At 47.1% G+C, this 106,580-nt stretch overlaps 7 protein-coding genes and 1 pseudogene across 14 annotated transcripts; 4 read left to right on the top strand and 4 right to left on the bottom strand.

The window, feature by feature from the left end:
- Positions 1–16,730: 16,730 nt before the first annotated feature.
- Positions 16,731–27,066, bottom strand: Tsacc (TSSK6 activating cochaperone). 2 transcript variants are annotated; one of them, XM_021158764.3, is made up of 4 exons: positions 26,922–27,066; positions 25,493–25,558; positions 20,492–20,611; positions 16,731–16,956 (listed from the first exon to the last, which is right to left on the bottom strand). In XM_021158764.3, the coding sequence occupies exons 2-4, from the start codon at positions 25,533–25,535 to the stop codon at positions 16,739–16,741; spliced, it is 381 nt and encodes a 126-aa protein (XP_021014423.1). In that variant the 5' UTR covers positions 25,536–25,558; positions 26,922–27,066; the 3' UTR covers positions 16,731–16,738. The 2 variants fall into 2 exon arrangements, with proteins under 2 accessions (XP_021014423.1, XP_021014424.1); XM_021158765.3 differs by lacking the exon at positions 26,922–27,066 and adding an exon at positions 26,861–26,921.
- LOC110291553 (large ribosomal subunit protein eL39 pseudogene) lies at positions 18,582–18,750 on the bottom strand (annotated as a pseudogene).
- A 140-nt stretch (positions 27,067–27,206) lies between the features above and the next one.
- On the top strand, positions 27,207–51,291 carry Cct3 (chaperonin containing TCP1 subunit 3). The gene is made up of 14 exons (XM_021157991.2): positions 27,207–27,363; positions 29,484–29,545; positions 31,019–31,069; positions 31,149–31,211; positions 32,930–33,026; positions 35,628–35,745; positions 39,884–40,070; positions 42,309–42,458; positions 43,918–44,050; positions 44,219–44,300; positions 48,405–48,585; positions 49,977–50,222; positions 50,540–50,671; positions 50,968–51,291. The coding sequence occupies exons 1-14, from the start codon at positions 27,333–27,335 to the stop codon at positions 51,070–51,072; spliced, it is 1,638 nt and encodes a 545-aa protein (XP_021013650.1). The 5' UTR covers positions 27,207–27,332; the 3' UTR covers positions 51,073–51,291.
- A 3,859-nt stretch (positions 51,292–55,150) lies between these two features.
- Glmp (glycosylated lysosomal membrane protein) lies at positions 55,151–58,802 on the top strand. The gene is made up of 6 exons (XM_021158511.2): positions 55,151–55,306; positions 55,782–56,036; positions 56,221–56,418; positions 56,517–56,735; positions 58,011–58,267; positions 58,357–58,802. The coding sequence occupies exons 1-6, from the start codon at positions 55,187–55,189 to the stop codon at positions 58,520–58,522; spliced, it is 1,215 nt and encodes a 404-aa protein (XP_021014170.1). The 5' UTR covers positions 55,151–55,186; the 3' UTR covers positions 58,523–58,802.
- A 53-nt stretch (positions 58,803–58,855) lies between these two features.
- Positions 58,856–64,986, bottom strand: Tmem79 (transmembrane protein 79). Of its 2 annotated transcripts, none has more exons than XM_021158512.3 (4): positions 64,888–64,986; positions 63,397–64,187; positions 62,959–63,172; positions 58,856–60,071 (listed from the first exon to the last, which is right to left on the bottom strand). In XM_021158512.3, exons 2-4 carry the CDS (start codon positions 64,142–64,144, stop codon positions 59,858–59,860), a joined length of 1,176 nt encoding a protein of 391 aa, XP_021014171.1. In that variant the 5' UTR covers positions 64,145–64,187; positions 64,888–64,986; the 3' UTR covers positions 58,856–59,857. The 2 variants fall into 2 exon arrangements, with proteins under 2 accessions (XP_021014171.1, XP_029330897.1); XM_029475037.2 differs by lacking the exon at positions 64,888–64,986 and adding an exon at positions 64,709–64,814.
- A 1,860-nt stretch (positions 64,987–66,846) lies between these two features.
- Smg5 (SMG5 nonsense mediated mRNA decay factor) lies at positions 66,847–94,509 on the top strand. Of its 2 annotated transcripts, none has more exons than XM_021157489.3 (22): positions 66,847–67,064; positions 73,263–73,361; positions 73,845–73,926; positions 74,286–74,442; positions 76,976–77,065; positions 78,043–78,132; positions 79,107–79,185; positions 80,914–81,039; positions 81,148–81,216; positions 82,008–82,216; positions 82,694–82,831; positions 82,973–83,575; positions 85,002–85,177; positions 85,913–85,988; positions 86,574–86,749; positions 87,945–88,103; positions 90,826–90,885; positions 91,209–91,368; positions 91,718–91,808; positions 92,500–92,574; positions 92,923–93,061; positions 93,194–94,509. In XM_021157489.3, the coding sequence occupies exons 1-22, from the start codon at positions 66,991–66,993 to the stop codon at positions 93,275–93,277; spliced, it is 3,012 nt and encodes a 1,003-aa protein (XP_021013148.1). In that variant the 5' UTR covers positions 66,847–66,990; the 3' UTR covers positions 93,278–94,509. The 2 variants fall into 2 exon arrangements, with proteins under 2 accessions (XP_021013148.1, XP_021013147.1); XM_021157488.3 differs by having other exon boundaries at positions 73,845–73,968.
- Positions 94,510–96,312: 1,803 nt separating this feature from the next.
- Positions 96,313–100,865, top strand: Paqr6 (progestin and adipoQ receptor family member 6). 5 transcript variants are annotated; one of them, XM_085835763.1, is made up of 9 exons: positions 96,770–96,808; positions 97,207–97,282; positions 97,381–97,452; positions 97,839–97,966; positions 98,046–98,248; positions 98,325–98,451; positions 99,252–99,348; positions 99,572–99,722; positions 100,014–100,865. In XM_085835763.1, exons 4-9 carry the CDS (start codon positions 97,860–97,862, stop codon positions 100,286–100,288), a joined length of 960 nt encoding a protein of 319 aa, XP_085691889.1. In that variant the 5' UTR covers positions 96,770–96,808; positions 97,207–97,282; positions 97,381–97,452; positions 97,839–97,859; the 3' UTR covers positions 100,289–100,865. The 5 variants fall into 5 exon arrangements, with proteins under 5 accessions (XP_085691888.1, XP_085691891.1, XP_085691890.1 ...); XM_085835762.1 differs by lacking the exons at positions 96,770–96,808; positions 97,381–97,452 and adding an exon at positions 96,313–96,508; XM_021158515.2 differs by lacking the exon at positions 97,381–97,452 and having other exon boundaries at positions 96,789–96,808.
- An 83-nt stretch (positions 100,866–100,948) lies between these two features.
- Bglap (bone gamma-carboxyglutamate protein) lies at positions 100,949–101,921 on the bottom strand. The gene is made up of 4 exons (XM_021158744.2): positions 101,789–101,921; positions 101,612–101,644; positions 101,411–101,468; positions 100,949–101,211 (listed from the first exon to the last, which is right to left on the bottom strand). The coding sequence occupies exons 1-4, from the start codon at positions 101,850–101,852 to the stop codon at positions 101,079–101,081; spliced, it is 288 nt and encodes a 95-aa protein (XP_021014403.1). The 5' UTR covers positions 101,853–101,921; the 3' UTR covers positions 100,949–101,078.
- Between the last annotated feature and the right edge of the window lie 4,659 nt (positions 101,922–106,580).

The raw sequence follows: 106,580 nt of genomic DNA, 5'->3' as shown, positions 1-106,580 counted from the left end.
GTGTGTCCCTGTTGGAGGAGGTGTGTCACTGGATGTGGGGTTTCAGGTTTCAGGAGGCCTCGACATTTAAGGGGTCAGTGTGCTCTCTTTGCCTCTTCCTTGTGGTCTTAGATGTGAGCTCTCAGCTGATCCTGACACCGGGCCTTTGCTCCACCATCATGGACTGGAACCCTTTCAAACTGTAAGCCCAATTAAATGTTTTATTTTATAAGTTTCTTGGCCACTTAAGAGAGCAATAAAAAAGTAACTAATACAGAATGTGGTGCCAGGTTGTGGGAAACTGCTGTAACAGCCCTGCCTACGTGCTTTGGGTTTATTTGAAGGAATGTGAAAGACTTTTGAGATTTTGGACAGAAAAGCAGTTGAATGCCATAGACCAAGCTTAACGGTTCATCCTAAAGGGAGCTTGGCACAGTGCTGCAAGCTCAAGAGGGGTCAGAGAGAGCAAGATCAGCAACTGCTCTACGGAACAGTCTTATGACATTTGGGCAAAGCAGATGGCAACTTTCTGCCCACATCCGAAGAGCTTGTTGGAGGCTAAATGAAAAAATAAAAATGTATTTGGTGGGGGAGATTTCAAAACTGCCTAATAATTTACTCTGTTACATGGTAATTGGTGATTCCTCTTACACAAGTCTACAATAAAAAAGAGAGACCAGGTGGGGACAAAATGTAAAGTCTGGAGAGAAAGAAAGCACCAGGAAATGTAAGGCTTGCGCTGCTCTGCACTGGGATAAAGGCGCCCTCGGGGCCAGACCCCAGCAGCTGAGCTCCCAACGTGTGCAAGGAATTTTCTATTCCTAAAACACAACAAGTAAAAGCTGCTACAAATGTGACTTAAGTGGGGCTAGGGTTTAACCCAATCTGGTAGCCAAATTTGGAAGTGTTCTGTGCATGGTACTGGCTTTAGAACCATGAAATGACTAGTAGATGTTCGAGTAACCTTCTTCCATTGTTTTTTGTTTTTTTTGTTTGTTTGTTTGTTTTTTTTCGAGACAGGGTTTCTCTGTATAGCCCTGGCTGTCCTGGAACTCACTCTGTAGACCAGGCTGGCCTCGAACTCAGAAATCCGCCTGCCTCTGCCTCCCAAGTGCTGGGATTAAAGGTGTGCGCCACCACCGCCCGGCTACCTTCCTCCATTGTTAAGGAGACTTGCTGGGGCTAGACATGTGGCAGGGGAGTCTCTGCATGGAGGCCACTGCATGAATCTGAAAGCGGAGCCTGGACTGCATTGGAGACCCTAAGATACTGGAGATGCCAAACCCAGGGAATATCTGTCAGGGAGACTGTGAGGGTTAGAGTTACATTTTAAGGTTAAAGTATTGTGCTTAAGAGACCCATAAAACACAAATGCCTCTGACCTGTAAGCCCCACTTGTCCAAGGACAGACAACCTCCTGGAATGCTGGGGGATGCAGTTGGAAGTATGTAGCCTTGTGGGGCTGGCCTTTATGAGCCTCTGACTAATGTCATTGGCCATTTCTCTTGCAATCCCAGGTATGGACCTGGCCAGTGTCCAGTATCCTGGCCAGTATTTAGTATAGCTTGTTTCAAATTTGGCTCAAAAATTGTGTTAATGGTCTTATTCTCAGCTGGTGGGAGTACAGAGAGCATCATACATGGAGCAGAACCAGCCTGCACTAGCTAGGATCACCACCACTGTGATGAAACATCATGACCAAAAGCAAACTGAGGAAAGAGTTTATTTGGCGTCCACTCCACATCACTGTTTATCAAAGGAAGAAGTCAGGACAGGAATTCAAGCATGGCAGGAACATGGAGGCAGAAGCTGACACAGAAGCCATGCAGGAGTGTTGTTTACTGGCTTGCTCCTTATGACTTGCTCAGCTTGCTTTCTTATAAAACCCAGGGCCACCCATCAAGAGATGGTACCACCACCAATGGGCTGGACCCTCCCAAATCATTCACTAATTAAATACCCTATTGGCTTGCCTGCTCTTATTGGAGGCATTTTCTCAGTTCAGATCCCCTCCTCTCCAATGACTCTACCTTGTGCCAAGCTGACATAAAATTAGCCAACACAAGCCCTAAAGAGAGGTGTACTGCAGTCAGCAAAGCTGGGAGGTTGGAGCCATCTGGACCCACTGACATCAGGTGTGCAGCTAATGGTGGATTCAAAGTTTTCCTGTGGGGATTCGGTATTTCCTCACTGTGCCCCAATCCCTCCCTTTGGAGTGCTGATGTATATTCTCCACCCTTGTATGTTGGAAGTATGTAATTTTCTTTTTGATTTTACAGGGGCTTACAGTTAGAGGTTGCCTTGAGTCTCCGAGGAGATTTTAAACTTTGGGCTTTTAAGCCAGTGTTGAGCCTGTGAAAGACGAAGGGGATGTTTGACAGCAGGACTTTCTTGGATACACCACATGGCTAGCTATGTAGCTCTTCTGCTCCCTTATCTCTCGCATAGGATTTCCTCACCCTGCATCGCCCATCTGCCCTCCACTTCCTGTCCTAGCTATTGGTCATCGGATCTTTATCAGAACCAACAAGCAGTGAGACAACACCTGATACATCTCTAGATTGCCTTTGGGCAGATGAGGAAGAAAAAACTTTTAGAAAGTAGAAAACTCAGGCTGGTGAGATGGCTCAGTGGGTAAGAGCACCCGACTGCTCTTCCGAAAGTCCAGAGTTCAAATCCCAGCAACCACATGGTGGCTCACAACCATCCGCAACAAGATCTGGCGCCCTCTTCTGGAGTGTCTGAAGACAGCTACAGTGTACTTACATATAATAAATAAATCTTTAAAAAAAAAAAAGAAAGTAGAAAACTCAGTGATGGGACATAGAAATGACAACAGCACAATCCTACAGCACTTAGCTCTCTGCTGTAGACAATCAATCTGACAGAACAATAAAAAATACAGACACACCTTCATACAAAGTAAAAAAAAAAAAAAAAGTCGCCCTAACAACTTTTGAAGTTGGACTAAATGTATTCTGCACTGATATTGCTACAGGCCTATGGGGGCCAAAGAGTGGAATATGGTAGTTTGAATGAGAATGTCCTCCATAGGCTCACATTTGAATACTTTGTCCCCACTTGATGGAACTGTTTGGGAAGGATTAGGAGGTGTGGCCTTGTTGGAGGAGGAGTATCACTGGACGTGGGCTTTGAGGTTTCAGCAGACTCATGCCATTCCCAGTCAGCTCTCTCTGACTCCTGCATGTGGTTTGAGACGTGAGCCCTCAGCTGTTCCCACCACCGTGCCTTTACTCTGCCATCACGGACTCTAACCCTCTGGAACAGTGAGCCCAATTAAACACGTTCACCAGCTGCCTAGCTCATGTGTGTGTCTTCCTTTTATTTTTACCAATTATTTTATAGAACATATTTTGATCATATCCTTTCCCCTCCCCACTTATACTGTTTTATCATAGCAACAGAAGAGTAATTAATTCAAGTACAAATACAATATTATCAACTGCCTCCAACTGCTGCCATCATAACTTGTTGCTGTATCTTCACACTGTGAGACAAAACAAATACTTCCATCTTAGAGTTTTATTGCAGTGAAGATACAACATGACCAAGGCAACTCTTACAAAAGAAAACATTTCACTGGGGCTGGCTTACAGTTTCAGAGGTTCAGTCCATTGTCATCATGATGGGAAGCATGGCAGCTTGCAGGCAGACATGGTGCTGGAGGAGCAGAGAGTTCTGCATCTTGATCCATGGCCAGCAGAAAGAGGCTATGTGCTACTTGAGCATATATAAGATCTCAAAGCCCGCCTCCACAGTGACACACTTCCTCCACCGAGGTCCCACCTACTCCAGCAAGGCCACACCTCTTAATAGTGCCACTCCCTGTGAGCCAAGCATTCAAACACATGAGTCTATGGAGCCATACCTATTCAAACCACCACATTCCACTCCCTGACCCCTATTGGCTTGTAACCATAACATAATGCAAAATGTATTTCCCCATAGTCTATCATGGTCTCAACAATGTTTAAAAGTCCAAAGTTCAAAGTCTCTTCTGAGATTCATGCAATCTCTTAACTTTAATGCCCTATAAAATCAAAATAACAGATCACATACTTCCACAGGATATACATTACCCTCCCAAAATGTAGGGAGCATAAGACCGAAGTAAGACGAAAACCAAGCTGGGCAAACTCCAAACTCTGAATCTCCATGCCTGATGTCAGAATGCGCTTCAGAGCCGGGCACGGTGGCGCACGCCTTTAATCCCAGCACTCGGGAGGCAGAGGCAGGCAGAGTTCTGAGTTCAAGGCCAGCCTGGTCTACAGAGTGAGTTCCAGGACAGCCAGGGCTACACAGAGAAACCCTGTCTCGAAAAACAAGAACAAAAACAAACAGAATGCTCTTCAGATCTCCAACCCTTTTCGGCTTTGCTGGCTGCAATACAGTTCTCTCTCCAGCGCTGGTTCCCCTCCCTGTTAGCAGATTTTCTTGGCAGGTATCCAATGGCATCTCTCTGGCATCTCTAACCTCTTGGAATCTCCATGGCAATCCAGGCTTCACCTTCACAGCTTCACACAGTGACCTTTCTAGACCTCCATGTGGGGACACCCCAGCCACACCTGGCCTCGGTGACTTTCCTTAGTCGTCGGGGAATCCCATAACCCCTTTCTTCTATTCTTGAATGTAAAACCACAGCCACGTGACCAAAGCTGCCAAGCTCTGCTGCCTGCTGGGGCTGGAACAGTTTGCTTGTGGTGCTCCAAGGACGGCTGGCAGTATGTAGGAGTTGGTTCTTTCCTGCCACCATATGGTTCCAGGGATCAAACTCAGGTCTTCATGTTTGGTGGCAAGTGCCTTAACAAGCGGGTCCATTTTGCTAACCAAAAAGTAGCTGTTTCCTGTTTAGATTAGCCAGGGGTCCTGAGGGATGACTTATAAGGTCTTTTTTAAAAAACGTATTTATTTAATGTATCTGAGTACAATGTTGCTCTCTTCAGACACACCAGAAGAGGGCATCCGATCCCATTACAGATGGTTGTGAGCCACCATGTGGTTGCTGGGACTTGAACTCAGGACCTCTGGAAGAGCAGTCGGTGCTCTTAACTATTGAGCCATCTCTCCAGCCCTTATAAGGTCTTAAAAGTGTCCCTCTGCCCTTTAGTGTTTCCTCTCCTAGTGGTCTTCTGGGACAGATAAGGTTCTTACTGATGTCCGTTGGAAGCACTAAAGATAATTTCTTGTGCTGACCTTCCTCTTTGTACATTTGCACAAGGTAGACTGGTTAAGATCCAGCCTCTGGGGTCTCCAGGGCCTATCTGATTGAGAGGACAGGTGACTCATGAGAAATACTGGATCTTTTGGAGGTCCCTGGTCCTTGGTCCCTGACCTTAGGGCAAGGGCCAAGATAGCAAATGTCCTTTTATCTCCTCTATTTGCCTCCAGGTTTGTAGATCAGTGACACCAGTCTGGAAGAACAACTTAGACAGAGGGCGTATCTAGATGCCTTTTTATTATTATTAATTATTATTATTAAACAGTCTCACTGCACAGCTCTTGCTGACTTGGAAATCTCTGTGTAGACCAGGCTAGTCTTGAACTCACCTATATCCATCTAGCTGTCTTCCATGAACTAGGATTAAGTGTGTGCCTCATGCCTAGCCATCTGCTTGCTTTTTGTCTTACAAAATAAATCTAGCTGGGGATGATGCTGGAAGTTAAAATGCCAGTTATCAGTGGTTTTGGGTTTTTTTTTTTAAAGATTTGTTTTTGGACTGGTGAGATGGCTCAGCGGTTAAGAGTGCCGACTGCCCTTCCAAAGGTCCTGAGTTCAAATCCCAGCAACCACATGGTGGCTCACAACCATCCATAACAAAAATCTGATTCTGGAGTGTCTGAAGACAGCTACAGTGTGCTTACATATAATAAATAAAAATAAAATATTTTTTAAAAAAGAATTGTTTTTATTATTTTGTATATCAGTGTGCTGGTTAGTTTTAGCAGCTTGACACAAGCCTAGATATAAGTGGGAAGAGGGAGTTTAAACCAAGAAATTACCTCCATCAGATTGGCCTATGGGGATATTTACAGGTGTCTTAATTAGGGTTCCTATTGTTCCTATTTGTTCCATGATGTGATGGAACAACACGACCAAAGGCAACTTGAGAGGAAAGGGTTTATTTCATTCTCAGTTCATCATCAAAAGCAGTGAGGGCAGGAACTCAAGCAGGGCAGGAACCTGGAGAGGCCATAGAGGGATGCTGCTTACTGGCTTGCTCAGCCTGCTTTCTTACAGAACCCAGGACCACAAGCCCAGGGATGGCAGCATCCACAATGAGCTGGACCCTCCCCATCAATCAATCACTAATTACAAAAATGTCCTACAGGTTGCCTACCGCTCTATCTTATAGAGACATTCTCTCAATTGAGTTTCTCTCCTCTGATGACTCTAGCTTATATCAAGTTTACACAGAGCTAGCCAGCACAACGGGGAATTTTTTTTCTTTCTTTCTTTCTTTCTTTCTTTCTTTCTTTCTTTCTTTCTTTCTTTCTTTCTTTCTTCCTCTTCACAGCTGAGGTTTTATTGGTTGAAGATAAGTACACAGACACTTCCACACAGACACTTCCACACATACATAGTTCTTTTTTTTTTTTTTTTTTTTCCGAGACAGGGTTTCTCTGTGTAGCCCTGGCTGTCCTGGAACTCACTTTGTAGACCAGGCTGGCCTCGAACTCAGAAATCTGCCTGCCTCTGCCTCCCGAGTGCTGGGATTAAAGGTGTGCGCCACCACACCCGGCTCCATAGTTCTTAACGCATGTACTGAACTTGAACACAAGTCCTGTCTGCTGTATCGTTTCAATGTTTCCAGCAGGTGGCAACCTCAGACTTGGGGGCAGGTTTCCCTCAGGTGGACCTAGTGTCACATCATCACTTAGAACCTGTACATCCACAGATCCACAATTTTAGCTACATACACTTACATACTCAATTTCTACCTTTCAGCACACATTATTGAAAATGTTAGCAAAAAGAATAACCACGATGAATCCTGACAGGTCAAGGTTGTAGTGGATTTAAAGGAAACTAGAAACATGAGACCAAAAGTAATTTTAAATATTCCAGACACAAAAGCACAGATGAGACTCCAAATGATTTTTTTAAGATTTATTTATTTATTTTATGCATATGGGTACACTGTAGCTGAACAGATGGTTGTGAGCCTTCATGTAGTGGGTGGGAATTTAATTTTTAGAACCTCTGCTCACTCCAGTCAACCCCCCCCCTCACTCTGGCCCAAAGGTTTATTTGTTATTATCCATAAATACACTGTAGCTGACTTCAGACTCGCCAGAAGAGGGCATCAGATCTCATTACAGGTGGTCGTGAGCCACCACGTGGTTCCTGGAATTTGAACTCAGGACCTTCGGAAGAGCAGACTGTGCTCTTACCGGCTGAGCCATCTCACCGGCCCCCAAATGGTCATTTAGAACACTTTATATTTTCATTGAATATAAAACTAGGCCCCTCTACGTAATGCTTACTGATGGCCACAGCCTTCCCTGATTCATCATCCTGCTAGTTATACTGAAAATTAACCATCATTTCACCTTTTGTTTTTCCTGAGACAGGGTTTATCTGTATAGCTTTGGCTGTCCTGGAACTTGCTCTGTAGACCAGACTGACCTCAAACTGAGATCCACCTACCTCTGCCTCCTGAGTGCTGGGATTAAAGGTGTGCGCTACCAACCCTAACTCTTTTCACCCTTAAAACATTATTTACATTATAAGAACAGGGTGGGGGTGAAATGGGACTTTTCTCCCTTTTAAAAATGTTTCTAGAGCTACTAAAACACTTGCATGACAAAATAGTTGATAAAACATCCCTTTGGAGTGTTCAAGGGGCAGGGTGCACCATCAGACATGTAAGGTTAGACGCAGCTTCTCAGCTGCTTCAGAGAATGACTCCCGTTCTCTGTTCTCTGTAGGCAGAGCTTCTCAAGTTTTCTTCAGCCAGATTTCCTTTTGGCCTCCTCTTCCCTTTTGTTAGCAGTTTTGTCCTATGGCCTTTTTGGTTTTGTGTTTACCTGTGTTTAAATGGGACATTTTCTTGGTTGTCAATAGGGCCCAGCCTGCTGTGAACAGTACCACCCGTGGGCAGCTGGTTCCGGGCTCTATGAGAAAGAGAGCTGAGCGAGCCAGGAGGAGCAAGCCAGGAACTGCACTCCCCACCGCCTCTGCTTCAGTTCTTGCCTTGGCTTTGGTTAATAAACTAACCTGTAAGTAAGCCACAAAAACCCTTTCTCCCTCCAAGTTGTTTATCACAACAGAAAGCAAACGGGAATAAGTGTTTGTCTGGTTGTATGGATGAGCACCAAATGGGTGCAGTAACCCTGCAGGCCAGAAGAGGGCGTAAGATGCTCTGGAAGTGAAGTTACAGACTGAAGCCATGTAGGTGCTGGGAAGCAATCCCAGGTCCTCCATGAGAGCAACCAATGCTCTTAACTGCTGAGCCATCTCCTCCGTCCTGTTTTGTGGTTTTTTTAATCATTTCCTTAAACTAGCTGTTGGCCAAATTAACTTTTTTCTTTTTAAGATTTAACTTTAAATTAAGATTCCATTTGTCCCAATTATGTAAACTATTATCTCAGAGGAAATAAATATGAATCAAAAGAGAAAATTAATTGGGAAGCGGAAGCCCCAGGGTTACTTTGGTTGGCAGGACTTAAGTTTCCTGAGCCTTGCAAACCAGGACCCAGCCTAGGAGTCAGCAGCCACATGTACCTTTGAACTCCAGTTACATTGGTTGGTGAGACCAGGACCCCAAATCTTACCGGGAATTGGAATAACCTGGTCCCCTGTTCAGAAGATACATATGTGGCTGGGACGGTTTCCTAACCAGCAAAGGGTCAGGACTCACACGTTGCCTTGCCAGGGATCATGTCAGTAGGGAGCCAAGCTGACCCAAGAGTTCCTCAGAGGCCCTGGTGGAAGGATGAAGGGAACTTGAGTTCTGTGTCCTTGTGCAGGAACAGCCTGGGCCAGTCTGATCTGATCCCAGTGCCTCGGAGGAGCCAAGGCTTCTGGGCCCTGCTCTTCCACCTGGGCAGTGGTTATCAGTCTGTAGTCAGCTGTCTCGGAGGTATCCTGTCTTCTCTTTGCCAACACTGTCTGACTCAGCTCTCTGCTGACCTTGGCCATCTCCCCTCCCTGCCATATAGTATATAAGATGCTGTACTTTGGGGGGCCAGGGGGAATTAAGACAGGGTTTCTCTGTGTAGCCCTGGCTATCCTGGAACTCACTTTGTAGACCAGGCTGGCCTCAAACTCAGAAATCCGCCTGCCTCTGACTCCCGAGTGCTGGGATTAAAAGCGTGTGCCACCACCACCCATACTTCTTAAACGTGCTTGGAGGGCTGGGGAGATGGCTCAGTGGTTAAGAGCACTGACTGCTCTTCTGAAGGTCCTGAGTTCAAATCCCAGCAACCACCTGGTGGCTCACAACCATCTGTAATGAGATCTGATGCCCTCTTCTGGTGCTGTCTAAAGATAGCTACAGTGTACTTATTTATAATAAGTAAATCTTTGAGCTGGAGCAAGCAGTGATCAAGCAAATGGGGCCAAACAGAGCGAGCAGAGGTCCTAAATTCAATTCCCAACAACCACATGAAGGCTCACAACCATCTGTACTCTTTAAAAAGGATTGGAGTCCTTCCACCGCTTTGTGATATTCACGGCTAGCCTTTTAAAAGTAAATAAAATGACGTGCTTGGCATCAGTCACCCGTGCATGCTCGTGGTCCAGCTCCTGCTCTTGTCTGATTTCTCCTTTTCTGTTTTTCTCCCAACCCTCTCCCTCAAACCCCACTTAGCAAGGCTGGTTTCAGACACATGCATTAACACTTTTTTTTTTTAAACATTGTAAAGGAATGATTGGGCTAGGCGTGGTGGCACACGCCTTTAATCCCAGCACTTGGGAGGCAGAGGCAGGCGGACTTCTGAGGCCAGCCTCATCTACAGAGTGAGTTCCAGGACAGCCAGGGCTACACAGAGAAACCCTGTCTCGAAAAACAAAAAAAAAAAAAAAAAAAAAAAAAAGAAAGAAATGATTGTCTTTGGATATGGCATTAATTTTTTTCTATAAAAATCTGGAGTGGAGCCAGGCATACGGGCCTTTTATCACAATACTTAGGAGGCAGAGGCAGCCAGGTCTCTGTGAAATTGAGGTCAGCCTATTCTATGTAGTGAGTTCCAAGCCAGCCAGAGCTACAGAGAAAAAAAACCTGTCTCAAAAAGAAAAAGAAAGAAAGAAAGAAAAAGAGAGAGAGAGAAAAGAAGAGAAAAAGAAAAGAAATGAATATAGAGTGGGGGCTGACGGCTCAGTGGTTAGCACTTGCTGCTCTTCCTAGGAACAAAGGCTCACTTCTCAGCACCCATACTGTGCAGCTCACAGCCATCTTTAACTCTAGCTCCAGGGAATGTGATACATCTGGCCTCCTTGGGCACCTGCAATCACATGGATACACACACACCTAAATATAACTAAAAAGAATAAAAACATATCTTAAGAAAATAATCTGGAATGGCAAGAAGGGAACACAAAAAGTCACTTACTCTGGCGACGATGTGCTGGAGGCACAGGGAGGCATCTGCAGGACCAAGCTGGTAGAAGAACTGCCTCAAAATCAGAAAGTCCCAACGCAGAGGCCTGGGGTTGCCTACTGAGTCTGATATAAGGAACGTATTGAGGAGTTGGAGAAAAGGCTCAGTGTGAAGAACGAGCGCTGAAGGCTCTTCCAGAGAACATACCTAGGTTGGGTCCTAATGCCAATGTGATAGATTACAACTGTCTGTAACTCCAGTTCCAGGAGGATCTAGTGCCCTCTTCTGGCCTCCTTGGGCACCAGGCTCAAGTAGACCCAGGAAAATCCTGCTACACCATGGAGTATTTCTGACAAATTGTCCTGACCCACCTCCAGTGTGAGCTACAGTCTTTCTTTCACCAGGACAGCAGGAAAGGACAGAAACGCAGGCCTCTGAGTTTGATTACATGAGAGCTGAGCTAACTCTGAGATGCATGGAATTGAAATGGCATTTGAAGGTATCTGGTTACAGTGGGAACCTATGGGATCCCAGGTAGTATGAAGAGTTGAAATTCTTTTGCTGTTGTTATGCTATAAAAACAGGAACAGTGGGTTGGGAGCAAAGGTGCAGGCCTGTAGTCCCAGCATTCAAGAGGCAGGAGGAGAGTTGTGAATTCAAAGTAATATAGCAAGGCTCTGTCTCAAACCAAAAATAAAAATAGTAACAGTAAATATAAAAAGCACTAAGCATTCAAATCTTTTTTTTTTCCCTCAAGACAGGGTTTCTCTGTGTAGCCCTGGCTGTCCTGGAACTCACTCTGTAGACCAGGCTAGCCTCGAACTCAGAAATCCACCTGCCTCTGCCTCCCAAGTGCTGGGATTAAAGCCGTGCGCCACCACTGCCCAGCTTCAAATTTCTTTTATCTCCTCCACCTTTTACCCAAATTTTTATCCCTTCCACTTTGTAAAACTCCCATGTAATTTTTTGAGGACTTTTTTTTAATGTATATGGGTGTTTTGCTTCGTGTGTATGTGTGTGTGTGTGTGTGTGTGTGTGCGTGTGTGTGTTGTGTGGCTAGCATTAGTTTATGGCATGGGTGTTTTTGCCTCATGTGTCTGGGTACCATTTGTGTTTGTTGCTCTAGAAGGCTAGCAGAGGGGCTAGGTCCTAGGAAACTGGAGTTGCAGAGTGAGCGGCCATGTGGGTGCTGGGAACAGAAACCAGGCCCTCTGGAAAGCAGGGCTGCCCTTAACTCCTGAGCATCTCTCCAGCCCCCGCTCACTCTCTCCATCAAAAGGTAAGTCTCCGTCTTGTTGGAACTTCGGTAAGAGCAGTGATCTAGTGATGTTCTTTGTAACACTGAGCGACTTTCCCTCTCCCTCTCCCCCTCCCCCTCTTCTTCCCTCCCTCCCTCTTTCTCTCCCTCTTTCTCTCTCTCTCTTTCTTTCCTTCCTTCTTGTTGTTTTTTGCTTTTGCTGGGTTTTTCATTTGTTGTTTTGTTTCTTTTGTTTTGAAGACAAGGTCTTACTATGTAGTTCTGGTTGCCCTAGAACTCCCTGTGTTGACCAGACTGGACTCAGATTTACAGAGATCCTCCTGCCTGTGCATGCTGAGTGCTCCCAGAGTGCTATGACTAAAGGTGTGCACCCCCCTACCTGGCTGACCTTGAACTTATAAACACCTGCAAATGATATAAATGTGAGTTCATCAGGACCGAGGTAAATACTCTACCACACTGTCAGGCTATGCAGTCAACTTACTTGGGACTCTCCAGTTGAAGATGGTGAACCTGAGTGTGCAGGTTGAAAGCATTATATTAAGTAGGGACCAGAAGGACAAAGTAAAAACAGGGGCTGTAGCTTAATTGGCAGATTGCTAGCTTAATATGCAGGAGACCTTGGGTTTGATCCCAGTATCACATAAATTCATAAACTAGGTGTGGTGGCAAATGCCTGTTGTTAGCATTTTGTCTAAACTCTACCCCACAGTTACCTGGCAATAGCCAGGTAGCCTGACCCACTATAAAAGGGACTGCTTGCCCCCGCCATTCTTTCTTGCCTCTCTCTCTTGCCTCTGGCTCTCTTGCTTCCTCTTGCTTCCCCTCTCTCCCCATTCCCTTCCTCCCCTTCTCTCCATGTGGTCATGGCTGGCCTCTACTTCTCTATTCTCTCCCCCTCTCTGCCTTTCTCTTCCAATACTACCCTCTTAACTCCCCTCCCCATGCCCTTAATAAACCCTATTCTATACTATACTGTCGTGTGACTGGTCCCTCAGTGGGAAGAGATGCCTCGGCATGAGCCTGCTGAGGCAACCCCTTCCCCCATACTTCATCACACCCTCATAGAACATGTCTTATATCTCTTTATCTTTTTATAAACACATCACCTGTAATTCCTGCAGGAAATGGAAGCATATATATGTAGGGAAGATACAGAAAAGCATGTGTGTGTGTATAGTACACCATCTACGGTAATTAGAAAAACATTCTCCTGGAAGATGTCCACATTCTAGGTCCCAGAGTATATAACTAGCTCCCGGCAATTAAAAAATTACCTAGCAAAGGGAATTAAGGTTATATTAAGGTGGCTATCTAACTAACTCTATAAAGAGATATTATGAGAGCAGGCCCAACATAATTACAAGGATCTTTAAAAGTTGAGAAAAGTCAGCCAGGCATGGTGGTACATGCCTTTAATCACAGAAGTCAGGAGACAGAGGCAGAATCTCTGTGAGTTCCAGGCCATCCACAGCTACATAGTGAGACCTTATCTCAAAAGAGAAAAACAAACAAATGAAAGCCCAGGCAGAGGTGGCACATACTTGTTTGCTTTTCAAGACAGGGTCTCCCTGTGCTGCTGCCCTGAAACTCACTCTGTAAACCCCTGAAAAACAAAACAACAACAAAACATTTTAAAATCCTGGGGGGGGCCTAAGGAGGATGGGTACACCCTCTTGGAGGGGGTGGAAGAAGTATGAGATGAGGAACAGTCAGAGGGCAGACCGGGAGGGGAGTAACAACTGGACTATTTAAAAAAAAGATTTAATAATAATAATAATAATGCAAAGGCAATCCAATGGAGAATGGAGAGTCTTTTCAACAAATAATTCTGGAGCAACTGGGTATCACAAAGTGGGAGTGGTGACTTTAGACCTTGAAAGGGTCTTGAAACAGTCTTCAACTTAGCAATATCAAAATCTCTACAGCTCTGATACCCAGGAAGCCAGGATCCCTAAAGAAATGATTGTCCCAGGTTTTGGGAAAAACACAAGATGAGCCTGGAGCATCTTACCTTGCTAGACAGAAAGGAGCTGCTGAAACCTGGGGAAGTGTATAGAGGAATGACTTAGCCAGCAGCTCTCATTACTCTCACAGAGAATGCTGACCCACAACCATCTGTAACTCCAGGTCTGGGGGAACCAACACCTTCTTCTGTCCCCTGTAGGCACCAGGCTCACATGTGGTACACATACATATGTTCAGACAAAGCATCCATCCACCTGAAATAACTCTGAAAGAAAAAGAAAAAGAAAAAAAGAAAGGTTTAGGTGGCATGCACCTATTGTCTCTGCACTTGGGAGGTGAAGGCGAGAGTTCAGGGGTCAAGGGTTCAGGGGTCAAGGGCGGCTTTAGTTACAGAACAAGTTCAAGGTGAGCCTGACCTATGAGAGACTATAAAAAAATTTTTTTAATTTTTTAAATTTAATTTTTTTATGTAATTTGGTGTTTTGCCTGCCTGCATGCCTGTGTACCACATACACACAAGGTGCCTGCAGTCTGGAAGAGGGCATTGGATACCCTGGAACTGGAGTTAGACAGTTGTGAGCCAACATCCAAGTGCTGGGATTAGAATCCAGGTCTTCCAGAATAGCAACCAGTGCTCTAAGGAGCTATGCTTGCAGACCAGGCTGGCCTCAAACTCACAAAGATTTGCTTGCCTCTGCCTCCCAAGTGCTGGGATTAAAGGCAGTGATACCACTGCCACGCCATGATTTAGTTCTTACTTCTAGGTTTTTGTCTAAACTATTGGCCAAGGAACTACTTGTCTATACCGTCCCATTGTTCCATGTCTTCACACAGTGTCTTAAAATTAGTCTCTCCACTGTGCTCAAGATTTGCCCAGTCGTACCCTAGTGCTATTCAATGTGCCCCTCAAACTCCATGCTCCCCTCGGAATACCTCAGTTTGGCAACAAGTTACTAGTCTCACCTGTCTTGGTAGGAGACACAAACCCTAAGCTGTCCCTTCTATCTGTGATGGTCAGTTTTAATATCAACCTGCTACAAATTAGAACCACTTGAGTAGAGAGCCTCACCTGAGAAATAGCCCTTATTACCTTAATAGATGTGGAAGTCCCACTCCAAATGTGGATGGCACCTTCTGGTAGCACCCCAGATTCAAGAGGACACAGCAAGAGGAAGATCGTTCAACCTTTGGTTGCTTGGCCTTTTCTCTTAAAAGGAGTTGATTTCTCTTGCTGCTGCTGCTGCTGCTGCTGCTGCTGCTGCTGCTGCTGCTGCTGCTGCTGCTGCTGCTGCTGCCACCGCCACCACCACTGCTGATTCCTTCACTTGCTACGTCCACTCCAGTGAAGTCTGCTTGACAGGCCAAGAGGCCTGGAAGCACCCACGAGGCAAAGAGTTTCAAGGAAACTATGCCTCCTGGAACCTTGGCATTCCCATAGCCCGTATACTCAAAACCTGTCCCTGAGTTAGTCTGGTGTATGGATCTGTGTGCTCTCTTTCAGTATTGTTTTACTATAAGTGCCTTTAAGGATTGATTTTGACATATAGCTAAGCCTTCGCCAATGTTCCAATGTCCTAGAAAATCCTTGAAGCCGACAAGCTTGGAATTCAGTGAGAAGGTTACCTATTCAGTAACATTCATATTTACTTCTAGCAGAGATGGTGAAACTAATTAGGAATTACAAAGAACGGAACTGGGGCTGGTGAGATGGCTCAGTGGGTAAGAGCACCCGACTGCTCTTCCAAAGGTCCGGAGTTCAAATCCCAGCGACCACATGGTGGCTCACAACCATCTGTAACGAGAGCTGATGCCCTCTTCTGGTGTGTCTGAAGACAGCTACAGTGTACTTACATATAATAAATAAATACATCTAAAAAAAAAAAACAAAGAACGGAGCTAGAATCGCTCAGGGCTGGTCTGCAGAGTGATTACTTAGGACTTAGGACAGTAGCCCAGTCTCACCCAAACAAGGGAATACACAATGGCCCAGAGAATAGGTGGGTTTACCATGAAAAAGTTAGGGAATCCCCCTGAGACAGGTTTCTTCACTAGGCCCAAAGAAACAGCATAATCAGGCATTTACTAAGAGCCCCTGGTGGTGGGCTTAACAATAGACTAGCATTACACCTGGCTCCCTTCTGTCCCCGCCATCTTTTGATGTATATATTCCTTTTGTTTTGTGTCACTGTAACTCAGTGTATGTGTCTCGCCTGGTTTCTTGTTACTCTTCTGTATAAAAAGTTTGATGCTCGATTTGACAAATTACACTCAGATTCAACACGCTCTCTCGTGGCATCGTCTCTGTTTGTCACCCACTTTCGCCGACTCCTTCGCCCACCTGCAACCAGAGACCAGTTCCAAAAAAGGGGATAGATAGTCTGCAGCATTCACTGACATTAGAGCCAGCATCTCCATGCTGTCATCACTAAGGACCAGCATCTCCAGGCCAATGTCACTAAGGACCAGCATCTCCAGGCCAATGTCACTAAGGACCAGAATCTTCCTAGGAACATTCCAGGTGTCAGACTGGGTCAGCCAAGGCACCCAGCCTCAAGGAGTGAGCATCTAACTGGGTTTGCAGCCTCTCAAGTGTAAAGCAGCTTATGTCAGTGTGAACTAGCTTAATAAATTCTCTCTCTACACACACACACACACACACACACACACACCTACCCTATTGGTTCTGTTCCTCTCGAGAACAGTTTACATGGTGTTTATCCCCAAGTGTCTTATGCAATGATTTATACTCAGTAGGTACCTATTAGAAATGTGTAAACTAATCATGTGTAGCACATACATACTTGGGGCTATTCGTGTTACTCAGTGGCGTGGCACATGTCTAACATGCAGAGGGCACTGGGTTCAACACCTGAGCATACACACAGAGAACATAATGCCCAGATTCTGCCAGTAGGCTCTTGAAAAGAGAGAAAAGGAAGCAGACTCAGACCCATGTCTTTGTTCCACAGCTCATTTATGGAATTGGGGCAGGTGATTTAATAACAGTTTGCAACATAAGCCAGGGAGAGAACAGTTCTTGCTCTCCCTCCCAGAACCCAGCTGTGAGAGGGATGCCTGCAAGTTTTCCAAAATAGCTATCTGTCGTTGAGCAAGCTGGGTCTGGAGCTGGAGGTTGGCATACATGCACTCGAGGAGTCCGAAGCATTCCTTGGGCTTCTGACCAGCTCCTGAAGGAAGTGAGGGGTGCAAAGGGACAAAGGGAAGAGGTGTTGTAACTGCAGTGAGTTCGGAGGGACTCCATAAGAGCACTGGTCTCCCCAGCTACAGCCTGACCCAGATGCACGTGTGCACACAGCACTCACCTTCTCAAAGGCTCACCTCCCAATTCTGTCTTAATGTGAAACCAGTCACTGCAACTCACCCCTCCCTGCTCTGCTTCTCCTGTAGTGTTTATGGTCATCTGCATACTCAGGTACAGCTCATATCTGTGTAAATTCCCTGCTCGATTGAGTGTATCCTGCAGGAAGGCACAGACTTTTGTCTCATCTACTCTAGTATCTCTGGTATCTAGAGGATCCCCTGTACATATTTAAAACATTTTAAAAAGTGGGCATGGTGGCACATGCCTACCAACGGTGGGAGACAGCGGCAGGTGGAGCTCTATGAATTCAAGGCAAGCCTGATCAACATAGTGAAGTTCCTGGACAGGCATAGCTACATAGTGAGACCAAGACTTAAAAAGAAAACAAGGGGGCTAGAAAGATGGCTCAGTAGTTAAAGAGCATTGACTGCTATTCTAGTGGACCTGAGTTCAATTCCCAGCAACTACATGGTGGCTTACAACCATCTGAAATGGGGTCTGATGCCCTCTTCTGGTGTGTCTGAAGAGAGCTACAGTGTACTCATATACATAAAATGAATAAATCTTTTTTTTTTTTTTTTTTTTGGTTTTTCGAGACAGGGTTTCTCTGTAAAGCCCCGGCTGTCCTGGAACTCACTCTGTAGACCAGGCTGGCCTCGAACTCAGAAATCCGCCTGCCTCTGCCTCCCAAGTGCTGGGATTAAAGGCGTGTTCCACCACGCCCTGCTAAGTCTTTTTTAAAAAGAGAAAACAACGATAAACTTTGGGGCTGGAAGATGAGTTAGTGAATAAAAGCACTGGATGCTCTTGCAGAGTTCCAGGGTTCAGTTCCTAGAACCTAGATGGTGGCTCACAGCTGCCTGCAACTCCACTTACAGAGGGTGTAATGTCTTCCTCTAGCCTCCACAGACATCACACGCATGCGGTGCACAACACTCGTGTGCTGTGGGCAAAACACTCAGACACATAAAAATATATATTTAAGCCGGACGTGGTGGCGCACGCCTTTAATCCCAGCACTCGGGAGGCAGAGGCAGGCGGATTTCTGAGTTCGAGGCCAGCCTGGTCTACAAAGTGAGTGCCAGGACAGCCAGGGCTACACAGAGAAACCCTGTCTCGAAAAACCAAAAAAAAAAAAAAAAAAAAAAATATATATATATATTTAGCCTGGCAATGGTGGTGCACGCCTTTAATCCCAGCACTTGAGAGGCAGAGGCAGGCGGATTTCTGAGTTCAAGGCCAGCCTGGTCTACAGAGTGAGCTCCAGGACAGCCAGGGCTACACAGAGAAACCCTGTCTTGAAAAACCAAACCAAAACAAAACAAAAAAAAACCCTTTCTTTTCATTTCTTTTTGTTTGTTTGTTTTAAGGTTCTATATATTATTACTGGACAAACATCCTAATTTAAGACACGAGCAAGTCTCCAGGTTAAAAATGTTGAAATCCATCTGGAAGATTAATGACAATTTAGTATAAATCCTCAGTCTTGCCACTGTGTGAATCCTTACAGACCCAACTTCGTTCTCCTCCAGTGTCTTCTCTTAGAGTTGAACCTGACTTTGTTACCAGCTTCCATCCGGATCCACTGAGGAATGGGACGATTTTGCTTTTGTTTCTTGGCCAGGAATCACTTGATTCTGAAAGTCTTGTGAGAAGACATGGCAAGAAGCCGAATTGGGCATAGTGCACACGGATGGTGGAGGAAAGAAGAGCTTCTTTCCACTTCCCTTTTCTTTCTTCATTTTACTCTACTTTATGTGCACTGTGTTTTGCCTGCATGTCCATCTGTGTGAGGGTGTCAGATCCCCTGGAACTGGAGTTACAGACAGTTGTGAGCCACTATGTGCATGCTGGGAATTGAACACCAGTCCTCTGGAAGAGCAGCCAGCCCTCTTAACCACTGAGCCATCTTTCCAGCTGCTTTGGGGGTGGGGGTTGAGACAGTCTCAAGTAGCCACATAGCTCAAGCTGGCCTCCATCTAAATGAGAATAGCCAGCTTTTTTTTTTTTTTTTTTTTTTTTTTTTTTTTTAATTTATTGTATGAGTACTCTGCTGCATTTACAACTGCAGGCCAGAAGAGGGGATCAGACTCCCTTATAGATGCTTATGAGCCACCATGTGGTTGCTGGGAATTGAACTCAGGTCCTCTGGAAGAGCAGCCAGTGCTCTTAAACACTGAGCCATCTCTCTGGCCCGATAGCCAGCTTTTTTAAAAAACAGAACAGAACAACTTTTTGTTTTGGAAGTTGTTTTTTTTTTAAGAGTTACTTATTTATGGGTGTGGGTGTTTACTTACATACTTGTCTGTGTACCAGGTGCATACAGTGCCTCTGGAGGCCGAAAGAGGATGTTAAATCCTCTGGAACTGGAATTACAAAATGGTTGTAAGCTGCCATGTGGGGTCTAGGAATTGGACTCTGTCTTCTCAACCAGCCAGTGCCCTTACCCGCTGAGCCCCCTCTCCATCTCCAAGGATGGCTTTCTTGAGCCACTCTCTTCCAAGTGCGGGCCTAACAGGTATATGTCACATTTGACTCCCAGGCTTTTATTAAGAAAACGTTTTGTTGTTGTTCCTGTTTTTATTTGTTTTCAGATTTTTTTCATTTTATGTGTTTGAGTGTTTTACCTGCATGTCTGTCTGTCTGTCTGATGGCCAAGGAGGTCAGAAGAGGACTTTGTATCTCCTGGCCCTGGAGTTACCGATGGCTGTGAGCCACTTGTGGGTGCTAGAAACCTAACCCAGGTCCACTGCAAGAATAAATGCTCTTCTCTTGTTTGTTTTTGTTTTCAAACAGGGTTTCTCTGTCTAGCCCTGTCTGTCTATCCTGGAACTTGTTTTGTAAACCAGGATGGCCTTGAACTCAGAAATTCATCTGCCTCTGTCTCCTAAGTGCTGGAACTAAAGGCACTACCACCACCCAACATTTGTTTTCTTTTTAAGACAAGGTCTCACTATGTATCTTTGGGTGGTCTGGAATTCAACATGTAGACCAGGCTGGTCTTGAACTTACAGACATCTGCTTCAGTCTCTGAAAATTTGATAGAGCCAGGCATGATGCTGTATGACAGTAATTCTTGGGATGATGAGTCAGGAAGCAAGTCTGAGTTCCTGAGAGAGACCCAGGCTATGGAATAACTCAAAACAACAACAAAATAAGAAAAAACTGGAGTCAGGGTCTCATATAGCCCATGCTGGCCTTGAGCACGCTACATAGTTGAGGATAACCTTGACCTCTTTCTGATCCTCCTGCCTCCACATCCCAAGCGTATGCCACTGTATCTATCCCGTTTGTGTGGCTCTGGCCTTGTGCACACCGGGGAAGCATTCTACCAGCTCAGCCTGACTCCCAGCCTGAAAACAGAGGCTGGGTCTGCTTGGGAAGCCTTCCCACAGCCTTACCTGAAGACAGCTTTGTCTGGATGGTCAAGAAATTAGCTGGCGTGAAATTTGCTGGAAGATTAATGTAACTGGGGGAGGATTTTGCTGGACAAAGACACACAACGCTATCTTCCTCTTTGGCTGAAAAACCAGGTGACTACATCAAAACTCATTCTAACAAGGGTTAGCTTACTTTCCGCTACCCTATTTCTCTTGTTCTTTCTCCTCTTTTCATAGTAAGTCAATAACCCAGGCTGGCCTTGACCCTAAGATCCTCTTGCCTCAGTCTCTCAAAGGTGGGATTGCAGGAATAAGACTGTCTTTCAAATTAAATCCCTGCAACTGGCCTATGAAAGCAGAGCCAGGGCCCCACCCAAGTATCTTATGTATCAGGAAGATAAACATAGAAAACAGAAACCAATGTGAGTTAGAAGGGGAAACCAGGAGGGGTAGGCATAAAATCTAGTATTCTTCCTTGATATGCACTGCATGCTTGCTACTGTACTAGACACTGAGAAATACAGGTGAGACACGTATAACATGTCAACTGCTCATTATCAATTTAGGGAGGTAAATTGAGTCAGATGAAACATTATCTTTAGGCACAATGGTGGCATCTGTAATCCCAGCACTTAGATACAAGAAAGAGGACCAGCAGTTGAACCCAGCTACACAAGCTGGGTTCCTCGAGACTCTCTGGACAACTAAAGAACCAGATGAGGGCTGGTGAGATGGCTCAGTGGGTAAGAGCACCCGACTGTTCTTCCAAAGGTCCAGAGTTCAAATCCCAGCAACCACATGGTGGCTCACAACCATCCGTAATGAGATCTGACTCCCTCTTCTGGAGTGTCTGAAGACAGCTACAGTGTACTTACATATAATAAATAAATAAATCTTTAAAAAAAAAAAAAAAGAACCAGATGAGCTGTAATACCTGGATAAAAGTAAGGCTTTTACTGGGGCTATGGGTGATCATATGCAGCTAAAGCCAAGTGTGTGGCTAAGTATAAGAGTGTAAAAGGGGGAAGGGATTAATGTGAGCACAGAATTGATCGGAGATGTCTGTGGGGACATTTACTGGACTCTGAAAACCTGGAAAGCGTTTAAGGAACCGAGTAGGAGAAAGGATAACACAACATGAAGACTGGCAACAGGGCAAGGATAAGGCTGCAGGGTGAGAAGCCCTGGGGAAATGCCAGTCAGGAAAGGGGGACGAGAAGAAAGAGAAGGGGGAGGAGGCCCATCGTCCTTGGTGTGAGGTTGAACCCCAGAAGCCTCTCTTTATAATCACATCAAGGATTTTTTTTTTAAAGATTTATTTATTTATTATATGTAAGTACACTGTAGCTGTCTTCAGACACTCCAGAAGAGGGCGCCAGGTCTCGTTGCGGATGGTTGTGAGCCACCATGTGGTTGCTGGGATTTGAACTCTGGACCTTTGGAGGAGCAGTCGGGTGCTCTTACCCACTGAGCCATCTCACCAGCCCACATCAAGGATTCTTAAGCTTTCTCTTAACATAATGGTCCCTCCACCCCTAAGGGTTAGAAAGTAGGACTGAGCCAGGATGCTAGGGCATGCCTTTACTCCTAACACCCAGAAGGCAGAGGCCATTGCATCTCTGGGAACACTCACTCCACAGCACTCAAGCCCTTCTCACCGCTAAGCATTGGATGCTGTCCCAGCCTGGTCTACGTAGTGAGTTCTAGGCTGGCCAGGTGCATACCGTGAGACCCTGACTAAAGGGGAATATGAACTGGTTGCTAACACTTAAAATTTGTATTTCAAGAGCTGGAGACATGGCTCAACAGTTCAGAGAGCATGCTGTTCTTCCAGAGGACCAGAGTTTGGTACCACCACCCACGCCAGGCAGCTCAGAACCACCTGTAACTCCAGTTCCAGGTGACCCATATAGCAAAGCCCAGGCCAACCACGGCTACATAGTGAGACCCTGTCTCAAAAAAAGGGGGGATTAAAATGTCCTTTTCTTTTTGTACATTAAATACAGTGAGTTGCACATGGAAAAGTTTTTTGTTTGGGGGAGTTCTTTTCTCTTCTTTTCTTTTCTTTTCTTTTCTTTTCTTTTCTTTTCTTTTCTTTTCTGGGACAGAGTCTTGCTATATAACTAAGGCTGGCTTAGTACTTTCTATATAACCCATGGTAACTTTGAACTTATGACAATCCAGATACCTCCCAAGTTTGGGGATTCTAAGAATGAGTCACACCTGGCCTTAGAAGAGATTCTAAAATTGGTAACTATGTTACTTTTGACAAAAAGCCAAATCAGAAGGAAAACCTGATTTTGAGAAGCTGGTGAGCTCCTTCCCAGACATATGTTCTTGTTGTTTGTTTGTTTTCTTTTTTGTTTGTTTGTTTTTTGAGACAGGGTTTCTCTGTGTATCCCTGGCTGTCCTGGAACTCACTCTGTAGATCAGGCTGGCCTCTCACTCTGTAGACCAGGCTCTGGCCTCTCACTCAGAAATCCACCTGCCTCTGCCTCCCAAGTGCTGGGATTAAAGGCGTGCGCCACCACGCCCGGCTCAGACAACTGTTCTTATCTACTGAGTAATTGTCCTCTGGGAAATTATTCTTTCCCCGGACCCCAGTTGGACTGCAGAGCTTCTCACCACTACAAATAAGCAGGGCGTGACCCAGCACAGGCCAATGCTGACATCTTACCCTCTGCAACTGTGCTGGCCCACTGGGGAAGCACATGGACAGTAGGGTGGGACAGTCAAGTCGCAGGATCAGCAAACCAACAATGATGTGTGTCAAAGCTTTCTTCGCTAAACACAGTAGCATGCCTACCTACAATCCTAACACTTAGGAAGCCGACTGCACTAGAGGATCTGCAAGGTCCAGGCTACATATTAAGACTGTCTCGGGGCTGGTGAGATGGCTCAGTGGGTAAGAGCACCCGACTGCTCTTCCGAAGGTCCGGAGTTCAAATCCCAGCAACCACATGGTGGCTCACAACCATCTGTAACAAGATCTGACTCCCTCTTCTGGAGTGTCTGTACTTACATATAATAAATAAATTAATTAATTAAAAAAAAAAAAAAAAAGACTGTCTCCAGCACTCCGGAGGCAGAGGCAGGCGGATTTCTGAAAGTGTGTTCCAGGACAGCCAAGGCTACACAGAGAAACCCTGTCTTGAAAAAAACAAAAAACAAAAAACAAACCAAACAAACAAAAAAAGACTGTCTCAATAAACAACCAAAGGCAAAACCCACAAAGACAAAACTAACTTTCTTTGGTTGGCTGTGCTGGGAGAGACATAAAGTTGGGCCCAATGGGAGCTACTGAATTAGGCCAGCATATCATAAAAACTGGGGACTTCCTCAGAGGAAGAAGAGGACGGATAGACAGATGGACAGATTCCAACAGTCAGAACTCTCAGTTCCAGCCCAGATGCTCTGGACTCCACAGCCCTTGAGCTCTCGGAACCAGCTGCACAAGCGCCTAAGTTCCCATGTGTACTCAAGACAGCGTGCGGTGGGATTCTGTCATCTCATCATAATCACATTTTAGATGAACTAACGGGTTCTAAGGTGAAAGTAGGAAATCAAACCAGAGAACAAGAGGTGGCCTAAGTTTGGGTGGCAGGTCCAGCTGCTAGCCAGCCTCAGAAAGGGAATAGAAAGCTACAAAAATAAAAGCTGGACAGTGGTGGCGCACGCCTTTAATTCCGGCACTTGGGAGGCAGAGGCAGGCAGATCTTTGTGAGTTCAAGGCCAGCCTTGTCTACATAGTGAGTCCCAGGACAGCCAGGGCTACACAGATAAATCCTGTCTTGTACATTCTGTTCCCGCCCCTTATCCCCCCCCCAAAAAAAAAAGAAAGAAAAAAGTTAGCTTCCTATACCACAGAGAGAGAGAGAGAGAGGGAGAGGGAGAGAGAGAGAGAGAATTTGGCCCCCGAGTAACTGCTCTAGCACCTGAAGGATGAAAAGAAGTGATGGAGCAGACAGAAGAGCAATGAATGGCAAGTGGAAAAGCTGGGACCATGAGACAGTGTAACCAAAAAAGACAAGAAAGATGGAGGTAGGGGCCCGATGCAGCTTACTGGTCATTTGCCCACCATGCACCACGACATGGGCTTGATCCCCAGAATGCACATGTAAAGTGGTATGTGTATGTAATGCCAGTATTTGAGAGGTGGAAACAGGAGGATCAGAGTTCCTTGAGTCCTTGGCTACATATTGAGGATCTGAGTGTGGCTCCTCTAAATCATATAAAAAGCTCAGAGGTTAAATACACTGACTGGTCTTCCAGAGTTCAATTCCAAACCACCACACGGTGGCTCGTAACCCTGCCTCCTAAGTACTGGGGATACAGACATATGCCACCATATCTGGCTTTTTATATGATTTAGAGGAGCCACACTCAGATCCCCATGTATGCATAGCAAGGTCTTTACCCACTGAGCCACCTCCGCAGTGCCCTGACATATCCTTTTCAATGGTCCTAGGTAGTAGCCAGTATTAGCAGCATTGTACTTGAGGAATCTCATGTTAATAAAATTTGGTCAGGATTCCACAACTGGCACATGGCAGTTGCATGGAATTAAACCAGGGTCTGTAGACAGCAAAGCTGTGATCTACTTACTGACATTTTACAAGCGCTGTAAAAATAACTCATCAAAGCCAGGTAGGTAGTACATGCCTGTCAACTCAGCAGCTGGGAAGTCTACAGCAGGACTATTTCGAGTTTGAGGACATGCTGGTCTATATAACAACTCTTTTAAAAAGAAGAAGGAAAAAGAAAAGAAAAAAAAAAAAAAGCTGGACACAGTAGGTCATACCTATAATCCTTGGGATGTGGCTGCTCTGGCAAAAGGGTTGTCTCAAGTAAGGATAGTGAGTTCCATGGCCAGCAAAGTTAGACCTATCTCCTTTACCCAAAAATATCCCACAAGTACTTTCTAAGTAACCAAGTAGCAGGTCAAGCCAGTCATTTCTGCAAACACTGAGTGAATCCGGAAGGCTGGCTTCTGAGGGAGGGGATGCAGGGGCTGTGACACACCTTTCTCCTTAGTAGCGTTACTAGTGTGCTGCTCCATCTCCATCTCGACAGCAACAGGTCTGGTGCCTGGGAAAGAATAATAGGGTCACATGGTCAAACAACAGTGTCTTCTTTCCTAAGCACTCCCACTAAAACCCAAAGTGTAACAGTGTATAACAGTGTATACACCATCTCATAGAGGTGTCTGGTTTGAAACGTTAAATTTTTAATTATGTGAATATGTACATATACGAGTAGATCTCCCTTGAGAGGTGACTGTGAGCAGCCAGACATCAGTTCAAGGAATTGTGCTGAGCTTCTCTGCAAGAGCAATATACCCGCTTAGCCCACTGAGCCTTCCCTCCAGGCTGTCTCCCTTATGTGGTCCAGGGAGTCTGACGCTATCCTCTTGACTCAACCTCTGGAGTTCATTACAGGGGTGTGCTACCACACCAAGCAAACAACTGTTCTGAAATTGTCAATTTTTCTCCAATTCCCTTCGGCAGAGTTCTTGTTAGTGCCTTTTCACTGCCGAAGACAAAGCATACCAAATACGAACTTTAAATCTATCACAAACATGCCATGGCTTTTTGAGACTTCTGTTTAATTACTAGCCTTATTTTTTTGTTGTTTTGTTTTGTTTTCCTATATATGGGGTGATCTGGAAAGAGGGTTGTCTCCAGTTTGAGTCCAGCCTGGTCTATACGACGAGTTTTAGGCCAGCCTTAGAACTCTGGTAAAGATAATACGGTAATTTAAAAAAAAACTCTAGTTCTCTTTCTTTTGTCACTAACCAGTGATCAGGCTGTTGAAGGGGGGGCGGGGGGGCGGGGCGGAGAAGACTCAGAAACACGACTTAGGATATTCGGGGGAGGTGAAAATGTGAGCGATCCTCCTTTACGTCTTTTTGCCTTATACTCAAAGTATCTTTCTAAGAAGTAATACATTAGGACAGGAGAGATAGCTCAACAGTTAAGAGCACTAGATGGTCCCGCAGACAGGGTTGCTTCCTAGCACCCACGTGGCGGTTCACAATCAATTCCAGTTCCAGAGAATCAGACTCCCTCTTGATCGCCTCTCACAAGTGGTGCACTTACATACGCATAGGCAAAACAACCATACACATAAAATAAAAAATAGGTACATCTAAAGAACAAGAATTTTCCTTCTTTTTTTTTAAAAAAAAAAGAAAACCAGCGCGTCTAGAGCAGTAAACCACAACTCCCAGCATGCTCCGGGGAGGCGGGGAGCCGAGACGTTGCCTCCCCGCCCCGTAGGACAGCTTCCACTTTTACACTGCCTCAATCTCTCGGGCCACGACGGGTATTTCTGGCTCCTCTACTCCTCCCTACTGCTAAAGCTGAGATAAAAAGTAGAGAACTATCATGCCTTCCTTGGCCTTCACGGTCGGACGAGAACCGATGGACAAAATAGAGCTTCATGATCTCACCTACAGCATTAATCCAAAGCCTCCACCCCAGTACCCACCACTAGTGGGTACTCATGCGCTGTAGCGAGCCAGCTAACCGCCCGTGCTTTGGCGCTTGCGCAGACATTCTGGCCGCACGCGGCCGGGAGCGGCCACGCCAATGCGCAAGCGCTTGCGTCTCCCAGTCCCCTACATCATGCCCTCTCTATCTAACTTGCCTTGCCTTTCTTGCGTAGAGGGCGGGGCTAATACTGTCGATTGGCCTATGTTTATGCCAATCAATAAAATGAGTTTGGTGATTGGCGGCACTTCAGAGGTTAGCAGGTTTCTGTGTCAGTCCTGAGGAGGCAGCGTTTTCTTCGCTGCTCTTCTCTCCAGAAGGTTCTGCCGATTACCCCCAGCTCTGGAGAGTCGGCTCTGCGTCGTGCCGCCATGATGGGCCACCGTCCAGTGCTCGTGCTCAGTGAGTTCAGGGAAGGGATGGCTCTCTCCGCCCCTCTCTCCCCAAGCTGGCCAGTGTTGCCCAGCTCCGTCCCGCCATGACTCGGCCCTCGTGCCTTCCAGTGGTCTTTCCGCCTTGGAAGCTCCTTCCCCACTTTTCTCCTCCTGCCTCTCCTGTCGCCTTCTTTTGACAAAATGACTTTCCGCTCTCGGAGTCGCTAGTCTTTACGTGTGCTTCATCCTATTCGTGTTCCGTTCTTTAGTCGCCACCCTCCACGCCCCCGTGTCCTTTACAGCATGGTTTCCGTGTAGATAGTAATGATGGTTCTTAACGGTAGGCCTTGCTTCCTATCCTCGGTCCATCCCTCCGTAGAGGCGTGACTTAACGGCAGCTCGCTTGATTTATACTTTAGCATCAGTATTTAGAAGGCTGTAGTAGAGTTGTTAGTTAAGTTGGTAAGTAAAAGCTGCCTATACCGGAAGATCGAATCGGAAATGGCATCTTTTCAGTAGCGGTCATTCAGCAACCCTTGTTCTGAAATGACATTCCTGGCGATCTTGGATGTGATCTTTCCCACCAGCCAGTTCTCCCAGATTCCTTTCCTGGTTTTCTTTCTTTCTTTCTTTCTTTTTTTTTTTTTTTTCTTTCCTGGTTTTCTTTCCTCTTTAGGGAAGGCCACTCATCTCAGTAAAGAGCACCAGTTCCTTGTCAGTTACCTGAGCTATTGAGAATAACTCAGTAAGCCTGGGTCAAAGTTAGACATAGTAAAGAGGAAAACAGATTTAGTCTGGCCACACTGGGAGGAGAGACAGAGGGGTTCAGTGACACTACCTCTCTTGCACAGTCGTAGACGAGTCCATGAGGTTTTAAGCAGCAGGCCAGAGGTGTAAGAAGTCATTATTTTCTGCTCTTGTCTCCTGAGAGAAGTTTACCTACAGGGTGGCTCTCAGGCTTTAGTCTTTTTCCTGTTCTATCATGAGATTCCTTGGCTTGTGATTGATACTTTTGTTTGTTTGTTTGTTTGTTTTTGTCTGTGTATGGGTGTTTTGCCTGACGGGAATTGAAGCTGAACCATCTTTCCAGCCTCACATGCAGACTTCCTTGGTCTCTAATCTTTGAGACTCTGTGGCTCCTCTTCCCAGGGAGGTTGTAAGGGATGTGCACTCTTGAGAAAAATCACTGTCCTACTGAGGCCCATTCAGGGATCTCAAGATATGAATCACTGGAAATATGTAAGCATGCATACAAGGAAAGTACCGGTCAAGACTATGAAGTTGAAGCATTTCAGGTTATCTCTTAATGTACTGGGGGGTTCTCTCATTATCTGTGTTTTTTGCCTGCCTCTATGTCTGTGCCTGCAGACATCAGAAAAGGACATCAGATCCCCTGGAACTGTAGTTAGAGATGATTGTGAGCTGCCATGTTGGTGCTGGAAATGAATGCAGAGATCTCTGCAAGAACTTCCAAAAGTTTTACCTACCAGGCCATCTCTCTCTCCAGCCACTAAATGTGCTTTTTGAGACAGGATCTCACTTTGTAACTGGCTAGCCTGGAACTCACTTTATAGACCAAGTTGGTTGGTCTTCAAGTCACAGAAATCCATCTGCATCAGTGCTCAAATTAAAGGCATATGCTACCACGCTCAACCTTAAACAGTTGTAATTGACTGCTGGTTATACACTGAAAACTTTGTGTTTATTTTTATTTTCAAAACTTGATAAATAGGGTTGGTGGTAGGATGGCTCAACAGGTTTAAAAAAAAAAAAAGCTCCTGACATTAAGCCTAATAATAACTGGAGGTCTTTTTGGTGTTGCTATTTTGTTTTGTTTGTTTGTTTGTTTGTTTGTTTCATTTGAGGCAGGTTCTCTATATATATTCCAAGTCACAGAGATACTCCTGACTGCCTTAAGTGCTGGGGTCAAAGGCATGCGCCACCCTACCTGACTTGGATGACCAAGTTTGATCCCTGGCACCCATATGATAGAAAGAAAATTAACTCTGAAAGTTGTTTTCTGACCTCACAGTTGTTACAAGCATTTGTACACCTAATATATACATTAAAATGTAGTATTTTCTTTAAGTTGGGAAATAAAATGATTGTGTACACTGGGCTGTTGACATGTGTTTTTGTCTGTTTTAGGTCAGAACACAAAGCGTGAGTCTGGAAGAAAGGTTCAATCTGGGAATATCAATGCTGCAAAGGTAATGCATGTTTTATGAAATAACAGCAGTTTGTTCTGGCTGACTCTCCTAATACTTCCTTATTGGTGGTAGCAAACTTCCTACAGTTCTGTACTTCATACAATGAGCAGAGGAAAACTTGCTTTTCCAAGGCATTTCCCTGATGGTGATACAGGAAGGAAGGTTTTAAAAAGATTTACTTGTTTTACTTTATTGTTGGAGTGTTTTGCCTCCATGCATGTATGTGTGTACATGGCATGGAAGCATAGAGGAGGTGGTCAGATCCCCCTGAAACCGGAGCTACAGGCCGTTGTGAGAGTTCCCATGTGAGTGCTAGAACTTTAATCTAGGTCCTCTGAAAGAGCCCTGTCCCCTTTTGTTTGGGTAGCCTAGAATTTGCTGTGTATGCTAGGTTGTTCTTGAACTCATAGATCTACTTGCCTTTGTCTCCCAAATCCTGGGTGGGGAGGGGATGGGGTGGGGTAAATCATGTGCCACCACTCTGAGCTTAGTAAGTATATTTTTGAGTGAATGATTAGAAGTCTTGATTTCATGTGGCCTAGAGAGGCCACTGTCAATAAAAGTATTAATAAAGCTGAACTCTTAGGACACTAAAACTGAAATACCCTCTGAAAATTTATTTGTGTCTAAAATAGTTACCATTCTTGTTGTTAAGTGCCATTGTTAAACAGTGGCACTGGCTGGAGAGATGGCTGAATAGTTAAGAACACTTGCTGCTCTTTTTTGTTTTGTTTTGTTTTTTACAAGACAGGATTTCTCTGTGTAGCACTGGCTGTCCTGGAACTCAGTCTGTAAACCAGGCTGGCCTCGAACTCAGAAATCAGCCTGCCTCTGCCTCCCAAGTGCTGGGATTAAAGGCGTGCACCACCACATCCAGTTTTTTTTTTTGGTTTTTTTTTTTTTTGGTTTTGTTTTTTTTTTAATTAAGATTTCTAATTTACTTTTTTTTTTTTTTTTTAAATGTGAGTATACTGTCACTATCAGACATACTGGAAGAGGGCATCAGATCCCATAACAGATGGTTGTGAGCCACCATGTGGTTGATGGGAATTGAACTCAGGACCTCTGGAAGAGCAGACAGTGCTTTTAACCACTGAGCCATCTCTCCAGCCCCAAGTACTTGCTACTCTTGCAGAAGACATAGATTTGATTCCGTGAACCCAGGTGGTAACTCACAACCTCCTGAAACTCCAGTTATAGGGTATCCAACATGCTCTTCAGGCCTCTTTGGTCACCGGGCATGTATTTGGAGCACAAACATGTATTTAGGCAAAACACTCATACCCATAAAAATAAGTCTTTAAAATACTGGCTATGCACCGGGCATGGTAGAGTATGCCTTTAATCCTTTCATCGAGAATCAGAAGCAGGACCAGTCAGAACTACCTAGGTAAACCCTGTTTAAAACAAAACAGTGGTTATTCGAAACACATTATTCTCTGACTTTCTTGTTTTGTGTTTCCTTACCAACAGACGATTGCAGACATCATCCGGACCTGCTTGGGACCTAAATCTATGATGAAGGTTGGACTACCTTTTATTGGAACTCAAACCCCATGTCCTCCTTTTTTTTGTTATCTGTAACACTTTTGCTTTTTCTTAGATGCTTTTGGATCCAATGGGAGGCATCGTGATGACCAATGATGGCAATGCCATTCTTCGAGAGGTGTGTTTGGTTTTGTTTTCTCACCTCCTTTCTAACAATTTTACAAATACCAAGAACCTATTTGGGTACATATAGATACCTTAGCATAGTGTTGTATGCCTCTAATCCCAGCACTTTGGGACCAGAGGCAGAAGTAGGATCATGAGTTCAAGATCATCCTTGGGCTAAAATAACCCTGTCTGAAATCCAAGGGTTATCAAGCCATGATGGCAGTGTGCCTCTAATCTCAGTATTTAGGGGGTAAAGGTAGGAGGATTAGGGATTTGAGATTAATTTTGCCGGTTCAAAGCCTCTGAGTATTGGGACTATAGGTTCAGAACATTATGCCTGGCTAGTCTGCTATGGTTGTCTTAAAAAACAAACTCCAGATGTGGTATATGCCTGTCTTCTCAGCATGAAGGCAGAAGAGTTGAGGTTGGAGGACAGTCTGAGCTATGTATCAATAATTTGTCTCACAAAGGGAGGCCAGAAGATATACCTCTGTGTTACAGTGCATCTTTCTCATTCAGAAGGACTTAGATTCAATTCCCAGCACCACAAAATAAGGGGATGCACTAGAAACTTAATCTTCCCATGAACTGAAGCTGTAGGTCTGATATCAAGGTTTCAGTGGGGCCTAGTTCTGAAGACTAAGCTAGAACCTCCTGTTTCTTATCCCAGTTAGCAGTGTTTCTCCGTCCTTTCCCTTGCAAGTGCAGGGTAAAGGTAAAATTCTTGTGTGTCCTTTATTTGTAAAAGAATGATGGGACTCACGTTAAACCTGTATGACCTTGTTTTAACTTGAATACATCTACAAAGACCACCTTCCAAGTGAAGAAGAGTTCATGGGTCAGAAAGTTTAGGCTTTAGAATCTATCTTCAGAGGACATGATTCAGTCACTATGGTGTTTGTAGTACTAAACTGAAAAAGCTTTAAAGGTTGTATTCTCAAGGTTGTATTTAAGGCATGGTGGCGCACACCTTTAATCCCAGCACTCGGGAGGCAGAGGCAGGTTGATTTCTGAGTTCAAGGACAGCCTGGTCTACAAAGTGAGTTCCAGGACAGCCAGGGCTACACAGAGAAACCCTGTCTCAAAAAAAAAGAAAGAAAGAAAGAAAGAAAAAAGTTGTATTCTCATTGACACATTTCCCCACAAAAGTGATCTGCTTAAGATACTGGAGGGGGAGGGGGTACTATGAGCCAGGATGTACCTTCTAAAGGTACATTTTCTGGTGGTTGTGAGCCCTCCAATAAATAGGGCTAGGAACTGAACTTGAGTGGATCCTCTGAAAGAGCAACAAGCATTTACAACCACTGAGACGACTCTGTAGCCCTTAGTTTTTTGTTTCCTGTGTGTTTTTTTGAGCAGGGCTTGGAACTAGAATGTACAGAGATCCACCAGCATCTGCCTGACTCTTCCAGGATTAAAAGCATGAACTACCATACCTGAGAGATACAGTAAAACACAGGGGGTTAAGGGAGTATGAGGCATTCAAGAGTTGTGGCCAAGCTAAGGGAGCTGGCAAGGTGGCTCAATTTGCTGCCAAGCCTGACAGCCTGAATCCAGTCCCCAGCACTCACATGGTAGACAGAGACAGTAACCACAATTTGTCCTCTGTCCTTAAGGGGCATGTGACATGTATGCGATCACATACAAACAAAACATACACAAAAAAAAGTTTGGGGAGTTTTTGTTTTTTAAAGTCTTTTGAGTAGTCTTGGTTTATATTTCTTTCAGATTCAAGTCCAACATCCCGCAGCGAAGTCCATGATTGAAATTAGCAGGACCCAGGATGAAGAGGTTGGAGATGGGACCACATCAGTAATTATTCTTGGTAAGAGGAAAGTGGAAGATTGAAAAAAATAAAGATAAGATGTGATAGTCTGGCATGGTGGCACACACCTTTATTCTTAGCAGTAGGGAGGCCAAGGCAGGTGGGACCCTGAGTTCAAGACCAGCCTGGACTGTAGTGTGACTTCCAGGACAGCCGGGGGTACACAAGAGAAACCCTGTCTCAAAAACAAAAACACAAGATGTGTTGTGGAAATCACTGCTAATTTTTTTGTTTTGTTTTGTTTTTTTGAGACAGGGTTTCTCTGTGTAGCTCTGGCTGTCCTGGAACTCACTTTGTAGACCAGGCTGGCCTCAAACTCAGAAATCCGCCTGCCTCTGCCTCCCGAGTGCTGGGATTAAAGGCGTGCACCACCATGCCCGGCCATTGCTAATTTTTTAAAGTGTTCTTTGCAATAGGTGGTAAGATTCATTCTGTCAAGTTGTAATAAACAAGTAGTTAATTCCAGGCTATTACTGATAGAGGCAGTACAAGGTTTAATAAGTTCCTCTGATCACAACATTTTTATCAATTAATGCATATTTTGTATGTGAATTGAAATTGATACTTTTTTTGGAGTTTTTTTTTTTTTTTTTTTTTTTTTTTTTTTTTGGTTTTTCGAGGCAGGGTTTCTCTGTGTAGCCTTGGCTGTCCTGGAACTCACTCGTAGACCAGGCTGGCCTGGAACTCAGAAATCCGCCTGCCTCTGCCTCCCGAGTGCTGGGATTAAAGGCGTGAGCCACCACGCCCGGCTGGAGTATTTTGTTTTTAAGCAAGGCTCTTTATATAGAACCCTATAACAGATAAGTTTACATGACTTGTTTTTTTTTTTTTTTAAGATTTATTTATTTATTATATGTAAGTACACTGTAGCTGTCTTCAGACACACCAGAAGAGGGAGTCAGATCTCATTACAGATGGTTGTGAGCCACCATGTGGTTGCTGGGATTTGAACTCAGGACCTTTGGAAGAGCAGTCGGGTGCTCTTACCTGCTAAGCCATCTCACAAGCCCATGACTTGTTTTTATATGCATATGAGGAGTTGTTTATCTTTGGGGAATTTAGGTTTTCTAAATTGTGTGTGTGTGTGTGTCTATCTATAACAGTTTGTTCTCAGTACAAATGCCCACAGAAGTCAGAAGAAGGTATTGTGTATCTTGAAACTGGAATTACACATGATTTCAAGTCACCTAACTTGGTTGCTGAGAATGAGTTCAGACACTTAAGTGCTCTTAGCCTCTGAGCTGTCTCCAGCCCCACTTGTTTTTGCAGAGAACCTGGATTTGGTTTCCCAGCACCCACTATTCACTCACAATCTGTAGTGGTGAGTTTTGGCTACACTGCTTTGTGCTCCAGCCACCCACCCAGGAACTCTTTGGATTGGCAAATGAAAGGCACACACATTAGCTTATTTTTGAAATGCCTTGGCTAACTCAATGAGTAGGCACTCCTAAACCTTCTCCTGCTACCCCAGGCCCAATCAGGGAAGTGGCCAGTGACCACTCAGCAAATACTCACATGGCTGGTTGGCTTTCTCCTGCAGCTCCCTTGTCCCATCCTTCTCCGACTCATGGATCTCTCTTTCTCTCCCCTTCTCTCCCCTACCCTATGCAACTCTTAAGGTTCTGCCCCACCCTGTCTCCCTTTGCCCAGCCGTTGGCTGCTGGCATCTTTATTGATCTATCAAAAGCTAATTGGGGACAAGGACCTTTAGCATGTGAATACGCAGATTCCTGATTGAATCAAAGCATTAGAACCAATCTCCCAACAACAATCATCTGTAACTTGTTCCAGGGGTTCCCACGTCATCTTCTCACCTCCCACAGACATCAGGCAGGCACGTGGTACACATACACACATGCAGACCAGACACATACATAAATCTAAAAAAGATTAATATAGATAAGAGACCTGAGTATGATAATTTGAAATAAGTTACTGTCTGTTGAGAACAGCAGCCAAACAGTATCTCAAGGCCGGCCTTGAGTTCCTGTTCCTCCTGCCTCTGCCTCCGCCTCCCAGAGCTAGGGTTATAGTTAGCACTTTTTTATGAGTACACTGTAGCTGTCTTCAGAGACACCAGATGAGGGCACCAGATCCCATTACAGATGGTTGTGAGCCACCATGTGGTTGTTGGGAATTGAACTCAGGACCTCTGGAAGAGCAGTCGGTGCTCTTAACCAATCACTGAGCCATCTCTCCAGTCCTATAGTTAGCCCTTTTTCTCTGTTTTGATTTTAGTGACAGCAGTTTGACTGTATCCTAAGGTATTGTTAATAAATCTGTTTCCCCTTTTTTTCTTCTTTGAAATTATTTTCATTTTTCTTGGGAAATTGAAATACATACTTAGTTACAAAGTTAAAAAGAAAAGGGTAAGCCCATGAGGTCAGTCTTAGATAAATTCAAATGTATCTAGTAAAGATGTTTTCTTTATAAATTGTTTATAGAAGTTGTAAAATGTGGAACAATATTTACAGCCAAATACATATCTTTAATGAAATCTGTTTTAGGAAAAATGTTTTTTAGAAGCACAAGGAAATAACATTGCCTTCATATTCTGGTACTTTGAAATGCATTGCTACAGTGCCTGTATCCTTTTTGCAGCGGGAGAAATGCTCTCTGTGGCTGAACACTTCCTAGAGCAGCAGATGCACCCAACAGTGGTGATCAGTGCTTACCGCATGGCACTGGATGATATGATCAGCACTCTGAAGAAAATCAGGTATGGAGGAGGGACTGGAAATGGATAGTGTGGGAGTCTTGGATTGACTGATCTGTTCTTAACACAAGAAAGGCATACACAGGGGGTGAGAGCCATTAGAGGAAGATTCCCAGCATTAACCTCTGGCATCCATCACACGCCTACGCATGCACAAGGTGCTTTTCATTCTGGCTTAATTTAGTAAGGAGAAAAGAGGGCAAAGTAGAGGAGAGAATCGAGAAAATTCTCATTTTAAAAAATAGTTCGATGTATATAATATATCTTGCCGGGCGTGGTGGCGCACGCCTTTAATCCTAGCACTTGGGAGGCAGAGGCAGGCGGATTTCTGAGTTCAAGGCCAGCCTGGTCTACAGAGTGAGTTCCAGGACAGCCAGGACTACACAGAGAAACCCTGTCTCAAAAAACCTAAATAAATAAATAAATAAATAAAAATATAATACATCTTAAAAGGAGTACCAACGACCTGAGTTCAGATACTTGGAACCTGTTTAAAGGTAGGTCTCCACAAGGTTTCCTCTGACCTTCCACACATGCTCTATGCACATACATAGCATACACACATAACACTGATTTAGAGGGGAAAAAGACAGTCATCAAAACATGTGCCTGTGATCCCAAATGGGAAGGTGGAAGCAGGAGGGTTCCTAGGGCTTGCTGGCTTTCTGTTGAAACTGGCAACAGATTTTGGTCTTCAGTGAGAGACCAAAATCTTTAAACAGTAATGTGGAGATACCAGATGTTGGCCTGTGTCCTTTACCACATACACATGCCAAGAAAACTCATTTTGGGTTCATGCTGTCTGCTTGTTTTCATGTTATGTGCTGCCATGGAAAGTGGATATAAGTAAGTTAGGTCTGTGTTCTTTGCTATTAAAATGTGGTAATGAGCATAAGAAGTGAGATGGTGGACTGGTGAGATGGCTCAGTGGGTAAGAGCACCCGACTGCTCTTCCGAAGGTCCAGAGTTCAAATCCCAGCAACCACATGGTGGCTCACAACCATCCGCAACGAGATCTGGCGCCCTCTTCTGGAGTGTCTGAAGACAGCTACAGTGTACTTACATATAATAAATAAATCTTTAAAAAAAAAAAAAAAAAAAGAAGTGAGATGGTGACAGGCAGTCCTGTATGAGTAGCTAATTCAGTGCTCTGTGCTGTAAGGGCAGCTCCCAGCAGGTTTCCATTTAAATGAAGAGGACCACACCTGAAAATGCTGCTTGAATGTAGAGAACTACTGACTGGGTTTGTTGTTGTTGTTGTTGTTGTTGTTTTGGCCTGGTGCTAATAATGAAGTGAAGGGAGTATAGAAGTGCATATATGCCTTTAATCCCAGCAGTTAGGATACAAAGGGAGACCCTGAATCAAAACAACAGAAAGCTGGGTGTGGTGTTACGTGAGAAGCAGAGGCAGGTGGATCTTTGAGTTCAAAGCCAGCCTGGTTTATGTAGTTCCAGGACAGCCAGAACTGCATTGTGAGACCCTGTCTCAAAACAACAGCAAAGAGCCAGGCAGTGGTGGCGCATGCCTTTAATCCCAGCACTTGGGAGGCAGAGGCAGGCAGATTTCTGAGTTCAAGGCCAGCCTGGTCTACAAGAGTGAGTTCCAGGACAGCCAGGGCTATACAGAAAAACCCTGTCTCAAAAACAACAATAACAGAAAACAACAAAGAACAAATTCCATGATGGGATTGAAAGCATATGCCACAATACCCCAGACCCTCCCTCAAAACATCACCCTCTCAAATATTTTTTAAGTTGCTTGTCCCTAGCAGGTCTGGAACAGGTTATGTAGATAAAGCAAAGAAATGTATGCCTCCTGAGTGCTAAAAACCCGACTGTTTCCAAATGACCTACTGATTCCAGTTAGTGCTGCCCATATGGATGCAGGGCTGGCACCAGAGAATGAGCAATCCACCAGTGGCCTCAACCCTAAAGAAAATGACACTCCCTCCCACCATCCCACCACCTCCTTCCCCCCAGCAACTCCTAGTAGCTCCTCTGCTGAGTGTTGAATCATGCTGGAATTTTGACTGGCTTGATCTTGAACAAGAAACCACAGCTGCTGTGAGATCATGAGTGCAGTGGCATTGTCTTGTCCACAGATAGCATTTGATATCCACAAGCTCTTGTTCTGATTGCCCAAAGCAATCTGAGTTGTCCACAAGCCTTGGGTGGAGATTAATGCATATGTCCCATTTGCAACTGAACACTCAGAGAGACTTAGTTACTCTTAGCACTTTGACTGGTCTCTCTTGAGACAAAAAGAAGCCTCTCTAACCAAGACTGAGAGACGATCTGTAGGTCTAGACATGATCTATGTCCCGCAATAGGGGTGTGCAGTAATAGAGGTTTATTATCCAGTTATGATAGACAATCAAGAACAGTGGCCATGGTTTCTGTTTTTAGGGTCCTTTGGACCTTCCCTGATCCGTACGTAACTCATTGGGAATTATCCTATGCCTGGTACAGATATTTTCATATAATGACCATGTCTTCTGCAAGCAGCATTGTTCACCATGCAGAGCACCTTTAAAAACACCTCACTCCTCTCTCCTTTTTGGTGGTGGTGGGATTTTGTTTTGTTTTTTGAGACAGGGTTTCTCTGTGTAGCCCTGGCTGTCTTGGAACTAACTCTGTAGACCAGGCTGGCCTCAGAAATCTGCCTGTCTCTGCCTCTCAAGTGCTGGGATTAAAGGTGTGCACCACCACTGCCCAGCTTTGTTTTGTTTTTTTAAAGACTGCTTTTCTGTGTAGCCCTAAGCTGTTCTGGGACTTATTCTGTAGACCAGGCCAGCCTCAGAGATCCTCCTGCCTCCTGAGAGCTGGGATTACAGATGTATTTCTCTATGCCCTGACCATCCATTCCTTCTCATTGTTAATCCACCCATCAGTGCCTCCTCTTCCCCATCACACTTAAACCTTTAATTCCCCATATTCCTTCCTTTTACACTATGTGTTCTGTTATGTGCTCCCTCTTTAAGGACTCTCGCTTCCGCTGTTTTAATCAGGGTCCCTTTAGATTCTTAAGGGGCAGATTGAAGCAGGGTATTTCAATGTGTACTCCTGACTGGTCAACCAGGTCAACCTCAAGTCTGCCTCTGACTCTGCAGTGCTCAGATTTAAAAATGTGTTCTACCATGCTTAGATCTTTGTTGGGATGTGTGTGTGGATGTGGGTGTGTATGGGTGGGTGGGTGTACCTGCATATGTGCATATGAGTGCAAGTGTCTGAGAAAACCAGAAATGTGACTCCGCTGGAGCTAGAGTTAACACAATGTACACAAGTCCTCTAGAACAGCAAGTGCTCATATCCTCATCCCCCACCTTTAGATTTATTTTTATGAATTCTAAAACATGGCGTTTAGGTGCAGGTGTATTGAATCCAGGATTTATGTGTGTGTTACCCAAGCACTGTACCACCAAGTTGCACCTCCAGTCACAGAAGTTGTTGTTTTGAGACATGGGCTCATATAGTACGGGTTGACCTGGAACTTAGTATATAGCACTGAAGATAACCTTGAACTTTTCATCCTCCCAAGTGCTAGAATCATAGGCACTTAGCACACCTGAATTTTGCAGTGCTTTGGGGATGAACCTGGGACTGTTTTTCTCAAAACTGGGATCCATATTTCTCAGGCTAAAACTCCTGACTCTCTTGTATCCCTGGCTACTTTTTTTTTTTTTTTAAATCAGGCAGTAATTGCCTATCTGGAACACTTAGCTTAAAGACTTATTTATTTATTTATTATGAGTGCACTGTAATTGTCTTCAGACACACTAGGAGAGGGCATTAGATCCCATTACAGATAGTTGTGAGCCACCATGTGGTTGCTGGGAATTGAACTCAGGACCTCTAGAATAGCAGTTAGTGCTCTTAACTGCTGAGCCATCTCTCCAGCCCCCTAGAACATTTACCTTAGATGATGCTTTTAGAAGCTGTTGCCTCTTCCCTAAAATCTGTTTGGCCTTGTAAAATGTTTTAGGAATTTTAGCAGTATTTGAAAGTTTAGCAAGATGTCACTTTAACCACATCAATTCTGCCTCTTGGCATGCTCTTGGCACGTTCTTACGCTCTTTGAGGCTTACATGAGTTACTGTGTTAAATGTTTTATGTTCACTGTTTTCTGGGTTTCTTTTTCCAGTACTCCCGTTGATGTTAATAACCGTGAGATGATGTTGAACATCATCAATAGCTCTATTACTACAAAAGTCATCAGTCGGTGGTCCTCTTTGGCATGCAACATTGCACTGGATGCTGTTAAGACTGTGCAGTTTGAAGAGAATGGCAGAAAGGAAATTGACATCAAAAAATATGCAAGGGTAGAAAAGGTAAGCTTGTCCAGTGTATGCTTGAGAGTTAGGTGTCTGGCATGGTCATTCCAATTCACAGTAGGGTGTCCTTATTGACTTAGAACTAGACAGAAGAACTGGACTACCTTAGAGCCTGGAAACAAAAACCTAAGTGAGTAGCAAGGAGAATGCCTGATACCATTTTTGGTTGCCTTTACTACCTTCCATACACAAGGTTTACAGGGGTAAGGAAAGACTCTGGTGCGTCCATATCTATGCCTGTGGGTACTAGCCGCTGGTGAGTATATCAGTTTTACAAGTGCTGAGGTTGGTGAAATGGCCTAGCGGCTAAGAGTGCCTGCTGTTCATGTAGAGGGCCCACATTTGATTACCAGCACCCTTGTGGTGTCTTACAGCCATCCATAACTCCAGTTCCAGAAAACCTGATTCCCTCTTTTGATCTCTGAGGTCACCAGGTACGCATGTATTACACATACATGCAGACAAACCAGCTTGTTGGTCAGGGTTCTCTAGAGAATAGAACTGGTGAAAATTAAAAGAGAGCCTTTATTAGAGTGACTGTTCTAACAGTGGCTGTCACCTGACAGAAAAGTGAGATTCTGGTAGGGGCTGAAGAGATGGCTCAGTGGTTAAGAGCACTGACTGCTCTTCTAGAGGTTCTGAGTTCAAATCCCATCAACCACATGGTGACTCAACCATCTATAATGGGATCCAATGCCCTATTCTGGTGTGTCTGAATAGAGCCACAGTGTACTCATATTTTTTGTTTGTTTGTTTGTTTGTTTTTTAAAGACTCTGGTAGTCCTTCCATACTCTAGGCTAGTTGTCTGACCTGGTCTTCAATCTACTTGGAATCCCAAAGAAGTAGGCGCTAATACCTCAGCAGCCAAACAGCAAGTGTCCTTGTCCTGTCACCAGAAGGTGTGGCCCAGACTTAAAGTGTGCTCCTTTCTGACCTCAAATGATCCCATCAAGAAAAGTCTTTCACAGGTCTGCTAGTTGCTTGGGTTTTAGGGAATTCCAGGTGTCAGTTGACAACCAAGATTGGCCATCACATACTCATTATAATAAAATTTGCTTGGGCAAATTTGGTGGCACACATCTTTAATCCCAGCACACCAGGCAGAGACAGGCAGGTCTCTGTGAGGTGTTTTGTTTGTTTGTTTGTTTGTTTGTTTGAGACAGAGTTTCTCTGTGTAGCCCAGGCTGTCCTGGAACTCACTCTGTAGACCAGGCTGGCCTCGAACTCAGCCTCTGCCTCAGTGCTGGGATTAAAGGCATGCGCCACCACGCCTGGCTTTTAAGATTTATTTATTAATATATGTAAGTACACTGTAGCTGTCTTCAGACACACCAGAAGAGGGCATCAGATCTCATTACAGATGGTTGTCAGCCACCATGTGGTTGCTGAGAATTGAACTCGGGACCTTTGGAAGAGCGGTCAGTGCTCGTACAGAAGCTTTCCTATTTTTTGCTACATTTAAGATGTAAGTGTAGTAGAAGTCTAATATCTTAGAGCCTAAGTCTAAAATCTGTGCGAGGATCCTAATGATGAAGTAGGTCCTTCCATTTTTTTTTAAAGATATATTTATTATATGTATATGAGCACACCATAGTTATCTTCAGACACACCAAAAGAGGGCATTGGATCCCATTACAGATAGTTGTGGGCCACCATGTACTTGCTGGGAATTGAACTTAGGACCTTGAGAAGAACAGCCAGTGCTCTTAACCTCTGAGCCATCTCTACAGCCCCCAAAGTAGATCCTTTCAAGACAGTGAATTTCTGAGGATCTCATCCTTCAGGTTGAATGTCATGGCCCAAGATTATCGTACTTCTAAGAGTCAAACATTTGCAGCCAAGCTTGGTGGTGAACAACTTTAATCCCAGTATTTGGTAGAATCACTTAGGTGGATCTTTGTGAGTTCGAGGATAACCAAAGCTTCGTAGAGAGATTATGTCTCAAAACAAAACCAAGAAAATATTTGCAGCCATTGTTTTAGTTCTCACTGTATCCTAAAGGACCTGGAGCTTCCTGGTGCTCAGGCTGCCCTAGAACTAATATAAAGCTGGTTACTTGTCCATTTAGTTATTTTGTTTTTGAGCTTCATGGAAGAAGCTTCCTTGGACTTCTGAAAGAGTAGTCATGTGGGAAAGAAGTATATATGGGGATGGACTTGATGGGTTTGCCTTGTACGCAGGGAACCATGTATTAAATCAGTTCCATGTATTAAAGTAAATGTTCCTTTGCTCAGATACCCGGGGGCATCATTGAAGACTCGTGTGTCTTACGTGGAGTTATGATTAACAAGGATGTGACCCATCCAAGGATGCGCCGCTATATTAAGAATCCTCGAATTGTGCTACTGGATTCTTCTCTGGAGTACAAGAAAGGAGAAAGCCAGGTAAGATTCCCAGCCTTTTGGGTTTTTTTGTTTTTGTTTTTGAGACAGGTTCTCTTTACATAGCCCTGGAACTCACCATGTAGACCAGGCTGGTCTCAGACTACCCACCTGCCTCTGTCTCCCAAGTGCTGGGATTAAAATACATGTGCCCAGAAGAGGACATTGGATCCCATTACAGATAGTTGTGGGCCACCATGTGCTTGCTGGGAATTGAACTTAGGACCTAGAGAGAACAGCCAGTGCTCTTAACCTCTGAGCCATCTCTCTAGCTCCCAAAGTAGATCCTTTCAAGACAGTGAATTTCTCTGGATCTCATCCACAGAAAATACACTACCCCTGGCTTCCCAGCCTGTTTTTTTTTAAGTGGACTCTGACTACTAATATGGACAAGTGACAATAAAGTCACTTACGTGCTGCCATTTACCATCCTTTCTTGAAAATAGTTTGATGTTACTTTGTTTTCCAAGTAAAGAGTCTGAAACCCAGGACTGAGGGGAAAGAGTGACAAAAAATTAAGTAAATCCGTCCTGCATTTATTGAGCCGAGTGGGTATAGACATGGTCCTGTCTGCGTGGGTGATTGAGGCAGGAAGACCACTTGGTTCACAACCAACCTGGACAATGTATTTATTCACTTTTCTCAATGTTTGACTTTGGCATATTTCAAAGCGAGCTCCTTTGACTTCAGTTTGACGATCTTATTTTTACAGGTTTAGGAAGGTTTAGATAGTGTTCCTGTGTAGCCTGGGTGATCTAGAACTCAGCTGTGTCCACACAGCGGGCTAGCAATCTGTCTGCCTCCGCCTCCTGGGTGCTGGGATTATGGGTGTGACCCACCTTTTCCAATGCAGCAGCACCCACAGTCTCTCAGTTCCTTTAACTTTATTGCTGTCGGAACCTTACAGAGTGTAAGGACTTCTATGTCCTGAGCCAATGGATCCGATTAAAAGTGTTTGGGAACCAGAATTCAGGTGGAAATGGTTGCTTACACGTGTAATCCCAACACTTATGGGGCTAAAGATGAGATCAGCCTGGGTAGAGTCCTAAAAAAAGTCCCTGTCCTAAAAAAAGCCAGAGGTATCAAGAAATTAAGATCTAAATTATTCATGCATACTAACTAGTAAGACAAAAGGTCCAGCTCAGATGTGAGAAACAGACGTGAAGTTTTGACACTCAGATTCACATTTTCTGGAGAACATGAGAGGGCTGTATGGAGAGTGTATAGTGACTGGGATGACAGCTGACTGTCTTCATCAGCCTGGGGATTTTTATTTTCCTTTTTAAGTTATGTTACTGTGTGTGCACCTAGACGTGCATGGGGAAGTCTGCAGGAGCAACCTTATGTGTCTGAGTACAGCTTTGGTTGGATCCCCTGGAGCTGGAATTCCAGGCAGCTGTGAGTGTTACTCCTGACTGCCGAGCCATCTCGCCAGATTCAGTCGGTGCCTTTTCATCCACAGACTGACATTGAGATCACCCGAGAGGAGGATTTCACGAGAATCCTGCAGATGGAGGAGGAGTACATCCAGCAGCTGTGCGAGGACATCATCCAGCTGAAGCCTGACGTGGTCATCACAGAGAAGGGCATCTCAGGTAGGGCTCCGTTTGTTTGAGGTAGAAGACGGTGGGTGGGGTGGTTTGGTTTTGTCCCTTGGGTTGGCAAAGACAGCTGTGTGATGTTTTAAATACTTTGGGGATAAAACCAGTTCAGAGGCCAGTAGTTTGGATGTCTAGCTGACGACGTCTACTCTTAAATTTCAGATTTAGCTCAGCACTACCTCATGCGGGCCAATGTCACAGCCATTCGTAGAGTCCGGAAAACAGACAATAATCGCATTGCTAGGTAAGTAAACCAGTTAAAGGTAAATTTTTATTTTATTTTAGCTTCATAGTATATTCATTGCCTGAAATAGTTCTGGATGAAGGAACTGCTTGTCCAAAGGCTCTCTTCTCTCAGAACTTTTGGCTCAGTGGTTGGTAAAAGTAGTATCTTTTCTTTCTTTCTTTCTTTCTTTCTTTCTTTCTTTCTTTCTTTCTTTTTTTTTTTAGAAAAGCTCTTGCTCTGTATCCCTCAGTAACCTGCATCATTCTGCAGACCAGGCTGACCTTGAATTTGCAGCAGTCCTCCAGCCTCTCCAGTTCTAGTTCTAGGCTTACAGTTGTTATACCAGTCAGGGCTGGTGGTAATCTATACTAACTGGCTCAGAATATAGCAGAAGCATTGGATCTCTGCTAGTGGATCCACCTCTGTAAATTTCAGTACACTGATGTCTACCTTCAGGGTATCTGTTTCTCGTGCCTATAACTCCAACACTAGGATCATAAAGGTAGGAGAATCAGTTCACAGGTGATCTTTAGAAGCCAGTCGGGGCTATGTGAGACCTTGCCTTAAAATTTTGTCTATGAGTGCAAGTGACCAAGTAGTTAACAGGCAATGTAAAACAAATCATGTTGGTGCTGGGAATGAGCCGCTGTCCTCCAGAAGAGTACTCTTGACCATTGGACAGTTCCCCATCTTTTTACAGTTGGCCATGGTGATTGCACTTTTGGTGGCAAAGATGAACTATTTGAGTTTGAGGCCAGCCTGATCTACATAGTAAGTTCTAGGACAGAAACTGTCAGAAAAATACCAACAAAACTTTTTTAATAAAAAAGTAAAGACTTGGGGCTGGAGAGATAGATGGTTAAGAGCACTGACTGCTCTTCCAGAGAAGTCCTGAGTTCAGTTCCCAGCAACCTCATGGTGACTCACAGCCATCTGTAGTGGGATCTGATAGCCTCCTCTGGCATGCAGGCATACATGCAAATAGCACTCGTACATTAAAAAACAAGTAAGTAAATTTTATTTAAAAGAAAAATATTGACACTGGATGTGGTGACATGTACCTTTGATCCCAACCCTTAGGAGGTAAAGGCAGACTGATTTTGAGATCAGCCTGGTGTATAGAGTAAGTTCCAAGATAGCCAGGGCTATAACTAAATGTAATTTTTTTTTTAATAAGTTCCTAGAAGGGCTGTAGTTACTCTAATTGCTGTTGTAGAGGCTCCTTGAGAAACCATTGCGATGGTGAACACCTATAATCCCGGCACTCAAGGGCACCTATAATCCTAGGGCAGGAGGATCTTTGTGAGCCTGAGGCCAGCTTTTGCTGCTTAGTGAATTAAAGGCAGCCTGAAATAAAGGTTAAAGTTCTGGTGGGTTTGGGCATTCAAAAGTGACTCCTGGTAAAGAGAAGTACTTGCCAACTTGCCATAAAAGCCTAAAGGACAGAATTTGGTCCCCAGATTCTTTGTAAAGGTGGAGGGAGAGAACAGACTCCGCAAAGTTAGCCTCTGCCTTCCACGTATGCGCCCTGGTTGTTCAAGTGTGTCCGTAGTAGTGTGGTGTATGTGTGTATACTTTGTTCTTTCCTGAAGGTGGCTTAGTGGTACGGACCTGTCATTCCATCACTGTGTAGACCAAAGCAAGAGGCTATCAACAGCTGAAGGTTATTTTCAGTTACATGGGGGGTTTCCAGATAGCCTGAGCTACATGAGGCCTCTCAAAACAACACAGCCTCAAATCTCAGCCCTGCAGGAGACTAAGGGAAGAGGGTTGATTACTTTTAGTTTGAAATCAACCTGTGCAGATTACTTCCCGGCCATCTTTTACAACTGAATAAGACTGTCTCAAAAGTCTGATGGCTCAGTGGGTACCTGCTTTAAGCCTGAGAACCTGGGTTTGATCCCTGGGACCCACGTGGTGAATAGAATTGACTCCCATAAGTTGTCCACCGCACATACACAAAATAAATGTAGTTTTTTTAAAAAGCTAACCTATTGGGTTAATTCTCATCACTAAACAAATACTTGAGAAAAGTTTATTTTGGCTCACAGTTGGGGAGGTTGTAGTCTTTTGTTGGTTGATTTTAGTCCTGAAAACCTTTCTATTGGCCCAAAATCATAAAGACTTTATCAGACCTGCCAAAGGGAACAAGACATTAGAACTCGGAGCTTTGGGAGATACTTGAGATCCCCACTCTGTCACCTGTCAGGCACACAGCTCAATTCAAGGGAGTTCTATGCTTGTTCAGAACGGTTCTAGACATGCATATGGATGCTTAGTTTTTCTCCCGGTTCCCATAAGTTTGCATGAAGGGTGACACTAGGTATCCATATAAGCTGGGTGGTGGTGCCTTTAATCCCAGTGCTAGGGAGACAAAGAAGGGTGACTTTCTTGAGTGTAAGGTTGCCTTGCTATACAAAGTGAGTTCCAGAGCAGCCAAAGCTACATAGGAACCCTGTCTCAAAAGACCAAAAAAAGAAAAGAAAAAAGAAATGCTATCCTGAGCTAGGTGTAGTGCCTTAGACCTTCAATTCCAGCACAGACAGAGGCAGACGGATCTCTGTGAGCCTAGTATACCATCTACATAGTAAGCTCCAGGATAGCCAAGACTACATAGATTCTGTCTTGATAAACAAAAAATAGGAGGAGGAGGGAATAAAACCTTTTTTTTTTTTTTTAATATTTTATTTATTTTATATGAGTACACTGTAGCTGTCTTCAGATACTCCAGAAAAGGGCATCTGATCTTATTACAGATGGTTGTGAGCCACCATGTGGTTGCTGGGAATTGAACTCAGGACCAGAGGTCCTGAATTGAGCCATCTCTCCAGCCCGGAATAAAACCTTGGTACTAGTGTATATGTGTGACTTGGGAGGTAGAGTGAGCGGAAAAGTTTAACATTTATTAGTGGGTCATGTTTATAATCTGTACTGTCTGGAATTCAAAGCTGCACTTAAATTCATAATCCTCCTGCTTCAGCCTCCCATGCTAGAATTGTAGATGTGTGCCCCAAATTATTCTCAGATTCTTGCTTGCTTGACATTGGAATCTTTTAGTATACTCTGTTTTTTATTATACTTTCTGTGATACACAGGGGGTACATGCATGTGCCGCAGTGTACACAGAGGTAAAATGATGACTTTCTGGAGTGCCTGCTACCTTTTCTTTGGTTCTGGGTTATCTTAGGAATTTATTGCTGTGAAGAATTACCATGATCAAGATACCTTATATAAAGGACATTTAATTGGGGGAGGCTTAAAATTTCAGAGGTTCAATTCATTATCATCATGGTGGGAAGAATGGCAGAGTCTTGATAGAAGGAGCTGTGTATTCTACATCTTGACCCAAAAGCAGCCAGCCAGGAGACTGACTTCTGAAGGGAGCTAGGAGGGGACTCTTCTGTAAAGCCCACCCCCACAGTGACACACTTCTTCCAATAAGAATGCAGCTATTCCACCGGGCGTGGTGGCACACACGCCTTTAATCCCAGCACTCGGGAGGCAGAGGCAGGTGGATTTCTGAGTTCAAGGCCAGCCTGGTCTACAGAGTGAGTTCCAGGACAGCCAGGGCTACACAGAGAAACCCTGTCTCGAAAAACCTAAAAAAATAAAAAGAGAGAGAGAGAGAGAGAGAATACAGCTATTTCACCAAGGACACACACCACCTGATACTATCACTCCCTCAGGCCAAGGATTCAGACACATGAGATGGGGCCAAACCTGTTTAAACCACTACATTCGTATTGAACTCAGGACTTCAGACTTGTGTGTCAGGCATGGTACTTACTACCTGCTGAACCATCCCATGGCCCTGTTTGGTATAATTCGACTTATTGGCGTTCAGACTCAATTGAGTTATGTGTGGGAATTTGTTATCCAGATTTTATTATCTAAAAATTACACTTGAATCCAGATATGACTGGTTGCTGTGTGCCTGTACGTATGTTTCATTACTAAAGCCAAATTTAAGAAACTTGGCCTGTCTGCATTTAAAACTTTCCTATCAGTTCGGACCTCTCAGTGATTCTAATAATGTATTTTAGTCTACTCTAACCACAGACTGTAGACCACTAGATGGGTAAAAGCATCTGAAGTCACATCCTCCATCTTTCCACCCAATAGAGCCTGTGGGGCACGGATAGTCAGCCGACCTGAAGAACTGAGAGAAGATGATGTTGGTACAGGGGCAGGCTTATTGGAAATCAAGAAGATTGGAGATGAGTACTTTACATTCATAACTGACTGCAAAGACCCAAAGGCCTGCACCATTCTTCTTAGAGGAGCCAGCAAAGAGATACTCTCGGTGAGTGAGCGAGCCTTGGCAATGTGACCAAGGGGAGGGCATTGTTCCATCCTAGAATTGTCAGCTTTCACCGTAGTAAGAAATTTAATGTGTGGACTTTAAAAGAGAAAGATGTAGTTTAGCAGTTTTATTTTCAGTCCATGCTTGTTGACCTGTGGCTGCATTGTCTACACAGATGTGTGAAGGAGCAGAATCACTCATGATGACGAAAAGGCTAACAGGAGCACTGAGTGCCAGGTTTTGCCCCTAGTGCCACTTAATCAAGGCCTGGTGGTGGATCAGAAAGATGGGTTATGGGGCTGGTGAGATGGCTCAGTGGGTAAGAGCACCCGACTGCTCTTCCGAAGGTTGGGAGTTCAAATCCCAGCAACCACATGGTGGCTCACAACCATCTGTAACGAGATCTGACTCCCTCTTCAGGAGTGTCTGAAGACAGCTACAGTGTACTTACATAGAATAAATAAATAAAATCTTAAAAAAAAACAAAACAAAACTGAGTTTGGGGAAAAAAAAAAAGAAAGATGGGTTATTCTACATACAGAGTATGAGGCCAGACTCAGCTTGAAGACAGGCAATGGTACTTGTAAACTCATGCAGACACACACACACAAAATAATTGTATCTTTAGAAAATAAGAAAAGAATAAAGGACAAAGGCTGGCTATGATGGTGTACTCCTTTAATTTCAGCACTCAGGAAGTAGAAGCAGGTGGATGTTTGTGGGTTTGTTTAAGGCCATCCTGGTCTACTTGACTAAATCCAGGCCAACAAGGGTGTATTTGTGGCTGGTTCTCACTTTGGTGACTCAGTGTGACCTCATATGGGTGGTAGCCTGTATGTACTCCATTGTGGCTCCAGTTAAGCCACAGACCCAGCATTGCTGCTCCTCCCCTGTCTATCCTCCCCCTGTCAGGGTCCCAAGAATCAACTTAGGTGATCCAGCTTGTTAGTTAGCAAGAGCCTTGAACCACTAAGCCATTGTTGCAGCCTGCTTAAATTGAAATTATAACCCTATCCCTATTCCCAAGGGGAGTGACTTATCCTGGATACGTAGCTGGTAAGCAGAGGACAGTTTGCAGTACACATACAGTCTGCTACTAGGAAGGAAGGGAAAGATAAAATGTGTTTCTCTCTGGTGCAATACATAAAGACCTAACTCATAGTTGACGTATAACATCCGCTAACCCTCTCTCTTGCAGGACCCCTCCTGTGCTCACATTCCTGGTTAGAATGTGAGCATCGCTTCTGCCCCTCTCCAGTAGGGGTCACAAGGATCTTCCTAGTTGTCCTCTTTTGTGGTTTGCTAAAAGCTTGACAGTCAGGAAATCCTTTACCTCTGATTTCTCTCTGAATCACTGAGCTGACTATACACCATTTTTCTGCTTCCCCAAGGAAGTAGAACGCAACCTCCAGGATGCCATGCAAGTGTGCCGCAATGTTCTACTGGACCCTCAGCTGGTGCCTGGTGGTGGAGCCTCTGAGATGGCTGTGGCTCATGCCTTGACAGAAAAATCTAAGGCCATGACTGGTGTGGAACAATGGCCATATAGAGCTGTGGCCCAGGCGTTAGAGGTCATCCCTCGGACCTTGATCCAGAATTGTGGGGCCAGTACCATTCGTCTGCTTACCTCCCTTCGGGTGAGTTCTTTTCTACACTCATGCCTTGCCGAGGTAAGGCAAGCTGGTTTTACCCTAAGGAAAAAATGTGTTTCTGACAGTTTGCGATTATACATATACATGCACATATGCTTCTGTTCATGCACACATTTGCATGGGTGTGGGTTGGAGTGTAGGCCAGAGGTCAGCCTTCAGTGTTCTTCCTCAGCAGCTCATTTCTTCAAAACTCTTGTAGTCTGCCTTGTTGGCTGTCAGTTTTTAGTGGTTTGGTTTTGTCCATTCTCTGATACATGTGAGCTTTATTGTACTCTACTTACTTGTGTATGTTCCACCTGCAGGCCAAGCACACACAGGAGAGTTGTGAGACCTGGGGTGTGAATGGTGAGACTGGTACCTTGGTGGACATGAAAGAGCTGGGTATTTGGGAGCCATTGGCTGTGAAGCTACAAACATACAAAACAGCAGTAGAGGTAAGACACCATATGTTGTTTCTGTCCAGATAACCAGCTTCTGTGCTTTGTCTAAAGGAAGGGCCAAGTATTCCCCAAAGAGGTCCCAAGGAATTCCATTTCCCTACTTACCTTTGGCCTATACAAAAACAGTGTAACAGGGCACGAGTTATATCCCTTGCTTAGGTAGAACTTCATTGTTCATTCAAGACTCTGAAAAGGAAGATTCCAGATAAAATGGTAATTCTGTGGGAGGAGCTAGGAGGCTAAAAGAAAACAGTGTCTTTCCCTTCTCTGCTGACCTGTTTTTCTCATAGACTGCAGTTCTGCTTCTGCGGATTGATGACATTGTCTCTGGCCACAAGAAGAAGGGTGATGACCAGAACCGGCAAACCGGTGCTCCAGATGCTGGCCAGGAGTGAGTGCTGAGCACGGTGACTTCCATGCACAGAACCAGCAGTCTCCCCTTTCCTGAGCAAGAGTTCCAGGAACACTGTGGACATCTTTGTTCTCGAAGGATCGGGTTGAGGGGCAGCCCCCAGTCTGTCCCATCTCAGTTTGCAAAAAGCACTGACATGTATCTCTTCTATTGTAAGCTTTCCATTTAGTTGGCTTCCAATGATTAAATCTAAGTCATTTGAGACCGTTGTCATGTGAACCTTGGGTCACATCTCTGCCTCCTAGCAATGCAAGAGGAGGTAGAAAACTGTACTGGGAGAGAAGTCACTATTTGCTGACACACACCCTCCCTCTCCACCCCCTTTAAGACAAGGTCTCACTGTGTGTGTAGATCTGAGTGTGGTGTTTCTACTGCCTCTGCCTCCAAGGTGCTCTGAGTGCTGGTATCAGATTTAAAATGGAGTGCTCCACCACACCTGGCTTGGGTAAGGTTTTGGTTTTTTTTTTTTTTTTTGGTTTTTCGAGACAGGGTTTCTCTGTGTAGCCTTGGCTGTCTTGGCACTCACTTTGTAGACCAGGCTGGCCTCGAACTCAGAAATCCGCCTGCCTCTGCCTCCCAAGTGCTGGGATTAAAGGCGTGCGCCACCACGCCTGGCTTGTTTTGGGTAAGTTTTAAATTAAGCTAATCCTTCATAGGTGTGCCTTGAAACACTCCCTGAAGCTCATTCTGCCCACACTAACCATCACAGCTATATAGCCAGTAGGACACTAGCCTGTGCTGTGCTTGTCTCAAAGACAAAATATATAGAGTTGGTGAGGTTGCTCAGTGGGCAAAAATGCTTGCAATTAAAGCCAATGGCATTCATTCAGTCCTCAGTTCCCACAGTGGATGGAAAAAGAAGAGGTTCCCAAAAGTCTACATTGACCTCAGTGTCCACAGGGTGGCACATGCACCTACATTGGCAGATATTACACTAAAGCCAGGGAGCAAGGGAGCCCAGCATTCAGGAAGCTGAGGTAGGAGGATTCTCCTGGGTCCAAGGCCAGACTGGACTACAAAGAAATGCCCTGTCTCACTGCATAAGAGCCTTTGCTCTCCCAGAAAAAGCAAGTTCAATGCCTAGCATCTACATTTGGTAGCTCATTGTTAACTCCAGTTCCAAGGCATCCAAAGTCCCTCTTTAGCCTGCTTAGTTACTCCCACACATGTTGCATACACACATAAATATCAGATCCTAGCCTGGCCTATATAGCCTCATCCAGTCTAGCCAGGGCTATATAGGGTTTTTTTCTTTTCCATAGGACCTTTGATCCCAGTTTGGTAATTGCCATGATATGGAAATGAGTTCTCAAATAGGTGAATATAATTGATAAATCTCAGAGGTGAATATGATCTAGCATGTAAGAGCCAGGCATGTTAGTGTACACCTTTAATCCCAGCACTTGGCTAAATTGATAAGAGTTCCAGGCAGAGCAGCAGGGTATTGCAGAGATAGCTCAGTGCTCTTCCAAAGGACCCATATTCAGTTCCCAACACCCACTGTAGCTTACAGTTCCAAGGAATCGGATACCATCTTCTGGTTTCTTTAGGTACCCAAACACATGCTCATATCCAGACATAAACTTTTTTTTTAAGTTTAATACATATACTGGTTGCTCTTCCCTCAATTCCTGTCACTTACTTTGTTGTTCACAAAGTAATTTGTAATCCCAGCAATTAGAAGGCTGAGTTACATATAAAACCTGGTTTCAAGAACAAAAACGGGCTGGTGAGATGGCTCAGTGGATAAGAGTACCCGACTGCTCTTCCAAAGGTCCAGAGTTCAAATTCCAGCAACTCACAACCATCCATAACGAGATCTGACTCCTTCTGGAGTATTTGAAGACAGCTACAGTGTACTTACATATAATAAATAAATAAATAAATCTTAAAAAAAAAAAAAAACTGGCTCTTAATCTTGCCTCTGCCCTCTTGCTCCCCCTCTCTCCCCATTACCTTACCCCCTCCCTCCATGTGGTCATGGATGCCTCTACTTCTCTCTCTCTCTCTCTCTCTCTGCCTTTCTCTGCCTTTCTCTGCCTCTATTACCCTCTTAACTTCCCTCCCCATGCCCTGAATAAACTATTCTATACTAAAAGAACAAAGACTGGCCTAGGTGGTGTCATATGCCTGTAATCCAGCACTCTGGAGACAGCAGCAGGCAGATCTCTGAAAGGACAGCCTGGTCTGCAGAGCAAGTCAGGACTGGGCTACATAGAGAACCATGTCTCTAAGTAGGTGGGTGTATAAGCTCTGTTAAAGCACTTGCTTAACATTATCATGTAAGTAATTCTGATTTTTTTTTTTAAACAAGGTCGTCTATGTAGCCCTGGGTAGCTAGGATTAAAGGCTTGTGCCAGAATACCTGGTTCAAATTTGTACTGTGTATTAGTCTAACAGATTTAAGTTGGAGCCGGAGAAAATGCTCAGTAATTAAGAGCACTGACTGTTCTTCCAGAGGACCCAAGATTTGATTCCCATCATCTCCATTGTGGCTCACAGCCACCTGTAACTCCAGCCTCAGGGGATCTGACATCCTCTTCTAGTCTCTGAGGACACCGGGCACAGACAGACATGCAGGCAAAATACCTTACATGTTATAATTAAGATTTTAGGAAAAACAGGCTGGTTTTGGTGCTCATGCCTTTAATTCCAGCACAAAGGAGGTAGAGGCAGACAGGTGGATCTTTAATAGTTCAAGGCCAGCCTGCTATGTATAAAGAGTTCCTGGACAGCCAGGGTTGCATAATGAGACCCTCCCTGCCTACTTGGTAATCTAATAAATGAAATGTATTTACCTGCTGAACATCTCATGCCCCACACCTTGAATTTCTGATCCTCCTCCTCCCACCTCTTGGCTGGGATTAGGGTGTCTTGGTCCCCTTTCCTGGTGGTCTATGGTGCTATGCTGAATATTTTGAACCCATGATGTCATGTGTACTAAGCACGCACCCCAGCTGCTGAGCTCCATCCCTAGCCTTTTTTTGTTTGACTTCTTTTTTTAAGGCAGTTTTTCCTTCTAGCTGGAGTTGGCTCAGTAATCCAGGCCAGCCTCAAACCCATGGTGTTCCTCCTCCTTCAGTCTTTCAAAAGATGGGATTGCAGAAGCAAGCCTCCGTTCCTGTTTGGTTCTGTTTTCTGAGACTACCATGCCTACTAGGATTCTTATATTATTCTTTTACTTTTTTTGTTTGTTGTGTTTTTGTTTTTTCAAGACAGGGCTTCTCTGTGTAGCCCTGGTGTCCTAGCACTCACTTTGTAGACCAGGCTGGTCTCAAACTCAGAAATCCGCCTGCCTCTGCCTTCCAAGTGCTGGGATCAAAGGTGTGCGCCACCATCGCCCGGCACTCTTTTACATTTTATTGTACTTGTTTTATGTGGGCAATGCACAGAATGCATGTGTAAATCGGGTTACAGCTTCTGGCAATTGTTTTTCTCCTTCTACCGTGTTGGTCCTGAATATCCAACTCATGTCCAGTTTAGGACAAACACTGAGGCATCTTGCTGACCCCCAAGGGTTCTTTTATATCCAATCCCTCTCTATATCTTTCTGTTTTGTTTTGTTTTTTAGGTTTTATTTTTTTATTATATCTAAGTACACTGTAGTTGTCTTCAGCTGCACCAGAAGAGGGCATCAAATCTCATTACGGATGGTTGTGAGCCACCATGTGGTTGTGGGATTGGAACTCAGGACCTTCGGAAAAGCAGTTGGTGCTCTTAACCACTGAGCTATCTCTCCAGCCCTCTCTATATCTTTCTACCACAGAGCAGTAACATACAGATTACTCTGTTAAATTGCGTGGAAATTTTAATCTGGGTTTATTCACCAGATGTGATGTGGGTGGGGCCGGTAGGGTGTGTGAGGAAAGGCAGGAGTATGTTTGCACGGCTAGTCTAGGATGCCTAGGCCAACCTGTTGATGATAAAATACCTGTTCACCTTGAGTTTTCCGGAGGCTAGTCCAATTTAAACTGAGATCTGGGTTAATGGAAGCGGTCCCTTTAAGAACTTTGTTGGCCCGCCCTCTAAAGGGATCAGCAGGAAGGGAGTCATGTGACTCTGAGGCTCTTCCGCTGAGTTTAGCTAGCTGTGGCTGTATGTTTCGCTGTTGGGGACCTCACTGGGGCTGGGTCCCCTGTGCCCCAACCCCATGGCTCCTTTTGAGTCTACTTGTGTGTTCAGCTCCATTTGGCCTGCAGGGAGAAGAGACTCGCCAGGTAAGGGCTCTGGAACCGAAGTAATAGAGGTTTCCGGAAATCCTACCTTTCTAGGACGACCGGAATCTGGGACAACAGGGGTGGAAGGTGGATGCAAGAGAGATAACAACCCAGATTGCTCAGTGTGGAGCCAGGAGTGATTGGAAGAATTGTGGAGGGGTCAGGCATGACTGCGTCCTGCTTTCTGACGATGTCTAAGCCATGGCTCAGACATTGTAGCCCTGGAACAGGCAAGTTTGGGGACTTAAAAAGCTCTGAGCCCTCTGAGTAATCCTGGATCCACCCTATCTTCTCAACCCTACATCTGCCCCTGGTTCCAAGTTCCCCTCAGTTTCTACACTTCCCTCTTGCTGGGTCCTCAAGAGCCCTTGCCAATCCTGGCATTGCCCAGGTCCTGTCCTCCACCTCCAAGCTGCCGCTTTGCCTGTGAGCATACCTGATCTTGCTCCTTCCGCCCCACTACCCCCTGTTCCAGGTATCTATGGAGGTTATTTCCGGCTGGCCAAATCCACAGAACCTGCTTCATATACGGGCAGTGGGCAGCAATTCTACCCTGCACTATGTGTGGAGCAGCCTGGGGCCTCCAGCTGTGGTGCTGGTGGCCACTAACACCACTCAGAGTGTCCTGAGGGTCAACTGGAGTCTCCTGCTGTCTCCCGATCCTGCTGGGGCCCTGATGGTGCTCCCCAAGAACAGCATCCAGTTTTCTTCTGCTCTCATCTTCACCAGGGTGAGGGTCTGAAGGAGCTCAGAGAGAAGAGCACAAGAAGAGAATCCATCCCACCCCCCAGGGCGAGGGACGGGTTTAGCCCAGGGTGGGTGAAGTGAATGCAGTTTTGGGTGGGGTGACTGGGAGGGATATTCAAGAGAAAGCCAGAGGGAGGCAAGCCTCTTCCACTCTACCCTGTCCCCAGCTGCTTGAGTTTGACAGCACCAATGCGTCCGAGGGGGCACAGCCTCCAGGAAAGCCATACCCTCCGTACTCCTTGGCCAAGTTCTCCTGGAACAATATCACCAACTCGTTGGATCTTGCCACCCTGAGCGCCGTTTTTCAAGGCCGCCCTGTAGATGATCCTACTGGAGCATTCGCCAATGGCAGCCTGACCTTCAAGGTGAGGCTATGGGGAAGGAACTGGAAATGACTGATGAGGATGGGAGCATCTATCCCTCAAGCTCCATTCTCCCCACATGGCTTCCTTCTCCTTCCAAGGTCCAAGCCTTTTCTAGATCTGGTCGACCTACTCAGCCCCCTCGCCTCCTGCACACAGCAGATGTCTGCCAGTTAGAAGTAGCCCTGGTTGGAGCTTCTCCTCGCGGAAACCATTCCCTATTTGGTCTAGAGGTAGCCACCTTGGGACAGGGCCCTGACTGCCCCTCAGTGAACGAACGGAACTCCATCGATGATGAATATGCACCTGCCGTCTTCCAGGTCAGGTCACCAGTGCGAGATAGATGGGTGGGAATGTAAAGTGGGATCCCGCTACCAGCCCAGAAAATCCACCAACCACTTACTATTGTTAAAAAAGACTGTGTGTTGGGTTTTTGAAGGATTTATTTATTTTCATTTTATGTGCATGTATGTCTGTGAAGGTGCCAAATCCCCCGGAACTAGAGCTACAGTCAGTTGTGAGCCACTGTGTGGGTGCTGGGAATTGAACCCAGGTCCTCTGGAAGCACAGCCAGTGCTCTTAACTGCTGAGCCATCTCTCTAGCCCTAAAAGATTTGTTTTTTATGTGTGTGTATTTGGGTGCATGTGTATACAGGTTCCTATGGAGGCAAGAAGAGGGTTCAGATACCCTGGAGCTGGAATTACAAATGGCTGTGAGCCTCCTGGCATGGGTGCTAGGAACTGAATTTGGGTTTTCTACAAGAGCAGCAAGTTCTCAGCACTGAGCCATCACAAAAGCCACCACAACACCCATTTTTAAAAGGGTTTTCTGTTTGTTTGTTGAGACAGGGTCTCCCTAAGTATCCCTGGCTGGCTGACCTAGAACTCTTGCTATGGAGACCAGGCTGTCCTTGAACTCAGAAAGGTTCATCTGCTTCTGCCTCCTGAGAGCTGGGATTAAATGCCCATGCACTGCCGCATATGGTCCGGGTTTCTTTTTTTCTTTTTTTGAGACAGGGTTTCTCTGTATAGCCCTTTTTTTTTTTTGTTTTTGTTTTTTTTTTTTTGTTTTTTCGAGACAGGGTTTCTCTGTGTAGCCTTGGCTGTCCTGGAACTCACTTTGTAGACCAGGCTGGCCTCGAACTCAGAAATCCGCCTGCCTCTGCCTCCCGAGTGCTGGGATTAAAGGCGTGCGCCACCACGCCCAGCTATGGTCCGGGTTTCTTATTTAACAACACTTTCTCTGGCTCCTTTTAGTGTAGGGTTGCACTAGTCTATTGCCTGCCATCTGTGCCCTCCAAGGAAGCAGACAAAACAAGTGCTTCCAAGATGTTCAGCTAGGATGCTCCTTAACCTGGGGCCCAGAGGGAGCAAGCGCTGAATGGCTGCAGCTCTGTTCATGTCAGTTTCTCTCTGTGGAGGGGAGACCGGACCTCCTACATCTAGCATGTCAGTTCTACAACTACACTTAGTACTGTGGACTCTTGGTGACCTATTGTCTGTACTGCTGACATGCCATCTGGGAGAGCTGGGGAAGCAGAGGTGTTGGTACAGGTTGGTCCGCCTCACCCTGCCTCCTTTGCTTGTCTCTCCAGCTGAACCAGCTGTTATGGGGCTCTTCTCCATCTGGCTTCATGCAATGGCGACCAGTGGCTTTCTCTGAGGAGGAGCGGGCCCGAGAATCAGCCCTCCCCTGCCAGGCTTCCACTCTTCACTCCACCTTGGCATCATCTCTCCCTCATTCACCAATTGTTCAAGGCTTCTTTGGGTCCCAGAACAACTTCTGTGCCTTCAATCTGACCTTTGGGGCTCCCACGGGCCCTGGCTACTGGGACCAATACTACCTTTGCTGGTAAGAACTAAGGGTTTGGTCAAAGTGGAGAAAGGCTGAGCCGCTCAGCCCGCCTTCCTAAGCTTGCTTTTTAAACCTTCTTGCTCTAGGTCAATGCTTCTGGGCATGGGCTTCCCTCCGGTGGATGTCTTCTCTCCACTAGTCCTTGGAATCATGGCGGTGGCCCTGGGAGCCCCAGGACTCATGTTCCTGGGGGGAGGCCTATTTCTGCTGTTGCGCCACAGGCGGCATTCTGAGTACCAGTCCATAAACTGAAACCCACTCTCCAGAGGGAAGGGCAGAGCCACATCTGCCCTGCTATGCCTCAGACTGTCAGAGGGTGGGTGGCCAGTGTCATGATCTGCTTTTCTGCAGAACCTCAGAAGCCAGCCTCAACCTACTGGGGGGCTCCCAGTAAGTTGTCTTTCCAAACCCACGGAGAGGCCACGCTCACGGGTTCCCACACTCCCGTTTCCTGTGGATGAAACTTGAAGGCCTACATGAGTGACTGTTGGCTGCCCTAAGGGGCATGAAATAGACATTTTACCCCATACAAGATTTCCAGTCTCTCTTATTTTTAAATGAGATGTATGTATTTTATTATGTATTTGTAAGTCTTTTGTTTGTATGGATGTGCAGTGCGGGGTGGGGGAGGGCACTAGATCCCATGGAACCGTAACCCACCAGGTGGGTACAGGGAACTGAACCAGAGTCCTCTGCAAGAGCAGCAAGTCTTCTGACTGGCTGAGCCAGCTCTCCAGCCTAGATCCAATCTCTTAACGTGTGAGTGCTGTTGGGCTGCTTTGGGATGGTTTCAACAAACAGGAAGACAGAGAGAGAGGCTTGGAAGGCAGTTAGTTTCTCTTTGAGGGCCCAATTCTCCCCAGTCCATCCCTTGATGCTAGGAGGTAACTTGTGCCTGAGGGTGGGGGGAGGAGCAGAATGAAGGAGCCGCAGGAGCCTGGCAGTGATTTATTACATACAGCTATATGCTGGGCTGAGGGCCTCTGCCTTCCTAGCCACCATGTGAGTTCACACACAGTTCTTTTGGAGATTTTAGCTCAATGCCCCGCTCCCCTGACAGTGGGACTCCTTGGAAGTGTGAATAGTGGAATGTTACAGAGACCCATGTAGGTTGGGACAGGAAAGACAACAGCTACATAATAACAGTCTTGACTGAGGCAAAAGAGGCTTGAGGCCAGTGGTAGCGGGTCCAGAACCAGACCCCCTAGAAAGGTCTTCACCAACTATCTGACGTGACATCAACTTCTACCCCCAGGCTAAGGCAGGTTTTCCTTCTCCTTGGCGCTCACTGGCACAGACAGTTCAGGGTGGGCTGTGGCTCTGCACTCCTGACCCACAGGAAGCTAGGGAGTGAGATGACCATCCCACCATAGCTCCTGTGCCATGGTGGGAAGCTGCCCAAGAAGGAAGTGTGCTTCTCCAGTCGCTTCCTTGGGTAAAGCAGCAACTAGGAGAGAGTAGGGATATTGGGGGCCCCAGTGGGAAGTAGCAAGGTTCCTTGCATCAAAGGTCCATTGCCTGGGCAAAGGCCAGGCCTGCAACTGTTCCAGGGAAGTGCCGAAAGCCCCCTGCGCAGCTCTAGGTGGCTCAGCCCCATGAGCGGGGCCTGTAGTCGGAAACAGACCGGACATGGTCAGGGTAGTCCAAGCGGCTCTCCGAGGCAGTGAGCATGCGCTCTGGCTCCACCACGAACATGTAATAGAGGTTCCACACCAGCATGGCCAAGAGTGGCAGGAAAGTCAGGCCATAGCCAAAGCCTCGGAAGGAGCGGCCCACAGCAAAGGTCAACCAGTATATCAGCCTGTGGAAACAGTACAAGAGTCAAGAGCGGACAGTGGGAGACTAGACGGGAAGGGTTGCCAACGCCGATACTACTCCAAACACCCAGTTTATATGTATGTCCCTGATATCTGCTTTCCCACATCTCTCTGAAGTGAGACTCTCCCACCCCCACCACCCCCATACAGGGTTTCTCTGTGTAGCCCTGGCTGTCCTGAAACTCACTCTGTAGACCAGGCTGGCCTCGAACTTAGAGATCCGCCTGCCTCTGCCTCCCAAGTGCTGGATTAAAGGCGTGCCCCACCACCGCCCGGCTGAAGTGAGACTCCTCCTGTCTTCTACTTACTATTTAAAATTTAAGTTGGCAAAACTTAATTTCATATTGAATTAAATTACAATTAAATGTTCATTTATGTGATAGAGAGTGAAATGAGGATTCAACTTTGATATTGTCTCCCCCTTTTCTATTTCGCACCTCTCCTCAGCCCCCACCCTAGGCATCCAGTGCTACGGTTTCTTGAGTCATCTCCGTTTTGGAGATACTGACAAAAAGTAATGTGTGGTGGTTCAGGGCTTCACAAAGCTGAGCTATATCACCAGCTCCCCTAGACCTGCCGTTTTCCTCCCAAGTGAAGGGGTTAACGGGGCCTCTACCAGCAGTGCTGGGAACTGAGGCTCATGCCTTCCATATGCTAGGCATGGACTCCAGTAACTGAACTGCATCCCTAACTCAGTGTCTCCCCTTACTCTCAGCTGTTTTGCTTGTTACTTTGTAGTTGGTATTTGAGTCAGAGTCTCACTGTGTTGCCCTGGAATGGCAACATGTTGGGGGGGGGGGTCTCCTGCCTGAATACAGCACTGTCAGGGACCCCAGGCCTGCACACCAGGCTCCATTCTAATTCTTAGCTCCACTGTGTCCTGTATTTACCCTTTGCAGATAAAGAAACCAAGATCCTGCTAGGTGCGGCAGCACAGGCTTTTAATCCTAGCACTCAGGAATCAAAGGCAGGCAGATCTGTGAGTCTGAGGCCATCCTGGTCTACACAGTGCGTTCCAGGACAGCCAGGGCTATGTAAAGTCCCTGTCACAAAACAAAACAAAACAAAACAAAACAAAACAAAACAAACAGCTCACTTTCAATATTCAGTAGTCTGAGGCCGGAAGATTGCTGAGAGTTTGAGAGGAGACTGATTTACATATTTTCAGGCCAGTGTGGGTCTGATTGAGATCCTGTCTCAATGAGATAAAATAAAATTCATTGGGGGCTGGAGAGATGGCTCAGTGGTTAAGAGCAGTGACAGCTTTTCCAGAGGTCATGAGTTCAAATCCCAGCAACTACATAGTGGCTCACAACCACCCATAAATCTGATGCCCTCTTCTGGAGCGTCTGACGACAGCTACAGTGTACTTATAAATTTTATTACTTATGTATTTTATAATAAAATTTAAAAAAATAAATAAATAAAATTCTTTGATGACTTCAAATCATATAAAAAAAAAAAAGTGGGGTGGGGGTGGGGGAAGGAGACCTCAGTGAGAGTGAACTGGCCTCTGGGTGGAGAGGCCAGTGCTCTTAACCAAGGCTCTGCTGGCAGACAAGCCGATTCCCAACCAGAGAGCAACGGTATCAGAGCCATTCAGCCACTAGAGGGAGCTGTTTAAGTGCAGGAACTGGACGGTGTAGTCCATTGTCGGAATCACGAAGGGCAGGGTCGGGGCAATCCATCCAATTGTTTCTTCCTTCCTTCTTTCCTTCTTTCCTTCCTTCCTTCCTTCTTTCTTTTCCTTTCTTTTCTTTTATTTTCGTTTCGTTTCTTTTCTTTCTTCTTTTTTTTTTTAATATATATTTTTTTCCGAGACAGGGTTTCTCTGTGTAGCCCTGGCTGTCCTGGAACTCACTCTGTAGACCAGGCTGGCCTCGAACTTAGAAATCTGCCTGCTTCTGCCAACAATGCTCCGGCTTTTTTTTTTTTTTTTTTTTTTTTACGAGGTCATGGTTGTGTTGTGCTGGCTGACCTGGGACTCACTACGCAGCTCAGGCTGGCATGAACTCTTGACAACCCTCCTGCCTCAGCTTCCCAAATACTGGGATCACAGGCCTGAGCAAGTTACTCCATCAGCTTTAGGGCTGTTTCTAGCACGAAGGAAGAACTTCCTAGCCATTAGGACTCTTAAAACTGGAAAGGGGTGTGGTGGGGATCCTAGCACTTGAGAGGCTGAGACAGGAGGATAGCCAAGAGCTTGTGTCCAGGCTGCATGAGATGGTGACTGTCTCAAACAAAATAAAACAGAAAACACTCCACATTTGGTGATCAGCTAGAGGCCAATTCTTTTCTCTCTCTCTCTCTCTCTCTCTCTCTCTCTCTCTCTCTCTCTCTCTTTTCTTTTCAAGACAGGGTTTCTCTGTGTAGCCCTGGCTGTCCTGGAACTCACTTTGTAGACCAGGCTGGCCTCGAACTCAGAAATCCACCTGCCTCTGCCACCCAAGGGCTGGGACCAAAGGCGTGAGCCACCACGCCCGGCTAGAGGCCAATTCTTAAAGCTATTTGGATGGAGAGTTTCAGATAGAGTAGCTTCAGTGAACACACTAAATGACAAATGAGGTTAGAGTACGCGGGGCTAGGCTTAGATGCGCGAGGCAATGGATTCAACACTGTACTAAAAAATACGTAAGTCAAAAGCTCCCCATTGCCATGGCTCTGAGACCAACTGCTACCCAGTGTAGCTCAACAGACAGCAGGCTCATCACTGCCTGGTGCACATCCAGAAACACCCCACCCCGACTCCCATCCCGGACCTCAGGTTTGCAGACCTTCAGCTCCCTGGAGGATCTGGAATCGTGCCTTCCTCATGCCTACCCCAGCCATGGCCAACCCAGCCATGGCCACCCCAGCCCCGGCCCGACTCACCGAGATATGGCAAAGAGACCGGTGAGTAGCGGGAGCAGCTTGAGGGTGTCCTGGGGCAGATAGGTGGAAAGCACAGCCAGGTTAAAGAAGTAGAGGATGAAGAGCTGCACAGACTGGGCCACGTACTGCCGGTGGATCTCCACTTCCCGCCTCGGCTCGCCGAAGGGCCGAAGTGCAGAAAAGCACAATAGGCTCAGCCCGTACACAAGGAGCCCTAGCAAGAGGGGAAGCAATGGGATCAGGAAAAGGCAGGAAGGTTGGGATGGGTTTCTCAGAAGATAGCTCTTTGGGTCGGGGCTACAGAGTGGACACAAGAGCTTCCTGGAGAAGAGGGGACAGAGAGTGGCAGGTTCGGGATACCCTAAGTGGTTCCAGCAGAATGAAGAGAAACCATCCAGTCGAAAGCTCTGTAATCCACTTCCACGGGGCCAGACTCACCGAGCACGATGGGGAAGGTGGCAAAGACCCCACAGCGAAGGGTGTAGACCAAGCGGGAGCTCATGGTGGGCAGCCTCGGGGCATCGAAAGGCAGGAAAGCATATGCTCCGTACAGCAGACAGGGGAAGAAGATGAGGGCCGCCACCACCGAGGCGACAGCTCTCAGTGCCTCACGGCCTCCACAGCTTCCACAGCCCCCGCAGGACCGGCCAGGGGGTCTCACCACGGCCTCAGCCCACTTGCGCTCTGGGGGCTCAGGGTGGCTGAGTCGGGCTGGCAGGAAATTCCTGAGCTCGCCTGGTCCAGCCTCGCGATGCATGATGCGCTCCTCCTGTGGCTTCCGCTCGATGCACTGTAGGTCAATGGGCACGAAGGCCCTAACTGTCTTCTCGGGGAGCAGGTTGGCATCCTCTTTGAATGGCTCCTCCGACTTAGTAGGTGCCTCTGACTCTAGGGGCTCTGGTTCAATATCTCGCCAGCCCGGGGGATCCGGAAGTGGGGCGGTAGGATGGGGGTCAGTTCCCCAGGGTAAAGTGGCAGCCTCACTTATTGTGCTGTCTGGACCATCCTCAGGCCCCTCTCTGACTATAGGAGACCCTGCTGAAGACCCCACTCTGAGCGACTCAGTTCCAGGGGACTCAGTCCCACCTTCTTCCTCTGACTGCAGGACTAAAGCCTGCGGTGGGCTCTTCTCTGGAGTCTCGGGTTCCTTCATGTCCAGCAGGGCCAGTGTCTCCGGTTCTGTCATTGTGAGGCTTCAGTTCTGAGGGCTACCACAGGGCGATGTCATCCTATAGGGAGTGGGGGAAGTTCTGTGAGAATACCTTGTTTTCTGGCCCCAGGACAGTTTCTCAGACCTAGAATTCCCCAGAGCAGCTGGCCTCATGGGACTCTAGGGAGAACACTGTGGGGAGGAAGGTGTTGAAACAGAGGGGCGGGCGGGCATCAGAGGAGCGAAATGGAGGATCCCTTTCAAAATAAATGTCATCCAGCAGGACAAGGGTGAGTCAGGGGGCACAAGCGGAGGCAGGTGTGGCCAGTCTATACCCACACCTGCTTTCTACTCTCTCCACTAAAACTCCCGGATTTTTGGCCACCCTGGCTTTGGAATGGGAGGCTGAGGTGTCTAGGACTAGGCGGAGTTTCTCTACAGCCAAGGATCACCCTATAGATAGAGAAACTGGCCCTTCGCCCTTCCTTCCACCTGCCCTTTGCCCTGCAGGTCCCTCCAGGAACTCGACACCAGATCTCGGTTCCAGTCTCCATTCCAGGAGTCGGTCATTTTCTGAACTCTCCCCCTTGCCAGTCTCACCCGGTTCAGCTGGGCTGGGCTCCACTCAGACTCCCAGCTCTAGCGTGGCCGTTCCCAAGCCTTCCTCTTGTCTTTCCTCCCCTGCCACCCTCCAGCTCACTGCTTCTGGATTGGGCTCCCTTCGTTCATCTCTCGGGCCCCTCCTACCCCTGCCCTTTGGACCCATGATACCCTCTTACTTTCCATCTGCAAAGAGGTGGAGGATCTCCGGAAAGCTGCCTAGCTCCTGGCTGGCTCTGCAAGTATTTCCCAGTTTTCCTCCCTTGCCTGTGTCTCCAAACCTGTCTGACCAGAGCGGGTGGGGCCCAGATTAAAGGCGCAGGCCCTGCCCTACAGAATCTGCCTACTGGAAGGACTCTACAGGAGGACGTCATCCTTTTTGAAAGTAAGGGTGCAGCTGGGCACAGAGGTGTGAACTTAATGTATTCTGAGAACAGTAAGAGCTTCCAGCTCAGGGAAGCATCAGGGTATAAAAGTGGGTTTGTGTTCAAAGGGTGCTCAAGAGTAAATTGGCTAAAAGATGACACTGCAAGTTTGTTCATCCAGTAAATGTTTATTGAGTATCTATTATTAATGAGGCACTATTTCTGTGGTGGTACAAGCCTTTAATCCCAGCACATGAGGCAGAGGCAGGCAGATCTCTGAGTCTGAAACTAGGCTGGTCCAGCAGTCAGAGTTATGTAGAGAGACACACACACACACTCTCTCACAGACACACACACACAACACACTCCAACAAACAAAAAAAGTGCTAGTCTAGGCACAAGTACAGAAAAGAACAAAGTGACAAGGTTTCTAGCTGTTCAGGTAACAGACATTAAAGTTCACACCAAACCAGTAGGAGAATTTCAGTAGTGAGAGCCTTTTTAAGGTGACTCTGAAGCTGAAACCCAGTGGAAGAGAGAGAGAGACCCCAAAGATCCGGCTTATAGTTAGGAAAACAATAGGGCTGACAAGATGGCTCATCAAGCCTGACTACCTGAGTCTGATTCCCCAGAGAACCACACTTTAAAAGAAAACTGACTCTCTCAAGTTCTCTGGCCACGTGTATGTTGTATGTATGCACCCACAAATGTACAGAGAAAATAAATAAGTCTCTGGGGAGGAATTCCTTTAAAAAACAAACTTCAGCCGGGCGTGGTGGCGCGTGCCTTTAATCCCAGCACTCGGGAGGCAGAGACAGGCGGATTTCTGAGTTCTAGGCCAGCCTGGTCTACAAAGTGAGTTCCAGGACAGCCAGGGCTACACAGAGAAACCCTGTCTCAAAAAACCAAAAAAAAAACTTCAGGAGCCTTCCCTCATGCGCGCTGGGATTTTGGCGGCTGACTTGACCTTGTGCATGCCATCCCGGGTGAGCTCCTGTGTGTGACAGCACTGTCTTGTCTGGCAAATACTGTTTCAATGCACATCTCCACTACCTCCGGATCTTAAAATCTTTTCGCTGCCCCTCTTCTGCAACAGATTTCTGACTCAATGATAGCTGGCCCATTCGTTTTATTATTTTATGCACTTTGGCGTTTTGCCTCTAAACATGTCTGTATGAGGGTTTCGGACCCCCTGGAGCTGGAGTTACAGATGGTTGTGAGCTGCCATGTGGGTAGTCACTTCTCCAGCACCTAGCTGTCCCATGGCGAGCTTTGCACTCTACGGTCTCTTTCCTTTTCCCCTGGAAACTTTTTTTTACAATTCATTTTATTTGGGGGGTTAGGGAGCGTGACACGGAGCTCGCGTGTGAAGTTCAGGCCAACCTGCTGGAGTCGATTCACCTTATACCACGCGGGCTCCAGGGGTCGAGCTCAGGTTGGTCGCAAGCACCTTTAGCCGCTGAGTCATCTCGCCAGCGCGCTCTTTTTAAACTTGAGACAGGGTCTCTGCACGTAGCCGGGTGGGAACTCGCTGCAGGCTGCCCTCGGAAGAGCTAGGCGGATGAGCCTGCGCTAGAACGCCCGGTTTCTCTACATCTGTGGCAATAGAGTGTCCCCCGAGGACTTAAGCCCAGCAGAAGCCATGCCACCCACAGCCAGGTCGGGTGACTTCTCGGAGAAAGAAAACAATTTTTCGCGAGACTTGGTGGGTTGGTCGCCGGTCCGCGGCTTGGCGGCAGCTATCGCGAGGTTTGATAGGTGGAGGAGGAGCCATCTCAGGCAGCCGCCTCACAGCGATGGCGGCCGAGCAGGGCCGGCGGCAGTGGCGGCTGCGGGTACAGCTGGAGACGGCACTGGAGGCGCCAGTGGTGGGTGGCGGGGGCCTGTGACCAGGAGGTGCCCCCGGGCCCAGGCACCATGAGCCAAGGCCCTCCTCCAGGGGAGAGCAGCGAACCCGAGGCAAAGGTCCTCCACACCAAGCGGCTTTACCGGTGAGAGGGCCAGGGTGTGTGTGTGCAGCCGCGGCGGGGAAGCGGGGCCGGCGAGGGGCGGGGCCTGCGGCGGGCAGGCGAGCGGGACGGGCGAGGGCGGGGGTGCAGCGGGGTGCGGGCCGGCGTCCCGGGAGGAGCTGAGAAGCAGTGGGTGGGTGGGAGGTTTGAAGCCAGTACAGGAACCCCTGCCGCGGTGAGCCTGGCGTGACGCGGGGCTTTGCCGAGTTGGAGAGAGCCGGTGGGAATTGGGGGCAGCTGAGGATGGGGGGTCCCGGGTGGAGAAGACCGGAAAGGGACTGGTGCTCAGAACCCCGCCGGGCACCTGTGGTTTACTGGAAACAGCCATTGACTGACGTCCCCCAAACCAGGTTCATGCCCTTCATTTGCCCCTCTCGCTATGTGACCTTGGGCCTCAGTTTCTACCTTAAAAGGAAGGATTTGAGCCGGGCGAGGTGGCGCACGCCTTTAATCCCAGCACTGGGGAGGCAGAGGCAGGCGGATCTCTGATTCTGGGCCAGCCTGGTCTACAGAGTGAGTTCCAGGACAGCTAAGACTACACAGAGAAACCCTGTCTCGAAAAACAAACAAACAAACAAACAAACAAAAAACAAAAAGGAAGAATTTGATTGATGGCTCAGACCTGGCTGCTCTTCCTGAGGTTCCTGGTTCGATTCCCAGCACCCAGATAGCAGCTCATTAACTGTAACCATGGGGGTCTGACACTCACACAGACATACATGTAGGCAAAACACCAGTGCACAAAAATTAAAGTTAAATCTTTTAAGAAAGAAATTTCAAATTATATATATGTATATATATATATATGTGTATATATATATATATATATATACATATATATATGGTTTGATTTGAATACACTATGAAATGCATTATGGCTTACATTTTGTGGACTCTGAGTTCGAATAAAGACTAGAAGGGCTAGTTATTTTGTTAGCTAGGAAGGAGGACTTTGGGTCCATCCGTCCAGGCACCCTGTGACTCAGTTCTTCCTCACGATCTCATGCCCACAGAGTATAGGTAAAACGTAGATCGCAGAGCTGAGTCACGGGAAGATGAAGAGTGGAGACCATGCTGACTGTTCTGCCTTCTAGTAGGAGGTGGAGCTCGGGCTTCCGTCTTACCTCAGGCCCTGCTGAATGGAGGCTGTCATGAGAAAACCCAGAGCTGCTTGATTCATGTGCCCTGCCTCTTCTGGCCTTGTAAGCTAGGAGGCAAAAGGGAGTGCAGGCGCGTTGGGAAATAGGAAGGTGATGCCACGGCTTCCCACCAAGGGGCCCCAAGCAGTAGTCCCCAGGCCGAGGAGTTCTCCAGAGATGGCTTGTGTAACTGAAGTGCTGAGCAGCCTGCGAGACACAGCGTGGGCAGTGTCTGCGATATTCCTTGCTCGTCTCCAGCCTGGGGAATGGCTCTGGACAATCTCTCAATTTCTCACACCTTCCTTCCACAGGACTGACAGGTTGAGCTGGTGTGTGACAGGTTGCTTGTAGTATGTGGCTTGTATGTATGTATGTGGGTATGTATGTGTGGGTATGTATGTGGGTATGTGTGTGTGTGTGGGTGGGGGGGGTGTTATCTGTGATTGTGTTGGTTTTGAGCAGGGTAAACAACTGAGGCAGCCAGTTTTGTTATGTTTGGTTTTTGGTGTGTGTGTGTGTGTGTGTGTAAGGCACTGGTGATGACATTCTGACTTTTTTTTGGGGGGGGGGTTTCGAGACAGGGTTTCTCTGTGTAGCCCTGGCTGTCCTGGCACTCACTTTGTAGACCAGGCTGGCCTCGAACTCAGAAATCCGCCTGCCTCTGCCTCCCGAGTGCTGGGATTAAAGGCGTGCGCCACCACGCCCGGCTGACGTTCTGACTTTTGATAAATGTGTTAGTCTGTGGAGCTGTCATTGAGCTTCAGAAAATTGGAAAAACTCCTGAAGCTAGCAATCTACAAATAGAGCATTTTGATTTCTTTTAAGGCTATCCAAAGAAAAAGAGGGGAGAAAGGGATGCTGGGGAATCTATAAACACCAATGAATTTATTAGATTTACTAACTCTGTACTTATTTTAGAAATATTTGTATGACATTGATTTGAGACAAGACTAGTTTTTGTGGTTTTTCAAAGAGAGATTATAGTTTTGTTTGTTTTTTGAGCCCTGGCTGTTCTGGAGCTTTCTCTGTAGATCTGACTGGGCTGGAACTCAGAGATAAGCCTGCTTCTGCTTCCTGAGTGCCGAGACGAAAGGCTTGCGCCCTGGCAAGGTTCTATAGGCTTTTTTTTTTTCCTTTTTTTTTTTTTTAATTTATTATATGTTAGTACACTGTAGCTGTCTTCAGACACGCCAGAAGAGGGCATCAGATCTCATTACAGATGGCTGTGAGCCACGATGTGGTTGCTGGGAATTGAACTCAGGACCTCTGGAAGAGCAGTCAGTGCTCTTAACTGCTGAGCCATGTCTCCAGCCCTCTCTAGTTTCTTGAAGAAGCTTATGGCCTGATAGAGAATGGGGGAGAGGTGCTAAGTACTCCCAGAGCTAAGTGTTTTTCTTTGGAGCTTTCTAGAATAATAGGCATTAACCTCCTTTTAAAAATTGAGGCCAAGGGTGGTGGCGCACGCCTTTAATCCCAGCACTTGGGAGGCAAGGGCAGGCGGATTTCTGAGTTCCAGGACAGCCAAGGCTACACAGAGAAACCCTGTCTTGAAAAAAAAACAAAAGATAAATAAATAATTGAAAATATAATGAAATTTCTGGAGTCTGTTCATAAAAGTACAAATGCTTGGGCTGGGGGTGTAGTAGGTTAGTGGAGGCTCTGGGTTCAGTCTTCCAGTGGCATCAACAAAAAAAACCAAAACACCTATACTCTTATTAAGTCTGCCTGTGGTACTGAAGCCCCTTTGGGCTCAGGATGCCTAGACAGGACAGTAACTTGAATTTGAACTCAGAGTCTGAAGACAGCAAGATCCTGTCCCTCACAAACTCACCCTGTCCAAGGGACTAAGCTGCTGCCTCTAGCATTGAAGTCCAGCTTGGCAGGAAGGGCTTGGCTCTCACTTCTAGGTAGCCTGAAAGGTGACTGAACTCCAGAACATTTAGTTATCAAGCTTGTCTGTGAGAATGCTTTGATTTCCAGCCCACTCGTTCAGCTGGGTGCTGTCAGTCATTTGGCCCTATGTAGGGTAGCTTTTAGTAGTGTGCTTGCTGCTGGGTCATACAGAGTCCAGGCCTGCTGTGGTCCACTTTCTCTGGCCTAAGAGCACATCTTGGTTTGTCCTGGCACCATCAGTCTGTGTTTGGGTTGCCTTTGTGTCTACAGCAGAGCTTAATTTGCCTGCTTCCATAGCTATTATTTGCCGTACTCATGTGTAAACTAGAGAAGAGCCTACTTTGGGGACTTCTTGGGTATCTATGGTACAGTTTCTGTGGCTGTCTTTGCTATTGTGGCTCACTTGCCTCTTAGCTTCTGGAATCAAACACCTCAATTATGTAACAAAAAGGAGGGAAATTAATGCTTATTGAACATTTACCGAGCACTGTCATGAGTGTTATATTTTTTTAACAAAGCAGTTAATTGTCATATTTCCATTTTATAATAAGGTGAACTGAGACATAAAGAAGTATATGCAACACCACAGAGCTGGCTATAAATAGAGATGAGATTAGAGCCCATGAAGTCTGGTTCCAAGCCTACAATCTTTTTTTTTTTTTTTTTAAAGATTTATTTATTTATTATATATAAGTACACTGTAGCTGTCTTCAGACACTCCAGAAGAGGGCGCCAGATCTCGTTACGGATGGCTGTGAGCCACCATGTGGTTGCTGGGATTTGAACTCTGGACCTTCGGAAGAGCAGTCGGGTGCTCTTACCCACTGAGCCATCTCACCAGCCCCCCCAAGCCTACAATCTTTTTTTTTTTTTTTTTTTTGGTTTTTCGAGACATGGTTTCTCTGTATAGCCCTGGCTGTCCTGGAACTCACACTGTACTCCAAGCTGGCCTCGAACTCAGAAATCCACCTGCCTCTGCCTCCCAAGTGCTGGGATTAAAGGTGTATACCACCACTGCGCAGCTGAAGTGTTTTTTTTTAAAAGGTTCTGTTCATCTATTTCGTATGTACATGAGTGTGGGCATACTTGTGCCATTAAGTGCCAGAGCTTGTGTGGTGGTTAGAGGACAACTTCTGGGAGTCAGTTTTTCCCTTTTACTCTGTAGGACTGAAGGACAGATTGAGGTCAGCAGACTTTGTCCAAAGCCTTAACCCTTAACTGAGCCATCAGGCCATGCCACCATTTCCTCTTTGAGATAGTCTCATGTGCCCCCCCCCCCCCCCCCCCCGCTACTTCGTGAATGCTGGGACTATACACAGTCACTCAGTTCTGTTTGTTTGTTGGGTTTTTTGCATTTGTTTATTTGTGTATATGCATACTTTTAGCATACTTCACATTAAATTTATAATTCACTCAAAAAAATCTCAGGACAGAATTAGAACTAGAAAAACACTTATCGGGGCTGGAGAGATGGCTCAGTGGTTAAGAGCACTGGCTGCTCTTCCAGAGGTCCTGAGTTCAATTCCCAGCAACCACATGGTGGCTTACAACCATCTGTAATAGGATCTGATGCCCTCTTCTGGTGTGTCTGAAGACAACTTCAGTGTACTCATATAAATAAAATAAATGAATATTTAAAAAACAAAAAAACACTTATCCTTATATTTCATAAGCTATATGGACTTGGTCTTTCCTCATCCCTTTATATTTAGCTTTTCTTCTCTTTTATTTTATACTATATGCATGGGCACATTTGTTTACATGTATACACACCCACATACATACGTGTATATATATACACACACACGAGATTTTGAATATGAGAGAAATGTTTTTTTTTCCTGAGACCTCTATTTTGTTATAATGAGTAAAGTATCAATAAACATATACCTATATATCTGTGTATGTGTGTGTGTCTGTGTTTCTGAATGGAGAGATAAAGAGTACATATTTTTCTTCCAGAGTTTGAATCTTAAAACCCATAGTTCACAATTACCTCTAACTCTAGTTCCAGAGAATTTGTCACCCTCCTCTGGCCTTAGGTGCGCGTGTGCGTGCACGCGTGCGCGTTTAAAAGCATTTGCCCTTGTGCATACATAATAGCCCTGACACTCATCTGGAATCATGGACAACTTCATGACTCCAGGTGAGTGTCCCATGACTTCATGGGAGTCAGTCTTCTCCTTCACCATGTGGGTGGGGCTCCAGAGTCACACTCGGGTTATCAGGCTTGACATCAAGGTTTGCCAGCCCATGGTGCCTTATTTTTGTTAAGATTTTTTTAAAAAGTATATACATATACATGGAAGGATTGTGCATGTGTGAGTCTCAGTTACTCACAGTCATGTCCACTCTGTGTGTGCTTGAATTCAGGCTCAGATCCTCACATTTGCACACTAATTGTTCTCACCAGTGAGCCATCTTCCCAGACTGAGAACGTCTTTCTTTTATGTCAGAGTTAATAAGCTCTTATATAAGAATCCACTCCATCGCTCTGTATTGAATGTTTACTGAATGCTGAAGCTGTAAATAGATCGTTACATTTAAATCTTATAAAACTATTCTAAGTACCTGCATTATGTGACTCATTTTTATTAATATGGTGACCTTTAAGAGGCTGGGTAATTTGCCAGGGTTAGAACCCTAGAGCTTCTGTGTCTGGAAGTCTGTACTCTTCGTATTGTGAGGGGTTTCTACCTTAATACTGTTAATACTGACATCATGGGTAGGGTAATTTTCTTACCCTGAGCCTTGCTACATTGTCCAGGCTGTTGTTGAAGTTGTCATTGTAAGTCATCTTCCTGCTTCAGCCTTTGAAGTCCTAGGATCACACCATGACCCCCAAAGGGTAGGTTTTTATTTTGGTAGGTTCATCAGTGTATCAGAAAAATTTTAGTAGAATACACTAAATGCTAATAGCACCTTCCTCAGGCAGAGAGACAGACAGTGTCTTAATTTTTGCCACATCCCTTGAGCAGGGTTGCTGTATCGGAGTGAAGTCTACCTCTTCATTTTCCTAACCCTTAGCCTTCCCTTCCATTTTTCTCCCCTTCCCTCTCCTCCCCATTTCAGAGTTTCTTTAGAATCTGTATTCTGGCACCCAAAGTGAACTGTGTGTCTGACTCAGGGGCTCTTTGTTTTACTGCAGGGCTGTAGTGGAGGCTGTGCATCGGCTAGACCTCATCCTTTGCAACAAAGCTGCTTATCAGGAAGTGTTCAAACCAGAGAACGTTAGCCTGAGGAACAAGTAAGCTGGAGACTTGAACTACAGAGTCTATTTCCCTGCCTGCCTTTATGAGTAGCTTTGCTGGTATAAATTAATATACATTACTTTAACCTCCTGACCTCATGGTACACTAGTGAACTCTCTGGCTTCCCTGAGAGAACAGATGAGAATCCTTCATTCTGTCTGCAGCTTGTACATCCACTAGATTGGAGCCATAAAAATGGCCTTTGAGTTGAAGGGAATTGGTCATGTGAAGGGAAAAAAGTAACTAAGATGGAGAAGAGACCATGTGGGGAATGAAGAGTGTTAAGCTTCTTGCTATTTCCTGCTCCTGTTGCTGTCTATTGGAGACTCCTTGCCTTCCTAGGCAATCCGAGTCATGACACGATGTCTCTTGGGAGGCAGAGCTCTGTTGGTGTTGGTCGTAGCCCATGCCTTGCCCTTGGCTCTGTGTGTTTCTCGTCAAGGGATGACAGTGCCTCATGCTCCATTCTCCCTCCCCAGGCTGCGAGAGCTCTGTGTGAAGCTTATGTTCTTGCATCCAGTAGACTATGGGAGGAAGGCTGAGGAACTGCTGTGGAGAAAGGTATACTATGAAGTTATCCAACTTATCAAGACTAACAAAAAGGTAAGGGGCCCTAGAACACAGGTGAAACTTATTTAAAGAGGTGAAGTTGAAGAAGTAGAGAGCTAGAAAAGTGGGTGCAGTACATGCAGGGGTGGAGCAGAAACAAGGAGCCACACAAAAATGAAACTGGAAAAAGAATAGAGCTTGTCACATGAGAGGTCCAGTAACACAGCTCTAAGGCTGTGGGGTAACTTGTGTGGGAAGAGAGGTGTGCTTGAGACTCTAGAGCCAAGAAGAGACGAGAGATCCTCAGATGAACAGGCTGCAGCAGAGGGAGCGGCATTCTGAGCTTATTTCTTTACTTTCTTGGTCTCTAGCACATCCACAGTCGGAGCACCTTGGAATGTGCCTACAGGACTCATCTGGTCGCTGGCATTGGCTTCTACCAGCATCTCCTTCTCTATATCCAGTCCCACTACCAGCTGGAACTACAGTGCTGCATCGACTGGACTCACGTCACCGATCCCCTCATGGGTGAGTGAGATGCTGAGCTTCTTGTCCCTCGTTGTCTTCAGTGTTTGAATAGCTAGTAACCAAACAGGCAAATGGAACACCTTCGGATGCTCTCCAAATGGCGCGAGTTATTTACAGTGACAGTCTTAAGGGGCAGAAGCCCAGGACTATGAACTGACGTGGAGGCAGAAGGTGGGACCAGGGTCTAGTACAGATCTGGCTATGGAAGGTGCTGTTAACCTTTCCTTTCTTCCCCCAGCTGAGTCCTGCCAGCGCTGGAGCTTCTTTTAACTTTGAGGACTGTTTTCCAGTATTTGGTTGAAGCTGTGAAGTGGTTAGAAATGTTCAGAAAGCTGTTGACAGTCTTCAGAAGTGCAGCTGCTGAGATCCTCGCGCCTTGCTTTGCTTTCCTGTCGCTCATGGTCCTCCCTTTAGCTCAGCTACCCTTCTTCCATCTCTCTTGTTCTCTGCCCTCTTTCCTCCTCCAGAGCCTTGGCCCAGCTTTCATTTTCACTAAGAGGTAGACTTTTATCTACTACCTGACAATGTTCACATCAGAAGCACAGCATCTGTGCTTTGTTTACTTAAAATATTATTTAAAAACAAAGGAGTTGCTGAGTAAAGTGCTTGCTGTAGAAGCACGAGGACCTGAGTTTGGGTCTCCAGCACCCAGCACCGTGTGAACCCAGGGGCGGAGGTTGCAGGTTTGTAATCACAGCTCTAGAAGGAGGAGGCAGCAAGATCCCTGGGCTTTGCTGTTCAGCCGATCCAGCTGACTTGGTAAGCTTCAGGTTCAGTTACTCAAAAGAAGGTGAAGAGGGCTAGGATGATGGCTCAGTGAGTTAAGACATTTGCTGCCAAACCTGCTAATTTGAGTTCAACCCTGGGATCCACACAACAGAAGGAAAGAATCAATTCCCAGAGGTTGTCCTCTGGTTTCCACATGTGTAGCATGCCATGCAAGTCTCCACTCGCATACACACACACACACACACACACACACACACACAATATATATTATATAAAATAGTAAGCGAAGGTGGAGCACACTTGAGGAAGATACTCAGTGTCTACATCTGCCCCGTACACATGCATGTGTGTACACACAGATGCTGACGTATTGCAGCTCAGTATAGAGTGCTTTTCTGACTGTGTGAGGCCCTAGATTACAGCCCTAATACCACAAAACAACCAACCACAAGATTAATGTGCAGATACTGTGTATATGCTTAACTAGAAAGCCAGGGGATCCAGAGCCTCAGAATTTGCTTGAGATGGTCTGGTCAGGTCCCAGAACACTATCTATTTCTCTTTGATGTTTTCTTCATTCAGCCAAGTAGAAAATCTACAGGAACATCAGGAAAAGTTTTTCAGAGTGGATCTTTGCAGGGGACCTGCAAAGTCACAGGGCTTGAGGGTCTGGATTCTAGAGTCAGGCTGTTCTTTGAATCATCTTTGTTTATTTATTTATTTATTTTTGGTTTTTGGTTTTTGGAGACAGGGTTTCTCTGTGTAGCCCTGGCTGTCCTGGAACTCACTCTGTAGACCAGGCTGGCCTCGAACTCAGAAATCCACCTGCCTCTGCCTCCCACGTGCTGGGATCAAAGGCGTGCACCACCACGCCCGGCTCATCTTTGTTTTGTTTTGAGTCAGGGTCTCACTATTTGTCTCTGGCTGTCTTGAAACTCATTCTGTAGATGATGCTAATCTTAAACTCAAAGATTGGGGGCTGGAGAGATGGCTCAGTGGTTAAGAGCACTGACTGCTCTTCCAGAGGTCCTGAGTTCAAATCCCAGCAACCACATGGTGGCTCACAACCATCTGTAATGAGATCTGATGCCCTCTTCTGTTGTGTCTGAAGATAGCTACAGTGTACTTACATATAATAATAAATAAATCTTTAAAAAACAAAACAAAACAAAAAAACCTCTCAGAGATCTACCTGCCTCTGCCTTTCAAGTGCTAAGATTAAAGGCTTGCACCACTCTGCCTAGCTATGTGTCAGAGTACCCCTGTTTGAAGAAACCCTCAATCTACCATGTCTCTTTGAATCTTTTTGTTAATTTATCTTGAGACAGGCTTTCTCTGTGTAGCCCTGGCTGTCTGGAACTTGCTTTATAGGCCAGGCCAGCCCTGATATCCACTTGCCTCTGACTCAAAGTCCTGGGATTAAAGGTGTACACCACCATTGCCTTGCTGCCTTTTTGAATCTTAGACCAAACTCTGTACCTTCACATAGGTAGCTTTGATATAGTTCCTCCCTTACCTTTCCAGTCACTACAGCCTCATCTCTTCTTTCTGTTAGACATCCTAGGTTGAGCTTTCAGATGGCCTTCCTCTTAGACACTGTCCTCTTTTGAAGGTTTTCTTTCCTTTGTGCCTCTGTGTGTCTACCTGTTTCCTAAATACGTGTCTACTCAGTTCTATAAGACAGTTCCAAGGCTGGTTCAGCATCTCCTCCTCTTTTCTTCATTTAAGTGACATTTCTACCTAGGTGGGGGGTGGAAGAATGGGCTCATAAATTAATATATATCTATCTCTCTGTCCCTTTCAGGATTCAAGAAGCCAGTATCTGCTTCAGGAAAGGAGATGGATTGGGCTCAAATGGCTTGCCACCGATGTCTGGTGTACCTGGGGGATCTGTGTAAGAATCTGTACCTTTCATTTCTAATGCTTTGGGCTGTAGGAAAACTCGAGACTGCTTCAGTTGATGGTACCAGCTTCTACATATTGAATAGCTAAAGAAATAGTAGCAGTGTTCTGTCTTTCACTGCCTGCAAGTCAGTTCTCTATGGAGAGCTAGGAATGGGGAAATAACTTTGATATTTGAAGTAGTTATTATGATCACTATTTCAGTAGGTCAGAAATATTGTAACTTGAGTCCTTATCCTCATTGGAGGCTTTCTGTTATCTCTCTGGACTCCCAAGGTAAGTCAGAACTTGAGCATCAAGAAGCTCAGAGGGCCGGGCAGTGGTGGCGCACACCTTTAATCCCAGCACTCAGGAGGCAGAGGCAGGTGGATTTCTTAGTTCGAGGCCAGCCTGGTGTACAAAGTGAGTTCCAGGACAGCCAGGGCTACACAGAGAAACCCTGTCTCAAAAACCAAACAAACAAACAAAAGAGCAGTTACTGCATGGTGCGTGTTACTGAGACTGGAAAGGTGCTCTCTTGCTTTATTTATAGCTCTGAAGTTCTAGTCTTTATAGACATCCATTCCTTACTGGGCTGCAGTTGTGGACTTGCTGGGAACATTATATTTTACTACCTTAAGCTCCCTTGGCTCTGTCCCTGCCATACTCCTGGTCTGTTCACAGCCACTAGTGTGCATAGTGTCCACTGTTTCACATTAGGTGGACCAGTCTCTTCCTGTAGAATTAACCAGTTACATTCCAGAACCAAATACCAGAGCTCTTTGCAAGCAATTATATTCTATTTTGAATCTATCAGTAAGGAAAAGAGTCAAGCCAGACTTGGACTATGTCAAAGATCCTACAGCCTGGGTCTTAGTTCATGTCTCTCTTTCCCAGACTCCTTATAACTTTTAGGGTAGGCTCTGATGTGGGAGAGAGCTTTCTAAATCACAGAATCAGTGTGTTTCTCTTCCTTTTTCTCTCATATAGCACGCTATCAGAATGAGTTGGCTGGTGTGGACACCGAGCTGCTAGCTGAGAGATTCTACTATCAGGCCTTGTCAGTGGCTCCCCAGATTGGTAAGTGTCCTAACCAATGTTCTAACCAGAGCATCTTGGAGAAGTGTTGGCCAGACAGGCCTTGTGCTCATTTCTCCAGGTCCTTGATTCTCCTGCTCATATTTATATCTCATGGGTATATTGTCTCCCCTGTGTGACACACAGAGATGGAGGAAAGGGAAGAGAAAGGGACAAGTCTTAAACAGAGAAGAAGAGGGGAACAGCTCCCCTGTCTGTGCGTTCTGTAGAAAGAAGAAATCATGCATCAGCTTGCCCCACAGACTTCATACAGGGGCTGGGGTTGTAGCTTAGTTGGTAGAGGACTTGACAAGCATGCGTGAGGCCCTGTGAGTGATCTCTAACACTGCAGAGTACACTAGCCCAGTAGTGTACACTTAAGATCCCAAAGCTTGAGAGGTAGAATTTGGAAGATCACAAGTTTAAGGTCTTACTTGACTATATACCATGTTTGAGACCAGCCTGAGCTATGAGATCCTATCTATGTATTTTAAAGATGCCATTATAGACAGAATTGGGGATTCACATGTAGGGTGTAGTTAGGAGCTCAGACATTAAAACAGACTGAGCTAGAAGAAAAGAGTGGGCTCCATTAAAGAGCTGCAGTGTAAGCCGGGCAGTGATGGTGCACGCCTTTAATCCCAGCACTTGGGAGGCAGAGGAAGGTGGATTTGAGTTTGAGGCCAGCCTGGTCTACAGAGTGAGTTCCAGGACAGCCAGTGCTACACAGAGAAACCCTGTCTCAAAACAACAACAACAACAAAAAAGAGTTGCAGTGTAACTGAAAGGGTGCAGCCCAGGGTTCAGAAGAGTCCGGGAAACCAAAATGGAATGATAGCAAGAAAGGCTAGTGACCTCTTGGAGGAGCGAGAGTTGTGCTGGCCACCTGACATTGCAGCTCTGGCAGCGCTGGCCAATTTTACCGATGGAATCTCTGACAGCCTTGACTAAAGATTGTGGGTTCTCTTTGATTCCAGGAATGCCCTTCAATCAGCTGGGTACCCTTGCAGGCAGCAAGTATTACAACGTGGAAGCCATGTATTGCTACTTGCGCTGGTAAGTGCTTGCCAGCTCTTTCCCAAGACCTGCAGTCCTACATTGTCCCTGTTTTCTTACCTCCCCATTTCTTTTTCTTTTCTTTTTGGTTTTTTGTTTGTTTGTTTGTTTTGTTTTGTTTTTCGAGACAGGGTTTCTCTGTGTAGCCCGGGCTGTCCTGGAACTCACTCTGTAGACCAGGCTGGCCTTGAACTCAGAAATCCGCCTTCCTCCACCTCCCGAGTGCTGGGATTAAAGGCGTGGGCCACCACGCCTGGCTACCTCCCCATTTCTATTTCTCCATCTTTCTTGTCAGCTTCTGGCTATGATAGAGGCATGCTAGATTGAGGGTCTCTTCATTCAAAGGAACCCTGACAAAGCCCTTATGCATTTTACAGAGCTACATGGATTTATGGGCCCTTGAGATGTTAAGATGACATCACTCTCATGGTAAATGTGAGGCTATTCTTTTATTATTCTCATGTTGGTTGGTTTGTGAGATAGGGTCTTGCTGTGTGCCTGGAGCTGGCCTTGATTTCACTGTGTAGCGAAAGCTGACCTCAAACTTGACAGTGGTCTCCCTCCCTCCCTCCGTCTCCTGAGGTATAACTGTATCTACCATAATAGCCAGGACTGCTGACTTTCTGTACAAGAAAATTTGCTGTTTTATTTTTTTAATCATTTAAATTTGTTTTTGCTTAATTTTCCTTATTTTATGTGTACAAGTGTTTTGCCTGTATGTATGTATGTATGTATGTATGTTTTTACCTTTCAAGTATACCTAATGCCCAAGGAGGTCAGATCCCTGAAACTGGAGTTACAGATGGTTGTGAGTGCTGGGACTCAGAAGTAGGAGGAGCAGGAGTTTAAGGCAGGCCTTAGCTACAAGACACCCTGTCTCAAGAAAATGCTACCAAGCCGGGCATGGTGGCACACGCCTTCAATCCCAGCACTCGGGTGGCAGAGGAAGGCGGATTTCTGAGTTCGAGGCCAGCCTGGTCTACAAAGTGAGTTCCAAGACAGCCAGGGCTATACAGAGAAACCCTGTCTCGAAAAACCAAAAAAAAAAAAAAAAAAAAAGAAAGAAAGAAAAGAAAAAAGAAAATGCTACCAAGACAAATATGTCATATAGTGCCAAAGTCGTTGGTTTTGTAATGATATAGGTTTTCATTGAGGATTCTGTACTACCACGTGCCAGCTGTGCCAGCTGTGCCAGCTGTGTAACCTTGGATGGTTTCTTCTTGCAGGCTCTTTTAAAAAATCTTTGTATGTTAAGGTACATTGTGTGCCTGACCCAGGTTAAGTGTTGAAGCATTAATAAACACTGCAGGTAAATACACTTGGTTGCAGTAAGTGCTTGTGCAGTGCTGTCCATTGCAAATTAAGATAATATATTTCAGGAATGGTAAGTTAAGCTTGTAACAAAGTAGGATTAATTGCCCTCTTCTACACTGAGAGGAGATTATAGATGTTACCACCTTTACTTGAATGAATCAATTTTTTTCTCTCTCTTTCTCTCTCTTTCTGTGTCTATGTGTCTGTCTGTCTTTGTGTATCCATCTGTCTGTCTTTGTTTGTGTATCTATCCATCCCTGTCTCCCTCCTCAGGAAAGATGACTGAGTTTGTATAAAGAAATTGAAGCACCCTTTATTTGCTGTAATGGTTTCTTAAAGCCCCAACAGGTGACTTTCCCATTTCCTCCTATTCCCCTGTCCAGATGCAGTAGCTTACCCCTGTTTCTCCTTCAGCATCCAGTCGGAAGTGTCCTTTGAGGGAGCCTATGGGAACCTCAAGAGACTATATGACAAGGCAGCCAAAATGTATCACCAGTTGAAGAAGTCTGAGACCAGGAAGCTCTCCCCTAGCAAAAAGCGGTAAGCGGGGCCAATGGGGAGGAGGAGGGCTCTTTTTGCAGTGGCTGCAGTGGGACCACAGGGACTGTAGAAACACTCTGCATGTACCTTGGGTTCCTCTCATTTCAGATGCAAAGACATTAAGAGGTTGTTGGTGAACTTCATGTACCTACAAAGCCTGTTACAGCCCAAAAGTAGGTGAGTGTGAACAGGAATGGTATCAACCAAGCGCTAGCCTCAGTGCTCCAAGGAAGGAGTGTTTGTTGACTGTGCTTTCTGTGGGAAAGGCTCACTAGTTGGTTCTCGTTGGCCATCATGGCTTATTAGATGCTAGAGGAGTGACCAAGTGACTCAATAGACACTCATATTCTTTTTTTTTTTTTTTTGGTTTTGGTTTTTCTTTTTCTTTTTCTTTTTTTTTTTTTTTTTTTGGTTTTTTCGAGACAGGGTTTCTCTGTGTAGCCCTGGCTGTCGTGGAACTCACTTTGTAGACCAGGCTGGCCTCGAACTCAGAAATCCGCCTGCCTCTGCCTCCCGAGTGCTGGGATTAAAGGCGTGCGCCACCACGCCCGGCAGACACTCATATTCTTTCCTTTGTGTTTTGAGGGCCTTGCTCATACTAGGAAGCATCAATTTTGTCTTCTTTTGACATCAGCTCCCTCAGACCCCCAATTCCCACAGTCTCTATTCCAGACAGAGTCTTACTGTGTGACCCTTGGTGGCCTGAAACTTGCAATGTAGCTATGTGAATCAGGCTAGCCTTGAATTCACAGAGATCTGCCTGCCTCTTCCTCACTAGTGCTGGGATTAAAGGCGTGAGCCGGCCTACACAACAGATTGATTGGTCGATTGATTGATTTGATGTGCTGAAGGTTGAACCCATGGCCGTATGCATGCTTGACAAATATGTTACCCTTGAACTGCGTTCATAGTTCTTTACCAGCTCCAGCCCATCACTGACGTCCCTTGTCCCTCCTGCCTTTCCACAGCTCCGTGGACTCAGAACTGACCTCACTCTGCCAGTCAGTCCTAGAGGATTTCAACCTCTGCCTCTTCTACCTGCCCTCCTCACCCAACCTTGGTCTAACCAACGAGGATGAGGAGGAGTGTGAAAGTGGATATGCTTTCCTCCCCGACCTGCTCATCTTTCAGATGGCCATCATCTGCCTCATGGGTGTGCACAGTTTAAAGAGAGCAGGTACCCCTTACCATGTTCTTTTGCTCCCCGCTGTTCTGCTTGCAGTGTAGTCACAAGACTTTCTTCCACGGTAATCCCTTTCTTACCTGGGTAACATCCTGGTGTGTAGAGGTAACCCCTCCATAGTCAGGCATAGTCTTCAGCGTCCAGGCCCTGCTACTGGAGCACTTAGGCAGTCTGAAACCCTTTGTGGCAGAGGTAGTAGGAGAGGCAGTGCTAGGAATCCAAGGGTCTTGTTCTTGTTCTGTGGGAACAGTCCCAAGGCCAAGGGAAGTAAACTAGGGTAAGAGGATGCACCTACATGAGAAGTGTGGGTGAGCTGGGACATGCTCCCTTTGGGAAGGTGGATACTACTCCAGACACTTAAAGCCTTGTTCACACAGCCAGCTTTGAGGAGTAGCTGGGTGGTTGGGTGAGCTGACAGCAGGCAGGACAGGGTGGAACTGATGGTGCTTACTCCTGCTCTCCTGGTTTTAGGATCCAAGCATTATAGTGCAGCCATTGCTTTCACCCTGGCCCTCTTCTCCCACCTTATCAATCATGTCAACATACGGCTGCAGGCGGAGCTGGAAGAGGGCGAGAACCCTGTCTCAGCTTTTCAGAGTGATGGCACAGGTTCGAGGCTGGGGGAGGTTATGCTTGGAACGTTTACCTGGGACTTGGGAGTCAGGAGGGGAAGCCATACCCAGTGGGAGGTGGTGTGGGAGGACATGTTCCAGCTTATATTTTTTTCTGTTCCTCTCCCCTCTTACACAGATGAACCAGAGTCAAAAGAAGCACTAGAAAAAGAGGAGCCAGAGCCTGAGCCTCCCACTGTGGTGCCCCAAGCTGATGAGGGCAGAAAGAGCCGTAAGCACTCCCGACTCTCTTGTCTACGTCGTCGCCGCCGCCACCATCCTCCTAAAGCTGGTGATGACAGTGACCTGAGTGAGGGTTTTGAATCTGACTCTAGCCATGACTCTGCCCAGGCCAGTGACGGCTCAGACAGTGGCTCTGATAAGAGCCTGGAAGGCAGGGGCACTGCTTTTGATGCAGAGACAGACTCAGAAATGAACAGCCAGGAGTCCCGGTCAGACCTGGAAGATATGGAGGATGAGGAGGGGACAAGATTGCCAGCCCAGGAGCCCCCTCAGGCCAGATCAGAGGTTCCAGATTCCCTCAATGGCCCCCTGGGCCCCAGTGAAGCAAGCATTGCCAGCAATTTACAAGCCATGTCCACCCAGATGTTCCAGACCAAGCGCTGCTTCCGACTGGCTCCCACTTTCAGCAACCTGCTCCTGCAGCCCACCACGGAACCTAACAGTGTGGTCAGTCCCAGGCCTTGTGTCAACGGGGATATGGACAAGCCTTTAGAACCAGGTGCGTGGGTGCAGAGAGTCCACCTTCTCCCAGAGTGACCTCACCCTTGGGGCTTTGCTGTCACTGTAGAATCCTTGTCCTGTGCACGTACTCATTTCCAGCCTCCAGAACGTTTGCTGTCTTGCTGCTTTCCACTGCAGACTGCTCCAGCTTCACTCCCTTCTCTCCTCATATTGGAAGTTGTACTTCCCTTCCCTCATGGCATCCAGCTTCCTGAGCACTAGGCTAGACGTTGTTGGAGTGTTGTCTTTTCTTTTGCTACTCCTGGAGAAGGCAGCCTAGTAACTCGTGCATGCTGGCCTCGTGTTACACACTGAGCTGCTCCCCAGCGGCTAGGGTGGTGTCTTGCCTTCAGTTTAGCAATCTGTAGTGGAAGAGCTGCCATCCCTGTTGTAAACGCTTCAGACTTCGTACAGGATGTCCCCTTTGTCTGAGGCATGTTAAAGATTGTTCCTTTGTGCCATAGTAAGCCCACTCTTTGCTTTTCTTATTTGTTTGTTTGGTTTTGTTTTGTTTTTGAGACAAGGTCTTTCTATGAAGTCCCGGCTGTCCTGGAGGCTGTAAACCAGCCTCAAACAGAGGTCTGCCTGCCTCTGCCTCCTATGTGCTGGGATTAAATAAATATATGCACCACATAAATCTTTAAAAAGAACACTCAGTGCATGTGGGATTTGCTTGAGGCCGGTGAGATCTTCTCCTTGTGAGTTACCTTTGCCATCTGTCACAGTGCAACCACCACCTGCTGCTGTCCGCTGAGACCTTCCTGCCTACTTGTCTTGAGACTAGACTGAGCTGACTTATAGGCCTTTTGTTTGTGTTCCTAGTGTTTAACATAGTGCCTGACAGATTTAAGATTTAAGAAATTTTAAGTAGCCGGGTGTGGTGGCACACACCTTTAATCCCAGCACTCAGGAGGCGGAGGCAGGCAGATTTTTGAGTTCGAGGCCAGCCTGGTCTACAGAGTGAGTTCCAGGACAGCCAGGGGGACACAGAGAAACCCTGTCTCGAAAAACCAAAAAAGAAATTTTAAGTAGCCGGGCAGTGGTGGTGCACACCTTTAATCCCACTACTTGGGAGGCAGAGGCAGGTGGATTTCTAAGAGGCCAGCCTGGTTTACAAAGTGAGTTCCAGGACAGCCAGGGCTACACAGAGAAACCCTGTCTCTAAAAAAACAAACAAACAACGAGAAAAAAAAAAAGAAGAAATTTTAAGTGTAGTCAGTTATCGTGCTAATGCCTTTAATCCTAGCAGGAAGCTCTTGGTTTAAAAGTTAGTAGACCTGGAGTAATGGGGCACGGATTTGACAATGAGTGACATCAGAACGCAGACCCTAGGTTGGCTGTGATGAGTGGGTAATGTTCCCTGAAAATGTTGAAGCCTGTTGCCAAATGGTGTTAGCCTCTTTTCTCTCCTTTGCCCAACCCAGCCTCTGAAGATGGCTCTGAGTCAGAGGGGAGCGAGTCCAGCAACCGCTCCTGTCGCAACGAGCGCAGCCTTCAGGAGAAGCTGCAGGCCCTGATGGCTGAGGGCCTCCTTCCTGCTGTGAAGGTCTTCCTGGACTGGCTGCGAACCAACCCTGACCTCATCATTGTGTGTGCACAGGTGTCTATTCCATGTCCTAATCTTCAGGTCCTAAAAGGTTGGAATGGTGATGAGATAGGAAGGGGCCTAGGCAGCTGTGTGGTGATCTGCCAAGAACCTAATTGGCCCGGCAACAGTAGACATGACCTTCTCCCTCAGAGTGTATGGCCAGGGCGCAGAGGAAGCTGCTCATCCTGCTTTATTCTCTCAGAGCTGCCATAGTAACTGACATTCTGGGTAGTACGGGAGACCAGGCTCAGTAAACATGAAAGAATTCAGAGGAAAGAGACAGCAAAGCAGAGGGCAGCAGTGGAGATGGAAACGTGGAGCAGATTTGAGGCTTTCCAGCCAAGACTGAAGACTGAGGTCACCCCTTGGGAGCGCTGTTGCCAGGCTTGCTGCCATAGGGACTGTGTGGGGCCTGCACCACCTTGGGGTCAGAGGCTTGCTCTTGAGCTTGCGCTAGGCTTGCGCTCAGCGTTAGAGTCTCACTCTGTGAAAGGCCTTGTTTCCTTCCTGTGAGTTTCTGTTAGAGAGGAGAAGCTAGCCTCTGGCTCTCATTTTCACAGTCCAGAAAACCGCTCCGGGGGCCCTGCTGGGTCCCATTTTCCTAGTCCTCCATGAGCGCTTTCTGTTGTTAATCTGCCTATCAGGTCCCTGTGGGCCTTATAACACAAGTCCTCAGGTATGATGCTTGCCCTCTTGCTGCTCTTCTGCATTGTCTCTGGCTGGAGGACTCCTCCTTTTTCTCCCCAGAGCTCTCAAAGTTTGTGGAACCGCCTGTCTGTGTTGCTGAATCTGTTGCCAGCATCTGCTGAGCTCCAGGATTCTGGTGAGTGGGGCCCTAAGACTATTCTCTCTCACTGGCCCCATCAAACCTGGTGGGGCCCGGTCCTGTAACAGCATTTGGGATAAGGAGCGCCTCCCTCTCACATAGCAGTCAGCATATAGTCCAGGCCTCTCCAGTTTCCACACTATTGCTCCTAGTGAGCTGGTGGTCTCATGTGAATAGGGTGTGCTCCCTGGGGAAGGAGTGAGAACAGGGAGGAGGCTGGGAGCCAGGGTTGTCATAGTCATCTCTGCTGCTTGAAGGAGTTACATCCAGAGTTGATCACCAGTTCATCCCCTTTTCCAGCTCCCGAGTAGAAAGCCCCTGCTGTTCTGCCTCCCGAGACGAGCCTGCTGCTCTTCAAGAGCCCTTCTCTCCTTGTCATCAAGGGTCCTCCCAGGCTGGCTGTCCTTGTTCTCCAGCCCTACTTTCTCCTCCAGTTTCCCAGCTTTGGTGTCTGTCCTTCCCCTTCCAACCATCTGTCCTAGGGCTGTGTCCTATCTCAGCCTGGTAATTCCCTACAGGAGGTTTGTATCTCCTATGTGGTCATTCCCCAGGGCACTGCTCTGATTGTCTCCTCCTGCCTAGGCCTGGCTCTGTGTTCCGAAGTCCAAGGTCTCCTTGAAGGCTGTGAGCTGCCTGACCTCCCTGCTAGCCTGCTGCTCCCAGAGGACATGGCACTGCGTAACCTACCTCCTCTGCGGGCTGCTCATAGACGCTTTAACTTTGACACAGATCGGCCCCTGCTCAGTGCTTTAGAGGAGGTAAGAGACTTCATGCCACAGGCCCAGGCTTTCATCACACAGGGCAGCAAGGCTGGGATTATCAAGGCCACAGACTCATCTTGACAGGTGTCTCCTTTTCCGTTCTCCTCCTTCTACTGAGGGCAGAGCAAGTTAATCAGGGCTTGGAATCATCCTCTCTCGGCCAGCCCAGAACCGACCATCAGTCTGAGTAGCTGAGCCAGAAAGCACACACTTTGGTCACCAGCTTTTTCCCTTGAGTCTCTCACCACATAGGCCATCTGGGGGCAGCAAAGGGAAGTCCAGCCAAGCAGGCAGGCTACTGAGTTTTCTTGGCCCTCCTCCTGGTTGCTTTCTCCACAGCCAGAGAAGCCTGGCTGTACTTGGCTTTATATTTTAGGGTTCTGGGTCAGATTTATATCTTGCAGAGAGGAAGCAGGGTTTTACTGACCAAAAAAAAAAAAAATTGAGAAATGAGATCCTGGTTAAGTTTCTCTTGTTTACATTTGCGAAGCTAAGAGCCTGAGGAGAGATGGCATTACAACCCAAGACTCCTGGACGCAGTGCCTTTTCTGTCTTTTTTGTCATCTTTTTGCGGTACTGGGTATCAAATGGCCCCATACCTGCTGACCAAGTGCTGCCCCGCTGAACTGCGCTCAGCACTCCTAGGAGTCCCTGGGCCCTGCTAGCCTCTTCCTTTTCTACATGTGGTCTGTGTTGCAGCCTGCCCGCAGTCCACAACACGAACGGTTCAACTGAGAATGGCAGTTCGAGCTGAAAAGAGAGGAATCTAGACGGGGCGGAAGAAAGAATGGGGCTAAGACGATTTCATGTTCAAAGCCCGCCTTTTTAATTCCAACATTCAGTTATAAAGGAAGGGGGAGGGAACCCAATTTCCCGCCAAGTAACTCGGGATCCAGTAGCAGGGCGAACACGTGTGTGCCTCCAAGCAGCTAAGCCGACAGGGTCCAGCAGTGGGCGTGGCAGCACGAATGAGCAGGAAACTCCACCCTTGAGCAAGCAGGTTCAAGCAGGTGGTGGAAGGGAGACCACAGTCTGCAACGTGGTGCCTTCCCCACTCTATAGACTATGTGCCTTTCCAAGGAGCCACTCTGCTGGGAGGTTAACAGGGTGACAGGAGAGTGAGAGCAAAGGCGATTGAAGGTGCTGCTGAGAGAGCCTGCTCAAATCAGCTGGATCTCCCTTCTCCCCACAGTCGGTGGTGCGCATCTGCTATATCCGCAGCTTCGGGCACTTTGTTGCTCGCTTACAAGGCAGCATCCTGCAGTTCAATCCAGAGGTCGGCATCTTTGTCAGCATTGCTCAGTCTGAGCAGGAGAGCCTGCTGCAGCAGGCCCAGGCCCAGTTCCGTATGGTAAGTCAGCCTTCCCTTCCCTGGAAATTCTTTCCATTGGGCTTCCTGAAGAGCCAGAGTAGGGGCTCAGCTGCACTGGTGATTCTCATCTGAAGAACTAGGAAGCCAGTTTGGAGGCCCAGCAAGGCCTAAGAAGTGTGGCTCCTGACTGACCTGTCCTTAGTCTTGAGACCATCTCTGTCACCACTGAGTGTATGAAATAGACAAGTCACTGAACCTTGTTTGGCTAGCTTACTATCATGTACAAGTGGCAGGAATACATAGGATCAGCTCTGGTCAGGGTGGAGAGGTTATGATGGTGCTTGTCAGGTACCATATACGTCGTCGTCCTGGGTGGGGAACAATCAGCAGGTGGTCTATGCTTTTCTTTCACCGGAGGTTAAGGCTCCGGGGAATGGAACAGAATGTGGAACTCAAACAGACATGGTCTCATCCAAAGAGCAGGCAGTGTCCTGTGCTGCTTGGCACAAGCACTGAGCATTCACTCTTTGGTACTGGTCAGTATTTTGACACTTAGGTGGTAAATGTGGCAATCTCTTCACTTGTCCGTCTACACTCGTGTGCAACCCTGGCAGTGCTGTCCTTCCTGAGCCCATTAGCACTAGTCCTTTGTAGTGTTGGTGTCTCTTGTGTGTCAGCCAGCCTCAGGGCCCTTCACTCCAAGCCAGCTCCTCCCGATGCTCTTATTCCCTCCAGGCTGTGAGCCAGCGGCTTCCAGGTCTCTGAGTCGCATTGCAGTAGACACGGTGACAGCACATCAGGGGACATGTTCCCCAGAAGCTCCCTTCGTGCCATGCCGTGAGAGCAGGCACATTTTATTACAAACAAAGCTTTTGTGTTAAGGCTTTTGTTGGTGTCCTGACCAGGAAGACACGAAGGTGGAGCCACTGAAATTCGAGTGATGGGGAAGTGACACAGCTTCACAGAAAAGTTGTAGGGGTTTTGCAGGCATTTTGTCTAACAGCTCCCAAAGAGGTAGGGACAGGGGACAGTAGTAGTACCCTCTCATGTAGAGCTGGATGCTGCAGGCCACACGACTTCTAGCTCTGCCCAGGTCACAGACTTACCCCAAGGAGCCATCTCCCGTCAAGCACTCTGTGCTTAGTCTGTTTTGCAAGTACCCTGTCTTTTCATCCACAGCCTCCCTGTGTCGGGGGTGCCCGTGTCCTCATTTTATGTCTGGGAAAGCAAAGGGAAGGTCCAGGGCACCAAGTCAGGTTGAGTACAGGGCTTTGATGTTGTGGGGAAAACCGTAGTTCTTTGATTTGTCTCAGATTTAGTCTCTTTTTAACCATATTTAGGATTACAGTCATTATGCCACCATGCCTGGTATCAAACTTGACCACTCATCCTGACTGTTCCATGCTGTTTTAGGGGCTTAATTTCTATGTAGTCCATGTGCTCACCAGGAGCTGTTGTCCCACTGCTAAGTGTCTGCTAGGCTTAGAAAGACTCTTGCAGGCCCTTCTGGAAAAGGTTTTCTCTCTGAGGCCAGGAAACCCACACTTGTCTGAGCTGCTGGGCTAGTGGTGCTCTATCCTTCAGTTGATAAGGCTCTCCCGTTCCTGCGTTCAGGCGGATTCACACACTTGCTCTGAGTCCTGAGCGGAATTACACGAGGGCCTTGATTCTCTTTCTGGATCTTGAAATTTCACAGTGACAATTGAGCATAAAAAGTGAGGTTCATAGGCTCCATTTCTGCAGTGAACTCTGCCACTGTTCCCCAGGGGTACGGTTGGCTTTTAAGGCAGGGCAATTTTTTTTTTTTTTTTTTTTTCGAGACAGGGTTTCTCTGTGTAGCCCTGGCTGTCCTGGAACTCACTTTGTAGACCAGGCTGGCCTTGAACTCAGAAATCCGCCTGCCTCTGCCTCCCAGTCTGGGATTAAAGGCGTGTGCCACCACGCCCGGCAGGCAGGGGTAGTTCTTAACTGCAGGAGTCTGCAGAGTAGGAGTGAGCCTTGCATAACCCTGGAATTATTGTCAAACCAAGCAACTGGGATTGTAGAGTCGTCTAGTTTGGACTTATTAAAATGACAATCTGAGGAATACCTGGCTCACCTGAGAGCCTTCAGTGGTGCCAGTTACCTCACAGGACAGAGTGTGAAGGGCTTGGAACTTCATTTTGAAACTGAAAGAATTCCAGATAAGGTGAGGACCCTGGAAGGGTTGTTGGGCTAAGCCTCACTTCTGGGAGAAGGGAAGGATGTTGGTATGCTGGTCAGAGGGTTCACTTGACAAGGCCAGCCTGCTGAGAACGTATGTGCTGAGAGGGAGACAGAACTACCGTGAGCATTCTGACTTTGGCAGTTGGCTCACTTACCAAGGAAGGCAGGCTGGGAGCAGGAAGGAGTAGGTGGGGCTATGGCAGGCAGGTGCACATGTGGACAGGGTGGACTGCTCTCTACATGGGAAAACACTGGCAGGTCAGGAGCGGGCCAGGGTGTGTGTGCTTGGTATCTCCAGAGGGGGACTGGCTAGGAGGAACAGAGGTCAGGGCTTATATCACAACAGGTAGTGTCTTCCATGCTAAAAATGCTCAGCTGTCTCCTGTACCAGGAATGACCTACCATGGGTCGGCCACGGGGATTGTAGAATGAATCCTTTTCCATGCCTTCCTTCCCACCTGTAGGAGTCAAGGGACTTCACACGAACCAAACCTGGTCCTCTGAGTCCAGAGGGGGGACCATAGCCCTGCTTCTCATAACTGTAGTTTCCTTGTAGGCAGAGGAGGAGGCTCGGCGGAACAGGCTCATGAGAGACATGGCTCAGCTACGATTACAGGTAGGCACATCCTCCTGTCCTTGGTCTGGCTTTTGCTTAAGCCCATTCTCAGCTTTACCTGCTATGGCTGTGGTCCACTCCTCAGAGCTCTTTCCTGCCCTCCAGACTGTTCTCTCTGGTGCTCAGCCTCCTGCTCACCTTGTCTCTCTACCCCAAGCTTTGTGTTCATGCACTTTCCCCAAGGTCACTGTTGAAAAGTCTCCTATCTGCATAGCAATAGGAGGAACTCTGTAAGAGCTACCTCGGCACTGACTGACTGGTGTCTTCTCAGCGCAGACCACTGGGTTCTATGCAGCTTCAACCACTCAGCCTTTTCTTTCCAGCTCGAGGTCTCCCAACTGGAAGGGAGCCTGCAGCAGCCCAAAGCTCAGTCAGCCATGTCTCCCTACCTCATCCCTGACACCCAAGCCCTCTGCTACCACCTCCCTCTCATCCGCCAGCTTGCCACCAGTGGCCGCTTCATCATCATCATTCCAAGGACAGGTAAGCTTACAGGGAGGTTGGGTGCAGATAGAAACAGTAGGGGATTGAGAGACCCTATCTGATGTCCAGTGTGTATATGTGGTCTTGGTCAAGTCCTACCACGTGTGGACTGCAGCCTCAGCATAGGCATCTATGTAAGCACTGCTGCAGAAGACATGAGAAATAGATGAGAGGAAGGTCCTGGGAAGTTGCTAAGCACGTTGCTGGTGGTCACACTTTCAAAGAGCTTCTGGAACCTTGTGGGCACCACAGTCCTGCATACATCTCCCATACCGTGTAATTTCATGCAGAGTGGTCTGCAGTCTGAGCTTACTGTCTTGTCCTTATCAACTCTTGCTCTGCCCACCAGTGATTGATGGCCTGGACTTGCTCAAGAAAGAACAACCAGGGGCCAGGGATGGCATCCGGTACCTGGAGGCAGAGTTTAAAAAGGGAAACAGGTGAGAGAGTGCAGACGTGGCTGGATCTTGTGCAGCCTGTGCCCACTATCTGTGCTCAGGAGCTCTGCTCTGTTCGAGGGAGAGCCATGCCTCAGACCTTGCTCACATGATTCGCATGCCACTTTGGGAGGTCTCAGCTGCTTGAGACAAGGAGATCAGAATAGCTGAGAGCCCTAGGGAATTTGAGCGGCTGCCCTGTGTTTCTCAGGCAGACTCTAGACAGCACCTGCTGGGAAAAAGTAACAGTTGGGGCCCAGCTCCTGGCTGGGGCTCATTTGAAGGTGGAGATCCAGGGAAAAGCAGGAGTTCAGCCTAGGCCCCCGCCCCCTCTTTCCTAGCCTTGGAGCAAGAGGAGAGAGAGCTCTCCTCCTCCATCCTGCCTCTGGTCTGCCTGGCCAGGAAGCTGCACAAGGCCTGCTTGTTTGGAGGTCACCGCCAGGACCTCCAGTTTGAAAGTGTCTGCTTCTGCTGCTTTCTGGCTCCTCCCCTGGGAAAGTCAGAAACTTGATGTTATCAGTAGAGAAAGCCAGCCCAGTGTCCAGAAAGCCACTTTAAAATGGCTCCAAACAGCCTGATGGGAGGGACACAGCTGCCCTGTCTCCCTGAGCTGACATGCCCTGCCCAGCTACAATGGCCTGCTTTGTGTGAGGCACCCTCCCTATCCCCCGTCCCACCTTTGTGATCTTTGCAGATACATTCGCTGCCAGAAGGAGGTGGGGAAGAGCTTTGAGCGGCATAAACTGAAGAGGCAGGATGCAGATGCCTGGTAAAGTGTTCCCTTAGAACCTGTCAGAAGCTGACTTGCTCACCCCTCTGTAAACTCCTCCTACCCTTGGAGTGGGAAGGTCAGCATAGCCTACCAGGACCCTCTCATGATTCCAAAGTTGCTTTAGCTCAAAACCCTTCTCTCCCTTGAGCAGAGATGTCTAGGCTCATTATCCTTGGCTACAACCCCTAGCACATTCGCCAGGGCCAGCTTCTGTGCCCCACTGCCACCAGCTGCCTGTTCTATCTCCTAGCACTCTCCCAGTCTCTAGCTTGTCCTGTCTCCTGGAGAGTCTTAAGTTCAGATATGGAAATGCCTGACCTTGTTCCCTTTACTCCGCATTCCCAGGACTCTGTATAAGATCCTGGACAGCTGCAGACAGCTAACTCTGGCCCAGGGGGCAGGGGAGGAGGACCCAAGTGGCATGGTGACCATTATCACGGGCCTTCATTTGGACAACCCCAGTGCACTCTCTGGGCCCATGCAGGTGAGTCTCGGGTGAGCTGGGGAGCGTGGACATCTTGAGACCCTCCAGACAAGCTGCCTTTCCTGCATTGCCCTTCCAGAGCCCTCTGTCTCGGGTTAGTACTCCTCATAGACTTCCTCTGCTGTTCTACAGGCTGCCCTGCAAGCTGCTGCCCATGCCAGTGTGGACGTCAAGAACGTTCTAGACTTCTACAGGCAGTGGAAGGAGATTGGTTGACACTGGCCCCCAGGCCCTGCCGTGGGGCTGACTCCAGATTTCTCCTGTTCTCCCTGGCGACCAGGACCACCACCTGTAGTCACCCCACCACATGCAGACTCAAGCAGGCAAACAGGAAGGAAGGCCAGCTGCACTGAGGCTGCAGGGAGGGCCCAGGAGCCAGTGGGGAGGATGGGGGCCCCTGTTGCCAAGGCGAAATCAGGAAAGTGAGGAAGTGCTTGGAGTAGGAGTGGCCATGGACCCCCGGCCAGCCTTCCACCTTAAACCTGCAGTCCCCAGGGGCAGGGGCAGGGGCAGGCATGGGGGTCTGTATTTCATTGGAGCAGTTCCTGGACTTCTGAGAGGAAAGGATGACAGAAGGGCCCTGTCCTCACCCAAGATTCAGGGTGGGTGGGGCTGGGAGTTTGGAGCCCCTAGCTCTCAGGGAAGAGTGGGGAGATACTGAGTGTCTGCATGGTTCTCTGCAGACCCCACCCATCCTCAAGGACCCCCTCATCCCTTGTCTCCCATGGGGAACAGGGCAGCTCTGGAGCCAGCTGTGAGGGCTCTTAGGGAAGCAGGGTCTGCACACTTGGAGGCCCCACTTCTCTGCTGCTGCCCAGCTTTCAGGCCCACTTAGGGTGTGGGCTGGCTGGCTGTACACCAGCAGTCATCTCTTCCCCACCAGCAGTCATTGTGCTTTGTGCTCTTGGCTGCTGTGCTGGGATAAGGGGTGCCAATGAGGGAGCAAAGGCCAAGGCCACCCCTCTGACCATCCAGGGAGGGCTGGAGGAAATGTGGCAGAGGGGCAAGGTCCCTGGGAGCTGCTTACTTGGGGCCCTCCTCCATCCTAGAGTACCCTCCTTTTGCCCACCCCCAGAACTAGAGCCCTGGTAGGCTGAGCACAGGCTGGCTTTTGGAGTGTCAGATGACACAGGAGCAGAGATCATGAATACTCAGGGGCAGAGTAGCACCCTGAGAGCAGAGCTATAGGAGAGGCTCTGGCCAGGATGACCCCAGTTCTACCCCTCAGGCTGGAAGCAGAGCATAGCTGGGGCTGGGTTCTTTTCTGCTTCCCCCTCCTTGCCCCAACTGGCCTAGCTGCTTTGGCTGTGCTTAAGAGGAGCTGGCTTCCTGCCTTCCGCTAAGAAAGAAGGTCTGGGAAAACCAGGGAACAGTTGGGGTTACCACATTTCCAGTTCTGGCAGACTTGAGACTCAAGCATCACTTAATAAAGACCCCTTCCCAAGTGCTCTCTGCCTGCTGTGTCTTCTGTCAGGAGCTTTGCTGGGGTGGATTTGGTGTGCTCGGCCAGTGCCACACTGAGAAATAAACACCACCTTAGTGAGACTCAGGCTTCACACTTGGAAGAGAGTCAACCTTGATGGGGCTGGAGAGATGACTTAGTGGCTAAAAGCACTTGTTGCTCTTGCAGAGGACAGATTTCAATTCCCAGCACCGACATGGTGCCTCACAGTCATCCACAGTCCCATTTCTGGGGAATCTGGTGCCATCTCCCACTTCTGACTTCCATTTGCACCAGACATATACATTGTAAGGATTTATCCAGGCAAAACACAAACAACATTGACCTTGAACAGGAAATACTAACACTTTATGCTTATGCATGCCACAAACATTGTCCTTAAGTTCCTTTCAGGTCCTGTCCCAGGTTACAGTTAATTTAAACAGAAACAGACTGACCATTTAGGCAGATAGGAGTTAGCACAGCAAAGATAATACATATTGCCAGAACTGTACCCAAGTTTTTGGTTTGGTTTGGATGTTGTTTTGTCTGGGTTAATTTGTTTTGGGTTTGTTTTTGTTTTTTTCAGACAGAGTTTCTTTGTAGCTGTCCTGGAATTCACTCTAGACTAAGCTGGCCTTAAAGAGGTCTGCCTGTATCTGCCTCTTGAGTGTTGTTGAGATTAAAGGCATGTGCCCCTATGCTCTGCCAGTGATATTTTTTTTTGAATAGTTGTTACCCAGGGTCTTGCCTACCTCCAAGAATCATGCTTTTGTTGATAAGAGTACAGGGAACCTGGACTTTGTGATGCTTGTGACCCTACATTGCCCCTCTGAGATGCCTGTGGGGTTTGCCCTTGGTTGACTGTTAAGTCACTGTATCCTTGGTCATGAGAGTCCGAGCCTTATCCATGCTGAGTAAACACTTACATCCTCACCTCCACTCAAACAGTCCTAGCTGGAATACTACGTACCTTTGGGGTGTTTTGGAAGCAGTGCATGAGTTCCACATCAGCACCACTGAACTGTATCACCCATCAGCACCACTGAACTGTATCACCAGCACATGCAGTTGAGTTCTAGGAAACTCAAGGAGGCTTCCAAACTGCTACATAGCCAAGTCAGCCTTAGACTTCCATGGTTCCTTCCATCTCTCCAAGGTTGAGATCACAGGAAGCACCATACCTGTTTTGCAGAAGTGTTTGATGAATCTACTGTCTCGGGCTGGCTTGGTGTTCCCATCTGGGTCATGTCCTCCAGAAGGGATAGAGTGAGGCTTGGAATCAAGATTCTTTATTCCTGCCATCCTGGGGTGGCAACTCAGACTGTGGCAAGGTAAATTAGATTGGTGCATCCTTCCTTCCCAGGTGGGCCAACATTCACCAAGGGCAAAATAGGCATTGCTTTTGAGACGCAGCTGCAATTGGTTTTGGAGGTGCCTGCTAGCAACCTCGGATCGTGGGAGACTCAGGCCAGGTGCCCTGGTCAAAGAAGATTAGATCCCAGCTTGGGCCCCTAGCCTGATCTAGACAGCACAGTGAAGCGGGTCCAGACACACCCTGAAGGGTTGGCTGTGTGCAGGAGGCCAAGTGAGCTGCCTGCTAATGGGGCCGGGCCACCCCGTGCTGCCCCATGACAGGCAGACAAGGCTAAGATTGTTCCCCTGTCTCTCCATTCTGCCAGGCCTGGCCCACATCCTCAGTCACTTTTTTCCCCTGTCAATCTGAATGGCAGGAACCAGATTCTGCCTGTGGAGTCCAGTCAGCCTGGCTGGGAGCGTGGTCAATCTCTAAGGTAATAATGCAGCTCACATCTGGGGAAATGGAAGCGAAGCACCTTCCCAGCCTCGCACGCCTCACTGCAGCAGAGCTCTCCAGACCCTACTGCTGAGGGCAGAGGGACCTCTCCCGGTTCAGCTCAGCCTTTCCCGGGGCAGCTGGGCAACACTCAGCACAGGCATCTCTCCTACACCTCCTCTTCACTTGGGATGAAGGGTCTGGGGACCAGGTTTGTGTTGTTAAGCTGGGCAAGATCCTAAGAACCGATCTCAGAGAACAAACTGGTTGTGAAGCCCCCTAGATCCTAGAAAGACTCCAGAATGGGCGGAGCTAGAGGCAAGAAGAGAGGGTGGAGTTGCTGGGAAGTTTTAGTCTGAGAAGGGAGAAAGGGTCCCATCGGTCCAGGTCAGTGGCCCCGCCCACTTCATTCGCCCCGCCCCTCCGCCGGTGCCAAGGAATGTGCTGGGCGAGGCGGCTGAGAGGCGGGCAGGGCAGGCGGAGCCGAGGCCACCCGGGACGCGGCAAACAGGTCTGGGCTGAGGGGCACGGGACCCAGGAGGGGCAGGGGCTCTGAGTATTCCCAAGGGCACAAGTGGTATCCTCTAGAAGAGGAGGACACCCCCTTCCTTCCCCTTTACCAATTTCCTCGAGGGCACCAATTTGGGGTGTGGAGGTCTTGGTCCTCTATGTGGGGCCTCCTGGAATGAGGATTCTGGCCGAGGTGCAAATGAAATTATTAACAGGAGGCAGCCTCGCTGCTGGGGAGCCCTTCACTGCAGACCCACAGAGACTGAGGACCTCTGAAGCAGGATTGGATGCCCCAGGCTAGGACCAGGAGGGGAAAGGGGCCACCCGTGTGGCTGACTCTAGTCTGAATCTGGTCATAGGAAACTGGATGGGTGCCAATCCCTGACCTTCTGTCTCCAGGTCAACGTGGAGGTATCCGGCCACCATGCTCAGTCTCAAGCTGCCTCAACTCCTTCGAGTCCATCAGGTCCCCCGGGTGAGGGGCCCCAATCCATCAACCTCGCCTTCCTCAGAGAACTCACTGGGGCAGAGCTTTTTCTCATATTAGCTAACTTTCTTATGTTTCTATTTCAGTATAGAACGTGTGACCTCTACCCACATTCCTAAACGTCCCTCCTCCCAGAATCCCCATCTGCAGAACACCCTGTGTGTGTATATTCCCCCATCCTATTTGATCCCAATATTCTGGTTCTGGTTCTGTTGTTTGCCCTGTGGGTTTGGAAGGCTGGTAAGAAATAGGTTGGGTTGTGTTTGGCTTGGGACCACTGCAATCTCTAGTGCATCTTCTATCGTGTTTCCAGACACTTCTTATTTTGTTTTTTGTTTCTCGAGACAGGGTTTCTCTGTGTAGTCTTGACTGTCCTGGAACTCACTCTGTAGACCGGGTTGGCCTCGAACTCTCAGAGACCCACCTGCCTCTGTCTCCTAAGTGCTGGGATTAAAGGCGTGAGCCACTATGCCTGGCTACCTGACACTTCATGGAGGGGAAAGGCCTGCTAATGATGACTGCTCTGCTCCCCCACCACCCCCAGGTGTTTTGGGAAGAAGGCATCATGTCTGGCTACCGATGCCCCACAAGTTCTGCCTTAGACTGTGTTCTCAGCTCCTTCCAGATGACTAATGAGACGGTCAACATCTGGACTCACTTCCTGCCCACCTGGTGAGCGAATTAGGTTCAGACGGGTGCCAGGTGGGCAGGGGCACTACGGCCCCAGCGCCTGAGCAGGTGCCTGGCGCAGGTACTTCCTGTGGCGCCTCCTGGCGTTAGGCAGCCCCGGCTTCCGCGCGGACCCGTACCACCTACCGCTGCTGGTCTTCCTACTGCCCGCCTGCCTCTATCCCTTCGCATCTTGCTGCGCGCACACCTTTAGCTCCATGTCGCCTCGAGCTCGTCACATCTGCTACTTCCTGGACTACGGGGCGCTCAGCCTCTACAGCCTGGGTGAGCTGAGGGCAGTGGGATTGGGGGTGGGGTGCAGAGGGTGAGCCCGCAAGCCTCAGCTCGCACCTCGCCACAGGCTGCGCCTTTCCCTATGCCGCCTACTCCATGCCGACCTCCTGGCTGCACAGCCGCCTACACCAGCTCTTCGTGCCAGCTGCTGCGCTCAACTCTTTCCTGTGCACCGGCCTCTCCTGCTACTCGCGGTGGGTTCTGGGCATCCCCAGTGTCTGAAAGGGTAGGCAGGGCTCACCGCATTATTGTTGAGCCACCCCGGTACCCTATGCAGTACGAGGGAGGCATTCCTGTTGGCCAGTATGCTATCCTTTATGGTCAACTTATGTTATCTATGTCTTTATGGCCACTTAACAGATGTGACATTTACACGGGGCAGGGATCCTGCGTCATGAGAGCCTTCTCTTTTTTTTTTTTTTTTTTTTTTTGTTTTTTTGGTTTTTCGGGACAGGGTTTCTCTGTATAGCCCTGGCTGTCCTGGCACTCACTTTGTAGACCAGGCTGGCCTCGAACTCAGAAATCCGCCTGCCTCTGCCTCCCAAGTGCTGGGATTAAAGGCGTGCGCCACCACGCCCCGCTGTGAGCCTTCTCTTTTTTTACCCCATTTTATTACATGCAAACATATATTTATTGTGTAGATACCATACCGGATGAGCTATCCCACCAGCCCCTGCCCCCCCCCTTTTTTTTTTTTTTTTTTTTTTTTTTGAGTTTCTCTGTGTAGTTCTGAAACTCTATAGCTCAGGCTGGCCTCAAACGCAGAGATCTGCTGCCTGCCTCTGCCTCCCAACTGCTGGACCTAAAGGAGATCACAGGCACACACATCACACCACCATGAACCTGATCTTCCTGCCTCTACCTCCCAGTGGGGTCACAGGCATGCCTCGACACACCTGCCTTCTGAATGTGGTCCTTCACCCCTTTTGGCCCCGGATAACCTCCTCTTGACCTACCCAGGACTGAAGACCGACCTGCTTTTCTTGCCCCTCAGGTTCCCAGAGCTAGAATACCCCGGGTTCAGCAAGGCTCTCCGCACGGCTGCCTTTGCCTATCCCTTCTTGTTTGACAACCTCCCACTGTTCTACAGGGTAAGGGTACCCGGGCTCTCCCCAGACAGACCTTGCTCTACCTACCACCTTGACCTCGTGGTGGCTCTCGGTCTCTAACCTCAGCTCTCTCTGCCTACCCTCCAGGCACAGGCCCCTGGTGCCCACCCTCTGGGCATCCCTTCCCCCACCAGATCCTAGATGTCCCCTTTGTTTCTTCTTCCGGAGACGCTCCCCGACAGACAGCTCTCTTTTCTTTTACCAGCTGCGGCTGTGTTGGGGCGGGGCCCACAGCTGTGGGCGGGACGCGCTGAGCTCCAATCACAGTTACCACCTCCTCTGCGCTCTGCTCACGGGCTTCCTTTTTGCAGCCCGTCTACCTGAGCGCCTGGCACCTGGGCGCTTCGACTATATTGGTGAGCACCGGCCTGGGAGAGAAGGAGACCGCTTCCCTGCATGCAGAATGAGCTGGGAACATTGGGTATCCCAGCCAGAGGGTGGATGAGAAAGCCAAAGAGATATCCCAGCCCCTCCCCAGGCTCAGCAATGACAGAATTTAGGGCTTTATGAAGCTCGGTCCAGTTACTCTTCCAGAACCTCTAGGAGTCAGGTTTTCTCCTTAGGCCCCCGGGACAGGTGACTGCCCTGGATCACAAGGGAATCTGTTCAAGCTGGGTCTTTACCTAACCAGTCTATCTGCCCCACAGGCCACAGCCACCAGCTGTTCCATATCTGTGCCGTGCTGGGCACCCACTTCCAGCTGGAAGCAGTGCTGGCTGATATGGGATCCCGCAGAGCCTGGCTGGCCATGCAGGAACCCACCCTGGGTCTGGAGGCCACTGTAGCCACCTTGAGCCTGGCAGTGATTGGGAACCTGTTTATCATTGCTGCTTTTACGGCCTCCTTGCTGCGGATCCCTGGAACCTGCCCCCTGCTGCAGGGTAGCCCACTGGAAGAGGGACTCCAAGCTAAACAACAGTGAGGCCCGTTGGCATGGAGGGAGGCAGAGGCCAGGCCTCATTGCCCTGGAGGAGCCCTGACTTGGGTCTGAGAAGGTGGCGGCTATTCTGACCCTGAAAGGTGTAGCTGAAGAGAAGAGGCTCTCTAGGGACAGGTGGAAGGATGGAGGACCAAAGAGGCAGGTGGTGAAGGTCTGAATGGACACAGGTACCAGGCGGGGAGCAGAGTGGGGGTGTGAGGCCTCTCCCAGGGCTTCTGCCCAGCTGCCCCCGACCTTGCTCATCTCAGGTCACCCTGAGAGCTTGTTCCATCGGGGCCACATACCCACCCTGCCCCAGGGCCAGACTGTGCCACTTGTCAGCCACTCTGTATCTACACACTGCTGCCTGTCTTGCTCACCACTGTGACCAGGCCTTTGCCGATTTGTGTGTTTGGATGTGTCCCCGGTGAGAGAATGGTTGTGGTGGGGATTGCTGTAGGGGGGCAGGCAGGCTGCGGGACTTTAGGAAGGAAAGTTTTTTTGTTTGTTTGTTTTTGTTGCTGTTTTTGTTTTTGCTATCCATCACAAAGCAGTATAATAAAGAAGCAAATGAACTGGACTGTAGCTCTCTGGGATTGAGTGTGAAGCCTTCCTGACCCCTACCACCACCACAATGGACAGACTCGAGCCCAGCACTTCCTCATCTGGACTTTATTTTGGAGCTGTTGTGACATCCATACTTGCAGGGCAGAGAGAGAGGACAGGGAGGATCGAGTCCTGGAGAGCAGCCAAAGCCAAGCTGCCAGAGTTTGGCTTTAGGGCAGCACAGGTCCTAAATATTGATACCGTAGACTCGCTTGTAGGCGGTCTTCAAGCCATAGAGGTCCGATAGCTCGTCACAAGTGGGGTTAAGCTCACACTGCTCCCGGGTGGGCTCCAGGGGATCTGGGCTGGGGGCTGAGGCTCTGAGAAGCATAAAGTAACATCAACCAACACACAGTGGCATTAACCAACACGGGGTACACACACCCTCTTCCCACACTGTACAAGAGGCTCCAGGGCCCTGGGATCGACCTGCACGTATAGACCTCTGCAGGTCACAGAGACCACCCCAGCACAGCTCCTCCCTACCAATATGGAAGGCTAAGGGCTCTGGCCACTTACCCAAGGTAGCGCCGGAGTCTGTTCACTACCTTATTGCTCTCCTGCTTGGACATGAAGGCTGTGGAGAAGACACACAAGATCAAGTAATTCTGGGTTCAGGAGGATAAGTGGGGAAACCCAGGCAGAAGGCAAGGGGATCTGGGGGCTTAGGGGACAGGGTGAGGACCAAGGCTGAGGCCCTGCCAGGCTTCCTGCCAGTACCTTTGTCAGTCTCAGGGCCGCTGGGCTTGGCATCTGTAAAGCAAGGAGTGTAATTAGTTCTGTTCCCTCCCTGCTGTCTCCTTCATGTTTTGTCCCTTCCCCTGTGCCATCCCAAAGCAGATCGTGAGATTTTCAGGAGGGTAGTTACCCAAAGAAATGAACCAGGAGGACACATACCTGTGAGGTCAGAGAGACAGAGGGCAGCCAGGGCCAGCAGAGTGAGCAGAGAGAGGGTCCTCATGGTGTCTGCTAGGTCTGCACCAAGCTGCTGTGTGGGACTTGTCTGTTCTGCACCCTCCAGCGTCCAGTAGCATTTATATCTGCTACTCTTTGCTCCTTGATGTAAGCAGGAGGAGCAGGGGATGCTGCCAACACTAATTGGGGGTCATGTGCTCAGTGGGTCAAACCCAAAGGATGCTGTGGTTGGTGATTGCGGCTGCCTGGGGAAGGCCCTGGGAGTGGAGGAGAGGCCATATCTGAGACTGCCAGGCTCTGACATGGCCCCAGACCTCTTCCCTGAGGGGCTGCTCCACCACTCCTACTGTGTGCTCTCTCTCTCAGCCTCAGCTGGAGCACTGGGTGGCCCTAGAGACAAGCACCCTAGAGCATACCCTAGACATGGTACAGAGATCTAAAATTGGTTTGGGATAAACTGGGCTCCAACTCTCATACCTTGTGATTTTCAGCGTCTGCCCCTAAGAGCGGGAGCCAAACCCCAGGGAGGGAGTGGTCAGTAATGTCCTCATTTGCCCAGTTCAGGGCAGCTCTGCTCATCCAGTGGGGGGTTGAGGGGGAGTGTCCTGGTTAGTTTTATGTCAACTTGGAAGGAGAAAGCCTCAATTGAGAAAATGCCTCCATAAGATCCGGTTGTAGGGCATTTCTTGTGGTTGGTGGGGAAGAGCCTAGCCCATTGTGGGAGCTGCCATCCCTGGGCCTTGGTCTTGGGTTCTATAAGACAGCAGGTTGAGAATGCCATGATGACCAAGTCAGTAAGCAGCACCCCTCTATAGCTTCAACATCAACGTCTGCCTTGAGGTTCTAGCCCTGCTTGTGTTGGAGACACCCCACATTAAGCTCGAGATGCCTGGGACCCCTGACAATGAGGAAGAAAAACCTGCGGGGGCTGGGGGGTATCTGGTTTTAGAGTGGGAGGAGCCTGCTTGATATCCACAAATTAGTTGTTGCTAATAATATTAAAGTGAAGGCCGTTCATGAATGAGAACATTCAAAAGAAATGTGTGTTACAGTCACTTGCTCTAGGTGGAAATGAAAGTAAGCTAGCGCCTCAGGCAGCGATGAGCAATTCTGCAGCTGTTCTCCCAGTCTTAGTCTCAATTCTGTATAATAAAATAGATTTGTTTTAACAAAGGTTTTTATTTCTTATGTATGTGAGTACACTGTTGCTGTCTTCAAACACACCAGAAGAGGGCATCAGATTCCACTACAGGTGGTTGTGAGCCACTATGTGGTTGCTGGGAATTGAACTCAGGACCTCTGGAAGAGCAGTCAGTGGCTCTTAACTGCTGAGCCATTTCTCCAGCCCCAAAACAGATTTTTTTTATTGTAATATTGAGAATGGGTTATTCTACACCTATCTCCTAGAAAGTCAGCAAGGGGTTCCGTGGGTTCAGGGTCGATGGTGGCAGCCCCCTAGGAATTCTCTATACAGGTTGGGTGAGGATGTTTTTGTAGACAGACAGATGGGATCCAAAAATTATAAAGATTGCAGGGTCAGCAGTATGACCTCATGTTTGCCCTTTTATGAAATCATATTGTCTCTATTGCTTTATGTCTGAGATTGTATAGTTCCCTCTTTTTTTCCCCCTAAACCTGTATTACTCTGTGTCACAAGAAAATGTTGGGGGCTGGAGAGATGGCTCAGCAGTTAAGAGCACTGACTGCTCTTCTGAAGAGCAGAGGAGGTCCTGAGTTCAAATCCCAGCCACCACATGGTGGCTCACAACTATCTGTAATGAGATCTGATGCCCTCTTCTGGTGTGTCTGAAGACAGCTACAGTGTACTTAGATATAATAATAAATAAATCTTTTTTAAAAAAAAATGTTAGCACAGGAAAATAGAGAAGTATTTACCTACCCCCTATGAATTTTGTAACACAACTTCCTTGTATGATTTCAATAAAAGACTGGGACTGAGTCAAGTCTAGGTTAGCATCCTGACTCCCAAGTTCAAGGGCTCCATGCCCAACAAACCAGCCTATCAGTACTGTAACTCACTCTGTAGACCAGGCTGGCCTGGAACTCAGAAATCTGCCTGCCTCTGCCTCCCGAATGCTGGGATTAAAGACGTGCATCACCACGCCTGGCCTCTTGTTTTTTTCTTAAAGATTTTATTTATTTTATGTACATGAATACACTGTTGCTGTCTTCAGACACACCAGAAGAGGGCATCTGTTTCCATTACAGATGGTTGTGAGCCACCATGTGGTTGCTGGGAATTGAACTCAGGACCTCTGGAAGAGCAGTCAGTGCTTTTAAATCGTTGAGCCACCTCCCCAGCCCAACTGTGTGTTTTCTTATTCACCTACCAGGTATCCCTCTTCCTTGATGAACCCTAACTCTTGTTGGACCCCAGCATAGGTGGTGCCCAAATGTGGGGCTCTTGGACCTTCAGTGTAAGTTGAAGGCATGATTTGAGCTGGTAAGGACCCACTCAGGGAGTTCCTTGTACACCCCATCCCTACACCCCAACCCCTACGCCCCCACCCCCAGTCACAGATTAAGGCTGGAAAGGAATGGATAGTGTTTTCCTTTCCCTTGACTCATAATGGGCCAAAAGTGAATCTTGTAAGTGATGCATAAAGAGATATTAAAGAGCGTATTAGCTGGGGACCAGCCCTAGCGGGCTGTTACTTCTTTCTTTTCAGTTCTTCTTGAGGCAGTGGAGGGGAAAGATTAAGGCGGAGGTTAAGACTTTATCTTACAAGATTCTGGGGTAAGACTTTGTCTCATGAGAAATTTAGGGTTGCTGTATAATAAAAAGTTTACTTATTTATGTCTACGTCACTAAGCTATTATAGCTGACCTGCCTTCTGTGATCCTCTGAGGCCAGAAACTGCAGTCTCTGGCACTTAGCGTCTCATCCTAAAACAGCAGGAGATAAGTAAAGGATTAATTGCTAGAGCCTTATCCCTATTGTCCAGATGCCTCTTGCTTGTCCGGCTGGGGGGAAGTTTGGAGCAATAAACTTCTATTGAACCAGGAGAAGAGAATAACACTCACAGAAGGAAAAACCTTTACATAAGCGAATATGCATGATCTCACATAAATTCATATACAGATTCATTCATTTTCATTCAAACCCAGTTGGGCACAGCTTGCATGCATTCTCACAATTACATACTTACACATACATATGCATACATTCTCATAATTACATACTTACACACACTTAGATATACATATGGAGCAAAAGACCAAGCACTGGTGCAGAAAGAACTCAATCATTCTGGATGAAAAAATGCACTCCAATCTTTATTACATAGAGAAAGAAAAGGCTTCTACCCTTTCAATGCTAAATGAATTAAACCCATATTTGTAAGAAATAAGCCTTGTTTCTTTCTTTCTTTCTTTTTTTTTTTTTTTTTCCAGACAGGGTTTCTCTGTATAGCCCTGGCTGTTCTGGAACTCACTTTGTAGACCAGGCTGATCTTGAACTCAGAAATCCACCTGCCTCTGCCTCCCAAGTGCTGGGATTAAAGGTGTGCGCCACCACTGCCCAGCCTTGTTTCGTTTAATAAGACTAAACCTGCCTTGTCCTTACTATGGGACCTGTTCTGTCCTATTGTAAGGAGAAGGCTGCCTGCTGCTTCTGCTCTCTGGGACATCTTCTTTTTCCCTTTTTCCCTCTGCATTCTGCACATTGCTTTCTTAGTATTTTATGTTTTATAATTTCTAAGATTCCACTCTGAATTCTCTACTCTAAAAAGTATTCTGTCTGAAAACTTCCCCTCAGCTCAGCTCCTCTCTCAGCTCAGTTCCTCTCAGCTCAGTCCCTCAGTTCTGACTCTTCTCCTTGTCCTCAGACCTTAAACATCTTTCAGAATACACGATCACATGATCACATGTTACAAAGTTCATCACAAGTTTACACAAAAAAATCAAATCATAAGTTGAAATAGAAGTTTACAACAGCGAATGTTTCCATGCATATCCATTAGGAGTAATTAGCTAACTAAACATCCATCACCTATCTCAGCTCCACAGGTTCACTGAACTTTTAAAACCATAACTAAGTTTTTTTTAAAGATTTATTTATTATTATACATAAGTACAGTGTAGCTGTCTTCAGACACACCAGAAGAGTACGTCAGATCTCATTTCGGGTGGTTGTGAGGCACCATGTGGTTGGTGGGATTTGAACTCAGGACTTTCAGAAGAATAGTCAGTGCTTTTATCCGCTGAGCCATCTCACCAGCCCCATAACTAAGTTATTAGTGAAGTTTTGTATAGATAAATCCAGTTGATATTTTATCTTCTGTTCTAACACCTATAATAAATTCCATTAGTTCTCTTTTTATGACCTTTGGTTAATTGTTTTACAACCTCTTGGAATGTGCTCTGAGTTGGAGAAAGTCTGGTTACCATCTAAGAGCAATTAACTGGTGACACTGGGGAGACTGAAGTTCTCATTGCAGCTTTGACTATCAGAAAATGGGACCTAATAGCAGTCCCATTATAAAAGAACTTAATAATCACAGATATAATATTAGGAATGCTTGTAGGATCATCATCAAGACTTAAGTCATCTATTTGTCTATATAGCATCACTACAAGACAGTACATCTTTGTGGATCTGCAGAGATCTGCTCCAAAGGGGTGTGCTACTACTTAGTGATTTATTTGTTTGTTTGTTTGTTTGTTTGTTTATTTTTGGTTTTTCAAGACAGGGTTTCTCTGTATAGCCCTGGCTGTCCTGGAACTCACTTTGTAGACCAGGCTGGCCTCGAAC

The sequence above is a fragment of the Mus caroli genome, unplaced genomic scaffold, assembly GCF_978045245.1.
Source record: "Mus caroli unplaced genomic scaffold, Mus_caroli_1 scaffold_3, whole genome shotgun sequence".
NCBI classification, from domain to species: domain Eukaryota; kingdom Metazoa; phylum Chordata; class Mammalia; order Rodentia; family Muridae; genus Mus; species Mus caroli.
Note: the sequence above shows the minus strand (reverse complement) of the source record. Positions and strands in the feature narration are given on the sequence as shown.

Bases quoted from the DNA above. Each gene is read 5' to 3' on its own strand.
- Smg5 (XM_021157488.3), top strand. From the start codon at position 66,991: ATGAGCCAAGGCCCTCCTCCAGGGGAGAGCAGCGAACCCGAGGCAAAG. The intron at 73,969-74,285 runs GTAAGGGGCCCT...CTTGGTCTCTAG, and splicing joins TTATCAAGACTAACAAAAAG to CACATCCACAGTCGGAGCAC. The intron at 74,443-76,975 runs GTGAGTGAGATG...TGTCCCTTTCAG, and splicing joins CGTCACCGATCCCCTCATGG to GATTCAAGAAGCCAGTATCT.
- Cct3 (XM_021157991.2), top strand. From the start codon at position 27,333: ATGATGGGCCACCGTCCAGTGCTCGTGCTCA. The intron at 31,070-31,148 runs GTTGGACTACCT...GCTTTTTCTTAG, and splicing joins GACCTAAATCTATGATGAAG to ATGCTTTTGGATCCAATGGG. The intron at 33,027-35,627 runs GTAAGAGGAAAG...TCCTTTTTGCAG, and splicing joins CACATCAGTAATTATTCTTG to CGGGAGAAATGCTCTCTGTG.
- Tmem79 (XM_021158512.3), bottom strand. From the start codon at position 64,144: ATGACAGAACCGGAGACACTGGCCCTGCTGGACATGAAGGAACCCGAG. The intron at 63,173-63,396 runs GTGAGTCTGGCC...CCCTCTTGCTAG, and splicing joins CACCTTCCCCATCGTGCTCG to GGCTCCTTGTGTACGGGCTG. The intron at 60,072-62,958 runs GTGAGTCGGGCC...CTGTTTCCACAG, and splicing joins GGTCTCTTTGCCATATCTCG to GCTGATATACTGGTTGACCT.
- Paqr6 (XM_085835762.1), top strand. From the start codon at position 96,489: ATGAAGGGTCTGGGGACCAG. The intron at 97,967-98,045 runs GTGAGCGAATTA...TGCCTGGCGCAG, and splicing joins ACTCACTTCCTGCCCACCTG to GTACTTCCTGTGGCGCCTCC. The intron at 98,452-99,251 runs GTGGGTTCTGGG...CTTGCCCCTCAG, and splicing joins GGCCTCTCCTGCTACTCGCG to GTTCCCAGAGCTAGAATACC.
- Glmp (XM_021158511.2), top strand. From the start codon at position 55,187: ATGTTTCGCTGTTGGGGACCTCACTGGGGCTGGGTCCCCTGTGCCCCA. The intron at 56,419-56,516 runs GTGAGGCTATGG...TCTCCTTCCAAG, and splicing joins ATGGCAGCCTGACCTTCAAG to GTCCAAGCCTTTTCTAGATC. The intron at 56,736-58,010 runs GTCAGGTCACCA...TTGTCTCTCCAG, and splicing joins ATGCACCTGCCGTCTTCCAG to CTGAACCAGCTGTTATGGGG.
- Bglap (XM_021158744.2), bottom strand. From the start codon at position 101,852: ATGAGGACCCTCTCTCTGCTCACTCTGCTGGCCCTGGCTGCCCTCTGT. The intron at 101,645-101,788 runs GTATGTGTCCTC...CTTGCTTTACAG, and splicing joins CTGTCTCTCTGACCTCACAG to ATGCCAAGCCCAGCGGCCCT. The intron at 101,212-101,410 runs GTAAGTGGCCAG...TATGCTTCTCAG, and splicing joins AGACTCCGGCGCTACCTTGG to AGCCTCAGCCCCCAGCCCAG.
- Tsacc (XM_021158764.3), bottom strand. From the start codon at position 25,535: ATGGAGATGGAGCAGCACACTAGTAACGCTACTAAGGAGAAAG. The intron at 20,612-25,492 runs GTGTGTCACAGC...CTGGTTTTTCAG, and splicing joins TAACGCTACTAAGGAGAAAG to CCAAAGAGGAAGATAGCGTT. The intron at 16,957-20,491 runs GTAAGGCTGTGG...CACTTCCTTCAG, and splicing joins CCAGACAAAGCTGTCTTCAG to GAGCTGGTCAGAAGCCCAAG.